The sequence below is a fragment of the Martes martes genome (genome assembly GCF_963455335.1).
Source record: "Martes martes genome assembly, chromosome: 9".
NCBI lineage: Eukaryota > Metazoa > Chordata > Mammalia > Carnivora > Mustelidae > Martes > Martes martes.
Genome location: NC_137896.1, coordinates 1,156,566 through 1,294,934, shown reverse-complemented (window position 1 = coordinate 1,294,934; position 138,369 = coordinate 1,156,566). Strand labels below are relative to the sequence as shown.

The 138,369-nt window shown below is 63.8% G+C and overlaps 2 protein-coding genes across 2 annotated transcripts; both read left to right on the top strand.

Moving 5' to 3' along the window:
* Window positions 1-65,760: 65,760 nt before the first annotated feature.
* On the top strand, window positions 65,761-79,261 carry SLCO4A1 (solute carrier organic anion transporter family member 4A1; the record flags this gene model as incomplete). The annotated part of the gene is made up of 11 exons (XM_080814209.1): window positions 65,761-66,577; window positions 67,360-67,450; window positions 68,104-68,225; window positions 68,584-68,695; window positions 73,151-73,305; window positions 74,021-74,216; window positions 75,221-75,386; window positions 75,476-75,648; window positions 75,896-75,960; window positions 76,333-76,481; window positions 78,164-79,261. The coding sequence occupies 11 exons, from the start codon at window positions 65,761-65,763 to the stop codon at window positions 78,326-78,328; spliced, it is 2,211 nt and encodes a 736-aa protein (XP_080670335.1). The 3' UTR covers window positions 78,329-79,261.
* An 18,746-nt stretch (window positions 79,262-98,007) lies between these two features.
* NTSR1 (neurotensin receptor 1) lies at window positions 98,008-137,224 on the top strand (the record flags this gene model as incomplete). The annotated part of the gene is made up of 4 exons (XM_080814096.1): window positions 98,008-98,721; window positions 132,212-132,413; window positions 135,515-135,605; window positions 136,975-137,224. The coding sequence occupies 4 exons, from the start codon at window positions 98,008-98,010 to the stop codon at window positions 137,222-137,224; spliced, it is 1,257 nt and encodes a 418-aa protein (XP_080670222.1).
* Between the last annotated feature and the right edge of the window lie 1,145 nt (window positions 137,225-138,369).

The window sequence follows — 138,369 nt, the reverse complement described above, 5'->3', positions numbered from 1 at the left end:
ACCTTACCATTTCTGCAAAGAGCAGCAAAACAATCGTGCATCCCCCTCGCCCCGTCCCCCTGCTCTTTGGGTCTCTTTGAGGTGGAATTTATCTCCAGGAGGCCCATCAATTTGCCGTGCTCTTTCACTGACAAGTTTATTAAAAACCCGGGCAACTCCGTATTAAACTTTTATCAGTGTTGAGAAACAATACATATTTTTTGGAACAGACAGAAAAGTTACCGAACCGGGCTGAGCAGGCCCGGTTGGCATCCGGCTGGGTCAGCATCGGCAGGAATGAGAACTGTCTGGGGGTGGGATTTCCTCCTGTGCCTTACTGTGGGTCTCCCCGGAGACCCCCCTGTGAAGACCCAGCGGCCTGAACAGAAGCCGTGGGAAGGCTCCTTTGGTGCGGCCGGCCGGGGCTGGCCGGGGCTGGCCGTGCTCCTGGGGCTAACTGCACTTCTTTGCAAGTTATTTAAATAATTAACCAAAATCTGGAATTTAAAATTAATTTAGTGGCGAATCTGAGTGTTAATAGGTGATGTTGCTACCAGAGAAATATTAGGGTTCCTGATGTCTCGATTTCGAAAGCTTCATGGTAAAAACTCAAGAGGCGTCCAGACGCGGCTGTGGGCCCCTCCCCACTGGGTGGGTGTGCAGGGCGTCTTGGCTGCGAGCCGCCCCGTGTGGCGGATGCCCCTGCCGCGGTCGGGCGCCGTCGCCGTCTCCGTCTCCGCGACTGGCCGGGTGCAGCTTCGTGCGTGTCCTGCCCTGCGCTCTCCAAGGGCCGCGGCTCCAGCTGCAAGTGTGTCTCTGCAGGGCGTTGTCCTTGACGGAAGCCGGAAGTCGGTGCCGCCTCTGCACTAAGGACTCGGCCGCAGGGCCCAGGCTGCAGGGCCCAGGCTGCAGGGCCCCTGACAGGGAGTCTGGTGGGCTTTGCCCCGAGCGAGCGCCATGTCCCGAGCTCCTGGGCCCGGGGATCCTGTCCGAGCGGGGGAGGCCGTGGCGGTGGTGAAGCAGGGCAGCCTGGCAACCACTACGGACGGTGTGCGGCCGGCACCCCCACGTGGGGGAACTGAGGCTCAGAGAGACCGGGGAAGCCCCCTAAGTGCCCCTCGCTGGTGGCTCAGACCTAGGGACAGCTTGGGGTACAGGGACAGCCTGGTGCAGCCCAGGTCACCTGGGGAGTTTGAGCTGCTCACTCTGAGTCCGGGGCCCTTATCAAATGCAGGAGGGCTTCCTGGAAGAGGTGCCAGCTGCTGCTTGGGCCCTGGGGAGCATGTGGAGGTAGCACCAGCAGCCCCACCGCTCCCTGGCCCCAGTGTCAGCGGCCCCACGGCCCCACTGGGGACTTCTGGGGGCGAGGCTGGCCACGAGTCCGGGCGAGCGCGCCGAGGCCTCACCCGCACCGTCGTTTGTTCTAATTAGAACTAACTGGACGCACACGCACGCACTCATAGCGTCTAATTCTGTATCGTTCTTAATAGGGCCGCCGCGGCCTCCGCAGCGATTGCCCACACCTGGCGTCTGTGGCCGCTCAGAGCTGCGGAGTGTCCTTCCCCCTACGGGACTGGACCACCAGCAGATGCTCTGAACCCTCTGAAACCTGGTTCGTAAAATGCACAAACTGTGTCAGCTACAGCCTCACTCTGTCTCACCCTCGTGGAGGGACAGGCACGGGGGCCAGGCAGAGGGACCTGAAGGAGCCGCGGCCAGCCGGGCCGGCCAAGGGTAAATTCAGCAGGACTCTCAGCCCATCTTTCTGCCGGGCCCTGCAGCCTGGGACACAGTCCCTGCCCCGGGCAAGCTTACCTTCTGGCAGGAGGCGATGCGCATGGAAATGCAGACCTGGTGACGCCTTTGCAAGTCATGGTGAAGCCTTGGCACTGGCCTTGGCTACTTCTCCGCTGTCCTCTGGGCCCGGCCGTGGGGTCAGAGGACCCAAGGGCAGGTGGCAGGGAGAAGGGGCTACGGGGCCCCCGGAGACGGTCGGGTGGAGGTCAGTGGCAGGGGCTGAGCCAGGCAGGGGGCTCCTGGGCGGGCGGGCTGGAGAGGCCCCTGCGCTGAGCCAGGGGCTGTTCAGGAGGCTTTGGAACTTGTGGGGAAGCCAGGAGCCCCCTGATGGAGGCTGAGACCCCGGGATGCCCAGGGAAGCAGAAAATCTTCCCAGCTGAGTTAGAATAGTCACCAGGCAGCGGAGTCCAAGACGTAGGGACCACCTCCCCCGGGGCCTTACTGCAGACGCAGACCCCTCAGGGCGCCAGACCTGTAGTCACATGTGCTAGCCCCTCACTCAATGAAGATTTGCTAGAACATTCCCCAGACAGGGCTGCGTGGGGTGTGGGAGTGGGCGGCTGGACCTCCATGCTCCTGGGGGACAGCCACAGGGACACACCCCGAGCCCTGGGTCCTCTCCACCGCGGTGACGGACGGCGGTGCCTGGCACGTGGGGCCTTGATTCACACACGCCGAGACAAGCCGGCCAAGGCCGCCCGGCCACGCGGCTGGGTTCCATGGCCGCCGCCCTGCCGTGGCGCCGGGGGGTGACCCTCTCAGCCGCATGAGCCGCACTTGCCGCGGGGGCCGAGGTTCCTGGCCGCTCACAGACAGGAAGTGGGCGCTCCAGACCCGAGGCCCCACCGCGTGCTCCGGGCTGAGCTGGGGGCGGACGGATGGCTGGGGGCTGGGCTGGGAGAGCCCCCAGTGGGGCAGTGGAGATGCCCATGTGGAGGCAAAGGTCTATTATTTGGGGCAATTCCTACAGACTTGGAGACCCAGGGGCAGACAGCCCGGAGCAGTGAGGGGTCAGAGGGGAGAGGCGGTGCAGGCGGGCGGGCCAGGCGGCCCCTCGGGTTGGGGTGTGTGCTTGGACTTGGGAACGGCAGATCCCGCCAAGGCTCGCCCACCCCCCCCCCATCAGGAATGTCCAGGGTGGAGCTGGCCCTGGTGCTCCGTCTGCACCATCTTCTCTGGAGGGCAGGAGAGGGGCTGGCTCTGGGAATCCTTGGGGTGCCCCCTTCCCCGTGCTCTGGAGCCAAAAGGAAAGGGTGTTTGCAGAGCTGGGGTCTGGCCAGCTCCCTGTCCTCCAGGGCTGTCAGGAGCCAGAGCTGTCCGCGGGTCATGGGACGAGAGGCTGGAAGGGTTGGGCCCCCCACCGTGGGCTCCTGGTGAACTTTGCCGCCTGGTCTGGACGTGAAGGGCCAGGACTGTCCCCAGGGGAAGGACCCCACAGCACCGACCAGTTCCCATCCGGGAGGAGGGGTGCGGTGGGGGGGGCGGGGCCGAGGTCTTGGGGTCTTCAGGCTCTGCTGCACCTGGAGGGGCCGTGGGAGCGGGTCTGACCCCGCGGTCCGGCCTGGCTGTCTGAGGGTCCGCCCCGCGGCATCGGGAGGGCTGGGTGAGAGACGCGGGGACCCGGAGGGATCAGCGGGCTGGGGGCCAGGCACAGCCGCCCCTCGCTGTCAGGCCGGCCTGTGCTCAGAGGGAAGCCCACACACCCAGGACGCCTTGTCCCCGGCACGGCCGAACCTGCTGTCCTCCCTCGTCGTCGATGCTGGCGAACTGGGTGCCGGCAGGAAAACTAATTTTCTGAAAAGGACCTTCTCTGTCAGAGTCACTGGGGGTGATGAGGCTTGTGCGGCCAGGGCTGGCCCGGTGCTGTCCTCACACATACTGCGGGCCTGTTCCCAGGAGCCGAGGGGACGATCCCCACGTCCCTGACAGGCCGCAGGGTTGGGGTCGGCTGCTTGGGCCTCCCCGTCCTGCTTCACTTCCCACAGCCACACAAGGGGGGCTGCCCTGGAGCATTCCAGCCCCTGCCCACCCAGAGCCCCCGCAGTGTCCCAGCCCACCCACCCCCCCGGGCCAGGTTCACGGTTAACTCCGGGCCTGTCCTGCCTCCGCTCCAGCTCTTGGCCCCCTGAGGGCAGGGCCCTGGTAGTCTCGGTTGTGCCGCAGGGCGGAGACCGGTGGCAGGTGCCATGGAGAAACAGTGAGCGGCAGGGGGGCCTTGCCGGGGGATGAAGCCCCCGCGCCCAGGGCCTCCCCGTGCGTGTGCGCGTGTGCGACCACGTGTGTCTGCCACGGGACGCCCCCCGCCCTTCCCTCTCATGTTCAGTCCCTGCAGGGCAGGAGGGTCCCCGCGCCACGGTGGGTCCTGCAGGGGAGGTGGGGGCGGAGCCGGGGTGTCCTGCGCGTCCGGACATCGCCTCCCACCGCCATCGGCGCCGCTGCTCCCGTGGATCCTGGAGCCGAATGCTTTGCTAGAGCTGGTAAAATGGAACCAAATCAGCTGCTCGACGGATTTGGTCCCCTTCAACCAGCTGCAGCTGTGCATTGATCGCACCATCAGCCAGGCGGGAGGCCACCGCGGAGGCCACGGCAGCGGCCACATGGAGACCCAGCGCGGTCTGGTCAGCTCCAAGTAAGCGAGCCCCTGCCCCTCCCCGGCCCCAGACTGCCTGACCCCACCTGTGGCCAGGACACACCGGCCCTCCTCCGAGCGTGGGCTTCTCCGAGATGCCCACCCTGGGCCGCCAGGGAGCCCGGCAGAGCTCTGGCTGCCCGCCCCCCTCAGCCCCGGCCAGTGTGCTGTGAAAACACACGTTTGCTTCTACCCCAGCATGTTGCTGGCAACTGCGTCCTGGAACCCGTGCTAGCAGGGGTTTGGGGCTGCGGCCCACGTCCTGCCTGTCCCCAAGAAGGCAGACCCTCTCCCCAGCCTGGGCTCCACTGTCTCCTAGAAGGCGACCCTGGCCCCAGAAGGCTCTTCCCAGTGCCGGGCATCCATGCTGTGCTGATGACCTAAGTGGTGGGTCTGGGGGCCCCTGGGGGAGGCTTAGCATGTGGCCTGCCGCGTCCCCGCGCCTGCACATCCAGAAGTCACTTCAGCCACCTCGGGCCCCGGGACTGCCAGCTGGTGGCCCTGCCCAGGGAGTCCAGAACAGAAGGAGAGACAGAGGCAGGGCCTCTCCTGGACACCTGACCCAAGAGCCCACTTTGCGACTCCTGCCCACGCTAAGGACCTGGGGGGACCTGCTGCCCGTCCCTCACCCGCCCTCCTGCCTCATGCCTGCCAGGGGCAGCTCTCAGGCTGGTGGGAAATGCTGCACCTTGCTGGGGACTCGGGCACGCCCGTCGTCCTCGGGAGAGGAAAGCGTGGGTCTCCGCCACGGTCTGCCACCGGAGAGCTGATCAGTTCGCTTTGCAGATGATTGGATTCCTTCACACGCACCTCCCACGGCGCCCAGAGCACCCGGCGCCCTCTGCTCCCGGCCTTGGCTCCCCTCCCACCGAAAGGATGACGCCACGTAAGACTGGCCCCATATCCACCTGCGCGTGGACCACCATGGCCATCAGCTGTGGGCTCCCTGGAATGGGGGTGCCCCTCGTCCCCGTCTCTGCTGGCAGGCTTCCCACCCTGCTTCCCTTGCCGCGGGTGATCACACAGTTGCCGTGGGGCCGATGACCCCAGACAAGGCCAGACGGTGCCTGGAGGACAGCAGGTGACCTTTACAGGGGCCGGCAGAGGGCCGGGTGGCCCCAGGGAGCTGCCACCGGTGGGCACGGATGTGTGGGCTTCAGTGGGCGCTGGACGTGAAATCGTATTTTTCCGTTGGCTTCCCCCCCTCTGTCATTCATTGTCAGCTCCTAGTATAAAAGCAGGCATGTGGGGTTTGGCCTTGGGGTCCCGGTTTGCCCCCACCCTGGGCCTAGCTGAAGGCAGAAAGGAGCCCCAAAGACACCTGCTTGGTGCCCCCGGCGGGCGCGGAGAAGTCTGGACAGCACTGGAGGCCACTGTTCTTCTTGCGGGCAGTGGGCACTCGGTGAATGAACAAGGGGAGGCCCCCGGGGTGGCCCCTCACCCCCCAAGGCCACCGGCTTTCACAGAGCAGGGGAAGGGGACAAAACTCCGGGAGAAGAGCGGGTAAGAAGGTGCCCGGTGGCCGGTGGAGGACAGAGCCCGGGCCCGAGGCCAAGGCACCAGGGGGGCTCCCCCGTTCTCCGGGGTGCGGAGAGGCTCTGTCCGGAGCCCTGGCTGGGGTCTGGGTCCGGAGGTTTGCAGGGGGGCTCTCTCATCACCCCTGCCTCCGGGCAGCCTTGTGAATGTGCCCATGAGCTGGGCCGACTTCTGGAACACGTGTCTGCTGGGAACCAGGCCCCGGCTGGGCGCAGGCCGCCCCAGGGGCCTAGGAAGTGGGGCAGGACACGGGGACACGGGCTCATCCCTGGGGGGGCCACGCTTCTTCCAGCCTCAAGCTCTGTTTGCTCATCATGGCCCGGCTCTGTGTCCCCCCAGGGTTGGGTGCGGCTGCCGCTGAGCACCTGGAGGTCATGGAGGCTGAAGGGAGCGCGTTGGTCACAGGCTGTCCCGGCCCAGCTGGGCTTGGGGGGCCCGGGGCCGGCCTCTTCCACGCTGGGGTTCCTGTCCAGGCTGAGCTTGGGCCGCTAGGATGGTCACCATCTTGAGTCCTGCCCGCGTCTCTGGCTGTGCTGAGCGTTGGGCTTCATGGGGGGGGGGGCGCTTGGGTGAGGCTGTAGGGGAGCAGGGTGGTGGGGGAGGGAGCACCGCTCTGGGGGAGGGTCTGAGCGGCCGAGCTCACAGCGGGTGCTCGTGGCAGCCTCCTGCCGGTCCTGGCCGGCCTTGCCTTGCCCCCCCACCCCCCCCGCTGGTGGTCCCGGGTCACTCGCTGCCGCCTGTCCGTGCTGGGTTCCTTCCAATGACGACTTCTTCCCTGAGGTGCTCCTAAGCTCGCCTGGGGACTCGTTCCCTCCTGAACACCCCTGACTTCCCTGGGAGCTCAGGGCGCAGTCCCCGGGTCACCTGCAGACCTTCAGTGTCACCCTGCCTGTTGGCCGAGCCCTCTCTGTCCCTCCCGCCCCAGCGCCCTGTCCCTCCTTTGGCCTCGCCGACCAGGGCCCCGCTGTGCGTCCTCATGGAGCCTCTTGGCCCCCGCACTGGCTGCGGGCGGGGTCCCGTGTTGGGGTTGTCCCCCAGCAACGTGCCCTCGTGTGCCCAGCCACGACTGTCCTTGGGCGCACGTGTGGAGGCAGCTGGAGAAGGTCGGTGAAGGCCGACGGCCCTCCGAGAACCTGTGGGGGGTCTGGGGTGGGGCTGAGTGGGGACTCGGCCTCCGAGGAGAGCCCGTGCGCTCGGGAAGCTCTTGAAGGAGGGAAACGACCTGCGTCTGGGACCCCGCGCTGGTGAGTCCGAGCTCCCCACAAGCCGCAGCCCAGGGTTCTTTCTAATCGCGGCTCTGGAGCTCAGAGAGAAAGAGACCGTGGCGTCCCCGCGTCCCCGAGCCCCTGTTCCCTCATGTCGGCATCCCGGCTCAGCGGCCAAGGGCCTGGAGCTTTCCACGGGGAACCCCAGTCCCAGCTCTTGCCCTGGACGGGTCTTTCCTCCTGGGGCCCTGGAATGTCCGTTACATTTTAGTAAAGAAAAGAAAATGCTCCATTGAAAGAAATTCTTTCTTAGACAAGATTCAGATGCCCTCCCAGTAAGTGACCCCAAATCCTTTGTCCGTGGCCAGTGAGTGATGGTGAGAAAGGGGGCTTGTCCTTGGCCCTGGGGATGGGGTGGGCGTGTGTGGGTGGGGGAGGCCGGGCTGCAAACTGGGAAGGCTCCCTGCCCGTTCCACAACCTCTGAAGGGCTCACGTGGCCACCTACCAAAGGCGCCGTGTGTGTCCGGGGTGTAGCCTACTCTGCCGTCCTCACGGCCTGCCCCGCGCCTTCTGGGAGGCGCTCCTGCTGTCGGAGACGCTCGCGTGGCCAGGACGCCCACACTGCCTGCGGCTGGGGCCCCAGGGCACTTCTGCTTTGCCGCTGCTGGTGGGGGTCTGTCCGGGCCCCCAGCATACGTGTGCACACACAGGCCGGGGTGCACGTACACGCTCACAACACACACACACGTGCACACACACGCAGGCACCCACACAGCACGGGTGTGAACACACATGCACACGTGCGGGCACGCACAGCCCCCAGCCCACAGACCCCATTCACGACCACAGTCTGGGAGGCGGCCTGATGTGGGCAGGGGGAGGCTGAGGGGAGGGCGGGTGGTGCTCGGCAGGGGAAGTGCCTGGGAGGGTCTGGCCCCTGGGGTGAGGGGCGAGTGGGGCCGAGCCTCCTAGTGAGGGGATCGAGACAGGGTTTATGCTCTCCTTGGTGAGCCCACAAGAGAAGGACTCAGCCCCCCTCTTCCAGGGACGCCCCCAGCCCACGCTCCCCCCCCGGGTCCCCTGGCCACGCCACACCCCGTGCTCCGCCAGCCGGCTGGGACTCCAAGGCAGCCCCTGGGGCCTGGGCCCCGCCACCCGCCCCGATCTGACTCTGTCACCAAAGAGTCCACCAGTGTCCTCCAGGAGTTTCGGGGAAGGCCTCCGTGCGTGGCCAGCTCTGCTTGGGATCTCCCTTCCCGGACTCGTCCCGAGACTCGGGCACACGCGCGCGTCCGCCCTCTGCTTCCCTTCATCGCCGGACAGACACCCTCACCTGTGGGCGGCGGCGGGAGGAACCGGGGCTGGCCCCCAGGAGAGGTGGGCGCGGAGGCCGGGCTGCAGGGCCGCCTCGAGGACAGACTGGCTCAGGGGAGGCCAGGCAAGGGACGTTAGCGGGTTGTGGCCAAAAGGTCTGCCACTCGGGCTAGACCCAGGACCTCAGACTGTGTGATCGGAATCTCGTGGCCCCTTCCCTCTGGGCAGGCTTCACTCTGGGGCAGGATCTTCCCAGGTGGGGGGAAAGGGGGCCCCCAGCAGCTCATGCCTCCGACCAGGACAACAGCAGCAGCACGAGAGAGAGAGAGAGAGCTGGGGGCAGGAGGGAACTCATTCTGAGAGTGCGGGGGGGGGGGGTGTCACCTGCTTGCTCAAGGGTGCAGACGATCCGCCAGAATCCCTCAGGCTCCCCTGACAGAACCCAGGGCCCTCGGACCAAGAGGAGGGTGCGGGTCAGGCAGGGAGGAAGGCCGCCCTGCGCTGGGCCCCGGGGGACACGCACACGTGGGCCAGCCGCTGCCCCGGGCCTTCCTTGTCAGCGGGCTGAGCGGGAGACGGCCGGGGGCCTGCACCCCACCCAGAGCAAAACGACGGTTCACAAGGCCTCTCTCACCACGCAAAGCTGGGCTGTATCTCTCGTGGCAGGTAGGGGAACAAGGCTGAATCCCACGGAAATTTCTGGATGGAGGGTGTCTATGTCTTCCAGCACCAACCAGGGACGCATGACATGACGGATGGGGACATTTGCAACTTTCAAACCTGAGACTGGCGTCTCATGCAGAGACACCGATGACGAGGTTTATGTCTCTGCTAATGCCTCTTTCTGCAAAGCGCCCCCATCATGCCTAACAGTATCAAGCCAATACCCAGCCTCTCTCCCCAAAGGAGCAGAACCGCGTCTTCCAGAAACGGCTCGTTGCTGGGTCGGGTGTTGACTCTTCCGGCCAGCCCGCCAGGCGTGGGGGCAGGCGTGGGCAGAGGCTGGGGAGCCCACCTGCTCTGCTCTATTCTGCGGTCTCTCTCGAGGGCCCCACGGGGCTCTTCCTAAAGCTCCCCGGGTCGCCGCTGCCACGCGCAGACCCAGGGTCCCCCACCCTGACTCCCGGTGGGGCAGTGCTAGGCCGCGATGGGCCACCTGGGCTCATTTTGTCCTTTGTGTTGACCTTTTCCGGAGGCCCCGCAGCCCTAGCCTGGCCTCTGGACAGCAGCCAGGGTCACCCCTTTACCTCTCAGCGGGTGGCAGAGCAGTGGGGGGGCACACACGCGGGACACTCGTCCCCCAGATGACCGAGCAGACAGGAGAACGCAGAGGGACAAGCTCTGCTTCAAGACATGTCCAGGACGGGGCTGGGGTCCCTCGGGGCTTGGAGGTTTCCTTCCGTCATGGTGGGGAGAGGGGGTCTGGCCAGCACAGAGGGGAAGGGGGCCGCTGAAAACCCCATGTCTGACCCCCAGACCCTCCTTTGGCCCCCTCATCCCCAGGACACACCCAAGACCCAAAGGCGCGCTGAGGTCTTTAGCAATGATGGTGGGGCCAGAGGGCAGGCCTGCGGAAACCAAGCCCCGAGGACACCTGGCCTGCGTCACAGGACAGGGGGAGGGGCGCCGGGGCCCTGGCTCTCTGTGCGGCGTCCCGGGAAGCAACTCCTCAAACCGAAGGTGACAAAATTGTTGCGAGGAGCGTGTTGAAGCCCCTGCTGTCCTCAGAGAGCAGGGCCACTCCCCCTCCCTGGAAGCTGAGGGTCCAAGCAAGTCAGGGAGGCGAGGGGGCTTCAGCCCGCCACCTACCTCGTCTAGCTCGGTAGCTGCGGCCGGACCCCTGTCCCTGATGCCGCTGTCCCATGGGGAGAGGCGAGCCGTGGCGGGAAAGAGAGGGCTGCGGCTGTGCCCCCGGGGCCGCCTGAAGAGGCCTCTTCCGTGAGTCTGAAGGCAGAGTCGGCCCCTTGCCGCGTGTGCCGAACAGAACCCAGGACAGGGCCAGGAGCCCACCTGCCCACAGCCCTCGCAGGGGGCCGTGTGCTGCCCTCCAGCTGCCCCGGGCTGCGAAGGCCTGGTCTGGGACCTTGGGGAAGATGTCCCGAGCCTGTTCTCATCTGTGAATCGGGACTGCCTTACGCGGCTCCCGTGGGGTGGCCAAGGGACCCATGGCCCCGTCCCGGGGTGCGTGGCCCATGTGGGGTGTGCCTGCGGCCCTGTCCCTGCTCCGTGTCACCCGGCCCGACAGGCAGTCCCTGTTCACGGGGCATCTGGTGCAGAAGAATTCGGGGGCCCCTTGGGATGCCGGACGTGCTCACTCACACATTTAAATTCCCCTCGGGACACAAGAGCGGAGGAGCGTGGTTCTGTCAGTCCCGGGACAATGACCGTAGTCCCCTGAGAGCCCCTCGCTCCTACTGCGGGCCCCCCATGCTCCCCGTGCCCACGGCCACCCCCGTTGGGGTCAGCAGAGACCCTTCCGACAGACCTTCCTGGTAACTCCAGCCCGCCTGGGAGGCTCGCCCGGGGCCACAGCACGGAACTTGCGGCCACTCCCGGCGAAGGTCGTGCTGACTCTGAGTGCGGCACGGGACCTAATCGGCCCAGTCTGTCACCGTAATAACACGGCACCGCGTTGTACGTCACGTGGCCTCTCAGCCCCGCGTGGAGGGTCCTCCCGTCCCTGGACCAGGAGCTCCCTGCGTGGGGAGGCTGCCCTGGGGGCGGGAGGGCTGGGGAGCCCTCTCAGGGCCTCGCTCTGCCCCCTGCACTTGCCCAGACCTCGCTCGGGAAGGATGGTGGGGCGGGGGGCGTGAGTGCAGCACGTGACGAGACACAGTCACGACGGTGCGGCCGCCGTGGGGGCCTTTGCAGGACCAGATGCAGGACAGCGCCCACCACCACCCTCCGGGGCAGCACCCTGCGCACCCTGGGGTGGCAGTGGGCAGGGCCGAGTGCGGGGACGGCTCCCTGCCCCTGTCCCTGAGCCCAGGAACAAGCCTCCAGCCAGGGGCAGACAGGGACCCTTGAGCTGAAAGATGAGCGCCGTTCGTTTGAGTCTGCGCGAGTTAATTAAAATGCTCGCTTACTAATGGTTCCTGGCGCAGCTGGGAAGGATGGTGTTAACACACAGACTCCGCGGAGCTGGGGACTCCCGGATCCGAACACAGGCCTGCCAAGCCGCTGACGTGCCCTCCACACACTGGAGCGCGGGCATGAATTATTAACACGCGCTGTATTAATTGTATTGATATATTAATAATTAATAACGACTGTGCTAATATCCGTGGCTGCGACTGGTCGAGGGCTGTGGGCTCACACCCCCCACCCCGTGAGGTCCTGCCCCGGGACGAGGAAGGAGCACCCCTACGGGGCCGGCAGCGCCAGGAAGGACCGCGGGGAAGCACGGCCTGCAGGAGGGTGCAGAGAGGGACGCGGCGTAGGGGACGGTGGCCGGCCTGGCCTCGGGTCCCGGGGCCTCACTTACGGGCCATGAGGCCGGGAGCAGCCTCTTCTGCTCTCCGGGGCTCCATGGTGCCGTCTGTGGGATGGGGTCGGCGGCCGCGCCACTCAGCCGAGGGCTCGGACCTGGCGGCGTGTGGTCTTTGGCGAGAGCACACCTGGAGCAGCTGCTACTGTCCCCTGGGGGCCCTCGGAGAGCTCGGGAGCAGGTTCTGGGAACTGCTGCACTCGGGGGCCCCCCTCCCCCCGCCCAACCTGGGAGGTTTGGAGTAAAGATCTGGAGGGTTGGTCCTGGGAGGGACAGGCCTGCTGGAAACAGCCAGGGGGACACGGAAGTCCACAGCGTGGGCCCCGCGGGTGCCAGGAGCCCTCCCGACCGCGCGACCCCGGCCGCCACAGCCGTGCTTCCGCCCAGACCTCCAGACCCCGGTGAGTTACGTGTCTCTTGGAAGATCCCAGCCGGCTGCAGACACGGGCGGAAGGTTCCAGAACCAGAGAGCAGGCTCCTGTGGCCGCAGCCTCCCTCCTCCTCCCCCTTCCTCTCCTCTTCCTCTTCTCTCCGCCCGCTCCCTCCTTCCCTCCTATCTCTGTCTCTCCCTCGGGAAACGGTGGCTCGGGGAGGGTCATTGGAAAGGTCCCTGTGAGGCCTGTCCTTGCTCCAGCTTCTCCGGGCTCTGGCCGCAAGCGCAGGGGCTCTCAGCAGCCTCAGCCCTGCACTTCCTCATGCTCTTGTCCTTGACCTTTGGAGCAGCAAGACCGGAGCTGGGGCTTGGGGCCGTGAGCAGAAGGCGCACAACTTGCCTTTGTTCCCCTTTGGCGACTTATCTCAGAATGGGCCTGTCCCCCCTGAGCAAAGTGTCCCCTCCGCACGGGACGTGGGACTGGGCTCATTTGGAGGAGAATGACTTGTCCCTGGAGGCTTGTGACTGGACGGAGGCTGGACTCCGCTGAGCCCACCCCCCGGGGCAGGCCTTTTGCCCACAGCGGTGCTAGGTAGGAGCACGGGCAGCGTGGGTCCCTTCCAGCCCCGCTGTGCTCCCAGTGGCTGCCGTGTGCCCGGAGCGGTGGCCGACTCCTCGGGGACCGCAGGACCCTCTTCCCCGTGGGGATCAGCGACCATGCTGGGAGAGTAGGGATGGGAGCAGGCGGGGTTTGCTGCGGGATGGAGGTGGGGGGAGACTTGGGGCCCTGCGAGCCCGACGGGATTTGGGGGCAGAGGGCTTTCCAGGAAAAGCAAAGGCTCGGAGTCTTGCGAGGGGTTGAGAGTGGTGCCCCTGCAGCCTGACCCAGAGCCCGCCGTGACCTTGAGCAAGGGACAGCACGCCCCAAGCCTCAGTGTCTTTGTCGGCAACAGGGGCCGGCCGTGTGCTGTGCAGGCCGCCGAGGGGCGCCGGGGGTCACGGTGCTCGCTCCCTTGGGTGGGGAGTGGAGAGCTGGCAGGAGGCCCGGCCTGCAGTGGCCCCCGGAGCCAGAGGCCTGTGGGTGCTGGAGGGGCGGCTCTCGGGCAGGGCGGGGCCTGTGGCCTGATGAGGATCCCGGGCACCTGGCGCGCACGTCAAAGCCCGGCTGCACCAAGCTCTCCACGGCGGCTACAGACCAAGGTGGGTCTGCGGAGTCTGTGCCGTCACGGGAGGCTGTGAGGTCACGGGAGGCTGTGAGGTCACAGGACCGTGCGGTCACCAGAGGGCGTGCAGTCACGAGGGGCCGGGATGAGAGGCTGTGAGGTCATGGGAGGGCTCACAGAGCAGGTGCATTGGGGTCATTGGCTTTATTTTTTTTCTTTAAGATTTTATTTCTTTACTGAGAGAGAAAGCACAAGTGAGGTAGAGGCAGGGGAGGGGGAGGGGCAGGCTCCCCAAAGAACAGGGAGCCCGGCGCGGGGCTCGACCCCGGGACCCGGGGATCCTGATCGGGGCCGAAAGCAGACGCTTCACTACGGAGCCCCCAGGCGCCCCAGGGCCACTTGCTTTAGAATGTCTACACTCGCACAGGGTTTGAACACCGTCTGCCCCACAGGCTGTGGAGAAGCTGTGGCCGAGGCAGCCGGCGGTGGCGGTGGGGGTGGGGGTGGGCGAGGCTCCGGGCGAGATCCGCGCCCTTCTCAGGTCTGGATGTTAAGCGGCTGCAAGTGTTGGTTTTACTTAAGAAGTGACTCTGAGAAATTTTTGGAAAGAAAACTCAGGTGTGGATGGAGGCACAGGCCCCAGGCCCGAAGAAATCAGGCCTCGGGCACTCCGTCCGCCCTGCCCCCGCAGCTGGCGGCCGTGTCCCCGGGGAGGACTTCACACGAGGGCTGCAGACCTCTCACTTGACTCTGACCGGCCCCGCGTGGTGGGGCCAGCTGAAAAGAAAGCATTGAGCGCTTTGCCCCGAGTCTGCAGGGCAGTGTAGGTGCGACCTGGGAGCGTCCTGTGACTCACCCCCTGGAGCCAGGCTGCACATACAGCCTTTGTCCAGCCCCCCGGGCTCGCGGCCAGACACAGGAGAAGCCGCCCAGTAACCACGCTCCCCAGCCTGTCCTGCCCATGCCGTCCATGCCTGGGGCCATGGCTGGGCTGCAGGGCCAGCTGCCCCATGGGTGGACACCCAGCAGCAGGCCTGGCGGGGCACGGATGGGGGCGGGGGTGGAGACCGCTGAGGACTCTGCAGGAGATCTGGGATTGCAGAGAAGAGGGGAAGCACACATTTGGGGAACCAGGCGTCGTTCTAAGTTGGTCCGACGGTGAACGAGACTGTGCCCCTTAGGTTTCCGGACTCCTGTCTCCGAGGACGGGGTGGGACAGGCTTGGAAAGCTGGAGACAGCCGTTGTGTCTGCCTGTGTCCATCAGGCTCTGGGGACAGACAGATATGGTGTCGGCCCCTTTGTTTCAGTCTGTGACTTTACCCACCGCCGCCCGGTGGCTGTCACCTGCTTGTCTTTCTGGCTGGGAAGACGGACAGATCTGTCCATCCATCTATCTGCCGGGCAGCCCACTGGCTGGACACACAGGCCTGGTGTCTTTGCTGTGAAGGCCTCGGCGGCTTGTGGAAGGCTCAGCCGCTTTACCCCGAGTCAGCCCGTTTCAGTGTTGATCGTGTCTGAAAATGCCTCCAGGACAACCTCTAGACCAGTGTTTGGTGACAGAACATGTGAGCACCGAGGCCGGGCCGTCGACATGAAATCCACCCTGTGGCCACTGTGGCCTTCCAACTCCGCGGTGGCAGATGCCAAGGGCTCTCGCGCTTTGCAAGAGTGAGGACCGCCCTGAGCCGCCCCATGCGCCACACGCACGGCCACACCACACACGCCGCACTCCCACGAGGCAGCCACGCAGACGAGGTGGCTGGCTGTCCACTCAGAATTGGCTGTGGGCGGGTCTAGTATGGACGCAGCCAAGCCTGCTGGCCTCCGGAACCTTCTCGGTCCCCTGGGGGCCAGCAGGCGGCCATGCCCAGAGCTGTGTGCCCCAGAGTGGGAGGGTGGTCTGGGGCTGCCGGCCCCGGGGCTCAGACTGACACTGCTCATTCTGTGTGGCCCAGAGAAGTCGCTGCCTCTCTCTGGGCCTCTGTTTCCCTGTCTGAAATGGGGCTGACAGAGAACCAGTGGCACCGGAGAGCAGGGAGCCAGGCTCAGCCACGGCGAGCCCTGGGGTAATGGGGCCAAGGGCCAGACTGGGGCGGCAGATGGCGAGGTTGGTGGCACCACACTCCTTGCGCGGCCCAGGCTTGGTGACGTTGGTGGGACCTTGTAGCTTGTCCTTGCTGCTGGTGCTTGGTGAGCTGCTGGGGGCCCCACAAACAAGGGCACCACCCGGGTCCTGCTCCCAGGATCCCATGGACGTGCGATTTACGTGCTCCTGGGGCCACGCGTGGGGGTCCAAGGGGGTGACTTCACACTGTTTACATGCATGGGGGACACCCATCTCGGGGAGCAGCCTGATCCGTGGCTGGGGGAGCTGAGAGCTGCTAAGAAAAGCAGGGGGTCAGGCTGGCCGGGGTAGTGCCGCGTCTGCAGACCCTAGCCCGGATGCCCCCAAGCCCCCTGACCCGGACATCTTTGGGAAGTGTGTGCTGAGGCTCTGGCCACACAGCTCTCGGGGTGCCTGGGGGACTGAGTGTCCAGAGCTGGTCCCGCGGACTTTCACCCCAGGGCCGGACCTTGCCAGCACCTCCAGCCAACTGGGGGCTTCGAGGCCAGGAGCAGAGCAGGGTGCTCTCCCTCCAGGAAAACTCAGGGCGATGTGACACCCTCTCCAAAGCCAGCCCTGGTCTGGGCATCTAGGTTGTCTAAGTGGGGTGCACTGGTGTCTTTGACTGGGGTCCCTGGGTCAGAGCCTGGGTCAGAGGTTTGGGGCTCCTAGTTGGTGTGGAGGTGATGCCAGCAGGTGTGGAGAGGAGCAGGGTGGGAGGCGGGGAGGGAAGCCTGTCGTGAGAGGTCCTGCGGGGTCCCTCTGATGGTGGTGGGCGCACTTGGAGCCGGCCTCCAGAGGGATGCTCGGTTTTTGTCCACGACCCCCACCCATCTTGGCTGGGGTGTGTCCTGGAGGCGTGGACCGCCGGCGGTCTCAGCCTGCCCCAGCAAGTTCCACTCACGGCCTCGGACACTCTCCCGCCGAAGGTTCTGGGCCTGAGGTGGTGTCCAGGGTGGGCGGAGGGCACATCCACACTGTCCCTCCAGCCCCGGCTGCTTCCAGACCCTAGGAGAGCAGCCACTGGCTCCGCACTCCGGGGGCCGCGTTCATCCCCGAGCCCCGCTCGCCCCGGGGTGGTGGCCGGCCGGCCGGGCTGGGGTTTGTAAGTCACTCCAACAACAGAGTCCTGGCCGTGGGGCCGCCGGGCAGAAAGTGCCGCAGCCGCTGAGGGTAAGGGCTCCGCAGGCGGTGACTCGTGCGGGGCGAGATTTACTCTCTTGTTTGGGGCCTGAATAACCAAGTTTCCACAAATCTGCCAGGGCTTTGAGTCGGGCTCCCCTGTAAGAACGGCTGAATCTCATCCATCTTCCGAGGCCTCTTATTGGGGACGCTCAGCTCCCGTGAGCTGCGTGGGGTTGACAGGCAGCCGGTGCCCGAGGGGCTCACGGGACCTGGGGGAGGGAGGCTGTCACGGGACGCGCTCCCATGGAGGGGGGCACCGTGCGGCCCCCAGGCAGCTCGAACACTAGCCCTTCCTGGCATGCCTCTGTGTCCCGAGGGGCCCGGGTCCCATCACCGCTAACAGGAGAGAAGTGGGTCCCCAGGGGACAGTGTGGTGTGCTTGGGGGAGGGACTGGGGCAGAGGACGGCTTCTGCCATGCAAGTGGGCAGGGGGCTTGGGCTCCCCTCGGCACCTGTGTTTTGGGGAATAGGGGGTCTAGGACCAAGGAGGCTGCTGCTTGTGGGTGTCTCCCTACCTCCTACAATGCCCTCCCTGCCCCCAACACCCTCCTCTCTGCTTATCAAAATTGACTTGTTTTTCAAAGTCAGGCTCAAGGTCACCTTCTCTGGGATGCTCTCTGGGCTGAATGGCCGCCTCTTCGTCTCCAAAAGCCCGTTCTGCTGCTGCTGGTTTGGCTGGCAGCTCAGCCTGACTCTCGGGGGCTGGGAGTTTGCACATCGCCTTCCCCACACACAGCTGGGAGTCGGGCTCTGCTGGTGGAAAGGTGACCTCAGACCCGGCCTGTGCCGGTGGTCAGCTCCCTGCATCCTCGCTGTGGCTCCAGCTGGGTGGGGCTGGCGTCCCCAAGCCGCAGACGGAGCCGGAGGCCCAGAGAGGTCGGGGCGTGTGGGAGACAGAGCTGGGGTTTGAACCAGCCTCTGGGTCCAGCACAGGGGGGCCCACAATGTCAGGAGCCTGAGGTGGGGGCCATGGGTCTGCCGAGCTTGGAGAAAGCATCTGGGGGACTGAGGGGGCAGAGGGGCATGGTTTCTGCAGAGACAACTGCTGGGCATTGTGGGCCCTGTTCTCAGCGCCTCACGCCCCTCACTTTATCCCAGCACACACGGAGGGACGGGCTCCCCCTGACGTCCCCATGTCACAGATGGAGAGAGAGAGACCAAGGGAAGTGATACTGCGCGCAGGGGTGGGACTCACGTGGTTTGAGTCAGGCCCCCTCCATCAGCACCTGGGCTTAAAGGGATCTGCCTCCGGGGGGCCGGCTGCACGGGGCGGGGGTGCTGCACGGGTTTGATGGTTGACATCTACCATCCATGCTGGGAACGGGGACCCTAGTGCTGATGGGTGGGCTGTAGGGAGCTTTGATGCCCACCTGAGACCAGGGCATCAGAGCTGGTGGAGCCCCAAGTGCGCCAGCCTGGGGGCCTGTCTGAGGGAGGTTTTGCCACATATGACCCGGTGCCTGGGCTGGCTGGTTGGGTGTGGACACGGCCGGAACTCGGACCCTGGCCAGCACCTGCCCCTCCCTATGGTAGGGGGTTGGGGACCCTGTCCGGGACCCACCCATTACACCCCGTCTGCGCCCGCGGTCTTCCTACTGGCGCCTGCTCTCCTGCTTTTGCAACTTGAGGCCCTGGGGAGGCCAGCAGGCCCTCCGCCTGACCTTTGTCCCCCTCTTAGCCGCTCTGCTCAAGGAACCCTGACTCCTAGGCCAGAAGGGAGCTTTCCCTGAAGAGCTTTCTGCTCCCTGAGGGCAACCAAATGAGGTTTCCTTTTATGATACATCAGCAGTCAGGACGGCAGACTGAGCTGGGAGACTCCCTGGGAGCAGTGGTGGTGGGCAGGCTGGGGGTGATGAGGGACTCTCCCTCCGGGCACGCTATGGTCCCGACCCAGTACACTAGACCCTCGGGGGCTGTTCCGAGTCTGCCCAGAGTCCCCTCACCTGGCCTTCCTGGCAGCCTGAGGCACAAGGGAGGAGGGCGTCCTTCCCCGCACCCCCAGGGATGCTGCCCATCCCGGGACAAGCCTTTTCCTGAGGGCCTTGAGCTGGGAACTCCTGGCCCTCTCGGCAGAGAGACCCTCTCCTTGCAGAAGGGACCGGGATTGGCCTGGCAGGGGCCTGAGGGTGCACCGGGACCCTTCTCTGGGCAGACCTGGTGCCGACGGTTTACAAGGACCCAGATACACTGGTCGTGGGGATTCTGGGGTAAACCAGCAGGAATGACAAGTGAAGATAAGTCCTAAACCAAGAATGGGAGCACCCAGGCTGACGGGCCTGCGGCGCAGGGGACCCGAACCCCAACTCCCGCTAGGTCAGGGACTTTCACCCACGTGCACACACAGGGGAGTCAGTGGGCAATGAACCCCATGTGTGCAAGTGTCACACATGTGACACACACACAAGGCACGTGCGCATACTCACACGTGCATGCACGCACACACTCATGTACCTGCACACTCACGCAGGCACGCACACCCGCACACGCACTCCTACACATGTGTGCATGCACACTCACACACGCGCACACACCCCAGAGCAATCCTGTGACAGCCCTTTCCACGCCCCTGGGAAATACTTTTTGAGGAAACAAGGCGAGGCCGTCAGCAGCCCCAGCCACGGGGTGTCTCGCAGGGCGTTTTCATCCCTTGCTTGGGGGACAGTGGCATTTGGGGGTCAGCACAGTGGCTGGCTGGAGCCTGGGTTTGCAAACACCATGCCTGATGTCGTGGACCAGTGAGAGTGGCCCTCGCTCCCCCAAGCCAGCCTGCAAGCAGGGAGCCGGGGTGGGTAGGGAGGGGCGGCCTGGCGGCGGGGCCGGGCTGTCGGGCTGTCGGAGGCGGCCCGGACTGTGGTTCCATTAACAGGATGGCTGGAGCCAGAGATGAGTCAGAGCCTTGGAGGGATGGGACTCGGTCCAGGAGCGGGCTCCCCCTGCCTGTCCTGCCAGGGTCTGCCCGTGCCGAGTGAATAATTCAGCAGGCTGACCCAGACAGGAAGCAGGCAGGGCGGGTGGCCCACGAAGGGCAGGCAGGACGCTAACGGGAGGGGCGCACCTGCTCCGTGCACCCCAGCAAGCTGTGATTGCTCTAGAGCCGGGGAAACTGAGGCTGAGAGGGCCTCTGCAGAGCTCCCAGGCTAAGCCTCTTGGGATTTGGCTTCGTTCCTCTGAGGCCACAGCCAGGAGACTGGCCCCAAGCGGAGCCCCGCCCCTCGGGAGCTGCCGCACCCCCAGGCACGGGGGTCACCAGGCCAGCAGCTCTGCCTGTGGGCTCGCCACCCCTGCCTAGGAGGGGGCTCTGGGGCCGGGCTTGGGTGCCGCTGGGCCAGCCCGGGTTCCCTGCTCCAGCCCCTTTCCTGGGGGGCCCTGCCCTGCCCCGCAGGAGCCTTGTCAGAACCAGCAGCTGCCCGGAGCCTTCACAGGCCAGGCGTGGACCCCACAGCCGCAGCCCGGTCTGTGTTGTTCAGGGAGCATGGCGGAGAGGCCCCACAGAGCATGCCCACAGGCAGCCGGGAGTCAGCCCTGCTTGTGCCCGAGATGGGCTAGGGCCACAAACTCCCCCGGGCCGGGTTCTGATCCTGCTCCCTCCCTCCACTGTGTGTGCCAGCAGGTCTCTCTGTAGCATGGTATGCAGCAGGGCTCAGTGAACAAGCCCGAGGAGGTTGCTTCCTCCATGGGTCACCACCTAGAGGAGGGGTCAGGGGGCAGTCGTGTCAATGAGCAGTTGAGGGGTGGTCGGGAGTCTCGGGAGCAGACGGGATGGGCCGGACGGGTCAAGGAAGACCGCTCCAAGGAAGAACTATCTGAAATGGTGCCTGCACCATCTAAAGGCTACACAGCCTTGTGGGGGGAAAGCATTGCAGAGACACGAGCAGCAGGTGCAAAGGCCCTGGGGTGGGTGGGACGGGATGGATGGTCCATGCCCTGAGGGAGGCCCTCCTGGCCAGGGCCCAGGCTGATGAGGCCAGCGGTAACTCTCAGGGGCCTTGTGGGTCCCCTATGGAGCCGGGGCTTATTCTGAGTGCAGGGGGAGGGCGGGAGGCTGGACCTGAACCCTGTGCTCATAAGACCCCTTTGGTTTGCTCTGGGGAGGGACCTGGGTGTGTGGCGCCTGAGGGCAGTGAGGAGGCTGGGTTTCAAGATGATCCCTTGGGTCATGTGGTGGCACGAGAAGGGGAATTTCAGATTTATTTTGAAGGTGAAGCCACGAGCTGCTGAGTGGATGGTCGTGGGTGAGGAGTCTCCGTTGGGGGACACCCAGACTCTGAGGCATCAGTGGCAGAGCCTGGGGTGACCTGAGCCTGGGGGCAGCTGTGGACAGTGCTGCCTGGCCTCACAGAGCCTGGGCAGCCTGCTGGGCCTTCATGGGGCCGAGCAGGTGACCGAGTGCTCCGACAAGCTCAGGGAAAGCTCTGGAGCCTTGGTACGAACTTGGGGTCATCAATGGGTGATCTCTGAGGTGTTGGTGGGGAGGAGGGGCTGAGCCCTGTGGCCTCTGACACCTATGACCCGAGAGAAGAAGGGGGGCCGGGGTAGGGGTGGGAGGGAAGCCTTGAGGAGATAAATGTGAAGTCAGCAAGACATCACTGTTTGGCACAGAGGTCAGGGGACAATGGTACTCAGCTGCACTGGTTGAAGTTGGCAGCAAGCTTATGCCAGCGTCACTCATGGTGCCCCCCCCCCCCTTCATTCCTGCACCATCTCCGTGGCAGCCATTGTCTGCAAAGGGAACAGGCTCGGGTCACCAACTGTGGCATTTGACGGGACCTTTGCCCACGGCCGGTGCTCTCCCCCACAAGCCCCGGGGGTGACCCAGTTTGCTAACCTGGTGGTGGGTGGCGGATCCAGAGTCTCGTCTCCTCGTCCACGCGTGAGAAGCTTGGATTCCTGCGGCTTCCAAACTCCCCTTCCCACCAGGGGCCCAAACTCACGGAGCACCTTGTCGTGAGGAGGGGAGGAGTGCGTTGCTGGTCTGTGTGCAGCGGTGGGCGAGCTGCCGCCTGAAGCCTCCGGCATGCCCCGCACCCCTGCCTGCACCCCCGCACCCCGGCCCGCACCCCCGCACCCCTGCCTGCACCCCCGCACCCCTGCCTGCACCCCTGCCTGCACCCCCCCACCCCCGCACCCCTGCCTGCACCCCCGCACCCCTGCACCCCCGCACCCCTGCCTGCACCCCCGCACCCCTGCACCCCTGCCTGCACCCCCGCACCCCTGCCTGCACCCCCACACCCCCGTACCCCTGCCTGCACCCCCGCACCCCTGCCTGCACCCCCGCACCCCTGCACCCCTGCCTGCACCCCCGCACCCCTGCCTGCACCCCCGCACCCCCGCACCCCTGCCTGCATCCCCGCACCCCTGCCTGCACCCCTGCCTGCACCCCCGCATCCCCGCACCCCTGCCTGCACCCCCGCACCCCCGCAACCCTGCCTGCACCCCCGCACCCCTGCCTGCACCCCTGCCTGCACCCCCGCACCCCCGCACCCCTGCCTGCACCCCCCACCCCCGCACCCCTGCCTGCACCCCCGCACCCCTGCCTGCACCCCCACACCCCTGCCTGCACCCCCGCACCCCCGCACCCCTGCACCCCCGTCCTCCCAGCCAGTCTGCCTAGCACGGCTGTCTTCAGAGGCAGCGCCTTCAGCACGGCCCCGGCCCTGATGGACTCAAGGGAACCAGGGCAACGGGACCACAGGGCGCCCTCCCACCCGCAGAATGTGGGCTGTATGGAGGAGCCCGGCCCGAGACCCCCAGGACCCTGAGCCTGCCGAGGGCCTGGCTGGGCTTTGCAGCCTTGCTGGCCCGCAGAGGGAAGGGTTGGACGGGGCAGTGGTTCTCACTCCCAGCGGGTGCGTCCAGAGGCCTTGTTAAAGCCAGAGCTCAGTGGGTCCAGGCCACTGAGAACACGCATTTCTGTGACGCGGCCGGTCTGGGACCCTGGTTTGAGAACCAATGACTGGAAGGTTCCTACCTGGCCTGCATATTAAATCACCGGCTGAGCTTTAAAAACAGCCTGTCCCCTCGCCGACCCACTGCGTCAGTCTGGGGAAGGCGGGGGGAGGGGACCAGGGGTAGCGAGACAATCTTCCCGAGTTCTGCTCTCTGGTGGGTCCAGCCTGGTGAGGACCTCAGAGGGGGAGCCGGTCAGCGCTTCGTAGGTCATCTGAGAGGAGGACCCAGCGAGGGGCCTCGGTGGGAGCAGATGCCGGGGCTGCCGTCCAGAGCCCCCCAGGAAGGCCTGGGGCTGGGGCTGTGGACAGGATCATCGGGGGATCCGTGGGACAAACTGTGAGACCCAGCGAGAAACAGGCGGCCGGACGGCACCGCACGCTCAGATGGACGCACAGAACCACCTCCAGCCTGCTGCTCGGCCAGAGAGTCACCCCACCTGTGTGCAGGGGGAGGCCCGAGAGGGCGCCGGCCAGAGCGGGGGCCCTCACCCCTTCCCTCAGAGTCACCTCTCTGCCTTCTGTTTGGGCTTATTAGTGTCCAGACCCTCCGAAGACAGCTCTGCCCGCACGAGGTTGACCGTGTCCCCTCCCCCCAGCCCGATACTAACCATCAGTTAAAAACCCAGCAGGAGGAGAGGAGAGGAGAGGCTGGGGACATCCGTGTCCGAGGCAGCACCTGGGGCCTCCCTGGGTGGGAGGCTCAGGTCCTGAGTCAACGTGTCTGGCCATCCCTCCAGGCCTCGCTCATCCTGGGACAATGACTCAACCCATCCATCACCCTGACATCCAGCAGACAGTGAGGGCTTGAAACCAGCCGGTGCCCTGGGCCTTGGACACAAAGGTGTCTGCTGGTGCCTGCGAAACAAAGGTTTGGCAAAGGACCAAAGCGCGGGTGACGGGCACAGTATGGTCCGCACTGAACCGGCCTTTCCTACACCAGCTCTCAGCAGTGCCGGGAGCCGGTCCCAGCCTCTGAGAGAGCCCCGTGCGGGGCCAGGCCTTCCCAGGCTGGGCTGGGGCTGGCGCGAGGGAGGTGGGGCTCCGTCTCTCCTCTTCGCCCCGTGGAGGCCCTGAGACAGATGGCAAAGGTGTGGGGCAGCTGGTGGACTACAGAGAGACAGGCACGTGGACGGGGACGCCCGGCTCTGCACACCTTGCTGACACCTGCCCACGGCCATCTCGGCGCCAGCTCACCCACAGAGAGGCTCTGTGGGGACGGCATGGGCCGGGGCCTTGCCAATGCCAGCGGTGGGGCCGAGGGGGGCCTACCTGGGCATCTACCCTGGACCATCCTCACGGTGGCCATAGGGCAGGCGTCTTGCTCAGGAGAGGACACAGAGGTCCCCACAGGCCGGGGGGCCCCAGGCAGAGGGAGGCATAAGGACAACACACGGTGGGCCCGGGGCCCGGCCCGTGCCGGCTCCCAGCACTCAGCTCCGGCAGAGATGAGCTCCCTGAGGTCATCTCGGGAAGGCAATGACCTTAAGCCTTCAAGAGCCAGGAGAGGAGACAGGGCCGGTGGCCACCTGGGCCAGCTATATCGTCGAGCTCCGAGCATCCCTCCCCACCAGCCCCCTGTGGGACATGCAGGAGGAAGGGCTGACTCTGGGTGGGGGGTTTGAAGCACATGACAGCATGCGCAGGCAGCCACTGGGGGCTCTGGCTGTGTCCGCCTCGCTCTGACCGGCTGTGGGCACTGGAGAGACAGTGCAGGGCGTCCCTGGGCAGGTGGAAGGGAAGACCGGGCCACGTGAGCCTCAGGCCAGCTCAGGCGGCCCTAACCATACCGTAGACCGGCTGCTTCGACAACAGAAACCCCTCCTGCTGGGCTTCCGGAGGCTGGACTTCTGAGATCAGGGTGCCAGGGCCGTCTGGTTCTGGGCGAGGGCCTCCTCCCGCTTTGCAGACCGCATCCCATCACTCTCCTCCGATGGCCCCTCCATGATGTGCCCATGGACAGGTTTACCCATCCTATAGGGCCCGGAATCCCCCCAGGACAGCCCCACCCTCATGGCTCCATCCACCCCTAATCACTTCCGCCTCCGCACACCATCACGCTGGAGTTAGGGTTTCAGCGTCTGGATTCTGAGAGACTTTGGGGTGGGGGACATAAACATTCAGTCCATCACAGATACAAAATCCTTCAACAAATACCGGGAAGAATAAAAATAAACGCTCTCCTGACCCAGCGGAATTATCCCGACGACACGCGGCTCGTGTGGTATCGAGTCCTGCGGTCACCACATGGACAATCCAGAGAGCAGGAGCCGTGAGATCATCTCAGCAGATGTTGTAAGAGAAGTGGAAAATACTTGACGTCTACTCATGATGAAAACCCTCAGCACACTTGGAATAGAAGGGGACCTCCGCTGGATGCCGGGCGTCTGCAAAATAATAGTAAACAGGAAACCCACACCCAACCTCATTTGGTGGTGAAAGGCCTGGACAGCGTAACAAGACAATGAACAAGCTGGTGTACGACCTGCCGGCGGGAGAGACCCACAGAGCCGTCTCTACCCACGATGACGTGAGTCTGCAGAGACAGCTCCAGAGAACTGACAAAAAGCTGCAGGAAGCAATAAGTGAGTTTTGCAAGTTCCTCAGATACAGAGTCACTCCACGAAAATCAGTTCTATATTTGTGTCTAGCGGCGACCCCCTGCAAACTGAGATTAAAAACAGTTCCGTCTCTGACGGCACCTAATACATACAAAATACTTAGATAGAAATCTAGGGAAATGAGCGTACGTTTGGTCCGCTGAAGCCTGCAAAACCCTGACTGTAGAACTCAGCTACGACGCACACAAACGGAGAGGCGAACCATGTTCGTGGATTGCTTGCGTGTTCCTTCCCCCAAACTTCCCCCAGACTCACCAAAAGAAGAGCAAAGTGGCAGATTCACAAAACGTGCAGCCTGATAGACGCATAGAACAAAATAGAGACGCCAGAATTGGGCCCACACATAGAGTCGACTCACTTCAGTGAAGGTTCAAAGATAATACGATGGGGGAAAGGTGGTCCTTTTAACAAACGGCGCTGGAGGGCGCCTGAGTGGCTCAGTGGGTTAAAGCCTCTGCCTTCGGCTCAGGTCATGATCTCAGGGTCCTGGGATCGAGTCCCGCATCGGGCTCTCTGCTCAGCGGGGAGCCTGCTTCCTCCTCTCTCTCTGCCTACTTGTGATCTTTCTCTGTCAAATAAATGAATAAAATCTTAAAAAAAAAACAAAAACGGCACTGGAACCATTGGTTATTATGGGCCCAAAAAGACAGAAAGAAGGAAGAAAAGAGTCTAGGCCGTGCGCCACAGCGGGTTCAAAAGTTGATTCAAAATGGCTCAGAGACCAAAATCAAAAATCGGCCACCACAAAACTTCTAGATGATAGAAAAGGAAATTCTCGTGGCCTTGCATTAGTCAAAGATCTTAGATCTGACACATAAAAGCATTGACCCATGAAAAAAAAACAGTTTGTAAATTGAATTTAACAGACGCTAGGAACGTCCACTCTTCTGCGGCAGGTCAGAGAACGGATGAAGACAGGGAGGAAACACTTGCACGTCCTCTTACCTGACAAAGAAGTTGAATTTGGAACGTATAAAGTTCTCGAAACTCAGTAAAAGGCAGCCTACTTTTTTTTTTTTTAAGATTTTATTTATTTGAGAGTGAGCGTGAGTGGGGGAGAATGGTTGAATGTCGTGTCCCTTTGGATGACTTTATCTGCCCGTGTCGGTATGTAACGTGTGTCTCTTGTCCGGTGCATACTGGGATTGGCTTCCTTATATCCACGGCATCAATCTCTGCCTTTTGGGGTTTTTTTCAAGTAGGCTCCACGCCCAGTGCAGAGCCCGATGTGGGGCTTGAGCTCACGACCCTGAGATCAAGGCCTGAGTGGAGACTGAGTCAGACGCATAACCGACTGAGCCAGCCGGGGGTACAGAACTATGTTTCTCAGTGTGGTTTTCTTTAAGTTTATCCTCTTTGGGATTCTCTGAGCTTCCTGAATGTTTTCATTTATTTCTCTCACCAAATTTAGGGTGTTTCCGTCATTTTTCCTTCAAATACTTGCCCACCGTTCTCCCCTCTTCCCGGAACTCCGAGTGTGCACCGGACTCTGCCGTCGTCCCCAGTCCCTGAGCCTCCCTCCGCTTGCCCTCCCATCCCTCTTCTGTAGACAGCGCGTTTCCCCTTCCCCTTCAAGTTCACTGACTCTCTCCTTCATCTCTGTTCTGCTCTGAGTCCAACAGTGAATTTTTTAAATCTCAGATACTGTATTTGGGGATTCGGAAATACTCATTCGTTCATTTCTTATATTTCCTACTTCTCTGCTGAGAATTCTTACTTTCATTTCAAATCCTGTTCTGTCATTTCTGTAAGAGAGACGGGGCACGGTCTCACGAACATAGTTAGGATGCCCTCTGGAAGCCGCTGGTCATTCTGGGGCTGCTTGGCCCTCGTCCCTCCTCCAGAGGGTGGGTCCTTTCCCCTGGTTTCTGTTGAGCGATTCTGTTTTACATCCTGGGACGCGGTGCGGTACACACTCCGGTCCTGCCCCCATCCTCGAAGATGCTGTGCCGCGCACGGGCCCATCTCGCCTGCCTTCCGCGGACCGGGCTTCACGTGTGCCCTGCAGGGCCGTTCTGAGGTGCGCGCAGGGCCGTGCTCACAGCGGGGAGACCCTCTTGCCCGGCTCTCTCCCTTCCCGGTGTCTCCGCGTCTAGTCTCCTGTGCGGACGGGCCGGTTTGAGGCCGGGACTCGCTGCCTGGGCAAAACCGCAGGAAAGACCCTGAAACGCCTTCCAGGTTGTGTCGGTGTGTCCTCAGCAGCTCTCGCTGTTTGCATCTTGTCCAGATTTTAGGCATGATTAGTGGAGGGATGGGCCCGGAGCCCAGGCAGGTGGTGAGGACTCTGCGGGGGGCTCTTTTCTGGGGTGCTGGTCGGAGCTGTCCTGCATCTGGCAGGGGCGGTTGTGGCCGGGTCAGGCGGAGGGGAATGTCATCGTTGTGGGGACACAGCGTCTTCCTTTTCTGCGTCCAAGTCGGACTGAGCTCCTCAGACACGGGCAGCAGCTGCAGCCGCCGCCAGTCGACCGGCAGCCATGGGGACAGGAGGGGCAGAGCCGGGGCCTCAGAACCATGTTCCCCACCACGCGGGGGCCCTGCCTGGCATTCTCGGAGCCGCTCCTGCCACTTGGTGCAGCAGAGCCCGCGTGGGACCCAGGTATCCTTGGCGCCGCGCTCCAGCTCCGGGGACAGATCGCTGATGGCAGAGCTGGTGAGCACTGAGCCTGGGGGAGAGGGTCAGTCGGGCTGAGCAGCCATGACTCCGTGGATGGGAGGAGATGGGAGCAGAGGCTTCTCATACGCGCCCGGCCCTTCAGCATGGGGCAGGAACAGAGACACAAGACCCAAGCCTCATGACAGCTCCTTTAGCTAAAAGGTGTCCCGAACATGCCAGTACCAGGCGAGGCTTGGGCTGAGATGCACGACGGCCGTCCCCTGGCCAGCCAGGCTGGGAGGGCAGGGTAGCACACGTTCCGGGGCCCTGCTGCCCCCCGCCCCCTGCTTAGTGGCACAGTGGGCTGGGAAGGAGGGTACGTGCTGGCTTGTGGACCATCTGGCCACACTGAGGTGGTCATGAACCCGGGCTCCTCCCTGCCTGCTCCCTGGGATGCCCACTAACCTGGGGGGAGCCTCCCAGGACCCGCCCGCAGGAGCCGAGAGGTGGGGGACTGCGGGGGTCTGAGGGCCCCAGACCCAACCCTCGCCACCTGGGGCTGCAGTCCGGCCCACACGCTTGGGTCCTTCCAGATCTGGTGTCCCTTGTTTGGGAAGAACGGTGAGGTCAGAAGGGACCTGGGCATATCCCCCAAAGAGCCTAGAGTAAGAGCAGATCAGTAGCAGCGAGAGTTCCCCTTAGGGATAGGGCGGGCCCTTCTCTGCCGCTGCAACCCCGTCACTCCCCATCTGCAGGGGCCACCATCTGTCCTCCGGTTCTCCCAGTCGCTCCTGCCTCTGAACTCAACACCCGAGCACCAGCTCCTACTGACCTATCCACTAGCGACACTAGCGATCGCAGGGGCAGCCCTCATCCCCCGCCCCAGCCTGCTCCCTCCCGGCTCACTGAGCAGCCCTCCAGCCAGACCGGGGCTCCAGGGCTCCCTCTTGGGGCTCCCCCTCCTGTCTCTGAGATACCTGCCCACCTGGATCTCCACAGGCAAAGGCACCCCAGGCAGCCCTGCCCCGCCCCCACTCAGGGCAGCACGGTGCCTCTCCCACGGACCCCCGGCACACCCCCCGTCACAGACGGCCCAGGCCTCTGCAGGCGTCTGAGCCCCCCTCCCCGCGTAGGCCCTGGGCTTCCCTCCACAGCACCCGAGCCCTCCACCGGAGCCCTCACGGCCCCTCCGCGGGGACTCTGGGCCAGATCTGCAGCGTGGTGTGGGTCTGCTCACGGGTCGCCGTGTCCTTACATTCGCAGTGACTGGTGACCAGGTCGTTACCCTGGGGACCCCCCGCTCCCCCCCGCAGGGCCCCGGGCATGTCTGTGCACATGTCTGTGTGCACGTCTGAGGTGGGCCCTGTTCTGATCCTGTGTGACAAACCATTCCCTTCAGGGTCTGGGGGACCCACGGCCCACGTGTGCGGACTTGAAGCTTTTGACAGTGGAGCGCCAGGTGTGCCCTAAAGGTGAGCTTCCGAGCGAGCCCTCGGTGTGAGCGGCAGTTTCTGACTTAAGAGCAGCCTGTAAGCCCGGCTCTTCTTGGGACCCAGAGGAAGCTCTCGTCCCGGCGCTAACTGTTTCTGGGGAGAAGACAGTGCCTGGAGACCTGCCAGCAGGTTAAGGATTTGGGATTTCAGGAGGTCCCCAGTTGATTGGGGGTTCATATTGTGGTGGGGGGTGTGAGCTCCCGGGCTCAGGGGGAGGCGGGGCCTGCAGGTGCCGGCACATGATCCAGCCACAGTGGGGAGACCGGACACTCAGGCTACAGGCCCTCACCCCTGCACTCACTGTTCCTTTACAAATACAAAGTAAGCCCCTACTATGTGCCGTAATGTCCCCAGCAGCCCTCCTCCCCGACCAGCCGCTCCCCCTGCTCTCAGCAGGGGGGAGTGTCCATGTCCGTAGGCACTGACGTGATGGGAACCAGAATAGTTTTGGGTTCAGGGGAGCCTTCCCTGAGGCCAGACCCACATGTGCAAAGGCCCTGTGGCAGGAGATTCCCTGAGAAGCTAATGTTCGCTTCAACCCAAGGGTGTCCGCTGAGCAGCTGCAGGAGATTCTTGTCTAGCAGGAGCCGCAGTAAACCCTCAGGGCTTCCACGGGGGGGCCACGGTGATCCGCCCCCGAGTGTCCTGCCCCCGGACCTCAGACGTTGTTCCAGTCACTGCTGAATCACTAGCACTGAGACTCGGGCTGTAAGATGGCCCCGTGTGTTGCTCTTGGAGTTTGTGGGCCAGGCCTTGGACAAGCCACACGGGGACCGCCTTCCTGGGTGGGGTGGGCTTCGAGCCTGAAGTTCGGCCACGGTCCCACCAGCTGGGGGGCTCTCGACTCCATTTCCCAGGTCTGTGTGCAGCAGGGGGTGGCTCTCCGACAGCGCAGGCCCCAGGGACACAGGCTCCCCCCACCTCGAGGTTTGCCCAGGAGGAGGCTGGGAGCGGGGACCCCCTGCTCAGAACCCAGCGGCGGGAAGCGTGCACACAGCCGGCCGGGCCAACACAGCCTGACCGGGCGGCCGTTCCAGCCCCTCGGCTCCTGCTGCCCCCAGGATGGCTCTCCGGGGTAAGAGCCCCTCTCTGCCAGCCCAGGGGTGAGGGCGGGTGAGGGAGGTGCCTGGGGGCAGGGTCTCAGCCTAGGCTGGGCTCTGAGGGCGGGGCCCTCACACCTGCTCCAGGGACGCCAGCCCCTCCCCACCGGGCTGTAGAGAGCAGGGGAGCGGCTGGTCGGGGAGGAGGAAAGCCTGCCGGTCTGTGTCCCTGGGGTACCGGCTGGAAGGGTTTAGGACAGGCAGGGTGTGGGACCTCCGGGGCGCTCCTGCACCACCTGGCCACGCCCCCTGTGCCCCTCCGGCCGGCAGGAGCCCCTCCCCCTTGCTCCCCACTCCTCCCCCTCAGCGGGCCTCTGCTCAGAGCGCACACACCTGACCTTGTCTCAGAGCCAAACCCCCCGCACGGCAGCGCCTTGTGCCGGGCACAGACCCAGGGCAGCCAGCTGCAGGCTCCGCGGCACAGCCCTGTCTGCAGAAGGTAAGCGTTTGGGGATGGGTCCGGGGTGCTGAGCCGGGGGGCAAGTGGCAGGGGAGTGGTGAGGCGGGACGGGCTCTGAGAGGGAAGACAGGGCTGCCAGGACCCTCCGCTCCAGACATCCGACTGCCCCCCTCAGGCCCCACCTGGGACCCCTTTGGGGTACCACCCCCCCCCAGGTTCCTCTGCATTTCAGCCTCTCTGGGGGCAGCCGGGGGTTCGCTGCTGCAGGGGGCTCGGGCCGTCGGGGCAGGGCAGGAAGGCTGTTCCCCGGGCCAGTCCAGGTCCCCGTCCTCATGGGGTGTGGGGCAGCTCTGGCCCTCACGGCCAGCGGGCCTGCGGGTCTGAGTGTGAGTGAGCGGAGTGAGCGCCGCCGAGCCACAGCGGCCCTCGCGGGTTTAGCACTAGCGCTCCTGTGAGGCCGCGCTATGGCTTGGTCAGTCACGGGGCCCGGCGTCCCAGGGAAATTGCAACGCTGCCGCTTTGGGGAATTGCAGGCAAGCGCCCGCCGCCCGCCGCCAGCCTCCCGAAGGCTCCTGCCCACCCGCCGCAAGCAGCTCTGCGCCCTGGTTTCCTCAGGGAGGCTCCCAGCGCTCCCAGGTGACGCCCGTTCTTCGACCGGACAACGGGCCCGTTTGCTTTCACACCAGCGGAGGACGTGACCTGACGGCCGCGGGGAGGGGAACACACAGCTCGGTCGGAGAGAGCCGGAGCGCGAGACTGAGCTGGGGACAGCCAGCAAGAGACGGACGGCCAGCCCTCCCGGCGAGGCCTGGCTCTCCCTGCTCCCCGGGGACCCTCACGTGGACCCTGGGCCGGGAAGTGCTGGGCTGGAGCTGCGAGCCCGTCTGTAGCCGCCCTATTCCCCAGCAGTTTAAGCAGTTTAACGCGGTGGCCGGTGGCCGTGGGCTGGCTGCTTCCGCACCGCAGGGACGCAGGGACGCGGGGCCGGGGAGGGGCGCCCCACGCCTGCTGCTTCCTCTCTGTGCTCCCCAGGCCTGCCCACAGAAGGGCACCAGGCCGAAGTGGGGCACCAGCTCTGGCTCCCGAAGAATTTGGAGCCCCCGGGAGGGCTGGGGTCCAAGGGCGGATACCTGGATTGGCGACAGCTGCGGGTGTCAAGAATCCCCAGCATCCCTTGCGTGTCCCCTACCACAGGTGACCAACACCCCAGCAACGCCGAGCTGCGGGCTTCGGCCCCGGGACTCTCCTGTCCCCGTCACTACCGGAGCAGACCCTCCGAGCGGCGTGCCAGCCCGAGTCCCAGCCCGCCCCCCGCTGAAGACGGTGAGGGCCGCTGTGTGTCCATCACAGGCCATGGTCATTTAGGTCATCTTAAAAATGAAGTTCCGTCATAAATCCCATTTGAGGGAACGAGCAAACTGTCGCCTCCCCAGACAAGCTCCTGATGGACGACATGGGCCTCGTCTACACTGTGCCCCAAAACGACATTTCTCATACTGCAGACGCCTCTTCGTGGCTCTGTGTCCCTCGGCCCCACATGCGGGGGCTGCTCCCAACCCGGGCAACGGCGGCCTCATCGCTCCATGGTCACTCACCCGGAATATCATCGTGGGGGCATCGACACCGCATCTCACACTGTGTAATGATCGGAGCCGGGGCTGAGGGCATGCTGCCGAACCCTAATACCCCTCCACAGGGCTCCAGGGCCCGTGTCTGCTCAGGGTCTCTTCTCTGTCTCAGAAGACATTCATGGGGGACCCAGTCCCCTCTTCCTGCGGTGGTGGGCTGTTTTTGCCTTGGGCATCTATTGCTGCTCTGTTCTAGCCCACGCATTCCCAGCTGGGCCGGCTGGGCCATCCACGCTGGGGCAGGCAGCCCTGGGGAGATCAGTGTGAGTCGGTTCCGGGAGGTGGGATTTTGGGGCTGCGTCCGTGTCGGTGAGGCGGACTCATGAGGTCAGAGCCAGTGCAGGTGAGGCACAGAGAAATCTCATCTTAGCAATACCTTTTAAACCCTTGATCAAGCCATACCTGAAACAAGCCTGCTCTGAACTTCCAGGTTGTGTCTTCTGCCACCTGCCACTAAAGGAGGCTGGCCCGTGTTCAGGCGGAAGCAGTGGGCTGGGGTGGTGTGGCACTGGTCTCGTGTGACTGCATCGGGCAGCAGAGAAGACATGAGGAGCCCATCATGAGAAAAGCCTCAGACAAACCCAAATTGAGGGGCATTCTACAAAACACTGGACCAGTCATCCTCCAACTGTCGGGTCACCAAAAAAAGGACAGTCTGAGAGAGAGAGAGTGTCCCAGCTGAGAGGAGCCCAAGGGGACATGCTGACCCAGTGTCCTGTGGGTCCTGGGGTGGAAAGAGGACATGAGGACAGTAGTGAAGCTGGTTCCCATCCCGGGTTCCTTTGTTGTGACAGGAGTTCCGCCACGGTGTGAGATGGGAGCCGCCGGGTGGTATGGGGCATGTGGGGACCCCCCACAGTCTCTTTTGCAATGTTTCTGTAGATCCAAAACTCTTCTGAAATTTCAACGTGTATTCAGAAAAGGAAGGAGAAAAATAAATCAGTATCTGAACGTTCCCTGCAGAAGAGACGGTTTTGCAGAGACAAGGGTGGTCCGTGTGGTGCTCCTGCCGCAGCTCTGCAAGGGAGGGGCTTGAGGGCTGTGTGGCCACACGTTGGTCTGACGCCTTGTTGTGGGTGCGAGTGGCCCAGACAATCACAGAACCCCACAGCAGGAGGCATACAGGTGCCCGGGCCCGTGGGATGGGTGGGCGCACACCGGGTTTTAGGCAGACGTACTAGACAGGGGTTGAGAGCCGTTGCCCACAATAGAGATGAGTTTAAATTCATGGCTGTTGTGCAGAGAAGAGTGGGGGAGGAGGTGGGGTGGGGTGGGGGGTAGGTAGGGGAGAAGATAGGGGAGGAGGCAGGGAGAGGGAGGAGGCGGGGGCAGGGAGGAGAAGGCAGGGGAGGTCCCAGCATCTCCTGAGGGTTGGGCTGGAGCCCCGGGCGGGGCGGGGGGCGGGGGAGAAGCCAGGTGGGAAGGGCGCCCCTCCTTGCCTGCAGCAGCCTCTCCAGGCAAACAGGAACTCGGCCCACATGCCCTTCCCAGCTCGCTGCTCCCCTGAGCTGCTGTGGGGCCGGACCGTGCGGGCAGTGCTGGGTGCTGCTGGCCTGTGTGGACCAGAGCCTCTGCCCCCGCCCCTCGTGGCTCAGGATGCCGGGGAAGATCACAGGGTTGGCAGAAACTCAGGGTGAGGGGCTGTGAGGACCGTGGCCTCTCCCGCCCCACTGGAAGGAAGCCAGCAGCCCCCTGGCTGTAGCCATGGACGCGGCTTTTGCACCAGGGCCGGCCGGCGGGCTTGCTGATGGCCGAGGGGCCTGCGCCGCTCTTCCAGCAACACCACGGCTGGGCATGGAAGGGGTGGGGGTGGGGGGCGGACGAGAGGCAGGAGGGGTGAGCTCTGCGCGGGGGGCAGTGTGGCCCTGCCCGAGGGATGTGGACCGGGCCGCCGTGGGGGTCAGCTTCCAAGAGCGAAGGACGCTATCAGTGCGCTTTGCCCTGGAGGGGAAGTGGGGAGGGAGGGGAGACGTCAGCCGACACCTGAATCCGTGAGACCTCCCGGCTGTCACGCACCGTGTCAGTCAGTCACTGCTGCGTGACAAGCAGCCCCAGGGGCAAGAGGCAAGGAGCCTTTCCTTCTCACTCCCGAGTCTGAGGTTGGCGGGGCAGGGCCGACCCCGCTGGGTCCGGGCTGTGGGCTGGGCTCTACCCCCGTGTGGCTTCCTCTTCCGGGACCGGCAGGTGCTCCCGGCCAGGCCATGTAGGAGCGGCGGCACACGCACGAGAACACAAACCTGTCACCTACACACAATTCAGGCCTTCGCTTGGGTCACATCCACCAACATCTCATTGGCTAATGGACGAGGACGGAAATGCCTCCCACCCGCAGCCCCACTCACAGGTGCGGGGAGTGATGCTGCTGTACTTTCCTCGTGGGCGAAAAGGAGGACCTGCTCTATGGCAGAAATGTCCACTAGGAGGGGCCGCTAAGAGGCTCCCCACCCCTCGGTAGGTGCAAACTGGGGCACAGTGAGCTGCTGGTAGTGAGTCCCAGCCGCCGGGGGGCTGTTCCCGTGGAAAATGGGGGTGTCGTGAGAGTCCAGCCAAGAGACCTCAGCGTCAGCCCAAGGATCATAAAGCGCCAAGATTTCCCATCGGCCAAGATTTTAGGATCGGAGCACACCGGGAGCAGGACAAACACTGGTCACAGCGGCCCCACGCGTCCCCTGCCTGCCGGGCCCTCTGCCGCCGCCCGCAGCCCAGGCATCGGCTCCAACGCTAAACATAAAATGCTGCTTTCTGGAAAACTGCTGATGCTCGGGACTCCGGCAAAGAGCGCTTGAGCAAGACTGGCCTCCCGGATCCACAGGACACATGACAGCTCAGACGTTAATCAATTCCTAACCCTTGAAACAAAAATAGTCTTGATGTATGAATCCCACAAGTCAGGTCTTCTCCACGCCACCCAGCTCTGTGAGCAGAGGTGCCCTTGCCTGGTGCGAGGCAGTGCGGGCCCACGACCCTCCCGGGCACCCGCCCCTCCCCGGCCCGCTGGGCGGCCCCAGCCACAGCCACGCAGCCCCCCCCACACCCCACGTGGGGAGGAGGACGCTGCCCCGGGCTCTTCTTACCTTGTGTGCACACGTGGGGGTTGGCAGTGGCCCTGAGATGGACCCCAGCCCCAGGGGTCACTGCCCAGTAGGCGAGAGATCACCAGTTGGGGGAAATCATGCTCTCCAACCCCACGGACTGAGGCCAAGCAAATTTGCTCTGGGTGGTTGACGAAGATCTGTAGAAAAATTAGCCTCTACCCATTTTCAATAATGTAATTACATTCCATCTGCCGACTCCGGTCACTACGCTGATTACCGACATAAGCAATTTGAACCAACGCTTAGAAACTTCACATCACTGTGTACCCAGACCCACCAGTCGGAGGACATAGCGGGAACGTGGATGAACCGCGTTATTGCCCCGGGATGGTGAGTCCTTCCCAAGCGCCACAGAAGATGGGCATATCGACCACGTAAGAATTTAAAATAGCTGATGGTTAAAGATACCATGGACCAAAATGAAAAGCAAATGGCAAGCCAGGAGAAAGTGTTTCAGTCTGTGCTACAAAGCACATATCTCGTAAAGCAATACGTTCTAAAGGACAAGCACGGCCACAGAAAACGGGTAAAAGCCCTGCACGGGCGTCGCGCAAGTCACACCGCAGCCAGGGAGCTGGCGACCAGCGCGTCCCTTCACTGGAAACAGCGACTCCATGAAGGCATCCACGGCTCTTGGCTAATCTTCTGTCAAACTGGCAGTAATGTTTGAAATCATAAAACCAGTTCTGGCCAAAGAACAGGGAAAGAGCCCCCATGCCCGCTGGAAGGAGTGTGGTTGGCATGGCGTTTCCGGAGGGTGGGAAGACGGGCAGTGGGGTGCAAGGAGCCAAGAGCCCAACCAAATTCATGGAAATACGTCCCAACCACATACGTCCTTGCGTGAAGATTTGCATGCGGTCGCCACGACACTGCTAGAAACGGTCTACACACACGGTCAGATCACGGGAGAACCGTGTGCGCCCTGAGAACGCTGCAGAAGAACGTTTATGGACAAGGACAGCGAGCACAAGCGCGGCTGGGAGTTAGGCAAACAGCGGACAGATGTGAACGCCGTTGCAGGAGAGAGGAGTGGAGAGCGAACACACAGAGGCCAAGGGCATGTGGGCACGGGTCACCCCTGCACATGCTCCCCGGTGACCAAGGGGCCTTCACAAACTTACTGCAAATCAGAAGAGAGGATAAGACAAGCCGGTCCGTCTCCTCATCTCCCGCGGGCCGCTCCTCTTTCTTTCCCGTTGGTCTCGTCTACAAACACCTTGAGTTGAGTTCTTTGCGATCATCATCTGAGGAGGCGTGCGCTCAACAAACTCGGGACCACAAACATGGATGGGCACCAGCCTCCTGGCAAGCCGCTGTCGCTGTAACAGAGGAGGAGAGAGCCGGGGAGCTGGGGCGGGACGACAGGCACAAAATTTCCCTTGCCATTGACGCTGATTTTTAAAACAGAAACACTGGCAAGCGAGAGGCAGAAGACAGGGATAGAGACTTACACCGTGGGACCAGCGCCCCCGCCCCCGGGGTTGGGCCCAGGCTCCGCACCCACAGCCGTGCACCCAGGGCGAGCGTCTCACTTCCTTGTTTTATCCTGACCCATAACGTCAGAGAAATAATCCCATCTGCCTCACGGATGCACCGCCAAGCGTGAGGGTCCCCGGTGGAAACATTCGGTGACTGCTTAGACGGCGGTTAACCTTGGTATCACGGCCGAGTTTGCTCTCCTTCCCGGGGAATCTTGTTTGGTGCGGGTTACAGAAGCCCCACTAGGGCGTGTGTGTGTCCCGGAGCCCGCACGTGGTACCCATGGGAAGTGCACAGGGGCTCACGGGGCACCTGCTCCACTGGGCGTGGTGGCACCGTTTCTAACAGCCCTAACAGGCTGCAGCCCAAACGCCCGTGAGCGGCTGCACGGGGAGACGGCTGTGTGTCTGTCCGAGGGCATACGGCACGGCGAGGCCAATAAACAGGCTTCAGCTGGGTGCAAGGACCACGCGCATCTTCAGAACAGAGCGTGACCTGCAAGAAGCCAGCCACGCCGGCGAGCGCCGGACAAGCCCTCCCGGAGGACAGCACGAGACAGGTGACGCCGGGAAATGGGTGGCCGTCCCTCATAGAGTCAGAGTCAGGTGCAGAGTCCCTGCCTGACCCGGCCGCTGGACTGACAGGCATAACTCCCAGAAGACCGGACGGGGGTCTGGAGAGGTGGTCTGCGCACCCCGGCTGTGTGCGCAGCAGCTGTTCCCGGAGCGAAGAGGCAGACACGGTCCAGGGGGACATCGGTGCAGGAAGGGATCCACGTGGTCTGTCCGCACGACGGAATATAATTCAGCTTCAAAAGACTGACACGCAACGACGTGGCAGGAGCTTGAAGACAGTCTTGCGGGTGGAGTTAGTCAAGCACAGACACGTGTGTGAGCCCCGCGCTCCCAAGGTTACAGAGCAAGGTCACGCTCGGCTGCTGAGCTCAGCGGGGTGCAGCCCCCGGCCCGCCGGACGCCTCCCGGCGTCTGCTCGGGGCCTGCGCTCTGGGCCCCTCCCTTTGCTGACCCGCTCCCCACGGGACGCCTGCAGACACCAACAAAGACACCCCAGGGTCCAGGCGCTGCTGGAGCCAGAGGTGCCCACGGCCACCAGTGTGCCCCTGAGCCAGGAGCACAGAGAAGCTGGGCCCTGTCCCCATGGACACGAGCCCCTTCCTCAGAGGGCTGCTCCCTTCTCAGCCTCACCTCCCTAGAACCCTTGGAGGGCAGGGAGGAGACGGTGGTGACAGGGAGACAGGGGAGGTCCAGCCCTGGGCGCTGTCCAGCCTGCCCCGTGTCCTTAGCTGCTTTGGGCGGCCCCACCACGGCGGGCCGGCTGCTTTCCCACCCTCCTGAGTGTCGTCTGCCTTCTCAGAGCCCAGCCGTGTCGTCCACGGGCACCTGCTCCTTTTCAGCGGCACAGAAAGGCCGTGTGTCCAGGGGCCCCGCTGACTCGTGCCGAGAGACGAGAGCTCGCCTGCAGACGGCAGGTCCCTGTGCCTGGCGTCCCTCAGTCTCTGGTCCCGTGTCTCCACTAGGGGGTGTAGCCAGCGCCGTGGGGGCCACAATGAATCTGAGACCTCCTGCCCCCTACAACCGGAGAGATGCCGGCTGCCGGGGCAGGGGGTCCCGGGAAGGCTCCTGACTGGCGCTCAGCGTGTCTCTGTTGGGTTCTCTGGGACCCCGTGTTGTTACAACAGGACAGCGAACGTTAAAAGACAATGGGATGTCAGGGTCCAGCTGCCTCATTTGCAAGATAGGGAAACCAAGGCTGGGAGGAGCAGGGCACCTCTGCTGCGGAAAGTTCTGGTGCTGGTTCAGGACAGGTGGGGCCGGGAGAGAAAGTGAGGTGTTGGCACAGGGCCCCAGGGCGCTGTGGACACAGGTCAGCGTCCAAGGGTCAGGACGGTGCTGGGCTTCACTGCTTGGGATGTGACTGGCCACAGCCCCGGGGGCCTCCAACATGGATGTGCCTGCACCGCCAGCTTCCCGGGCCCAGTGACCGTGTGGCCATGGCAAGTGGCGGGAGACACGTGGATCTGCAGTGGTCGCCCACTGACACCACCCCCGGAGCCTCCACTCGCTCCCGACCCGCTGAGCGGCCTGCACACCAGCCCCGCCACGACCGTCAGAGGCTCGCATCATCACTAGTGCGGCTGGGGCCGGCCCCCCGCTTGCCAGGATGTCCACGCAGCTCTGGATCAAATGGGGCAGCGCAGTCGTCCACGTGAACAGTGCCCCGTGCGCCGGTGGGGCCGGGGCGGCCCGACTCGCTGGGTAGAGCGCCCGCTAGAATCGGTGTCTCCCGCTCTCGAGACACTGTGCGACCCGCCAGGCGACAGGCGCCCTTCCTCGGCAGCAGGGAGAGCGCTCCAGGAGCAATGCTCTGTCTTGGTGGAGCCCGGTCAGACCCAGGTACTGAGAGACACCGGCCCCAGGGCCCGGCCTGCCTGGGACCTTCCCTCCACAGTGGCGAAGAGGCCGCTGTGCTCCTGGGACGTTTCCAGCCGGCTCCGTGGCCGGCTGTCCAGGCGCCCCCCACCCCCACTGTGCTTGGACCTCAGCGGTGGCCCACGTGGGGCAGCAGGTCCCCCGGGTCCTCCCAGCTCCTCCCCCTGGCAGCCTGGATGCATGTCACGTGAGTGGGCCTGGAAAGGGCCCGTGACACCACCTGGGACCTGGCTGTCGGTCTTTCCTGCAACTCTCCCCCAGCCCGTGGGAAAGACAGTGCTCGCCCGGTCCGCGGGGGTTGCAGGTGTCCCCTGTGGTAAGCCCTGGCAGAGAGGGGTCTGAGCTGGGGGTGGGGGTGGGGAGGGGGCGGGGGGGGGCACCAGGGCCAGACCTCCATGCCGTGCCCTCTGAGCCCGGAGCGCCGTCCCCCGAGGGGCCGGGCAGCTCGGCTGGCCTGGGTCGGGAGCCCACAGATGGGCGGGAAGAGAGGACGGGAGGCCGGTCTGCGCAGCAGGGAGGGTGCCGGCCCCCAGGGTCAAGACTGCTGCCTGGAGACTCGCACGTCCCTTACGGTGACAACAAACTAAAACAAAGGGACCAACCCATGGTCTGTTTTTAGAGAATGTCTCGGGCGCCTGGGCGGCTCAGTCAGCCTGAGCGTCTGACTCTTGGTTCCGGCTCAGGTCGTGATCTCAGGGTCGTGAGATCGAGCCCTGTGTCGGGCTCCGTGTTCCGGGGGAGTCTGCTGGAGGTTCTCTCTCCCTCAGCCCCTCCCCCTTCTAAAAAATTAAAATAATAATAATAAATGTTTCTTTCTTTTTTTAGGCCTCGAGGCTGTTTCCTGTGTGGACTCGGGCCAGGAGGGCCTGCGCGTGGTGCGGTGGGGTCAGCGCTGGCAGCGGCCGAAGCCCGTCACCGGCTCTCCAGGGGCCTCGTGCGCTCCCCTGCGTGTTTGTGCAGGTTCATGGTTTCCCGAGCCCAACGGCGCGGCGGATCGCAGAGGCTCGGCCTGCAGGAGGCGGGCGGGACTCCGGACGCGCTGGCCACGGCCCTGCTCACAGCTCTGGGTGCTAGTCTGCGCGTCTCAGCCCGCGGTCTGGGCCAGTGCGGGACACGGAAAGGGAAACACGGCCGTGACAGAAACGGCGCCGGCGCGCGGCCAGGTGGCGAGCTTGGGAACGAGATGGGCCTCTGCCTGCTGGGGTGTGTGGCGCGCGCTCCAGAAGGAGACACCAGGGACGGGAGCCGAAAGCCGCCTTCCTTCTCATTTGCCCAGAGTCAGGGCTGCGGGGAGGGCTGCCGGCGCCTTCCTGGCGCTTCCACGGGCCAGCTGGCCTCCAGGGGGACACAGGAGGGCTGGGCACCTCGGCGGACCTGGGACACGGGTACCATGTCCCACGCCAGCGCGTCCCGGCTGCTCTCCGGACGGGCACAGCCCTCACCCCTGTGTCCTCTTGCCGCCCACTCCCTCGAAGCCTGTCCCAGCCTGGGACAGCAGGCCCTGTGCCTCAGTCTCCCCATCCGCCCTGCCTGGACACAGGCAAATGGGGGCAGAGGCCAGAGGTCTGATGGCACAGCCGCCCCACAAAGACCGGGGAGTTTCCCAGGGAAAGATTTATGGGTTATCAAATGTTTCCACTCCAGGTCCTGGTGACGGTCACGGAGAAACCACGGTGACCCCACATGACCCACTGTTTCCTGAGCGCGGAGGCCTGGGCTCTGAGTCATGCTGGTATCACGGTGCCCCCGGAAGTGGCCTTGATGTGAGGGAGATGAGGCCAAGCCCAGCCCCTTCCCCAAGGGCCTGTGTGGCACGGATGTGCCCCCCTCCCCCAGAAGTACCCCACGGGGGAAGGGAGCAGGAGGGACGGGTGCCGCCGGCCCCGTGGGGTGGACCCCCCACCTCCCTGCGCTCGGCCAGCTGGGGGCCAGCGGGGGCCACAAAGGAGGGGTTGGCGGGGCCCCCCTCCACGCTGGCTGGTCCCCGGCGCAGCAGCCTCGTTCTTTACCGGGAATTCTCTTTGGGGTTTCGGGGTTTCGAGGAGAGGCCTCCAGCCCCCAAGGAACCCGGAACCGGGGACGGCGTCCCAAGCCGAAGCGTGGCCCGACCCGCAACGGCAAGACGCTTCCACCAGGTGGCGCGGGAACGTCGCTGGGGCTGGGCTGGGCTGGGCTCCCGCGGCCCCCGCGCCTGGGGGGCCCAGGCCATAAAAGCAGAACGAGACACGCGTGTCGTTTTGCAGGAAACAGGCCAAACTGATCTCAACGGTACGTCCTGTTTCATCCAGTGTCGCCAGAATGTGCCACTGCCGCGCGTCATCGGTCTGAGGAGCCACGGGTGCGAGCCTCCCTCCGGCCGTCCAGCTCCCCCATCGCCCGGCAGGGGCCGGTCTCCACTCGCCGCTGAGTTCTTGCCGGAAATCGCAGAATGTGCTCGGACGTCCTGGAGCGTAGGAAAGGACATTCCTTTGCCAAAGTTATTCCAAACACCCTCGGACGTTCTCGTAACCGAACAGCCGTTAAAATTTAGATCTAACTTACGGGGGCTCCCGGGGGGCTCCACCGTCGAGCGTCTGCCTTCGGCTCAGGTCGTGATCCCGGGGCCCTGGGATCAAGCCCCGCATCGGGCTCCCTGCTCGGCGGGAAGCCTGCTTCCCCCTTGCCAGCTCCCCCTGCTTGTGCCCCACCTCTTGCTGTCTCTGTCATGAATAAATAAAAAATCTTTTAAAAGGTCCAACTGAATTAAGGTTGAATTAAAGCAGATGTGGCCCCGGGTGTGAAGGGCCGTGGTGCCGACCCCCACCTGCAGGCAGCCCACCTGGGTTAGTGGCCATGAGGAGACACTACTGGCATTCTGAGGGACAAGAAAGGGCCCCAAGACCACACGAGCTGGGGCACCCAGTGGGGCCGGCCGCCTAGGAGACCCACTCAGTGGGGTTCCAGAGGGCCTGACAAGTCCTGCAGGGAGAGGCGTGGCAGGAGCCCCAGGAGCCCAGATTCCGCCCTTCTTTCTCGGTTTCCTCTGCTGCTGTGGCGAGTCCATGCCCCCCACCCCAGGCCTCTGCCCCAGACAAGGAAAGCAAACACTCCCAGGAACCAGAACAGACAAGGGCTTGGATTCTCCCCGGAGCCTCCAGAAGGAGCCCCAACCTGTGCACACCTCAGCCGGGAGGCCCGGGCTGAACTTTGGCCTGGGGCAGTCAGACCATGGGTGTGGGTCATTCTCAGCCCTGGAGTCACGGTGATCGGTCACAGCAGCAGTGGGAAGCTCTCTTGGTCTGCAGCAAGGACAGTGAGGTCACGGGGACCGCAGAGGGCTTGAAGCAGGGAAGAGATCACAGTCTAATTGGTGCTCCCTGACAGTGAGCACGTGCTGGGACGGTGGCCCCAGGGCAGCCGGGGCGCAAATGGCCCCAGCACACGGTAGCACCGTTCTGGCCACGTTGCCGCCACCGCCCGTCTTACAGCCGGGCAGACCGAGGCCCAGGGCACGGCTGACCTGCTGGCCCTCGGGGCGGGGGCGGGGTCTCAGAGCCGCAGGGGTGCACCCTGGGGGTAGTTCTGGGCCCGCCCCTCCCGGAGCCTCCAGGCCAAGCAGGCCGCTGGGGGACGTGACTTCTGTTCGCATGACTGACTTCGCGCTTTACCTGTCACTGGTGTGTACCTGATACCAGGTGCTTTCGCAGGGCGGTTTACCTAGGGAAGGGCTGCGGCAGGGGTGCGGCTGCTGTTTTAGTCATTTTAGCTGGTCCCTGGGGTTTCCCGAAACTTCCAGAAGGGGCCCACGTACGTCCGAACACGCAGCTTCAGGTCTCCTCCTCTCACGGAGGACAGAGTTTCTCCAGCACAAGCCGGCTGGCGTCTTGGGGACAGCCTGGGACGCAGCTTTCCCAGCTGCACAAAATCCGGAAATTGGTTGGTTGGGTTGGTTGGTTGGTTTGTTTGTTTGTTAGGAGATTGGTTCTAATAAAGGTTACCAGGAGTCAACGCTGCTCCTCGCAGGCTGAGACCCGCCTGGGAAACTCTTCCCTCGGACCCGCCGGGGCAGAAGCTCCCCTTGCTTCCCGGCCTGGTAATTTTCCAGAGTCGAAACTTTCCTGTCGAGAGACAGGAAGGACATTCAGCCACGGACAGCTCGGCCAGAAACATTTGTGCCCAACCAGAAGTCACAGCCACCCAGAGCGGGATCCGGGACGTGACTCGGCAGCGGAAGGGTCGCCGGCGGAGCGGGGGGGGGGTGCTCTGTGAGGCGAAGCGGGGGGGGGGGCAGCCGCCGCTGGGGGAGCCGCCCGCCCGCCGAGACGCATCTGGAGCCATGGTGGGCGGAGCCAGGCCATCAGGCTGTCCCCACCTTCAGACCGTGCACACCCCTGGCCACATGCGAGCGTCCCTGACTGGGCACAGAACGTTCCAGGGAGGAGGTCCAAGTGGTCAAGGACTTAGGACCCTCGTTGAAGGTGCTAGAGAGGACGGCGAGACGTAACGCGTTCCCGCGTCCCATGTGGTGGAAGATCCGGGGGAGACGAGTGTCAGAGGTCGCAGTCTCCCTCCAGCCCGAAGGTGTCGGTGCGCGCCGGCGGGGGCTGTGGGGCTGATCTCGACCCCGCTTCCCCGAGCCAGACCAAAGCAGATGTGCTTGCCGAGCGAGGTGGCCCTTCTGCACCTTCAGGCACGTGGCAGGCGGTCTCCTCCTGCCCGGAGCGGGAAGGACCGCAGGGAGAGGGACAGGAAGTGACGGTCTCTGGGGCAGGTGGCAGACCCCAGCCCACGGCGTAGCTCACCGGCTCCTCTTCCACTGGCCCGGCAGCGACAAGTTCAGCCTCCCCGGGGCACCCCCAGGGGCCGCCAGGGACGAGGCCTGGGCCCTGGCCCCTGGGCGTTCATGCCTGTGCCCGCGCCACCTCAGAAGTGGGCTCAGCCGCAGAAGCTCCCGGAAGCAAGCTTCCTCTTCTAAGAAACCTCCAGACAATTCTGTTTTTGGATATTTCTTTTTTTGCATTTGGATATTTTTAAGGGAAGTTCTTTATTATTATCCCAATATGTCACTATCAAAAAAGGGGAACTGCCCATCCACACCGCACTCTTTCCGGTTTCGCCAGAAAGAGGAGATGGTACCAGGACTGGGGTGGGGAGGGCGCAGGGAGCCCTCACTGCAGATCCAGGAAGACTGTCCTCCTGCCTCCCAGAGACGGGCACGATGGCTCCATAGCCGTGACACGTGAGAACAGGGAGGACAGCGTCGCGCCAGCAGCGGAAAGCCACCGACTGGTCTGCACAAAATCCCGCGGGGTCCACGCGGGTCGGCAGCGCCCAGGCCCATGCTTCGGACCCATGCACGCAGAGGCTCCGGCCTTTACTTCCTCCCCAGAAATGAGGACAGAGAATGTTTAATGCAAATCCCATGGTAGGAGCTCAGTTTCCCCATTTCCAGGTAACTGACTGCCTGTGATACAGAGCGGAAATACAGAAAGCGAATTCCTGGTGTGTGCCCCGGGCCACAGGGAGCAGAGCCAGGCCATTGTCTGGGGCCAGTGAGGGAGAGCGGGCCAGGCACCGAGGGGCAGCGGCTGGGCCTGTGAGCGCTTTCCGCTCCACCATGCACAATGGAATCCCACTGTTTCCATCCTTTGGTTTAGAGCTTAATGTCACCCTAAACCAAGACAGAACAAGACTCAACTGTGAAAACCCACCCTGGGCAGGCCACCTTCCTGCCCACCCAGCCACAGTGCCAGGGACAACAGCTGCTGGAATGCATTTCCTTCTGGGGTCTGGTCCTGCCGAGGGTGTGGCTGGCATGGGAAACGATGCCAAAGAAGGGAAGGAGGAGGCCAGCCACCCTGCTGTGACGAGGCATGCATGTGGCTAAAGGCAGTCCGGGCTTGAGACACAGGATCATAAAGAGGGATGTTACAAGAGACTAGAAAGACCATGTGCCCAACGTCCCCTCCTTCCTAGTCTCCTCCCTGTCAACCCCACACAGAGCGCCCCCAGCTCTGGTCTCAGATAAATGCCACCTGATTATCACAGATAACATTCCATTTTTCACCTCCAGGCCTGACTATCCCCAAAACCCAGAGCTGTATGTCCAGGTTCTGACCTACTGTCATCACCACCATCACCATCACCTTCATTATCACCATCATCACCATCACCATCATCACCACCATCACCATCACCACCATCATCACCATCACCACCTTCATCACCATCACCGTCATCACCATCACCACCATCATCACAATCACCACCATCACCACCACTATCACCTTCATCACCATCATCACCATCACCATCACCACCATCACCATCATCACCATCACCATCATCACCACCACCATCACCATCACCACCATCACCATCACCACCACCATCACCACCACCACTATCATCATCATGGCTTGTCTATAAAGCGAGGGAGCATCACCCTACAAGTGGGATCCAGGAAGCAGAGACACACCCAGACAGTGTTTCTGTCACTGTGAGTGAGACCTGGACAGAAGGAAATTAACATCTCCCAGGCCATGTAGAGACACAATTAATGAAGTGTATAAGGAAAATATTTATTAACACTCTTGGGGTTTTTCCACTTCCCTGATCTGAGGCAACCAGCTGTGAGTCACTGATCACTAGAAGTTGAGTTAAGCAGGCTGGGCAGCCCCAATCTCACTCAGCCAAGTATGCTGCCTGCCGTCCAGAACCCCACCCGGCGCAACTGCCCCATACCAGCCCCTAAGCCTGACATACACACCTTGTTCGTCTGTCCGCTGTGGATGGACCCTTGGGCTGCTTCCCTCCCCCCCGTTGGCTGATGTGAATGGCGCTGCCTTGAACGTGGGCTCCATGTGGCTTGAGCCTGCCTGCCCATCTGGGTCAGCCCCTCTCCAGGGAGTTACACCTCGGCCCATCCAGAAGCTGCCAGGGCCTCCCATAGGGGAAGGGGTGAGGTGGGCACCTTCTCTGGGGGTCCTTAGGGAGGAGCAAACGTCGTCCTGTGGATGCAAAGGGTCCCAGTGCAGCCTGTGCTGGAGTTGAGATGGCAGGAACGTGTCGGAGGCTGTGGTCACAGCAGATCAGGAGACCCGAGCTGGGAGACGAAGCTGGGGGTGGGGCACCAGCACACCTGGGCAGAGCTCTAGTGAGGAGCAGGGTAGAGAGGGAGCAGGGAGGAAGGAGGGAGGAGGGAGGGAGAAGAGGAGGAGGGGGGAGAGGAAGGATGGAGGAGGGAGGGAGAAGAGAGGAAGGGGGAGAGGAAGGAGCGAGGAGGAGGGAGAAGAGAGGAGGGGGGAGAGGAAGGATGGAGGAGGGAGAAGAGAGGAGGGGGGAGAGGAAGGAGGGAGGGGGAGGGAGAAGAGAGGAGGAGGGGGGAGAGGAAGGATGGAGGAGGGAGGGAGAAGAGAGGAAGGGGGAGAGGAAGGAGCGAGGAGGAGGTAGAAGATAGGAGGGGGGAGAGGAAGGAGGGAGGAGGAAGGAGAAGAGAGGAGGGGGGAGAGGAAGGATGGAGGAGGGAGGGAGAAGAGGACGAGGAGGGAGAAGAGAGGAGGGGGGAGAGGAAGGAGGGAGGGGGAGGGAGAAGAGAGGAGGAGGGGGGAGAGGAAGGGGGGGAGAAGAGAGGAGGGGGGAGAGGAAGGAGGGAGGGGGGAGCAGCCTGTCTGAGGAGGGGCCAGAAGCAGGAAGCCAGGCCTCCCCTTGTGGGTGGCGTGTTGACCGAGGACAGGCCGGCCTGGCTCAGGACGGAGGCGTGGGGGAGGGACTGAGGGGGTGACTGCTGGGTGCCAGGGGCCACCCAGGGAGTTGGTGCCAAGGGGGAGGACGGAGACCCCCTCAGAGGCGCGGTGTCACGGCGGGGTGTCCTCCTGAGCCGGGCGGTTCTCCAAGTTCCCATCTCTGGCTGCTCCCAGGGCCCCGGATCAGGGGCGGTTGGGGGGCGGTTGGCTTCTGGGGTGCCTGGGCCCCAGCGAGTTTCTCAAGACAAAGGACTATGTGCTTCGCTGACCAAGGGAGGGGCGTCCGGGAAAAGCCAGCGCTTCCCCCCCCTCCGCCTGCAGCAGGCGCCCTCCCCACCTCTCACTAAAGCGGGTGCCACGTCCAAGGACGCAGCTGCCATACACTGTGCTCGCACGGACGCTCGTGTGACAAAGGCCCGGCTCCCGTGTGACGGCCGCGGGCAGTGCCCCCGTGACACCCCCCCGCTCGTCTGTGCCTCCTCAGTCCAGGCGCCCGAGGCCGTTCTCCCCACGGCTGCGGCACGGAGCCCACGGCCGGGCCGATGTCCCCTGTGCCCGCTCCCTCAGGACAGAGCAAAGCAGGTGACAATCTGTGGTCTCTGCGTCGACCAGCCGGGGACGATGGCCCAGCCCCCTGTCTGCACCGGCTGTGGCCGTCAGCGGGAGGACGGTGACAGCACTGGTGATGAGGAGGGGTCAGCGTGGGAGATGTGGACACAGTGTCAACGGAGGACGGTGGCCTCTGGAGCTGCGTGGGGCCTGTGCCGTTGCTGCCCAAGGCCAGGAGAAAACCAGAAAAACAGGGAAAGCAGCCACTGGGCTCAGGTTGTTGGGCCGGGAGCAAACGTTTCTCCTTTAACCGTTTCCTGTAACGCTGTCGTAATGTTGCTTTTGCAATAAATAAAATTCCTGAGACAAGAAAAGGCAGAGAGAGAGAAAGAGACGAAACAGTGAGAGACAGAGAGTCGGAGACAGAGATGGAGAGACAGAGAGACGGAGGCGGAGAGCGAGTCGCAGAGGAAGGGGACAAAAAACCCTGGCAGGGAGGAAGGGCAGTGGGACCCGGGAGGGGGCAAACAGGGCTGGCCCTAAGGAGGCTGTGGGACATCCTGGCTGAGGGGTCTGGGGGGTCCGGGCAGCCGTGGAGGTGGGACGCTGGGGAGGGACACGGACGTGAGCAACACGCGGTGAGGCACAATGCAGGGAGCGGAGCTGGTCACTCTCCCGACACGCTGAGGTGCACAGGGGCTGCCTGCACGGGTGCCCTGCCCGGCCCCTGACCGACATCCGGGAGGTCCACCAGGGGACCAGTGGGGACGGCAGCAGGCAGGGATGAGGGGAGACCGGGGGACGGGAACACGGGGGCCCATAGGTCCCTGTGTAAGAAGGGGACACCGGGAGGGAGCACACTGAGGTCCAAGGAGGAGGCCCTGGGCCAAGGCTGAGGTCGGGATTCAGCTGGAAAGACCCACATGGACGTCCTCCTGGGGAACAGGGGGAGGTCAGCGGCGGGTCTTGGGAGGCAGAGCTGGGAGGACACCTGGTGCAGACCCGGGTTTGGAGCTGGAGCCCCGGCGAGCCTGCCTCCCAGGCTGAGTGGACGGAGGGAGTGGAGAAGGACGTTGGGCATGTCAGGTCTCAGAGGGCAGGGGTCTGTGTTCCGGGGGGGAGCATGGCGGGGGCTGCACCAGAGGATGTGGGGCCCATGTTCGGAGGTGACCACGGCGGGCCCAGCGGGGAGCCCGAGGGGGGCTTTGTGGGAAGCATCTCTGGGGAAGATGGCTTGTGTGACTGCAGATGGGGGCCCTGCAGGCCTGCCCTGGGCGGGGGCCGGGAAAGAGGAGGAGCCCCAGGGGAGGGGCGAGGGAGGCCGGGCGCCCCTGCGGGCCCTGCAGAGCCTCAAGCCACCCCTTTCCTCTGACGGGACAGGCCATCTGGGATCCGGAAATTAAGCCAGATCTTCAAATCCCCTCGGGGTCTCTGTGTTCCTGGGGTTTAAGAGAACATCCAGTCCTCTCCGCGAGGCAGAGAGTACCCTGGGCGTGTGTACCCTGGGCTGGGGAAAGGGCTTGGCCGCCACGACTCTCAAATCTCGGGACTTGGGAAGGATCTCCTCAGCACCAAGGGGCTCGGGGGTTGTCACTTACCTTCCTCAAGGACCCACCGGAGCCCACCCAGCCCCCTGGTCCGGCCTGCCCCGGCGTGGGGCACGAAGACACGATGCACGTCCAGGTGCACGTCCGGGGCACCCAGGACGCTGGGGGAGGACTCTCTCTCCCCACTCCCCCCAGGGGTCCTTCCGGGGCATCCGCCAGCCGCTCTCTGCTAACGACCGGGCTGCTGGGAGAGGCACTCAACCCTCTGCCCCCACGAGAGGCTCTCCAGGGACACACGGCCTCTCGGGCCAAGTCCCAAAGTCAGCTCATCCCACCAGGGTGGAGGGCTGCTCTGGGCTGGGGGGGTCTTCTCTCTGCCTGTGCCCTTCGCTCCCCCAGACTCATGCCTGGCCAGCTCCCGACGCCACGGTCCTGTCTCCTTGCAAAGCGCGGCCCCTCCTCCGGGGGACGGCAGCCCCTCTGCTCTTCCTCCACAGGGGCCGCGGCTTCCCAGGGACAGCGGCGTGCGGTCGGCCACCTGAGGTCAGTCTGCCTCTGCCACCCGCACCTGCCGGCTTTGCCCTCCCCGGCTACCCCAGAGCGGGGTTCACAGCGGGAGAGCAGGTCTCCCCCACACGGCAGCTCCCCTGTGGGAGGGAGCCAGGTTGTCCAGGACAAAGGTTGGGGTCATGGATGGGGGAGGAAGGCGACCCAAGGGCTCGGGCCACTGACTGCTCTGGTTCAGTCAGACCCGTGCCCGGGTGACCCAGTGAACAGAACCACCCAGCCGGAAACAGTTCTGGGAGCAAGCAGAGGGGACCCAGGGCTGGCGCCAGGCTGTGGATGTCCAGGATGTCTCTCAGCGCTGGGGAAACTGAGGCAGCCCCTTGCAATCATGTCTCAGGAAGGTGCGTCCCCTCTTTCTCACTCCGGGTGCCTCGCTCGCAGCCTGGGGGGTCAGACGCCACGTGGCCCGATTGCTGGAAGGCGTGCCACCTTGGGAACACCAGGGCAAGGCCCACAGACAAAGACCTACAGGGCTCAGAGAGCCGGCTTCTGGGGGCGGGGAGAGACTTCCTGGAGGGGGTGGGCTGGAGACGTCCACAGTCGGCAAAGAAGGAGTTTTCAGGAAGAACACTGTGGTGTGTAAGGCACGGGCGTGGGGCGACCCGCAGGGTGTCTGTGGGGCCAGTGGGGCCGGCTGGCGTGGGGAGGGCGACCGGGGCGGGCAGGAGGGCCGGACGAGGGGCCGGGCGCCAGGCAAGCAGCGTGAGCTCCAGCCCCAGGCCGGCGGGAGACACAGGTCAAGGACATTGGACGAGGCCGGGCCAGGGCCAGTAGGGCACGGGGGTCTCCGCAGACGTGGGGACAGGCCCCCCAGCTTCACGGCGGGCGTGGAGGCCCCTGTGTCTTTCCCTCCCTGGGGTCTTTCGCTCCTGTTCGGTCAACGTCCTGGGGAGCAGCCGCGGCTTGAGGGGACGAAGATGCGGAGGGCGGGGCCCAGGTGTCGGGGAGAGCTCCCGCCCCGGCTCGGCGGTGGTTCCCGGCAGTAAACCGTGAAGGAAGGCCGGAGCAGGCCTGTACATAGTCGTTGGCTCTGTGCACGTTTGCCTTAAGTGTCTGCGACACAGAAGCACCTTCGACGCAAACAACCTGGCCAGTGAAGGCAAGGACAGGATTCACGAGTGACGGGGGTTCCTGGGTCCCCGTGAGAGCAAGCTGGGAGCCCCGACCCTCTCGGGCCTGTCAGGGCAGCCCTGCGCACACACCTGTGAAGCTGCCAACAACTGCCCTAGCGCCAGGTCCTTCCGGAAGGAAGCGCTCTGCCAAGGCACCTTCTGACCCCACCCCCTCCCAGCGGGGGGCCAGGCCCCGGGCAGGGCAGTGCGGATGCCCTCCGGCTGGCAAACACAGCTGTCTCTTTACAGAAGCCGAACGGGGATTCTTACGAAGGTCAAATGATCCTTCTAGGGAAGTGCTGGGCAGCCGCCCAGGGTCTGGACAAGGGCGGGGCTCCGCGGACACCGGGGGCCTGGCCACTGTCTCCCCGCCGCTCTGGAAACGCCCGGCTATGGGGCCGCCGGCACAGAGGGGTTCCCTCCACTCGGCGGGGCCTGCCTTTCCGGGAACTGAGAGTGACCCCGTGTCCTCAGAGCTCAGGGCTGTGTGGTCCCTCCTCCTCCACCCAGACCCTCGTCTCCGTGACCGGTCTCTGAGCAGTGACCGGTCCGCTGGTGGCCCCTGCAAAGAATGCGGCGTCTCCTCTGTCCACTGGGGGAGTACCAGGACACCAGCAGTTTGGCCATGAACCTGTCCCAAGACCCGGAGAGAGTCTCCTTCTCTCTTCGCTTCCAAGCTCGAGAGGAGACGTCTGTCGCAGACACGAGATGAGCGGAGAGCCGGCGAACGTCCACGGAGAGGGCGGTGACCGCAGAAGCCTGCACATTTCAGTGCTTTGGGGGTTTGGGGAGCCTCCAGAGATGGTAGCCGAGGAGAATGATTGACCATGAACACGAACCTGGCTTGTTCAGAGTCCCTGGAGGCGTCCTGATGCACGGCCAGACGTCCCCCCAAAGGACCACAGGGGAGCCAGTGGAACTTGGGTTCTGTCTTTCTTTTCCTTTTAATTACTTCCACTCCAGACAAAAGCCCGCCAGGATAGACATTATTGAGTTCAGAATGTTCCAGGGCATTTTATCAGGCTGCCCTTATTCTCAAAGCCTGCTGGGCTCTGTGGGTGACCTCTTGCCAGCCTCCTCCCGCCTCTCCTAAGCTGGGATGGTTGGTGGACAGCAGGCTGCAGCCCGCTCCACAGCTCCAGGGGCCTAGAGTCTGGGCCAGCACCCAACCCGAGGCACCACCCCGTCCCTAGGCTGCACGGGGTGGGTCTCGGGCACACGGGTGCTCCCTGAGCCTCTCGAGGTGCCTATGCATTCGTTAGCTTCGGAGAACCAGCGGCCTGCAGTTTGCATTAATATGTCTGAAATGTTTGCTCCTGATTTACCTTCCAAATCGTGCCCGTGGGTGAGTGCCTCAGGAGGATTCCCGGGGCAGAGGCTGTCCGGGGGGGAGGCTCAGCCTGGCAGCGCCGACAGGGAAGGGCCCTGAGCCCAGGCTCGCCGGCGGCTGGTGTTTTGGGGAGGTGGACGAGGGCCCCGTCGCCAGGACGATGGATGGAGACAGGACCCAAAGAAACGGGGAACCGCAGTGAGTCGCAGGGGGAGCTGCTCCTTCCCTCCCTCCTCATCCCACTTGCTGGTGGACAGTCTCCTTCCTGTCCCTCGGGGACAGCCCATCATTGATGCTGTCTGACACCAGCCCTTTGGCAAACAAGGAAGGAACAGGTCCCAGGCTCAGAGCTCCCGGGTGGTGGTGCTTGGCTAGAAGTGAGCTCTTGTCCTTTATCTGGTTGATGCTCGCCTCTCTCGAATAAAGACACGGATTTACTTCTTTAGAAAGAAATGTACTGTTTTAGTAAAATATGTGACTTGTTCATGTAGATACGTCTCAAGGAATAAAATCCAAAGGGAAGTTTGGAAACAGTGAGTCCAGTGCTGTTCCTGACACGTGAAATGCCTTCCCACCATCAGTACCGGAAGGTCAAGCAGCTCTGTTCACACACTTCCCGTGACAGGGAGCTCACTACCTCCCAAAGTTATCTCTAGTCAGCTCCGCGGGGAAATGCTGCTCCCAGCGGCTCCTCCCCGAGGCCGGGTCTGCAGAGCAGCTCGCCAGTCTCTTCCAGGCGGACAGGGAGGTGCCCCCGCGAGTCTCTCATTCTCAGAGAGAACTTCTCCTGGGAACGCTGTTGGTGGTTTTCCCCCTTACACGGTGGGGCCAGGAATGGAGGCCGATATTCCAGGAGTGGCCAGACCTCGCCCCGGCTTCCAGGTGTGGATGTGTGCCTGGAGGAAGGACAAAACCAGGGGCCCCCGGGGCCTGGCACGAGTGGGCAGCAGCCAACCCTCTGAAGGCAGAGCATTTCATAAATAACCGAGCAAATGTGGACGGTCCCTGAGCCCCAGCACCGCCCCTCCCCAGCCCCCACAGTAAGAGATCAGCCCCAGTCTCCTCGGTGGCTGCGTAGGCCTCAGGCTCCGCCTGCGCCCCCCCAGCGGCCCCAGGTCATGCTTTGGTCGTGTCTTCCTTACCCAAACCCAACCGCGGTCAGGATTTGAACACACACACGCGGCTGACTTGTGTAGACTCCTTTCCTTTCCTTTCCTTTTTTCCTGTATGTTGAGGGAGAGCACACGCATGTCCGAGCAGGGTGGAGGGGCAGAGAGAGAGGCGGAGAATCCCACGCAGGCTCCACGCTCCGCCACGAGCCCAGCTCGGGCTCCACCTCATGACCCCGAGATCAGAACCTTGAGCTGAAATCGCAGGGTGGTCTCTTAACAGACAGACCCCCCCCCACCCCGCTGCAGGAGCCCCTAGATAGACTTTTTCTAAAATGAATTCATTTTGTGGAAACTAAAAGGGAAGCTTTGTGGGGCATCAGTGTGATCTGCTGTTGCTGTACTAACAGGCAACCCTGGGACGCCTTTGTGGCTCCACCCGGCCCCTGCCTCAGTCCACCTACTGCCATCAGGGACCTCAGAGGAAGTGTCGTCAACGCCCCCGTTGGACAGATGATGTAACCAGACCCAGAGAAATTAAGCGACATGTTGGAAGTCACACAGGGGAGGACAGTGTGAGGTTCGGACAGGACCTCCTTCTGGGGGCCCCCGCAGCCTATGCGTCCCACCCTACTAAGCCCGTCACGGGACGGTCACTCTAGCCAGGAGGCCGCGGGCAGTAAGGGCTGGGTTCCCCAGGCGAGGGTGCTGGCCTCACCGCGAGCCAGGGTGAGCCCCCAACCGGCATCCCCCCCATTCCCGGGGCCCCAGGAGGCGTCGCGGAGGCGCCCTCCGGCCGGCACCCCCGCGCCGCTGCCCGGCCCCCACCGGCCCCCGGCGGCCTTTCCGAAGGGTTGGCGGGAAACTTCACTTCCTCTCACCCTCGCCTCAGCTCTGACTCAGAGACCGAGTCGCCGCAGGCCTGAGGACGCCACCGCCGGGCTCTCGGATTTCGGCCTGCAGCTTGGGGCTGCGGTGTCCTGGAGCGTCTCGGGGCCGCGGAGTGACCCGTCGGGGGCAGGCGCGGAGCCGGGGCCCGCGGCGACCTGGGCACCCGCCCGGCCCCGCCGCCCCCGCCGCGCGCGCCCGCGGAGGACACTTCGGGGCGGGCCCGGGGCGCAGGGGGGCCGGCCCAGCCCCCGCGCGGCGCAGCCATTGGCCGGGGTGGGCGGGGCCAGCGGTCGCTGCGGGGCCGGGCGGCCCGGGCGGGGATGAATGGAGCCCGAGCCCCCCGCCCGCAGCCGCCAGAGCGCGGGGCGCGGCGCGGCGGCCGGGAGTCGGGAAGGTGAGTGCTCCGGCGGGCGCGGGCGCGGGCCTCGGGGCGCCATCGCGGGGCGCCGCCCGGGCGCGCCGGCCCCGGCCTGCTGACGTCAGGAGGGCGGCAGGTGCCCGCTGACGCCGGGCTGGGGCCAGCGGGCTCGAGGAGGCGCCGCGCCGGCGGGGCGGGACGCAGGGCACGGGCGGTGCGCCCCGCGGCCCGGCTGCCTCTGGGAAACCGGGGACAAACGCGCCTCCGTCGCCGCCAGCTGCCCGGGAGGAGGCGGGCGACGGGGGCCGGAGGGCCGGGAGGGGCGGCGGGGCTGGTGGCCAGGGCAGGGGGCTGAGCGCGCACGCAGGCGCGGGCCCCGCGGGTCAGGGCAGGGACGGACGCGGCTCCCCGGGGTGCAGAGGGGCGCGGCCTCCACCTGCGGCGGACCGGCTGCGGCTGAGCCCGGGAGGAAACCGTCAGGCGCGGAAGTTTCTCGCGGGCGGCCCGGCTTTGTTCGCGCCGGGGCCGCGGCACACACGTCGCGGCGGGGGCGCGGGCGGAGCCTTCCCCGCGCGCGGGGCCAGGCCGGCCGGCGCCTGTTCCAACCCCACCGCGGGCAGCCGGCGCCGAGCGGGGCTGGGGGCCCGGGCGCCCGGGTGCGGGCAGAGGGCGGGGAGGACGGAAGCGAAGATGCGGACCCGCTCGGCGCGCCCCGTGCGCGCCCTTGGCCCCGGACCGGACCGGGAAGCCCGAGGCGGACGCGGGCCTCCCACCTTGGCGGCGGGCGGCGGCAGGGCGGCCCGAGTGGAGAGAGGCCCGCTGGGGCCCTGCGGGGTCAGCGCCACGAGGGCAGAGGTAGGCAGCGAGCACGCGCTCCCTCGCGCGGGGGACCTGGTGGCGGGGCCTGTTCTGGAGGCGCGGGGGCGCCTCAGTACTTTTCCGCGCAAAGGAACCGCTTCTCATCGCTGCGCCACACCGTGCTTTCTGGGGCCTGGGTTCCCCCCGCCTAATCGGAAACTGGCTTTACTCAGTGAACCCGGACGGGGACCTGCTGGGAAATTTCTGTCGTTGCCTGGGGCGCGGGGCGGCGGGGTTCCCGGGAGAGGAAGCCTCTGGTTGCGGTGGGTTCGTAGTAGGAGCCGAGGCAGAGCTGCTCAGGGAGCAGGTGGACCGGACACCGGGGCAGCTAAGTGCCGTGAGCTCTCAGCTAAGCCCCGCACAGCATTTGAGGTGCCGCTGTTGCCCCGGTCTCACAGGGGAGTAAACTAAGGCAAGAAGAGATCCGGGCACGTACACGCGGGCACACAGCTAGTATGTGCTAGAGAGGCTTCAATCCAGCTTTGGGTCACTCCTGACACTTTGCAACTCCGTTCCTGGTGGGGAGAAGACAACCGGGGTGAGCCAGGCCTGACGGACAGCAGTGTCACCACAGGTGGACCGACAGCTGGGGAGGCTGGGGCCTTTGGCCCGGAGGGCCGATGCCCGTGGGATTCAGGGAGGAGGCCTCTGGGGAGCGAGCCCACACAGCCAGCTTTCGCAGGAGCTGCTCGGGGAGGGGACAGCAGGTCCTTGGGGTCAGACCCCCATGGTGGCCCTGCCTCAGTGCTGTTTCCTGCTGGGCAGAGCTGTTGGGCACTGCCTGGACATTGTTTATGGGGCTGCTTCCCTCGAGGGTGGCCATGGCCTAATCTGCCCCCGGTGTGGCCCCTCGAACCGGTCCCTGAGCAGGTCCCAACCAAGTCCCTCCCAGTCTGTGGTGAGGTGGCTGGGTGTTCGGAGGTTGGGCTCGATGATGGCCAAGTGAAGGGGGCTTTGGGGGCTGATGTTCCGTCCTTGTCAGAGCACCCAGTTCTGAGTGACTCCGCTTGGCTCATCTGGCTGTCCCTGGTGTCCGGCCGACCCTTTGCCTCAACAAGCGGCCACAGCATCCTGAGCTCTTGGTCTCTGTCTAGCTTCCGAGCGATCTAGAAGGGTCGGAGCACGTTCGTCCAGCTCCCAGTTCAACAGGGCTGAGCCCGTGTCCGTTTCTGGCTTTGTGGACTCATGCCGACTGTGGCAGTTTTGGTCCCCAAGGCCTCGGCGTGGGTCAGAAGGGAGCGGTGCAACTAGTACCCCGACGGGTACCCGGCAGATTCGCCCGGCCACGCTTCTCTCTCCGTTGGGGACAGAGGCCACAGAAACATTTCCTACTGAGCCACGTGGCCTCCTGTTTTCAGGTGTAGCAAAGAGCCCATTGTCTGCTTTTAGAAGGGGACACAATAATCCCGAGACACTCCCAGCTGCTTTTGTTCTGGGACCCTGAGCTGCCCGTCCGACCTCAGCGCGAGGGTGATGTGTGGAGGCCCACTCGGGCAGGACCCGGTTTCCCCGAGGACAGGTGGTCCCCAGGCCCCTGAGGACCCCGCCCCGATGAGTGGGCAGGAGGTACCAGCTTGGTCTCTGGCAACCAAGGCTTTTGTTGGGGGGAGGGGGGTGGGCCCTGGGTTCTGTTAGCAGGGGAAGAAACTGGCCTGCCGGGCCCCGAGTCCCCTCCCCTCCTTGGCTGGTCACGGGGACCCTTCTGCTGCCGGCCCTCGACCTGCTGTCCTCAGACACCCCTCACTTCCCCTCGGTGGTCATGGTGCAGGCCCCTCCCACCAGCCCGACACGGAATTAGCCTCTCAAACCACATTTCTGGGGGCCGGTGGACACGTCTCACAAACCACGTGCCCTTTGGCAAAGCTGGTCCCTATGCGGCCGGCGAGGCCCAGTGAGGACGAAGCAGAGGGTCAGGGGAGTCACGGGCTCCTGGGCCGGGGAATTGCCCACACGTCCTCTCCACCCAGGCATGGCTTTTTCTCCACGGAGACTTGGGGGTACCCAAGGTACTGCTCCTTGGCCCAACACCTTTTAGGACTTGGGATCTGCTGGTCTGAGAGCCACCCATTCCTGCCCCACGTTTGTGTGCGTCCTGGTGGTCGGCCTCTCCCAGATGCCCTGGGGCTGGTCCTCGGACCCACGGGCCTGAGAAGCCACCTGGACCTGGCTGACCCCGCCTGTGCCCAGACAGGCCCATCACGGGGCCAAGCCAGTGCCCCCGCTGCTCTAAACCCTTGAGGCCCTTCTGTAGGTCTCCATGTCCCATGAGCTCCACGTGGCGCCCAGACCCACTGGGAGGAGAGGGGCTACCTCCCTCCTCCCCACGATGCCACATTCTTGTTAGGATCGGAGAAACGCAGGCGCAGAGAGGCCCACCACCTGCCCAAGATGGGAACAGACACCTGACCACAGCGTAGCCTCTCTCCGTCCCCTCCGCGGAGCAGTCGTTATGGGTGGGGAAGACGAGTAAACCTGTGCGTACCTCTCTCTGGCTCGTCCTGCCCTCCCCATGTGTCTGCTTGCTGGTGGAGACTGGGTGGGGAGCAGGAAGTCCGGGCGAGACACCCGCCGAGGGGCAGGTCCTCCGTCTCTCTCTCTCGGACAGTCCTTCATTGTTGGCCTCCATGCAAAGTGGCCAGCTTCCCGCCCACTCTGTTCTGCATGGTCACTAGGCATGCAAATACGGGGGGCCAGCACTGCTGTAGTCGCCCCAGATCCTGCCACCCGGAACCCGCTCTCTAAGTAGCTTCGAGCCCCTTCTTCGACAAGTGAAAGCCCCCCCACCCCCGCTCCCTCAGTCGGAGGAAGAGACACCAGGATGAGCCTCGGCGGCGGGAGAAGAGGGCTGCCTGAACAACCTCCATGGGTCACGGAGAGAAGGACCTAGGGTCGTGGCGCGGGGGCGGGGGGGGGGGGATGGGCGGAGACCCAAGGTCACAGTAAGGGGGGAAAGTACCCAGGGTTAAAGGGGTGGGAGGACCCAAGGTCACGGGGGGTAAGGACCCAGGGTCACACATAGGGGGGTGGCAAGGAACCAGGGTCACAGGCAGGGCCGGGGAAGGACCCAGGGTCACAGAGTGGGGGAAGCACCCACGGTGTGAGGCGGCGAGGGCAGGAGAAGGACGGAGGAGAGGGTGGGGCCCTGTGGTGTGGGAGCTCAGGCCGGGGGCTGCCATGTGGCGTGTGGCATGTGTCACAGTGACACGGGCTGTGGCTGTCGACCTCAGAGCGACCAGGTGCAGTCGGAAGGGGTCCTACTGGCTGGAGTGTAGAGAGGAAGCAGAAATGAAACCCGTCCGTGCCCCCAGCTGCCACAACCCCAGCCAGTAGGGTTCCGGAGGGAGCCTGGGGGCACCCTGGCCCTGACATGGAGAGGCCCTGCTTCCCCCACCCTGGCCCCGGGCCTCCCTGGGGGCCAGCAAAAGCTGGGCCAGAGCCAGACTGTTCCTGGGAGCCCGGCAGAGGAGGACCCGGGATCGTGGCATCAAGGGACCCTGTGTCCCTCCCACCTGCTAGGTCTGCAGACAGCCCTGTGCAGGCATCTGTGGCGAGCAGAGGTGGGCCCCCCTGGACTGAGACCAGGGCCCAGCTCTCGGAGACGGGGCTACCCAGGGGCCCGCTGGCTTCTCACACAGCAGCTGTCGGGAGGGCCTATGGGTGGGGGTGAGGGAGGAGGAAGTGGGACCTGGATTTCTAGGAGCCTCGTGGCTCAGACTCTGGGAGGTGGTGGCTGACGGCCAGGCCAGTGGAGACCCGTGGTCTCCTCCTGAGTGAGCCTGCATGCACGCATACACACACGCACGCGCACACACACGCCCTTGCCCCTCTCACTGCAGCCCCAGGTGCAGAGCGTCTGGCGGGAGGCTCCAGGGAACACATTATCCTCGAGGCTAATCCTGGGCACCTAATCCCCAAGGGCTCCTCTCCCGGCCGGAACAGACGGGGGGCTCCTCGCTGCGGTGGGACCGGGGACAGGCCTGGAGGGTGGGATAAGGTCCCAGGACCCCGGGCTCCCTTGGAAGGAGCTGGAGGAGGGGGAGGCTGTCCGGTGTGCGTGTCTCGGGTCTGGAAAGCCATCCGGGGCTACTGCAGGGTCGCTCACAGCCTCGCTGTTGCCCCACGACGGGGACGGCAGCAGGGAGGGGCCGGCCCGACGTGTGAGCTGCGCCCCAGACAGAACCCCCAGCCCGCTCAAATCATGGGGAGGCAGGGGGCTCCTTCTGCTGCTGGCATTCCCGGGGAGGCCTTGTCCCTCGTCCTGGGGCCGCACCCCTGGCTCCATGGGGAGGACCCACCCCCCGAGACGGGTGCATGGCTGAGGACTCGGCCCACAGAATGCCTGTGAACGGCAGGGCAGGCCCCCGGCCCTGAAGCCCTCCCCGGGCCCCTGCAGGCCAGCTCCGCCTCTCGCCTCTGCCGGCCCTGCTGTCCTCACTGCACCAGGACCGCTGGCCGCTGGCGCTAACACGACATCCCTGGGCGTAGGGGGCTGCGAGCGCCTCACGCGTAGGACCAGGGTCCTGGAGGTCCCCAAACGCCACTGCCCAGCACGGGCCTCGAGGACAGCAGGTGCTGGTGCGAAACTACCCGCTGCGTCCCTCGGGATTCTCCGCAGAAACGGTCAGGAGGAGAGACAGACACGTAGAGAGATACATATGTATCTATACGTACTTAGATCTTTCTATGCATCTCTTTGTATCTCTATAATTATTTATATGAATTTATATATATTATTTATATTATTATATTATATCGATAAATTATAATATAATAATATAAATATATATCGTGTAATTATATTATATATAATTAATGTATTATATATTATAAAATATAATGTGTTACAAATATTATTACATTTATATAAATTTATATATTATATATATAAACACATATTTTATATATTTATAGATTATATATCAGATAAAGATTTATTATCAGAAACCTGGCCCATGCAGTTATGGAGTTTGCCGGGTCCCTCGTCTGCGGTCGGGACGCCAGGGAGAGAAGAGGTAGACGTGCGCTGGTCGTCTGAACCTGAGCGCCGGCTCAAGACCTCGGAAGAATGATGTCCTGGTTCCAAGGCAGCCAGGCAGGAGAAATTCAGGGAAGGGTTAGCCCTTGTGCTCTCTCTCAGCGTTCAACTGATCGGACGAGGCCCACCTGCATTGAGTACGCCAATTCAAGTACTAATCTTTCTAGAAACACCCTTGCCCACACACCAGGAATGCGTTGCCCACCAGACTGACAGGTGGGCCTACCATCCGGCTGCATCAGCAGTAGCTCCGGGTGGAGGACGGAGAGGGGTCGCCAGGTGGTAGAGGCCCCAGGGCTCTCTTAGGGGAGGATACCTGCGGACGGTACCTGGAGCCCCAAGGGGTAGGGGCAGCCTCTTGGCCTGTCCTTCCTGCTAAGCAGTCTCTGTGACCCTTGGCTATCTGTGGGTCTGCCTCCTGCCTCTGCCACCCAGGCACTCCTGTCCTCTGCCCTCCTGCCGCATTGCCCGGCCCCCTACTCCAGCTTGGCTCAGCACCCACAGACCATGACGTTGGCCCCTACAGAAGGTGCCCACCAGGCTTCATCAGCAGGTGGAAAGCAGGCACATATTTTGTCCAGACCGGTTTGTGATGGACATGCTCTCAGGGCTCCAGGAGAAAGCACAGTGGTGCCCAGTCCTCCCCAGAGGGGCCAGTCCCTCCCCATGTGGTGGGCCACTGGGTCTTCCGGCCCCTGGCACCTTCTGCCCATCCTCCCCACGGGGGCCTAAGATACAAACAATAGACAGTGTCCACAGAGCCACCGGCCTGGCCTTAATGTGGGTCAGCTGACACTGCCTGGGTGGCCAGCAGGAAGGGCAGCCGGGAAGTCACCTTTTCCCGGGTGACCACATTGACCACATTGACCTCCTGCCCATTTTGGGAGCAGATCCTGGAAAGAAAGTGCCCGTGAGCAACCTGGGTCACGTGCCCACATCCCAAAAGACTGCCCACAAGGGACCTGAGGGCCAGGAGACGGAGACAGAGCAGCTCTGTGCCCGTCGGACCCGCACATCCCGGTGTGTGCCGCTGGGCTCGGCCACTACAGCTGTGAGGCTCTCAGGCAGGGCTGCTTGCCCGCCGCCGGCCGGGCCCCCCGACAGGCCTCTACGGAAGGTGGTGTCCTTGGGCACACAGCACGTCCTTTGAGCTCAGACCCAGCGTAGGCATGACTATCGGCGCGCCCTCACCCAGAGCTGTCTCTGGCACCCCGTGCACATGTTGGCTCCCAGATCCGCCCGAGATCCTGGTGCAAACTCGGAAATGTCCTCTGGACGTCCCACGACTCTCAGGACCATCCTGGTGGCTGGGAGACTCCAAGTGTCACAGGTCTCCAGACGCATTTGGGCTCCGCCACCGGCCTACGGATGGAGGGGACGATTCCAGGCACTGCCCCCCCTCCTCACGCGGTATCCCCAGGGGGCCCACCTCCCCGTGTCTGACCAAGAGCCTTGGTGAGAGTGAGAGCCTTCCAGACCGCGCAGGGCGACTGCAGCAGGACTCCAGGCATAAGGACAGTTTGCAGAGGCTCCGCCCCGGCTGCCGAGCCGCCAGGGGACCACACAGTGGGGAGGGGGTGCCAGGCAGGCTGCTGACCAGAGCCACTGGAGGAGGGCACCCGGGAGGAGGCTCGAAGCCCACAGCTCCGAGGGCTGCTGTTCAATTCTGAGGCGCAGGCAGCGGCCACCAGTGGGTCATCCAGCTAAGGGTACCCCGGACTGGATTTCCACCTTAAATAATGCGCTGCCCCGGCGTGAGCGTCGTATGTTCACGTCCAAGATCCTCAGCTGTCCGTGCAGGGGAAACTTCGCCACTGACTTGGAACCACACAGTGCCGTTCTCCTGTGGCTCCCGGTTTCTTTCTTTCTTTCTTTCTTTCTTTTTTTTTTTTAAGATTTTATTTATTTATTTGACACAGAGAGAGAGAGAGAGAGATCACAAGCAGGCAGAGAGGCAGGCAGAGAGAGAGAAGGAAGCAGGCTCCCCGTGGAGCAGAGAGCCCGATGCGGGGCTCGATCCCAGGACCCTGGGACCATGACCTGAGCCGGAGGCAGAGGCTTTAACCCACTGAGCCACCCAGGCGCCCCTGGCTCCCGGTTTCTAAAGGGAGGACTCTTCGCCGTGGCCGTCTGTAATCACAAAAGCCAGCGGCCTGGCCACCTCCTGAGCCGTCCCTCCTGCAGAGGCAGGACCAGCGGTTAGAGCCCAGCGTGCCAGGCAAGCCGGGGGGGGGGGGGCTGGTGTCGCAACCACTTACTGGGGATACCGACCCATGAGTCGTTCCCAAGGGCCCGATGCTGACCTTTCACCTGCCGCAGTCTGCTGGGGGCTTCCCGGAGCTCCCCCTGGCTCCCATGGCCCCGGCCTGGTTGAGGTTCTGGAGCTCCAGGGCCCGTCCCAGCTCTTGGCCCTGCATCGCGTGCGTGGTTTATGTGTGAGCAGGTGTGTGTGTGCATAGTTGCAGATGGCTATGCATGGGCGTGTTGATCTGCATGCACATGCGTGTGTGCACACGTGCACGCATCTAGAGGAAAACACACTGTGGTGTCATCAGCACAGGGTGGCCTGGGAATTTGGGGTAACATTGAACCTTTGCGGTGCTTCTCCGTGTGCTTTTTGGCGGCCTGCCTGAGCCATGGGGCTGGGAGGTGCCGGGGCTCGTGCTGGGGGCTGTGGCTGGGGTACAGACGTGGTGCGTGCTGGAGGTGGCTTCTGTGACCACAGGCTCCAGCAGCTGGGTCTCTGTGCGTGCGGGGCTGCCAGCCGGCCAGAGCTTCTTCCGGGAGTGGCGCCCCAGCTCTGCCCGTGGTCGAGCCTGCTGGCCTGGCGGCTCTGTGATAAGGCCCTAGCGCACTTGCAGCCAACGGGGACGGCAGCCATGGAATTCTGCTGGACACGCACGGCCTCAGCACTTGGCCGCAAGTAGCCTGCGGGCACCCATGTCCATGGTGAGCAGCTGGCTGCAGACACGGATGCCGCGGGCTTGGTCCCGGTTCCTTCACTGCGGTGTCGGGGGGACGGCCGGTCGCACACCCACAGGTTCTGAGGGGTCTGTTGAGCTCAGCGGCCACCTCCCCTCAGGCCTGTGGCCTCCTGGAAACTGGGCCACGTGGGACAGCGCATGGCGTCCCCGGGGGCTGGTGAGTTTCCCACAGCTGCCGAGCAGAGCTCTGCGAACGGGGCGCTTCTCCCAGCGCTGGGGGCCAGGGCCTGAGATCAGGATGTCAGCGGGGCTGCGCTCCCTCTAGACGCTCCAGCTGGGGTCCTTCCCGCGCGTCCAGCTCCTGTCCCCCATACCCCCCAGCTTCCTCGTGGCTGCGTCTGCCCAGTCTCGGCCTCTGTTGACACGTGACTTCTCTGTGTCTTGTCTACTATGGACACTTGTCACTGGATTAGGACCCACCCAAATCTAGATGACCTCATTTCAACCCATTAATCACATCAGCAAAGACATTTCTTCCAAATAAGGTCACACTGAGTGTCTGGGTGCACCTGTCTTTTGGGGAGACCACCATTCGACCCCCTCCAGGCCCCTCCAGGGCCCAACAAAGCAGCGCTCTCCTCGGCTGCAGGAAGGAGCCTCTGCTGGCAGAATGGGATGGCAGGAGCCCCTGCTAGCGTCCACTGACACCCTGGACTGTGTGCGGTGGGGGCAGGGCTGGCCTGGTGAACCTGGGTCTGAGGACACTCCGTGGTCCTGAGTCACCACCAACAGGGTCCCTGCCCTGGGCGAAGCCAGCAGGCGGCTCCCCAAACCTCAGAGCTCGAGCCTGTGCGGTTTCCGCGGCTCCCGGAGAAAGGCTCCGGATAAAGGCAGGCTTCACACCTGCCGGGAGCCTCTGAGTATGAAGTGGCCCAACCCGAAGGGGGAAGGGTGGGTCAGAGTCCTGGGGCTGCCAGACAAAGGGCCACAGACCCCTGGCTGGGACTCCAGGCCTTGACTGTCCTAGCTCTGGAAAAGGACGCCTGAGGGGGAGGGGCGGCCACGCAGGAGCCCCTGCGCCAGGCTCTGTCCTTGCTGGTGGACGACGTTCTCACGTGCTGTCCACCTGGGCGAGCGCCTGTGCCCCGGCCTCCCCTTTCTCTACGACCGCAGTCCCAGCGAATCGGGGCCCATGCTGACGGCTTTTCGCCTCTCCAAAGGTGCCGTGTCCCCGCACTCTCATGGCCCACAGCTCCAGAGTGTCCCCTCCAGGGGGACACAGCTCAGCCCACGACCAGAGGTCACTCGGGGGGCAGACCTCGGCGGAAAGGGCCCAGGAGCCGCTCGCCTGCAGCGGAGGTCGGGGGTCTTCTCCCCCCGTGCGTGCGAGCGTGCTGCCGCTTGGTTTCTGGTGGGAGAACCAGCCGCCTGGGGCGTGCGGAGGCAGCCGTGTACCCACGTCGGTGCTGCACTTTCCGACAGGGCTCCGGGAGACTCGGGAGGCAGGATGACCCAACCCCGGCCCAGGCAGGGCCCCCGGAACAGGGCCGGCTAGGGAGCGGCAGACAGAGGGAGCGAGGGCACCCTTTCTTCCCAACTTGTCCGTGTCGCTGCACACGTGTCTCGAAGTGACTTCTTGAAAACCTGCCGTGGCCAGCAAGTGCAGCGACCCTCCTGCGGGGCGCGACCCTGCTTCCATCCCCTTCCCTCATTGCCCTCCAGACTCTGACTAAAACGAGTGCTGGAAGCGTGTGAGTTTAATGAGGAACGGAGGCTGGACAGCATGGGGACCCTGTCCACCCGGGCGGTCCCTCCAGAGCAGCGAGCACAGCTCACGCCCACCGAGCAGAGGCCACAGGGGACTGGGTGGGTCAGGGTGGTCCCGGGGCCCACACGGGCATCGACTGTGGCCTTGCTCAGGTGTGTGGGTCTGGGAGGTGTGGCCCTGGATGCAGGAGGGGGCAGCAGGTCAGCCCCATGAGACCGGGGAGCAGGCAGCAGAGCCACCCGCTGCCCCGAGGGACAAGGCACAGGGCGGGGCATGTTCTCTCCGAGATGTCGGTGTGGGCACGCGTCCACGTAAGTTTTCTAACCAGAAGCTCTTCTCACAGAACAAACCAGCCACTGGACTACCATCGGGCGGCTTCTGTAGCTGCCCCCTGCGCCCCCCGGGCGGAGATGCCTCAGCACTCGATGGGGGACAAGCCCCTGGTCTCCATGCCGCAGCTGGTCTTCCCAAGCCAACCCTCAGCCGCGGACGGCGGGTGCGGCCACGGACCCCCCAGCAGTCGGGCATCCCCCGGCTCACCCCGGAGCCACGGCGCCCTGGATCCTGCCACGCACAGCCCCCTGGACGCCTGCAGCCAGCCACTGTGCCCGCCGCAGGCGGAGAAGCACGGCCCCCGGGCGCCCCCCGAGATGCACTACGTGGCGGCCGGGCCGCAGAGCACGGCGTGCGGCTGGGGGGCCTTCGCGCCCGGGTGCCTGCAGGCCTTCGACACGCCCCGGGGCTTCCTGCTCTTCCTGTGTGTGGCGGCCTTCCTGCAGGGCATGACCGTGAACGGCTTCGTCAACACCGTGGTCACCTCCATCGAGCGCCGCTTCGACCTGCACAGCCACCAGAGCGGCCTCATCGCCAGCTGCTACGACGTGGCCGCCTGCCTGTGCCTCACCTTCGTCAGCTACTTCGGGGCCGGCGGACACAAGCCCCGCTGGCTGGGCCGGGGCGTGCTGGTCATGGGCGCCGGCTCGCTGCTGTTCGCGCTGCCTCACTTCACCACGGGCGCCTACGAGGCCGAGGTGGCCGAGGGCGTGGGGACGTGCCGGGCCAACCGCAGCGTGGTGTGCCGGGACCGCGCCTCGGGCCTGTCCGGCTACCGGCTGGTCTTCATGCTGGGCCAGTTCCTGCACGGCGTGGGCGCCACGCCGCTCTACACGCTGGGCGTCACCTACCTGGACGAGAACGTCAAGTCCAGCCACTCCCCGGTCTACATCGGTGAGTGCGGCTGCCGGGGCACGGGGCGGGCGCGTCCTCACTCCTCGCTGGCCACGCGTGGTCACGGGTGAGGCCGCAGGTGCGCGTGGGCCTTCCCCCGGGGCCGGGGTCAGCCGGCCCCTCGCTGTCTGCGGGGGCTGGGCCCGAGCCTCCCGCTCCTGCCAAGATCCCCACGTTTACACGGAGTGAGGTTTCTGGGTTTCGGCCTCGTGCCCATCACACCCCCGCATCCCTCCTGCCAGGCCAGGCTTTGCCAGGGAGAGGCGCTCAGGGACATTTGAGGGAGACCGGCCAGCACCCCGGGCCTGGCCGCACCTCGTCGGCTGACTCTGGCCTCCTCCTTTTCACCTTGGGCTCTGTCCCTCTAAGCGGCTCAGCGGTGCCGACCCAGGGACACGGGGTCCCGTCACTGCGGTGGGGCACTGGCGGTGCTGAGCGGAGCACCCAGCCCGCACGACGAGGCCCTGGGGACGTTTGCCCCCTCGAGGGACGCAGAGTCCAGATGCTGCCTGCCGCTGCCTTTGACAGAAAATCTGTAAAAGTACTTTTAAAAGTCGGCAGCAGGGGCGCCTGGGTGGCTCTGTCTGGGGGGCGCCGCTCGCGTCTTGGTCTCAGTGTTGTGAGTTCAAGCCCTGCGTCAGGCTGCGGAGTCTGCTTAAAAAAATAAAATTAAATAAATAAAAAATAAAAACAGAAAGTTGACAGCAGCCAGATCTCCGACACAGTGGAGGCCGTGTGGACGCGAGCCCGGGGCCCCTCTGCAGCTCCCCCTCTCTCTGCAGCCGTCTTCTACACGGCCGCCATCCTCGGCCCAGCCGCCGGCTACCTGATCGGAGGCGCCCTGCTGAACGTTTACACCGAAGTCGGCCGCCGGTGAGTGTCCTGGCTCTGCCTGCCCCCCCCGGGACAGCACGGGCCGTGGGGGCCCTGGTCTTTGGCGGACTGGGGGCCTGGGGGCAGGGACGGCGTGGCGGGTCCGCAGCTCCCCAGAGCCAGGCGACGCCGGGTGCCGTCTCTCCAAGGCCCAGTGCGGGGCGGCTGTGGACTTCCGAGCTGCCAGGGTGACTCCTCCCTGTGGGGTCTCCCTGACGCCGGTCGGGCGCCCCAAATTCAACCCGGTTCTGACAGACTTCCCAGAGTCAGTGCAGAGCCTGCAGGAGAACCCCCACGGCCGACGCCAGCCTCGGGTGCCGGGTCCCCCCAGCCTCCGTCCGGCCTGGCTCCACGACCCCGTCCTTGGGCGAGATGAGCCACTCGAACAGCTCACGGGACTCGGGAAGGCGCCTCGCTCACTAGATGACCCGTTCATTAGACAGATTACGAGCCCGGAGCGGCCAGCTGGAGGAGACAGGGGGGCCGGTGGGGGAGGGGGTGCAGGTCCCCGTGCGGGTTCCAGTCACCCCACACCCCACGGCCACCCACCTGGAGGCTCAGGTTTTCACAGACCCGCGTGCAGAAGGATGGCTTCTGCGCGGCTGCCGAGTGCCCGTGGACGGGACGCTGACCCCACGTGCCTCTCCCCACAGGACGGAGCTGACCACCGAGAACCCACTGTGGGTCGGCGCCTGGTGGGTGGGCTTCCTGGGGGCAGGGGCCGCCGCCTTCCTCACCGCCATCCCCATCCTCGGCTACCCCCGGCAGCTGCCAGGTGGGTGCGTCCCTCTTCTCCTCCTCTGGGCTGGCGGGGAGCCCGGGACCGTCTGGGCGGGGCCCCCATCCTGCAGGGCTGGCCTGGTCCGTGCCACTGACCACGGGCACCGTCCCCCCGTGGCTTCTCCATGTCAGAAGCTCCTTCTGTTCCCCCTGGTCCCGGGGTGTGTCCTGCTGCTGGCTCTCTCCCACCTCTCTCCTCTCGGCCAGCAGGTCAGCAGTCACCATGCTGCAGCCCCGTACCACATCTGTCCCTACGCCCTTCATCCAGGGGACCTTCCCAGACCTGGGAGTGGGGAGGGGCTTCAAGCCAAGCTCTCAGTCCCCGACTTCCACTGACATCTCTGTCATTCCAGGCTCCCAACGCTACGTGGTCGTGAGAATGTCTGAAACACACCAGTTAAAGGACATCGGTCACAAGGCTGCCAGCAGCCCCGACTTCGGGAAAACCATCAGAGATCTGCCTCTGTAAGTCCCTTACGGGGGGTGGTGTGTGCCTCTCGCCTGTGTCCCGTGTCCTGAGGACCCTTGGGGAGGTCTGCACCCACCAGATCTTGACCCCAAGCTAGGAGAGTCCGTGTGAGCTGTCCAGGGCCACGTGGTCAGTGCACAGATCCTAAAACTCCCGCATGACCCCGGGCACTTCAGGTCTCTGCCCCAAAACGGAGAGACTAGGGAGCAGCAGCCGGAGCCCTCCTCCCAGGGCTGGTCCTGTGGGAGGGCCCGCTCCTCCCTCCTCTGTGTTCTCTGACCATTCAGGAAGTGTCCCCTGCTGGGCTCCAGGCTCATGCCCCCCTGTGCCTCAAGGTCTCTGAGGACCCTAGGAGGACGGGATTGTCCCCAGCTCTGCTCTCACGGCCCTGTACCAGCCCCTGCCCTCCTGTGCTCCTCTCTTCCTCCTTGTGTGTGACCTGGCCCGGCTTTGCGGTCTGCACACACGGTCGGGATGGGAGATGCCTGGCCTGCTCCGGTCTCAGAGAGGGGGTCGGCGACTCCTGGCTGCCCAGCACCCCTCTTCGCGGGCCCAGGCATTCTGCAGCAGGCCTCTCCCGCGGGTGGGAAAGGAGCCCCCTGGACGGTGGCCAGCCTGGGTCCTCGGGCTCACTGCGTGCCGCCTGCCCCTCCAGGACTCCGGGGCCTGAGCCCAGGAACGGTCGTGTCTAACCGGCCTCAGGGGGCCGGGGGCTCTTAGTGGTGGGAATGAGTCCCCTTTGCCTGTCTTTGCCATGGCGGTGTGAAGGGGTGTCAGGATCAAACGTGGCCTCCGGGGAGGGCCCCGTGCTGTCCGCCTTCTGCTGCTTTGCTTCCCTCATGCAGAGGAAACGGGGCTGTCCTGCTATGGGGGGGGTGGCCCCTGACCCATTTAGGGCTTGTCCTGCTATGGGGGGGTGGCCCCTGACCCATTTAGGGCTTGTCCTGCTATGGGGGGGGTGGCCCCTGACCCATTTAGGGCTTGTCCTGCTATGGGGGGGGTGGCCCCTGACCCATTTAGGGCTTGTCCTGCTATGGGGGGGGTGGCCCCTGACCCATTTAGGGCTTGTCCTGCTATGGGGGGGTGGCCCCTGACCCATTTAGGGCTTGTCCTGCTATGGGGCGGGGTGGCCCCTGACCCATTTAGGGCTTGTCCTGCTATGGGGGGGTGGCCCCTGACCCATTTAGGGCTTGTCCTGCTATGGGGCGGGTGGCCCCTGACCCATTTAGGGCTTGTCCTGCTATGGGGGGGTGGCCCCTGACCCATTTAGGGCTTGTCCTGCTATGGGGGGGGTGGCCCCTGACCCATTTAGGGCTTGTCCTGCTATGGGGCGGGTGGCCCCTGACCCATTTAGGGCTTGTCCTGCTATGGGGGGGGTGGCCCCTGACCCATTTAGGGCTTGTCCTGCTATGGGGGGGGTGGCCCCTGACCCATTTAGGGCTTGTCCTGCTATGGGGGGGGTGGCCCCTGACCCATTTAGGGCTTGTCCTGCTATGGGGGGGGTGGCCCCTGACCCATTTAGGGCTTGTCCTGCTATGGGGGGGTGGCCCCTGACCCATTTAGGGCTTGTCCTGCTATGGGGGGGTGGCCCCTGACCCATTTAGGGCTTGTCCTGCTATGGGGGGGGTGGCCCCTGACCCATTTAGGGCTTGTCCTGCTATGGGGGGGTGGCCCCTGACCCATTTAGGGCTTGTCCTGCTATGGGGGGGGTGGCTCCTGACCCATTTAGGGCTTGTCCTGCTATGGGGGGGTGGCCCCTGACCCATTTAGGGCTTGTCCTGCTATGGGGGGGTGGCTCCTGACCCATTTAGGGCTTGTCCTGCTATGGGGGGGTGGCCCCTGACCCATTTAGGGCTTGTCTTGCTATGGGGGGGGTGGCCCCTGACCCATTTAGGGCTTGTTCTGCTATGGGGGGGGTGGCCCCTGACCCATTTAGGGTTTGGTTCTCCAGCTTCCCACTTCCTGTGAGACCAGCCTAGCGTTGCCCACTCCTGAGGGCGCCCCTAGAGCAGGCTGAGCTGGCCCAGGGCCGCAGGGGCCAGGGGTACGAGACCGTCTGTGTGGGGCCAGCCCAGCCAGTCTGCCCGCACCGGAGCAGAACCACCTTCCCGGCACCCGGCGCTGGGGCCCCAGCAGGTCAGCAACCCTGGATGGCGGCCAAGAAGTTTGTGCCCAGGCTTAGCTCCCCACACTAGCTGCTGGTAAGAAATCCTGTTAGCTTTGCCGGATGAAGAGACATAGACGTGCCCACGCCACAGGCGGGAGTGGCCTCCTCCCGGAGCCCAGCCGAGCGCCTCAAAGACTGGGTGGGTCTGAGCGAGCCCGGGGAGGGACCAGCCCGGCCCAGGGCGTCCCCCACACCTAAGAGCCCGGGAGACGGGGTCCGGGGCCGGGGCAGGTGCAGAACCCAGTCGAGCCCCTGTCCCCCGGCACCCACTCTGGGGGCATCTCCTTCCCTTCCTGGACGTGGGACCCAAGTGCCAAACCGAAGAGAATTGTTATCAGTCTTCAAGCCTGAAAGTCAATTTTGCTGAGAACCAGGGTGGGGGATGGCGCCCGGGGAAGTGTGAGCGCTGCCCGTGTGAGATGCTAGGGGCGCAGGGGAGTGTCTGTCCTTAGCTCCCTCCCGGCCGCTGCTCCAGGCCCCGGTGCAAAGGCTAATCATGGCTGCAGGTTCCGACGTCCAATTTACTGTCGGCCTACGTCCTGAAAAGAGAGTTTGAGCATGAAGGTGTTCGCAGGTGCTGTGACAGGTGCTCTGAGACGAGAGCGCCCATTTCCCGGCTGGCGCAGGGGTGACCAGAGGCACCCCGAAGCTGGGTCTCTGGGGCCGGGGCTCCCGAGGACAGCACTGGCACCTGCTCCCTTCAGAGAACAGCTCTGAGCTGCAGGCTTGAGAATTTCAGCCCAGGGGGGCCACTCAGAGCTGCCCCCAGCCGCAGTTGGATGGTGTCCTTTATGGCCACGATCTGCTTTTCCCTCAGTGCAGGAGCGATACGGCCTGGCCTGCCAGGACCAGGGGCTCCAGAGAGACCTCTGCCCCCAGCCCACCTCGTTCACCAGCCCCGGGGTCAGGGATGACCGTACCTGCAAACACCTTGGGGCCCTAGTCCAGGCGCCTGCTGCCCAGTGGCCAGATGGCTGGGGACGGCTCGGGGAGTCGGGACAGGCAGGCGGGAGAGCCCCCCACAGAGGCTGAGCGTCTTTACTTCCGGACCCCACAGCTGTGATTTTCATGTTTTCCGCTCAGAGGAAAGACTCCGTGAGGAGTCTCTCTTGTTCTGTGCCGTTCTTTTCTTTTCTTTTCTTTTTTTTAAGATTTTATTTATGTATTTGACAGAGAGAGAGATCCCAAGTAGGCAGAGAGGCAGGCAGAGAAAGAAGGGGAAGCAGGCTCCCCGCCGAGCAGAGAGCCCGATGCGGGGCTCGATCCCAGGACCCTGAGATCATGACCTGAGCCGAAGGCAGAGGCTTCACCCACCGAGCCACCCAGGCGCCCCGTTCTGTGCCATTCTTGACATTTACCCGGCAGGTAGCATCGCCTGTGTGATCAGCGCACTCAGGCCCTGCTAGGCCTGAACCCCAACAAGATGCAGAACCCCAGTTTAACCAGAGCAAATGGACCTCAGAGAAACTTGGTGTCCATCCCAAGGCCAGGCAGTGTGGGGCAGGCCTCGGTGCCCAGCCCGTCCCTCGGCGGGGACAGGGGGTACAGCAGCCAGAGCTCACACCTGACACTCACAGAGTTGGCCACAGTGAGACCTGAGGCCAAGTGTCCCCCAGGGCTATGCAGGGGTCCCACTCCCTGTCCACAGTGAGGGAGCGAGGCCAGCTTCCCTGGGGAATCAGTGGGCCAGGTCCGGGGGCGCCGATGCCAAGATCCTCCCTCGGGACCCGGCAATGGTACCCCCACCAAGTATGCACCAAGAGAAACAGGGGACCAGGCATGTCTACCCGGAGCCTCCTTGGAGGGGCCCCTCTGTCCCCCCTTCTCCAGGACTGTAGTTGTGAAGGGGCCCCACTGCCCGGTGCCCATTCCCTTTCCGTGGGGGCCTGGCCAGCCCTGGACGTGGGACGGTACCTCTCCCAGCCCCCGGCTCCTGGTTCAGGCCATCTGCCAGGGTCATCACAGCTGCCCCGCAGGTGACTGAACCATGCACTCAGGGTCTCCCCGCACTGGAGAGGGGGAGAGCACTGATACGGCTCTTCCCCAGTTTTGCAGCTCTTTCCTGGAGTCCGTCCCCACCAGCCGAAGCCCAGCCTCACGCCCTCTCTCGATTTCTCTGGGATGGACGCCGAGTGACCACAGCTCACACCCCCCTCCACTCCCCCTCAGACCTCGGGCCTCTCAATACTCAGGCGGATGGGACCACGGCCCCCGGGAACAGTACTTCCACACACCCTGCTCTGGCCCACTCTGACCCTCTGTCTCTTCTCTCTTCCCCATCTAGCTCCGTCTGGCTCCTCCTGAAAAACCCTGCATTCATCCTGCTATGTCTGGCTGGGGCCACCGAGGCCACGCTCGTCGCCGGCATGTCCACCTTTGGCCCCAAGTTCCTGGAGTCCCAGTTCAGCCTGAGCGCCTCAGAAGCCGCCACCTTGTTTGGTGAGAACACTTGTGGCATCTTGGGGGGTCCTCTGCCTTTTCGTGAGTTCTCAGATGGGTGAGGGGTCTTTGGAGTATCTTTGGGAAGTCCAGCTCTAGCGTGAGGGCTCGTGGGGCCTGTGGTCCTGCAGGAAACGCCCCGGGAGCAGGAGTGGGCCGGTCAGCGGTGTCGTCACGTGGACCCGATGGTTCTTCCCGAGAGGTGGGAGCGCCGACCGCAGCGTGCTGGCCAGTTCTCTCGGCAGACCCCTCCTGGGGGGATCTGCTCTAGCTGGGGGGGGGGGGCGGGAGGGGCCCAGCTTGTCTGTGCTTCCCCCAGGGCCTGGGCCTTCATCGTTCCTGGCCCGCGCAGAGAGTGTTTGGGCAGTGGTGCCCCCCGAACAGCTGAACACTCGGGCTTGGCCGTGCCCGTGAGCCTGGGTGGGCCAGGGAACACGCTGTCCTGGGGGCCGCCCCATCAGGTGGGCAGGGGCCATTGGGCGCTCCTCCTCCCAAACCTGCCCCGCCCCTGCGTCCTTCCACCTCCGGGTGGCCAGGTGTCCTTCCTGGGGGTCCCAGGACCCAAAGCGCCCCCGTCCAGCGGCTGCTGCATGGACAGATGGATGGCTCTGGGCCTCTGTCTCCCCGACCGTAGCCTGGGGACGAGAAGAGCCGGTGGGTTGCCGGCCCTGTGCTGCACCCCCCAGGACCACGCTGAGCAGCCCCTCTCTGGCAGGGTACCTGGTGGTGCCAGCAGGCGGCGGTGGAATGTTTCTGGGCGGCTTCCTCGTGAACAAGTGCAGGCTCCGCGGTGCGGGCGTCGTCAAGTTGTGTGTGCTCTGCGCCCTGACCAGCCTGCTGGCCACCTTCGTGTTCTTCGTCCAGTGCCCCAACGCGCCCATGGCAGGGGTGACAGCCAACTACAACGGCAGGTCAGGGCCGGGCGGCACTGGGGGCTGGGGGGACCCCCGGCACACCTATCGGGGGCACCAGTGGCCGCGAGGGATGGGGAAGGTGGGGTTGGCACTTGGTTGCTGTTGGGAGAGGGTCACAGCAGCAAGACATCAGCTCGTGGCCACTCAGAGACAGCCCAGCGCCAGCCCTTAGGAAGCCCTGGGCCCAGTGTTCTGGTCTGGAAAGCGAGACCGTGACTGCCCAGCTCCCCTCCACGTGTGCACACGGAAAGTGGCTCAGGGTCGGCTCTCACGTGTCCCCCATCATAGGGATGTGAGAGCAACAGTCCTCCGGTGGCACTTGGGGAGGAGCAAAAGCAGGTGTGGACGGCCTGCCGTGGGCTGGGCGGGCCCCTCCCGGGACTCCCTGCAGAGTGGACAGGTCTCGCAGAGCGCAAGCATGCCGTGGTGGGACGGTCCTCTCACGGGGCTGGTGGAGAGGACCGGTTCCCCCGCCGTGGCCCCCACGAGGGCCCTGCCACCATGAGAGGGAGGCGGGAGCGGGGCCTGCGGCCGGCTGCAGATGACAGTGCCCGAGGGCGAGCAGGAAGGACCAGGTGGCGCGATGGTGTTTCCTGTATGAGTGGAAAAGAGGAAAACGTGTGTGTCCGTGATCGCTGCTGTGTGTGCACACACATGAGCTGTGCAAACGAGCAGCTGCGGCCTGGGGGGCTGGCACCACGGCGGAGGGCCTTGGCCTCGGTCCTCTCGTGGTGTTCGTGTTCTGAGCCCCGGGCACACGTTGCCTCTGCTGCGACGGAGTCAGGGACGCGCAGCGCGCACGTGGCTGGGGAGTCGGAACGGAACGGGCCGTGGCGCGTGGGGCGTGAGCGTTGCCAGCGATCCCGTGTGTGGGAAGCGCCTTTCTCAGCTGGAGCCCATGTGGCCGCCTGGCCGAGTCCTGAGGCGGGACACCCCCCGCTCCCCGCCCCCGCCTCCAGTGCCGGCCCCCATCCCACCGCCGCCTTGTCTCCCGCCTGCAGCCCCCTGCCCGAAGGCCGCCTGGAGCTGACGGCCACCTGCAACGCCCCGTGCGCCTGTCGCCCCGAGCACTACAGCCCCGTGTGCGGCTCCAACGGCCTCACCTACTACTCCCCCTGCCACGCGGGTTGCCCTGGAGAGGCGGCGCCCGGCGCGGACGGCCGGAAGGTGAGTGCGGCTGCTGCCCGAGGGCGCCGCGCTCTGGGGGGGCCCCCGCCCCTCCCTCCGGTAATCGGCGCTGTTGTCGCGCTCCTCAGGTATACCGAGACTGTAGCTGTGTCCCTCAGAACTTTTCCTCTGGTTTTGGCCATGCTACTGCAGGGAAATGCACTTCAACGTGTCAAAGAAAGCCCCTCCTCCTGGTTTTCATATTCGTTGTAATTATCTTTACATTCCTCAGCAGCGTTCCCGCACTGACGGCAACCTTACGGTAAGCCCCGGGCCTGGGTTTCGCTCTGGTCCAGAACCTTCCCTTGCAGCGGCGGTGGAGCTCTGCAGATCCCGCAGGGCACGTGTGGGGCCCCCGCGAGCACGAGCTGCCTCTGCACCGGGCTTCCCACCCCGGGAGGCAGTGACGCGGCCGGGGGCCGGGCCAGGACCTGGCTGCAGATGTGGGGGTGTGACGTGGTGGACCGCCACCCTCCCCTGAGTGCTGACGCCGCTGTCTTCCGTTTCAGGTGTGTCTGTGACCGGCAGAGATCCTTTGCACTGGGAATCCAGTGGATTGTGGTTAGAACTCTAGGTACTGTGCACTGCGTTGTGGAGTGGTACAGTTGCGCAGTGTGTTCACTGCACAAGGGCACCCACCATGTGTCTCCTCACCTGGCTGGTGTGCATCCCAGGTGGCCTTTGCCCAGTGAGCGAAAGACGCCATTCCCTAACCGTCCACTAGAGGGACCCATGGTCATCGATTTGCCCAGAGGGTGGCTTCTCCTTAGCACAAAGGGCATCGGAGGTCCCCCCAGAAGGGAGCTTTGAAGCCCACCTTGCACCCCTGAGATCCCTGAAGACCGAGGCCCCCTTTCTGAGAACCCACACAGTCGGGACCTCGGTGCGGCCCGCCTGCCCTGCCTGCCCGGCGCGTGCCCGGGACTGACCCGGCCTCTCTTTGCAGGGGGCATCCCAGGGCCCATCGCCTTCGGCTGGGTGATTGACAAGGCTTGCCTGCTCTGGCAGGACCAGTGTGGGCAGCAAGGCTCCTGCTTCGCGTACCAGAACTCAGCCATGAGCCGGTACATGCTCATCACTGGGCTGGTGTACAAGGTGAGAGAGGCGGCGGCTGGCCCGCGTGGCCCCGAGGCAGCTCCAGAGTCCGCTCCAGGAGGCCAGGGGTCTTCTCCAGTTAGCTCCGGGGTCCGGGCGCCCCATGGGGCCTTCCCGCAGCTCGGACCCCCTGCTCAACCCTGCTGGGCTGGTGTCCGGGAGCAGGGTCCTTTTCGAGTTAGAGCGGTCGTGGTCGGGGCCGCCAAGCCCCGCTGCTGGGGACGCTCCCCGGCCCCCCACCTGCCCGGCCTTCACCCCACAGCTTGGCGGGCGGCCCTGGGACTCCGGTCAGCTGAGGCTCTGCAGAAACGAAAGCCAGCTCGCTGCGTTCTGCAGGCCTGTTCCCGGCTCGGCAGGGTCGGCCTGCTGGGTCCACCCAGGAGCGGCTCCCTCTTCGTCTAGCCTTCCTGGGCCTTGGGCTGCTGTCCCCTTCCTCAGCTCGACCCCGTTAGGAGAAACTCCTGCTGGGACGCTTGGCTCACGATGCCTGGGGACAAGCGTAGTATTAATAGTTTGAATTTTGCCCGATTGGAGGAAAAGGCACAAAACCTTCAAACTGACGGGAAATACTCAGGCCAGTCTGTAAGAGCGTTTTGATTTCCTTCTGTGGGGGGAGGGGTGCTCGGGGTGCTCTTGCCTCGAGCTTTTCTCCAAGGGCCTCGAGGATGCTGGAGGCTCCTCCGGCCCCGGGTTTCTGTCGCCGTGAGCAGAGTTTGTGCGGCTCTGGAGGTCGGCACTGGTCAGCTGTGAAGTCACAGCCTGTCCAGGGGGCTGCTCCTTGCTTCTGTGCCCTGCTGTCCCTCTGCCCAGAGCAGCGGGCCGATCCGGGGATGTCCGTCCCCCGAGACAACCACGCCTGGGTGTCGGCACGAGGCCTGGGAGCGCTCGGAACATCTGGGGTAGTTTCAGCCGGAGGAGCAGACAGGTTAACGCGTCCCAGCCGGTCACCGTCCCAAAGCAGAAGCGGCTTCAGGCCTTTCAGGCCGAGTGACGCTCCAACGAGCAGCATGGGCGTTCCCGCTGAAACCCGGCATTTACACGTTAAAACGCACGCGTGTACCCGGAGGCCAGCTTGCGTGCCCAGTGCCCTCTGCGTGGGAGCCCTGCGGGGCCGTGAGCTCCGTGCGGCTGGGGCCCGGTAAAGCAACCTCGGCAACGCTGAGCGAAGGCCACAAACCCGGGGCTGAAAACTGTAAATATTTACTGTTTCCTTGGCTCTAGAGGCCAGAGGTCCCGCACCCACGTGGGGCAGGGTCCGTTCCCTCGGGGAGCTCTGCCGGGGCGGGTGTGGGGGGTTATCTGTGCTGCGTCTTCTCTGCCCCCCCCCCGTCACGTGGCCTTCTCCTTGTGTGTCTCCTTGTTCCTATGAGGGCACCTGGCATGCCAGGTGGACACACCCCAAAACCCAGGGTGATTTCATCTCAAGATCCTTACCTGAAGGGACATCTGCAAAGACCTATTTCCAACGGCAGGTTCTGAGGGTCAGGGCAGCCCATGAAGCTCTCCACCTCCTCTGGGTCCTGCTTTTAGTCAAATGGTGTTTTCGTTCCCTCACGAAGAGCATTGGGGTCCTCACCAGGCTTCTGCAGGAAAGAAGGATGCTCTCTGCAGACGGGGTCCCCGGGGCTGGGGCCAGGCGGGCAGCTCTGGTGCGGTCCAGCAAGCTCCTCCTCTCCCTGCAGGTGCTGGGTTTCCTCTTCTTCACCACCGCCTGCCTCTTGTACAAGCCCCCCTCGGAGTCTCCCGATGGCCTGGCAGCTTCTCTGCCCAGCCACTCCTCGGCCTCTGAGAGCCCGGTGGACCTCCGGGGCGCCCCCTCGGCCCCGCGGCTGCAGAGCGATGTCTGACGGCCCCCCCCCCACCCACGGAACTTCCCGAGAACACTGTCGGATTTCTCCCCAGAAGGGCCGACCCCTCACCGATTGGTCCCCCTCCGTGCTGAGGACCCCCCGGAAACCTCCCATTGGATTCCAAGGGTCCTGAGCTGGTGGCGGACGCGTGGGAGTCGCAGACACCAGGGAGAGAGCAAGCAGGGCACATGGAGAATGGGCACACCTCCGGCCTGGCCCCTGGGGACCAGGGTGACGGTCCCTCCAGCTCAGGAAGGACGAGGCCCAGTGGCCATTCCCTTCCCACTTCCCGCTCCGTGGAGGACACAGCCACGGGGCACTGAACTTTCCCCTGGACACGTCAGAACCACCTATGCAATCTTACCTGTGCTGTTCGTTCCAGAAGATGCAAAGCGGCCTGCAGGCCTGGGCGTGGCTCCCGGAGGTCACCGTCCTGTCCCGGAGCCTGGGGAGCACCCCCCGCCCCCGCCTTCCCCGCACACACGGGCCTGACGCGCGGCTCCATCGAAAGCGCTGGACGAAGGACGCTCCGGCCCCCACCGCGGGGCTGTCCACCAGCCGGCTTCCCAGCGGCTTCTGCCCGCGACACCCCGCCGGCCCGCCGGCCCTGACGTCCCGGTTCCTCCTGAGGATGGGGCACAGGTGTGAGGCCATCTGCAGGGGTGCGGGGCCGCGGGAGCCGCCTTCTCGGGTGTGCAGCCGGCTCCCCTCCCGTCCTCAGAGCGGCGGCGGGCCGGGAGCTCGGCGCCTAAGCAGACACTCGCGGACCCGTGCTTGGCATCAGCCCATGTGCAGGGTTTGTTTAGACCCCAGGGGTGCACTCGGCAGGCTCACGGGCCGCAGGGACAGCGGGACTTCGCGGAGTGTCTGTTGGCGGGCGTCCTCAGTTAAAATGATGTGTGCATAAATATATTTTAATATTTAAAACCTATCTCTCGGTCCAATGTGTTCTGTTTCCATGAATTTGCAGAGTTCGGTGGTTTTATACGCGCTTCCTGTGGGTTTCTGTCAGTCGGGGTCTCCAGGTCCGAGGGAGGCTGGCCCCAGAGGAGCGCTTTCCGGGCCCCGAGCTCACCTGGCTGGGCATCTCCCCTCCCTCACTGTGACCCCAGAGTCCCCTCCCTCCAGAGTGCAGCCCCCGGTGGGTGGGCTTGCGTCCTCAAACCAGGGCCCCACTTTCTGCCACTTTCCAGAGCAGCCCAGAGCGTCGGGACTCAGACTAGGATGGCCGGACACGGCGGTTAGTGCGGGAGAAATGTGTGCATGTGTGAGAGGCGGGGAGACCCAACGCGCCCCCCCCCGGGTCACTTTCTCCCTGAGCGTCCAAATCTGAGGGAGCCATGACCACGTGGGGCGATGGCCTGTCCACGTCGTCTCCTGGACAGCTGGCACGTGGCCACCACAGTGCTCAGCAGACACACCCTGGAAGAAGCCATGGCGGACGTCGGCAAGCGGTCTGGGCCCTGGCGCTCCCGGCTGGAGGTTCGGAGCGGCCCCTGGCCCAGAGTCTCCGCGGTGCCAACAGCAGGAGCCCATCATCCCGAGGCATTAGGGTGCCCAGGGCAGGTGACCCTCAAATCTCATCCAACAGGCGTGGCGGAGCACCTCTGCCCCCTTGTCTTCTGGGGATAGTCTGCGACGGCCGGAGGACCAAGGCCTCGGGGATCCCGGGGCGTGCCCTGCCTTCCCCTACTTGAGTTCAGGCACCTCTGGCTATGACTCCTGACCCCAACACCAACCCCTCCCAGGAGGGTGCCAGGAACCCAGAGAGTCCACAACGATGGCTGGTGGGTCCCGGGGCGGGATGAGCTTGGAGGTGTCCTGGGCTCCAAGACTGCAGACGGGGCCCTCTCTTCCTTCCACGCCCCGTGTTTCTGCGAATGTGAGCCGTATGCCAGCCCTCCTTCCGGTCCTGCCCCGGCCACTTCATCAGCCAGGAGCAAGGGGTCCTGAGTTGAAGGACCCAGAAGCTCCCTGGCCTTCGGGACCACACTTGAGAGTTGAGCACCTGCTACATGCCAGACCCTGGGCTGAGCGGCAGGTAACGGGGGCGCTGCCCAGAGAGATCCCAGCAGCAAACCCAGGCTGGCGGGAGGGCCGCAGGGGGCAGGGACGGACAGCTCAGCCAGGGTGTTGCAATTTCCTGCTGGGTAGTGCCTCCATGCCCTCTCCTGGTGGGGCAGGCCCTCAGACCCCCTTCATGGGGAGGGACGCCAGGCACCTGATAGGAAGCGATGCTTCTGGAGTCCCTCTGTCCTGTCCCCGCCCGTGGACTGGGCACTTCCTTCAGCTCCTACAAACAGCTTTATTGGAATACGAATCACACCCCATAAAACTGACCCATTTAAAAGGAAACTCAGTGGGTTTCCGTCTCTTCACAGAGTCGTACGACCACCCTGCGGGTGGCTAGAACGTTTTCATCATGGCAACAAGAACGCCCCCCTTAGCCGCCACCCCCAGCCCCCCGCCCCGCTCTCCGTGGCAACCATGAATCCACGTTCCTCTCTAGCTGTCTGTTCTGGCGTTCACTATGGGGGACCACACATGACGTGGTCCTTCCGTGTCTGCCGTGGCCACGGGGCGCCACCACATGGGAGTCTGTGTCCTGTCCAAGGTGGAAAGCTAGTCCGCTACGTGGGTGAACCTCCCCATGTTGGTCATATTATTTAAAGGAGAAACAGAGGTCCCTGGCCCCTCCCAGCCATTCCCAGGCTGAAACACAACGTTTTGATCACTTTGATGTTGGACTTAGGATGCCGTCCTCCTGAAGGACTGACCACGGCCATGCTGTAGCATTCTGAGGGACCCGTCGCCGGGACGGGCTCGACCACTGCATCCATGCCGGTCCACATCTGCTGCACCCCCCAGCCATGAGGTCCCCAGGATGGGGTCTGCCAAACTCACCTAAGTGGCCACTGGGCCAGGCTGACCAGGGAAGGGCGTCCGGGGGCACAGAGCGTCCAGGAGTCATAGTGCAAGGGCAAGTTTGGGGGGCGGGCAGAAGCTTCCTGGGAGGTGGTGTCTGTACCCATTTCACGGGGGGAGGAGGGAGCAGGGTGCCCGGGACCGAACAGGAGCCAGGGCTGGAGGCGAGGCCGGCCACATGGTGCTGGAGACCCCGGCATTGTTCGGGCAGGAGGCAAGATGGCGAGGAGAGGCCAAAGGGGCCGGAGTCCCAGGTCAACACCAGGATGGGGACCCACCGCCAGCAAGGCATAGCAGCTTCAGTCGGGAAGGAGCGCGTATCAGACGTGGGAGCCCCCGAGGGCCCAGCGCTGCCAGGGCCAGACCCCAAGGCCCGCCCCTTCCCACCCTGTGTTCCCGCAGCCCAACTGAGGGTGGGAGGACGGAGTCGGGTCAGAGGGTCAGCTGAGTCCACAGGCTCCACTCCACTGTGGGAGCCACGTCCCCTGGCCCCACTGCAGAGGGCGGGGAAGGCCGGCCACATCCCCGCTGGAGGCCACGAGGCCCTGCAGAGCCGTGTAGCGTCAAAGCTCCTGGTGGACGGTCCCATGCAGGAGGGAGGAGCCCGGGACCCAGGCCTGGAGTGCAGCTGGGAGAAGCCGCTCGCGTGTGGCTGGGGGGAGTGAGGGCTGGGGTGAGAGTCAGAGGACGGGGGACACTGGGGGAACACGGCACCTGGCTCTCCGGGCCGGGCGCACGCGCACAGGGCTCACAATCACGTGTCCCCATCTGCAGGTGGTTGGAATTGTCCCTGTTTTACGGAAGGGGAGCCTGAGGGTCTGAGAAGCCTTGTGATGTTCCCGGAGGCCCTGTCGCGATACAGTGGCCGAGGTGGGTGTTGTGGATGGCTGTGTCCCCCACATTCTGATGCAGAAGGCCCGGCCCCAGTGGAACGGTATCAGAGGTGAGCCCCACAAGGGGCACTGGTCCTCTCTCCCCACGACGGGAGGACCCAGCGAGAGGGTGGCCTTCTGCAAATCAGGAGGTGAATCCTCACAGGCCCCGGCCACAAGGTCCCACCCACCCCCTGCAGGGAGGACAGAGGCACGGAGGGATGGGCACAGATACCAGATACCCTGAAATGCCCCCGAAGGAAGTGGCTGAAAGAAGCACAGGGAAGGTGGAAACCGGCCAACGTCCTTCCACGAGGGACCGTTGAAGACGTCACGGCGGAAATCCCTACAGCGAGAACTTACAAGGTAACTCTGTGAATGGACAGGGACGCCAGCTGAGGACACACGATGGGTGAGGACGGCAGGTCAGGGCATGCAGGGTAGAGGCCTGATGGGAACGGGGTGGGGGGGCAGACTCCTTGGCTGCCGGGGCTGGGGTGGCACCCATCTCCCGGGAGAGCCCCCGTGCTTCCACAGTCATCTGTCAGTGGCCGGGGAGACCCAGCACCTCACAGCATTCTGGGGGATGCCCCATCACCAGGCATGTTGGCCAGAGCCCCGGGGCAGGGGGGAGGCTGCCCTCAGCCCCCAGAGTGGGTCTTGGGCAGGGGGGAAGCTGCCTGGGAGGGAAGCGGGCAGGGCTCCCGGGTCCCAAGCACCAAGCCTACCCAGCCCTCCCCTGATTCCTGGCGTCCAGTCTGGGGTTGGCGGGAAGCTACAGGAGTTGGTGGGCCTCTGGGGCGTCTGCTGAAATCTGGGGCATCACCCCATTGAGTGGCCTGTACGTTTATGTGCGTGCATATGTGCGCTCACAGGTCCCTGTGCACGTATGAGCGTGCACACGTGTGCACATACACACACTCACTTCTAAAGTGCTCTCCCCGTGGAGGGTGGTTCTAAACCTGATCTTGGTTCCGGCGCTTACAGGTGTGTGACCTTGAGCACGTGATACTGAGCCCTGCCTCAGTGTTCCCATCAGCAAACAGGGCCCATACGGGGACCTGCCTCCCCAGGGCGAGGAAGAATGGGTCCGTCTGGGCGGAGCTCTGAGGACGCTCTGCCGCCGATTCCTGGTTGCTCCGGGACCCTAGGGAGCTCCCCTCTGGTGGGTCAGAGGCCAGTGGCCCCCGTGGCCCGGCTGTGCTGGTGCACGGGACCCGGGGCTTCGCGCACACTGTGCCGCCCCTGGGGGGCCCCTGGGGCACGGACGCGAGGCGTGGACAGCAATTACTCTGGGCCCTCGTTTACACTCGGGTCTATTTTAATTAGCAGCACATCAGAAACGCGCGAGTGCTGGCCGTGGACGCCGGTCGCGGGCGGAATCCGTGGCACCCACAGCTGGCTCCCGCAGTAATCGCGTTCTGCTGTGTTTAATTCCTGGCTGGATTGTTTACTGCTCGTTGTGCGGGGCCCACAGGGGCCATGGAGGAACCGCCCTCCCGACCGGACGGAAGCCGGCTCGGGAGGCTTCGGGGGTGGCAATGAGGACGATGAGGACTGAAAGCAAAGGCGCTACGACATCAGCTCCGTAGTAACTACAATTGGGCCTTTCAGCCTGGGACGGTGCCCTCTGAGCCCCAGGGCACCTGCGAGCCTGGGCTGGCCACGTGGCCTGGGTTTCACAGGGGCAGGCCTGGGGCAGACCCAGTGCATTCAGAGACGTGTGTTTCTGGGGTGTCACTTAGCCTTTCCGTGGCCTCGGTCTCCCACCCATGAAACAGGCATGATGCCACTGTAAGGGCTTATCGGGGTTTACGAAAACAAGGGTCCCTGGGTCGGTGCTAAATGCCGTGGGTGCGCTCGTGGGAGGCCTGAAGCAGCCCTCGCCCTTGCTCCGCGGGTGGGAATCGGAGGCCCTGACAACCAGAGAGCCAGCCCGCATCAGCCGGGGTCCCCAGAGACAGACGCAAGGGGAACGTGTGCGTCTGTGCGGACGTCCTGTCGCCGGGGCCGGGAGCCCCGGCATCTGCCGGCCACAAGCGTGGGCCCGGGAAGCCGGTGAAGGAGTTCCCAGGGAGTGCCACAGCCCGAGCCCCCAACCAAGGGCAGAACAGACACCCTCCTCCACTTTCGTTCTACCTACGCCTGCAGGAGATTGGATGAGGCCCCACAATGAGGGGACAACTTCTTCCTGAGTCCCCCGGAACACCCAGAAAAATGTGTCATCCAGGCTCCCGGGGACCGCCAAGTTGACAGGTGATGTGAAAAGTCGCACAAGCCTGCCAGGCTGTGCCATTTCTTCCTTGAGCCCCACGGCCCCCAGAGCACCCATCCGTGGAGCCGGCTTGCAGCCCCACATGTGCACGGGAACCGGGGTGGGGGACCCACACTGAAAGGCAGAGCCCGTGGCCCTCACGCCCCAGGTTCAGAGTCTCTGGGGAGAGCCCAGGCCGCTGGGCTGCCCTCAGACCTCCTGAACCCCTCCCAGGAGTCACTGCTTTGCTGGAGGGCCGGAGTCATCAGGCCATCATTGCCCCTGGAGGGCCGGGACCGTCAGGCCATCACTGCCCCTGGAAGGCACGAGTCAGGAGCCCGGTGGGCCCCAGCCTGTCCTCTGCACAGCCCACCACGGATTTGTTCTTCAGCTAACGGCCGACTTCACAGCAGACACAACCCTGAGGACCGCCCCGCGCGCTGACTTCCCGCCTCCCCAGGGAGACAGCGCAGCAGAGGCTTGAGCCCCTGGGGGTCCAGTAGCCCCTCCAAGGCTAGCGGGTGGTCTGGCCGGGGCTCCCAGGTTGGGGCAGAGGGGACCCCTCTCCTATCCTAGCAGCATGGGTGGGTCGGGTGGCAGAGTCGCCGCAGGGGCGGGTGGGGCAGAAGGGGCCTGACGAGGCGGGACCCGACGGCTGCCCCCAGCCTGCTCCCCAGAGATGGCCCATAGGGACAGTCCCTTCCTGCCCTCTGCGGTGGCCTCACGCTGGCGGCATCTTCTTGGTGGGTTGCGAGGAGGCAGAGAAGGAAGTCAGGAGGCCGCAAGGCCCGGTGTGCGCCTCAGGAATACCCCGACCCTCGAGGCGCACAGGCGTGAAGTGCCCGGCCCCTCACGCCAGGCTCGGACAGGACGGGACGGTGCGTGTGCTTTGTCTCCGTTTCCCTTCCTTCGTGGCGTTTTCTCCCGGGCGGCTTTGTTCCGCGTAAGAAGACGGTGTCTCAGGCGTGCAACACACACAGTGCGCGCCGCGTGTCCGTGTGCTGCTGGGGTCCGCGGGCAGCTGTGAGCGGGTGGGCTCGGGGGAGGCAGAAGCCGCGGGGCTTTCGGCGGGGCTGCGGCTCCTTCAGGGGTGAACGGGATTTCCCTCCCCATGGACTTGCCCATCCCACCCGGCGGACTTGCACCGGGAGCTGGCGGCCTGCCTTCCCCTCAGGACAAAACGCACTGTGCCCCCCCCACGCCCCTCCCCTGCACCCAGGCTGCGCACACGGAGGGGGGCCAGACTGAGGGCGAAGGGTCCTGATGAGCCCCGCTCCAGCCCGGGAAGCAGCCGGGCACTGTGTGCGGAAGGGGGACGTCCTCCTGGGGAGGGGCCTTCCAGGACAGGCTTCCCTCCTCCCCCTCCCCTCCTCCTCCCCCTACCTCCTCCTCCCCACCTTCCTCTCCTCCTCCCCACCCCCCCTCCCCCTCCTCCCCCCTTCCATCCCTCCTCCCTCCAGCCCCCACCCTCCCCTCCTGCCACACCTCCCTCCTTCTCCTCCTCCCCACCTGCTTCCCCTTCCCTGCTCCCTTCCTCTGTCCTCTCCTCCTCCCCCTCCCTCCACCCTCCTCCCCCATCCCTACCCTTCCAGTTCTCCCCCTCCTCTGCTCCATACCCTTCACCCCTCCTCCTCCTCCCCCTCCTCCTTCCTCCTCCCCATCCCCCCACCCCCCTCCCCTCCTCCCAGTCCCTCCCCATCCCCCTACCCCTTTACTCCTTCTTGCCTCCTGCCCCCACACCCTCCCCTCTCCACCTCCTTCCTTTCCCTCCTCCTCCACTCCCGCTTGCCCCTCCCCCTTTCCGGTCTCCTCCTCTCCCACCTCTCATCCCCCGCTCCCTCCCACCCTCTCCCCAGTCCCAGCCCCTCCACCCCTCCGCCTCCTCCCCTTCCTCCTCCTCTTCCCTCTTCCCCCTCCCCTTCCCTCCCTTCCTCTCCTCCTCCCTCTCCCCCAGGCTGTAGTTGTAGGGCTGGTACGTGGGCCTCTGGGCTGTCCCCTTCTGGGCCACCTCTGATTTCTGACGGCAGCACACATGGCGGCGAGCCCTGAACAAAGACAGAGCTGTGTCGCGGGTACTGTCTTTCAGGGCCATATGCCCAGTTATCTCAGCCCGGTGCATCTGCCAGACCAGTCTCTGTGCTGGGGGGCGGGGGGAGGCTGCAGAGCCACTGCTTCCGGGAAAGCGTCCCAGCTCAGGCCCACAGGTGACTCCTGACTTCACTGTGACCCCCAAGCACCCACCCCCACCCCCCCTTTACCAAGGACAACGGCTGACGGCTGAGGCCGGGTTTCTCCTCCCTCTGAGGTCCTGGCTGTGACTGCACATCCTGTCCCACAGCTCCCCATGAGGCAGTCTCTGGGCTGGGGGTGGGGAGGGAGGTAGAGGAGCAGAGTCTCCCGGCCAGGCCCCTGCCCGGAGGGGCTCCAGCCCCGCACACCTTCCCTGCCTCCCAGATGTCACTCCCAAGGTTTTGCTTACTTTTCTAAAAAACTACCTTGTTACAAGATAGAAAGGGAAAGAGCCGCATTAAGCTGTAGCAGTCATTTACCTGCTGGTCTGAGTCAGTTTCAGCTTTTTCTCCAAGGGCGGCTTTGGGTGATATGCGGGAGGGGAGCCGGTGGCCAGAGACACAGGGCCACACAGGGCAGGCAGGAGGGAGGCTTGTAGCCCCAAGGAAGGTCCCCACAACAGGTAGGGACCTCTGCAGACAAATGTCTTCATATTACTTCCTAATTCCGGCGGCCTCTGCCACCTCACGAGGCTGCGAAGGCCCACGCAGACGACCGAGGGCTGCCGGCCACATGAAGAGAGCGTGCCGGGCCCTTCGCCAGCGAGCAGGCGCCTGCCAAGCGTCTTCTCAGTGCCGAGGCCACGGCCGCTGCTGAGGACAGAGCCATGGCTGGCCCAGGGGGCCCCCAGGCCCTAGGAGTCATCCACCCACACAGGGTACGTGTGGACACCTACCGAGTGGGGGGCTGCGAAGGAGGTGCCCCGTGAGTCCGGGGGCCTGTGGAGAACAAGAGTTTGAGCTGAGACCTGGGAAGGAGGTAGCAGGCAAAGGGGGAGCACACCGATGGCCGAGGGCCACGACCCTGGTCGGGGGGGTGCATCTAGGGAGCGGGAGCCGGCAGGCAGACACCATCCGCACCGTGAGCCGGGCTGGGGCAGGCGAGGCAGCAGCATCAGAATCACGGACAGATCCCGAAGAAAGGGAGCCGGCCCCCCACCCGGGGGCCACACCCTCTGGGACCCGGGTTGGTGGCCACCTCTCTAGCCAGACTCCGTACCCCAGGAGCAGGCACCTGGGGGGGGGCGCAGAGCACTCCTGGGGGCCTGGGCCTCCAAGGAGGACATGTCAGAGGCCCAGCTGCCAGATGGAAGGGCTAAAGCTGACGGCACCAGCCAGGAAAGCCCCGTGCTCCAAGCAAAAGTGCCCAGCGGAGGGGAGAGGAAACTGCCGGGGTCTTCGGGGCGCCCGGCTAGCGGAGAAAGAGGGTTCTCATTTCCTGAGAAACCCACTCCTTCAAATAAACCAAATGAGGGCAGAGCTCAGCAGGGAAACACATCGGTACAGGAGTTTGGAAAATCAGATTCATCACGGCACATGAAATCCATTTCCCACGAGGACTTCCCTGACCTTCCCTCTTGCAGACAGTCCTCAAGGTCCCGTCCAGGCGCTGGAGGCCCCCACGGCTCCCAGAGCAGGACGAGCCTCTTGTCAAAGAGCCAGTCAAACCCCAAACCCCGGCCCTCCGTGCCTTCAGCCCCTTCCTCCCTGAACCGTGATCACCCTGGGACTGTGCCTCCGGACGGGATGTCGGCGGGACAGGGGACTCACACACCAGGGTCTTCCTTTCCTGTGCACCCTTCATTTCATGGCAGGAGGGTTTGCGGAGAAGCCCGAACAGGCAGACGCCATCCTGGGCACCAAGGACACCAGATAGACAGTAGAGGCTCGGAGCATGGGACGTGGTCCCGGCGGTCCCGGGCCCCCACCCCAGCGGGGCCAGGCCAGCTCAGCAGCCACTCCGGAGGAGCAGCTGCATCCCACACCTTCCCCTCCTCTGGGGCTGAGTCCTTTCCAGAGAAAGTCCTGGAAACCCTTGGGAAGTCTCAGAGGCTGAAGAAGGGAGCTGACCTCCCTCCCGCTCAGGGACCCCTGTCGTGCTCCAAGCAGAGGTAACCTGCACCGTCAGTGCCCCAAGCCCTGTGTGCGTCCGCCTGGCTCTGGCTGGGCCGGTGAGGCCAAGGAAGACGGTGGAGCTGCGGAACGCCTCCGTGGGGGCTGCAGAGCAGACTCCCCCTGGGGACACGGCCCCGGGCACCTGCCCTCCCTCGTCACGCCTCAAGTCCCACTTCGGAGGGCTCCCAGCAGCCGCAGAGGGGGAGCTGCTGCGGGCGATTCAGCTGCCGCACGGGGGTGTGACGGGGGAGGGCAGGTGCCCCGGCCTCACCTGCCTGCCCCCAGTGCTGCTTCCTGGCCTCCTCCCCCCTACACCCTGCCCGTGACTCCCTTTGGGGTACGCGCCAGCCGTGCAGCTCCCCGGGTGCCCCAGGACCCCACCGACTCCTGCCGCGGCCCCGTGAGTCAGGTCGACATCCTGTTCTGCTTCACCACGGAGGACACAGAGCTCAGGAGAGGGTCTCCCCTGTTCCCGCCTCCAGGCCACCTGCTGGGAAGGGCGGAGGGGACCCCAGGCCATCTACCCCTCTGCCCCCTCCTCCGCCTGGGGAGGGCTCTGCAGGAGCAGGGAGAGCCCCAACGGGAAGGGAGCAAGGGAGGCACAGCCCTCCACGCGCCCCCGGACGCCGCTCGTGCCCCAGACGGAGACCGGTGGGAAACGACGTCACCGCGTCACAGGGGCTGCCCCGGTGGGCTCTGGGCTCGCTCTGGGGTTTATGTCTGGACGGCGGAGAGGATGCACCCCACGGGTTTCCAGCCTGGCGACAGCAGCCAGCCCCGCCCAGGCAGGGGACGGCCATTCAGTAACTGCTGTTATCTTCCGCCGGACGGACGCTGTTCTGTTAACCTTGTGTAGAAGCAGAGGGAGAACGGTGCCGAGACCCCGCGGGCCCCTCCTGCCTCCGCGTTTTCCAGCACACACACCCTCCCGCTTCAGCCCCTCGGCAGCTCGGCCTCTCGCCCCGAATTCTTTGACAAGGTCAGAAGCCCTTTGTCAGTGCCCAGGCACGCTAGGAACACGTGGTCTGCTGGCCTCAGGGGACGCCCCTGTGCTTCCTCAAGGGACATCCTCGGAAGAGCAGACGGCCCGGTGCTGCCCAGCCCTGGAGGACGAGTCTGGCCTGGGAGGACAGAGCCGGGGAGGACGGAGCCAGGGAGGACCGCAACCTGGGCTGCTCAGGGCTGCTCGGAGAGGGACGTGCAGGGCCGAGGTTCTGGTGTGCTCAGAAAGGAGCAGAAAGGGCCTAGAATTCTGTGTCCCCACAAAGGTGTTTTTCTGCAGTAACTTGGCCTTGGCGGCCTGTCAGTCCGAGCCCGCGGCGTGCCGTTCGGAAGCTGATCGTTAGCTGTCATGGGGAGAAGCTAATTATCTCCTCTCCGTTCCCAGCGGATCGGAGCGTCTCAGGAGCTGACGTCTCCATCTCCGAGCCTTGAAATTTCTGGAGAAGACGAGAGTCCGCCAGGCGTGACGCCGCTGGCGTGTTCCCACTGGGCGTGTGAAAGCAGCAACTGGCGGGGGGGCTCTCGGGCCTCTCGCTCACTTTGCGCATCAAGGACTCCGGAACCCAGGTGTGCGAAAACCTGCGAGGGACATCTGAGGCGCCCGTGGGCGAGACACGTGCGGCCAGTGGGGGAAACTGAGTCAAACCCGCTTGAGGAAAAGCAGGCGGGTGGGGCAGGCTCACGGGGTCCCGGGAGTCAGTGCTCCAAGCAGAGTCACAGGCCTCGGAACCAGCTCAGCGAGCAGCGAGCAGGGGTGTCTGCTCTGCCCGGCAAGTGGGAGGGCTTCTGAGAGTTCGCCCTGGGCCCCTGGGCCGTGGGCAGGGGGCCTCTGATTTCAGGGGGCAGGCCACACCGGTGGGCCCGAGGTCCCCAGACACCGGTGACAGCAATAGCGGCGGGGCTGGGGCGGGGCTGGGGCGGGGCTGGGGCAGGGCTGGGCAGAGAACACAGGACTCCGGACAAGCAACACCAACAGATGTCCCCTCCGGGGTGGGCGCCCGCCGTCCACGGCAGAGCAGTGCCCTCCGTCCCTTGTGAGGACAGACGAAGGGGCACAGACGTCCCATCCAGAGAACCAGCCTGACAAGCACACACGGCAAAAGAGATGACCAAAGCCAGGCTATGAGAGCTGGGGCCGCTCCGGCTGTGGACAGCAGAGTGCTCGGTGCCGTCTAGCAGCCTCAGCCCTTTTAAAAGGAAGACGAATATGCCATCGTGTCCCGAAGCCGTCCCACTCCGCCGGGGGTCCGTGTCCGGCCAGCCCGGGGCTGGGTGTGCGGGCAGGAAGCCGTGCGGGCCAGGGTGCCAGAGCGGCGCCTAGAACAAAGCAGGCACAGAGGAGAGCCGGGCGCCTGCGTGTGTGCGTGTGTGCGCGCGAGCCGGGCGCCTGCGTGTGTGTGTGCGCTCGCCCGAGAGGCACGCAGCGTCGGAGCCGGCTGTGACTGCTCATTTACGCGAGAACACATGTCCTCACGCGTGCTTATGCTCCTTTTCTCCCCCAGTGATGATATTTTTAAAAACCAGATTGCAGAACCGTGCTGGTGCGCTAACCGGCGAACCCAGCTTTCGAGGGGAAAACACGCAGTCGGCCTCCAAGCACGTCTCGCAGACGCCCGCCAGCCGGGGATGGACACTCAGCCTGGCCCCAGGAGGGGCCTCCCAGCTCTGAGCCTGGAGAAGTTCCCCACCGGCTACGCCAGCAGGGGCGCCCTCGAGCAGGGACAAGAGGGACCCTGTGTCCCCACTGCCCCAGGACAAAGGGTGGCTTCACGCACGCGCACCTGTGCTCGCTGACCACGCTGTGGTCACGGGTTCCGGCAGCCCCTAGATGGTCCCGGCCCCAGGGAGGAAGGGCTGGGGCTCCACGGCTGACACGGAAGGCCCCGTGAGCCCCACGGGCTGGGCGCTGGCCGGCGCGGCCCGTCTCCCCGTCCCCGATCTGAGGACCGGACAGCTGTCTTCGCTGGGCTCTATCTCCTCAGAGGTTTGGATTCAAGCCGACAGAACAGAGAATTCCCCACCAGCCTCTCCCCCCCACCCCCGGAGCGGGGCCCCCTTCACGCCGCAGAGAGGCCACAGGCAGCTTCCCCAGGACCGCTGGGTTCCAGCTCCGGTCCCCACAGGTGGCACACGAGCGGCACCGGCAACGGGCCACTGCCCGACCCCACGGGAGCTCGGCGTCCACGCTGCGGCTCCGACGTGGACGGGCAGGCCCCAGCGGGCTGTGGGCCGATCGGCCCCGCGTGGGAAAGGCCCCGGGCGCTGGAGCTTGGGGCACGCGGCCCGCAGGGACGACATTCTGAAGGCCTCGACCAGAAACCCCGCATCCAGCCCCTGCAACCTGTGAGGACATAAAGCGGGCCGCGTGGACAGGACAAAGGGAGGGCATTGGTCCCAGACTGGGTGGGGAAACGCCCTCTGACTGCCGTCGGGAAGTGTCAGCAGCAGAAGTCGGAAGGCAGGCGTGAGGCCTCTGTCAGAGGACCAGGAAGGCCTCCAGGAGTTGGGGGAACCCGCCTGGCTGCCAGCCAGGACTCACGCCTCAGCCCTGCGGCCACAGGGACCCTGCGAGCCAGGAGACTGCCCAGAGCCCCGGTCAAGGGCCCCCAGGCTGATGCCCCGGCCAGGCCGGTGGACTTCTGGCCATGGCAGCTGTAACTGCAGGTGGTAATTGCTGGGCCGCTCGGGGAGGGGGAGGCCCAGAGGCCTTTACTTCGGGAACGTGAGGTCCAGTGGGCAAGGCCACCATGCACAAATGTGTCGCCGACAACAGGCCCCTTACACACTGCCTGGGGACAGCGCCTGGCATCTAAGTAAGGAGGGGAGAGCCAGCAGGGGTCACCCGGCTCTCATCCAGGCCTCCCATACCTCGGGGCTCCTGTCCCAGAGACTGAACCCATGCGGCCTGGGCTGGGTCCACCCTGCTGGCTCGACTCCCGGGCCCGTCCCTAGACCCACCACTCAATTCCCCCGAGAGGGCCCTGGTCCCCTCGGTACCCCCTCCCAGATCCTCAAACACCCTCAGCCTGTAGCAGGTGGACAGATGATGAATGCATCATCTGAGGTCATAGAGGGCTGTCTTGGGGCACTTTGGGGATGTGGCAAAGACCTCTAGGGGTGGGGGGGGTCCTGGGGAGGGGGATTCTAGCACCTTCTCCTTTGCTGCTGGGCATCTCCTCCAAAGCTTCCAACAGGGGGTCCCAGCACCCTGAACCCACGTCGGGTGGCGGAAGCCAGAGGAGGACTTAACTGGCGGGGACGCCTTTCTCCTCACACCTGCTGGCCGGAGCCCTCGCCTATGGCCGCCTGCAGGGCAGGACTCACTGTGTCCACAGGGGAGAGAGAGGGCGGAGGGAAGAGGGACACGGGGATGCCCGTGACGCCCCCTCGGCCGGGCCCCACAGCCGCGGCTCTCCAGGGTCCCGGACGTGCCGTGGGACCACAGGCTGCCCGGCCCGCGGCCGCACCTCTGCGAGACCCGTCCTCCGTCCCGAGCCCCTGCGGCCGCTCGCCCTCAGCGCCCCGCACCTGGCTGGGTGTGCCCTCGAGCAGCCACCGGAGCTCTGAGGCAAGAATGACAAAAGAGCCTCCGGTTCGAGTTTTATTTTTGGAACTCGCATGAAGTCACTACAAGATGAGAGACATTTCTTCTATTTAAATATTTCTAGGCAACTAGAACTCCTGATTACAGACAAAGGGAGCTTCAGATCTGCAGAGAAAGAGCTGGAACCGTGAGCATCATGTTTATGCAAACTCCGTCCTCCCCGCCAGGGAGGAGAGAAGTCAGGAAGGCAGGGGAAGGGGCACCGATGCCCACCTGCCCCTTCCCGCCTTGCCCAGGGAGGTGCTGGGGGCGGGGGGGGGCATGGGAAGGGGTCCCCGCACACGGCTGTCAAACAGCCGGCACGCGATCGAGTCCAAGAACCCCCAGTCCCCCTTCCTCCAGATAATAAATAGAAGCGTCATGTTAGCCGAACGGGACCCTCTCGGCTTTAAATTGCCTGTTATGTTCGGAGGGTGCCTGGGAAATTCAACCACAAATTGGTAAATTTATAACAGGCTCAGAAACTGTCCGTCTCCTAGGGCGAGAGCTGCAAACACACCGCTTTTCTTTGCACACTGAGCAGATGGGATTGTCCTTCTGTGTTAGACGTGCTGTGTGTGTGTGTGTGTGTGTGTGCGCGCGCGTCTTCTGCCCAAGAGCAAATTAGGAACCTCCTCCCAGCATGACCAGGAGGGGGTGAGCGGGGAGGCAGCAGTAGCCTCCGTCCAGAGGGCCCCTCCGTCCGTTCCAAGCCTGGTCCGGGGGAGTCGCCGTGCCGCCTCTGAGGCGATTCCGACAAGCACCCTCGTGTGCACGCCTGCCCGACACCGAAGCCAGTCGTCCCAGGACGCTTCCGGGGACCGAGCGACCTTGAACATGTCCTGGAAGTTGGATTTTCTCTCTCCTGAGGAGATGGTCCGACCGGGCCCCTTCCCTCCCAAACCTCAGCTTCCTGGTGCGGCGCCTCGCGGAAGCCTCAATGTCCCAGACGGGGCTCACGCTGGCCCCGCTCCACCTGGCTGTCCCGCCCTCGGCTGCCGGAAGGGCCAGGAGCTGCCGTCAGTGCTTCTGCTTGACAAGCCTCCAGGACTGGAGAGGAGGAGGGCCTGGCTTCTGGGCGCGGTGATGATGGAGGCATAGCCGGTGAGGGTCCCAGAGGGACCAGCCCCTGACCTGCAGCCAGAGCACAGCGTTCCCTGCACATCCAGAGGAAACAAAGCCCCCCCTCGTGTCCGCCTCCAGGGCCGGGCGCTGAGCCCCCAGGGCCTTCCCCCACCACCCTCACCTCTGGCCGTGAGCCAGGCCCCTCAGCCCCCTCCCCTCCACCCCAGACCCCCCACCTGCAAACCCTTCGACAAGGAACGCTCCCCACATGGTGTGTTGTGAGCCCTGGGAAGGCAGCCTCCTGTGCCCGGTGCTGACCACACTCGGTTACCGCTGGACAGACGGACAAAGGGACAGCGGATGCAGGGAAGCCCTAGGGAGAGCGCCTCTGGCCGATGGACACTAACTCTGTCAGCGTTGGTCCAAGAGATCCAAGAATGAGGGGCCCCAGGGCCGGGGCCCAGCCCGTTGGGTTGGTGAAGGCGTCCACAGCGGTTCCAACACACATTCTGCGAGAAGGTCGCTGCCCAGTGAGGTTCTGTGCTGCAGCTCCCGGGGGTGGGGGGGGGTGCTGGAGGCACGCTCCCCGCTCGGGGGCTTCCTTCCTCCCCGCCACACGCACGGCTTTCTCTGAAACGCACACACCCAGCCGGGGGGGTGCTGAGGCCGGCGATGCGCTGGCCAATGAAGATCTCTGAGCCCATGTGCCCAGGTGCCCAACATACGTGTTCTCGTTCCCACGCGCACACACGCGCATGGACCACGTGAAGGGTGTGCGGTTCACCAGGAGGCCGGGAGAGACAAGGATGACACAGCGGAACTCAACGGGCCGGGAGCGGGACCTCTAGGGTCTGCGACAGCCCAAACAGGCCATGAGCCCGCGGGGGGGCCCCGCTTGAGCGAGGCTCCGCCCGCCCCTCTGGCCGGCTCACACTCACACCTCACTTGCATTTGCACACGTGTTGCTCTATTTTAAAAATTTTCCTTGAAATGCTGTACATTCGGGCACGTGTGCGATTTCCATGTCGCGGATGGGAAAATCCACAGCTAAAACTGTGCAAATGTGCAATTACATTTCCTCGAATTACTTTCCTCACAGCACCTTCCCACAGAAGCGCTCACTCCCCTGCCCCCAGCCTTGCAGGAAACATCATCATGATGTCCCGATAGTGGTACGACTGTTAACTGATTACTTTGTCTTAACCTTAGGAAGATGTCTCTTGATTGCCAGAGTTGCCCTCCAGCGGAGGGCGCCCAGAGGACAGAGAGGGACCTCCAGGGCGGAGGGCAGCCGAGGGCACTGATAACTCCAGGGACTAAAATCCTGCACCCAGAAAAGTGGACGTCTCCCCAACCTGGATCTCGACTCCCGAGATGAGTGAGTCCCCCCGACTCCTCCCACAGCCGCAGGCGCAGGCGGCGCGGGGACCGGCCCGGCGGGCTCTGTACGCGAAGCTCAGACATCTGAGCACATGGGACCGGCCAGCTCGCCCTGACACGCGGCGCCTGGAGCCTGGGGTCAGGGGCGACAGGCCCCGAGGCTCTCCGAGCAGCCGGGAGCAGCTCACCGTACAGGGCTCCCCTGCCCTGAAGCCAGCCAAGTGCCAAGCTTCGCCTGTCAGTCTCGGGGACAGACACCAGCCAAGGGCACGGGCTGTCACCCACAGACACAGCCAGACCCAGGATCCGTCCTCCCCACACCGTGCCGACACTTTCTTAGAAGGGTCTCAGCTGTTACAGGACACGTTCGCGCCGAATGAGTGGGAAGATTCTGGCCTCTGTGCCGTCCAGGCTCCCTGGACACGGGACAGGGGTTGCAAGCGGGCCACCAGGGAGCCCCGACAAGGGCCTGCTGCCCCCTTTGTAGACCAAGGCCTTCCAAGTGACATTTCCTCCATGGTGTTAAGCAAATGCCTCATCCAATATTTGCACTAAGTTGACTTTTATGATTTTTTAAGCTCCTAGGCTGGCTCAAGAAGAAATCTTTGAAAAGAAGGCCGGCTTACCGCAAAGGTCAGGGCTTGAAAACCAAACAGTGAGCTTAAGCAGCTGGGCCAGAGCACGCTTCTACCGGGGTCGTCCCGGGCGGCTTCAGCTGCTGGCCGGCAAAGGGACGGGCCCCAGTGGCCGCCAGCTGGTGTCTTCCCCTGGGGAGGCTCCTGAGAGCGGCGACCAGATGCTGCCACCCGTGGTAAGACCCTGGTGTCACCCGTGGTAAGACCCCAGTGTCACCCAGGGCTCCCATGTGCTCTGGCACCGTCCCTTCTTCCTCAGCACACCCAGGTCCCCATCCCAAGAGCCATTTACTTAGTTGGTGGACTTGCCTTCCAGAGAGCAGGCCGGTCTTACCATCTGGGGGTTAACGCCACTTTTGCCGGGGTGGGCCTTCGCCTGCACGCCCCGTGAGGCCGCTGCACGATCCCGTCAGCAACGCCCACCCGCAGGTGTCCACGGAGCCCCTGCTGCGTGCCCGCACCGTCAGCGTCCAGAGCAGCCCTGGCCGGGGGCCGTGCGTTCAACCCCCACGCCCAATTTCGAAGCAGCGAGGCTGGAATGGAGCCATGCCGGAGCCTCCCAGCCTGCGCTACCAGCTTCCAGCAAGGGGATCTTCGCGTTGCCTTTGAAGGCTGAGTTTTTAAGCACATATTTTTATGTGCTGGGATCGCCTGATGAGAACATCAGGTTTCTGTAGAGCAGTGAAGTCCAAAGCCTGTTGAAAAGAGAGGAATAAATATGGACCCATTACTGGGCCGCCGGGACTGGCCAAGCTTCTTAAGCGTGACCTCTTCCTCCCACAGCCCAGCCTCCGCCCCCACTCCACCTCCTCCAGGTCCCTATTCTCAGCACAGCAGGTACAGCCGGAGGGGCCCACCCTGGGACCCCCAGGGCCACCCTTCCCAAGCCTGCTGGGCATGGGCTCGGAGGGTGACTTCTGATGATCACATCCAGGTGGTGATAAAAGGCGGGGGTGCCCACTGGCACCCACGGTGGGACAAAGCCCGGCAGGGTGCCAGGTGCAGGACCGCAGTCCGCCTGGGGAGGGGCGCTGCTCTGCTCCTGCTCTCTGCGCCCCCCACTCACCACTCCCACCCAGTTGTGCTAGAGCCCCCCTGGGCACCCAGAATGGCACCGTGCGGGCTGTTCAGCCCACGGTACCCCCGTCCCTCCCTCACCCCCCTGAGACCCGGGGGCAGTTCCCTTCCTGGGGGTGGGGGTGGGGGCGTGAGAAGTCGGGAAGACCCCAAACGAAGAGCATGCTCCTGGGAGAGGTGGGGGCAAAGAACCCATATCCCCTACGCACCCCCAGCGGCGCGCGGGGGACCCGCCAGCCCCCCACTCAGGCTGGGCGGGGACAGAGGTTGGGGCCGCCGCCGCCGCCCCCGCCCCCCACGGCTGGGCGCGCCGCGCTGCCGCCCGCTGAGTGGAGGCGCGGAGCCCGGGAGGCGCGGGCGCGGCGGGCGGAGTGCGGGGCGGGGGCGCGCGGGGAGCGCGAGCGAGGACCGCGCAGGCGAGGGAGTGAGCGTGCCGGGGCGGCCGTGCGTGCGCTCCGCTCGGCGCCACAGGCTCTCCGCGCGCCGGGGACCCGCAGAGCCGCGGAGGCTGGAGTTCGGAGCGAGCGGGGTCCGCCGGGAGCGGGAGGGGAGCGGCGGCCCCCGGTGAGCGCGCCACGAGCGCTCCGGGGCGGCGCGGGCCGGGGCGGGAGCTGCCCGGCTGGACGGCGCGCCCGCTCGCAGTCTTGCGCGCTCCCCGCCGCTCCCTCCGCGGAGGTCCCCGCCGGCGCCGCGCCCACCATGCGCCTCAACGGCTCGGCGCCCGGTCCCCAGGGCGCGCCGGGCGCCAAACCCTTCCCGCTGCCGCCCTCCGGGCTGGAGGCGGCGCTCCTGGCCCCCGGCTTCGGCAACGGCTCGGGCAACGAGTCCGAGCGCCTGCGAGCGGCGCCCAGCAGCGACCTGGACGTGAATACCGACATCTACTCCAAGGTGCTGGTGACAGCCGTGTACCTGGCGCTCTTTGCGGTGGGCACAGTGGGCAACTCGGTGACGGCGTTCGCGCTGGGCCGCAAGAAGTCGCTGCAGAGCCTGCAGAGCACCGTGCACTACCACCTGGGCAGCCTGGCGCTGTCGGACCTGCTCATCCTGCTGCTGGCCATGCCCGTGGAGCTGTACAACTTCATCTGGGTGCACCACCCCTGGGCCTTCGGCGACGCCGGCTGCCGTGGCTACTACTTCCTGCGCGACGCCTGCACCTATGCGACGGCCCTCAACGTGGCCAGCCTCAGTGTGGAGCGCTACCTGGCCATCTGCCACCCCTTCAGGGCCAAGACCCTCATGTCTCGCAGCCGCACCAAGAAGTTCATCAGCGCCATCTGGCTCGCCTCGGGCCTGCTGGCCGTCCCCATGCCCTTCACCATGGGCCAACAGAACCGCAGCACCGACGGCCAACACCCCGGCGGCCTGGTGTGCACACCCGTCGTGGGCACCGCCACAATCAAGGTCGTCATCCAGGTGAGAAGCCGCGTCGGGGGAGAAGGGCGGGGAAGAAGTGGGGTCTGGCCAGGGGGCAGGGTTGGCAGGCACTCCCCACTCAGGGGTGCCTCGGGCGTCTCGGGCTTCTCGTTCCTTCCCTCCCCTCAAAAGTCCTTTCCAGCCTGTGTGTCCTCTGGGGCAGGGAGCAAGAAGATGTCCCCAGGAGACTGTAGTCCTGTGCAGTCGGGAAGGGGATGGGGGCAGGGGCCTGGGCGCTCAGGAGCAGCCTGACCCCCTTCCCCCGCCTTTCAATCCTGAGCTGCCAGATCTCACCCCCAATCTTGTCCCCTCCTATCAAAGGGGGCTGGGCCCTCCGATCAGGGTCATCTCAGAGGGTCCGTAGACGGGCCTCAGCTGTCCCCAAACTCCCTGAGGTTTAAGGTAAACACGTGTGTGCTGGAGATGGCCCCTTTCGCCGGCTTCCCCGAAAGGATCTGTGGCTCCAGGAGGCTAGGTCTGTCTCCTCTGCAGGCCAACACTGACCTCCCCCCAGACCCCCTGCGTCCAGTGCCTCCTGGCTGCCCCGCCCCCACTCACACTTGGAGCTATAGCCAAACCTGCTGCCACCTGGGACTCGTTCCTTAATTAAGCCTCAGTATTCCCATCTGTGAACCGGGTGACCCCAGCCCGACCTCAGGCGGTAGAGGACTCGGGAGAAAGTGCGTGGGAAGCACTCGTTGGTTCCTGGCTCGGGGAAATGCTCAGAAGCCCAGTTTTGGTGGTGGTAATGACAAAGTTGCTTCTGCCGGGAAGATCCTGAGGGATTTGGCCGTGGTGGCAGGTGGGGGACCATGGTGAGGTGGATAGCATGGGAGCCAAGTGCCCAACAGCCCTCTGACGGTCTGAGCAAGGTGCCACGGGAGCCCAGGTGGGAGCCCGCCCTGGGGACCGGCGAGGACGAGGCATCCTGGCAGGGTGGGGCACAGCAGGGTGGAGAGAAGGCTTCACCTGGGCAAGGGCCCTGTGTGGAAGGAAGTCCAGGCGGAGATGCCACTTTGGATGGTGTTGTGGCCCTGGGACCGGGTGGCTGCAGAGGTGCAGAGTGGGACGGAGGTGAAGGGTCTGGGGGGGGGGTGCTGAGCAGAGCCAGAGGAGGGGGCCAGGGTGCCCCGTGCCCATCTGGCCATCCTTTCCCGCCTCTGACCAGGGCTCCTGCTGGAAGCAGGACGGTGGGCTGGGGTGGGGGCCGGCCATGCGGGCAGGAGCTGTCGTCTACGCATCACTCCCGGGGCTGCAGCTGATGGCCACGGGGTCCCCTGCGTGCCGAGGAACCCCACCCCCAGCCGCACGTCGCAGGGATGTTCGTAGAGCCAGGCTGCCTGCCTGTGACGCCGTCCCTGCGCTGGAGGCAGAGCCACACGGAGCCGCGTGCGACAAGCGGTGGGAAACTGTCTTCCCGAGGCCTCAGAGGACCGCGCTGTCTCCACTGCTCCTGTCTCTGACCGGCTGTGCAGAGGCCTCCCCTGAGCTGCGCGGGGTGGGGGGCCCAGCAGCCGCACCGCCTGCCTCCGAAGGTGTCGTGGGGCAGGCTGGGCTCGGCAGCTCAGGTCACTGGCACTCGCCGCCCACGCGGCAGCCACCTCCACTCTGACCTCTGCCCCTGCCCTGGGCTCCCGAGGGCTTGGCCAGGAGCAGGCGGGTTTGAATCCTCCAAAACAAGCCACAGTAGCATGAGCACAGCCCCCCGAAGCAGCCTCTCCCCATTCCGGCCTCCTCTCCCTCGGCCCCGTGTGATCAGATGTCTAGGTGACACCACTTCACCCCCCACAGGGCCATCCCCCGAGTCCCTGTACAGGGACACCGGCAGCGCCCAGGGCGCGTCCTGGCGGATGTCTGCAGCAGGCCCCCCTCCCGCGCCCACAGGCACAGCCTTCACTAAACGCTCAGAGACCCCACGGTCTGTCTTCCCCCGAAGGCCCCAGCCGGCCGGCCGTGAGCGGCTCCCAGGAGTGTGGCCGGGGCCTCACCACCGTCCCCGCCCCCTTCTGCACACACCCTCTGCTCCATGTCCGGAGAGGGGCCCCAGGTTTGCGTCCCCCACCTGGGCTTCGGGGCCCCTGGGCAGGTCGGGGCGAACGTCACTGGTTTCAAGCAGTGATGCTTGCCCGGGGTGGGGGTGGGGGGTGCTGCGCGCTTGCGGCCGAGCGTGTCCGCCCTCACCGGGGGGGGGGGGCTATCAGCCAGTCCGATGACCCCCCTTTTCAAAGCAGGAGAGCCTGCGTGTCTCCCACCAGCCCCCCGTCCACAAGGGCCCCTCCTGGGCACTGGCCTGCAGGAGTCCTGTTTAGAAATGAGGGGATCTGGGACCGGATTTCCGAGCGACTCTGAACAGGCATCGCTGAAGGCAGCTGCGCGGCCTCTGGGTGTGTCGCCTGGAGCTGGGCCAAGCGGAGCCTGTCAGAGGGCAGGGCAAGGCCCAGGCCAGCCGAGACCCCAGACCCTGAGCCCCAAGTTGACGGGGTGGCTGGGAGGAGGAGCCCACGGGGCCGCCTCCCCTAGTCCGGGCTCTCCTCTGACCCCCGGAGGGAGCTGATTCGGGCTTTCCGACGGACTGTGGGTCCCAGTGAAGACTTCCTGCCCCTGAGGGGTCGTCTCACTAGAAAGCCCCCTGAGAAACAGCACCACCCCCTCGCCCACTCGGTGCACCGTCTCCCCGGGGCGCACTCTGTCCCCACAAGGGCCCTGCCCGTATGGGTCAGCCCACACGGGTCGTGTCTGATCCCCCTGCGGCCCTGCCCGGTCCCCTGCTCTGACCTCAGGGGCCACGTGGATCCCGCCGCCCCAGGCTCTCTGTGGCTGGCTTTGGGGTGGGCCGGGGGCAGGGTTCACGTCCGTCCCCCCAGCGAACCTGCGGTGCGACCAGAGACCAGTGGCAGCAGAGACCTGGAGGGTTTGAGCGTCGGTTCAGATCTGACTCGGCCAGATGCTTGCCCGGCTTCGTGATCCCGGCGGCCCCCCAGCCCGGACCCAGGACTCTGCCTGCCCCAGGGCGGTTGCCATCCTGGTCGCCAGCTCTGGCCTGGTTCTAGCTGCAGCTCCTAGAAGTCTGCTCTCCCCAGGTGCGTTCTCAGTTTCCCAGTTAAAGAAGGAGAGTGGGGGAGATGCTGACCCCCTCCAGTCCAGTGTTGTAAAGCCTGGGGGGCTGTGTCCACGCGTACGCAAACACACAGATGCACGTGCAGGAACACGTACATAGACATGCACGTGAGAGTGTGGACACACAGAGACACACAGAGATGTAACATGTGTACACAGACAGAGGAGACCCCTATGTGTGCACGCACATACAGAGAAACATGCACACACGTGTGTGCACACACAGCTTGTGTGTGACCAGGTTCCCAAGCAGCACCCCGTCCGTGTTGCAGGCTGTCTCTGCCGCTTAGTTAACAGAAGGGGGTCTGGGAGGTCCCGTTTTTTCCGTCAGAAGTACGGAGGCCTCTGTGCCACTCGGGGCATGGGATGTGGGGGACGGACGCACACGGTGGGCAGGAGAGGGAGGGGCAGAGTCTAGACTTCCTTAACAGGTGCCCTGAGCGCTGACCCCCAGGGTCAGGGTCAGCCCTAGCCCTCAGTGCTGAGGGACACGGCTGGGCAGAATCCCAGAGCCCCACGCTAGTCCTCATGTGGGGCCCAGTCCCTAGCAAATGTCCGTGGGGACGGTAGGGCTTCTTCTCTGCTGAGACCTGAATCTGCTCTTTTCTCAGTAAATTTAGTCTTTGTGAGGCTCAAACCAGTGGCCAAGCATTTCCACCCCGGGAGCACATGAGCTCCGGGAACAGAGACAGAGGGCACCTCGGAGCCTCCCCGGGGCAGAACGGCCCCTCCGCACGCTAGCGGTGCCCAGGCGAGGGCAGGGGTGGGGGAGCCGAGGGCAGGGGCGGCGCGGCCTCGCACCACCGTGAAAGGCGGAAGCCCGGGTGGCCTGCACCTGCAGCGGCCGGTGTCGCTCTGTGCCAACACTTTCTGGTTATGATTCCGGGCTCCCGGGGGCTCCGTGCTTCTGTTCTCCTCCTCAGACGGAAGGGCTCCTGGTGGGGGTTGGGCCTGAGCTCGGGGGCAGCTGGCCACCCTGGGCAGGGGTGCGTCCCCTCCCCCCCGGAGCTGAGCCAGGGCGTGGGGGAGGGGGAGGAGCTGGGGCCCCACACCCACCCACCCGGGGTCCTCGGCCTCTGTGACGCTCGGCCCTTGGAGTCTCGAGCGACTCCACAGACACAGAGGCGGTAGGTCCATCTCCACTGAGCGAAGAAAACTGGTTCCACTAGAGTCGGACCATGAGTCCTTTCCTCAGGATTTCCGTCCTGTGGCACCTCGGTTCTCCGCTCCTTCTCCTGCCCGTGAACCGCAGGTAGCGGCCCGACCTCAGTGACGCGGCAAGGCGCAGGGTTCCACAAAACAGACATCGTCGAGGAGAGGTCACCCCCCCACTGAATGGCTCCCCACTGGCGCCGTCGTGTACCCCTGCTCCGCGGCCCGAGGACAACGCAGCCCTGCCCCGAGCACAGAGCCTCCTTCCTGTGCCTGAGTCTCCTGGCCGGACGGACTTTCTGGACTCCCGGTGCACCCAGCCCTGAGAGCGGAGCCCGGCCACGAGCATTAGACCCAGAGCGCCGAGCACCACGCCTGTGTTCCAAAGAGATGCTCGCCCAGAAGGGGAGAGCGCCATGAGGCCCGCGGCAGGGGGAGGGGAGGCTGCCGTGAGGTCCGCGGCAGGGACAGTCGCCAAATCCAGGCACCGTCCGCGGTGAGACGATGAGGCTGCGTCGCTGTGGGACGCGGGTTCCCATTTGGAGAGCTGTGCTCCCCTCCATAAGAGAGCGTCCTCGTCCCGGGACAAAGTCCATCCCAGGGCGCCGTCCGCAGTGCAGGGTGGGCCCAGCGGGGCACCTGGGGGCCGTCCTCACTCCCGGGGAGAGTCTCCTGGACTCTGCGGGCCCACTTGGGATGTCGGGGAGCCTCTGTCTGTCTCCACCGCAGAAAGCCGCCAGACACCCCATGTGGTCTCCTCGGGGTTCGGGTTGGAGCAGAAAATGGGATCCAAAACCTTTCTTTCTTGTTTTCTGTTGTGGTGAAAGATACATAGCGTGAAATTTACCGTGTCAACCGTCTTTCAGCGCAACCGCCCCGACACCTGTCCCCAGAGTGCGGCTATCGTTTGAGGCAGGGAGCGCTGACCCCGTCAGACCCTGTCCGCCCCTCCCGCCCCAGCCCCTACCGCGCGCACTCTACTCTCTGTGCCTAGATTCCTGCCCCTCCCCGCCCCCCGCGGGCTCTCCAGCCCGTCTTGGGGCTTCGCTGACGGCCAGAGTGTCCACGACGAACCCTCTACGCCAAGTGGGGACAGCAGCGGGGAGGCCGCCTGAGCCGCGCTTCCCACTGCAGGACATTCTGGAAACGCCAAAGCGACAGACAGACTCGTGGCTGAGGGGCCAGGGGTGGGGTTGATGTTGGGCGACAAGCGTTCTGCACCTCGATTGCGGGGGTGGTGACATGGCTGGGCGTTTACGACGAGCTGTGGACTGAGGAATCCTTTAGGGAACGTGAACTATTATGTCTCTGTGAGTCTGTCAGAAACGAGCGTGAAGTGCACCGAGGCCTCATCCCATAAAGGCTCCGGGGGGTGGCCAGGTCCCCTCTCTGGTGGGCCTCTGGGGCCTGCACGGTCGTCCTGGGGTCTCGATGGTCCACAAGGACCAGAGGGGTCCTGGAAACGTTCGTGGGGAGCTCCAAGCCGCCAACAGCACTCTCTCCCCTCCACTCAGCCCCCAGGAAGGCCCGAGTCCCACAGCCAGGGGGGACGATGTTGCTGGGCTCCCAGCCATGGGCTCTGCACGGCGCCCTGCACCCCTGCTGTTCTCCAGCCGCACCCCAACATTCGGGCCAACCCAGCAAACCAGCAGCCACCTGTGGGCCGGGTGCCGTCCCGGGTGGAAACACTAGGTTCTTCACGTCCCACCTGGAAGCCGAGGCCAGAGAGGGCAGGGCACGCGAGCCAGACCCAGTGCCCCGTGGTGGGGCCACTGACCTACAGCCTCGCTCTGCCCCCTTGGAGGGTGTCACATGTCAGCCCCTGCTGCTCCATCGACCTTCTGGGCTGGTGTGGGGGCAGGGAAGGCGGGAGGGGAGCGTCCATGCTGCCGGGGAGCAGGCACCTTGGGGATCGTCAGCAGTAGCACAGCGGACTCAGCATGGGCCAGTGGCCAGACCCCAGGCCAGCCGCATGACCTGGTGCGTCCTTTCGCCCCCGGAGCCAAGCCGGGGCGTGGGGGAGGGGGAGAGCTGGTGCCCCGCACCCACCCGCCCCGCTGCCGGCCGACTGCTGGGGTTGTTGACCTTGAGGCTCTGGGACGTCATACCCTCAAGGTGCCTTGGATGGCTCCGGGCGCCCAGTGAGGGCTCCGTGACCCCCACACAGCAGTGAGGTAGCCACGTGTGTGGGGAGACCCGGCCCTCTGATTTGGGACCCCCTCCTGGGGCCAGGAGCTGTTCCCTGTCATCCGCGGGCAGGGTCCTGCAGGAGACCCTTTACTTCAAAATGGACACCTGGTAAAAGTCACTTCTCCTCTTCTTTTTTTTTTTTTTTTTGAGAGAGGGACAGTGAGAGCATGAGAGGGGGAAGGTCACAGGGAGAAGCAGGCTCCCCGCGGAGCTGGAAGCCCGATGCGGGACTCGATCCTGAAATCCCAGAATCATGACCTGAGCCGAGGGCAGCCGCCCAGCAGCTGAGCCACCCAGGCGCCCCTCACTTCCCCTCTGTCGACTTCCGAGTCAGCGCACGGGTGGACCCGCGTGACCCCCCCCCCCCCCCGGAGGGTCAAGGTCAGTCTTGTCAGCCCCACGCTTCCTCTCGTGCTGCTGCTCTGGGGTCGGCCCCGGCCCCGGCCCTGGAAACGGGGATCTCGTGTCCCCAGCGTGCACCTCTCCGGACGTCTTGGGACGGAGCCTCTGCGGCCTGAGCGGTGGCGGTGGCGAGTGAAGCTGATGTCGATCCCGGCGGCAGGGTTTTGCGCGACCGCGCGTCCTCCCTTCTCCCAAGTGAATGCGTGGGAGCCCGGCGGCCGGGTCCCCCGGGAAGCGCATTCAGCCTTCCGGGAAGCCGCGAAGCTTTTCCAAAGTGGCAGTGCCATGCTGAGTGTCCACAGCCTCGCGGAAGGACGAGGGGCCCCGCCTCCTCGCTGGCACCCGCCACCGTCGGTTTTCAGTCTTCCGTCCGTTTTCACTCAGCCGTCCCGGGGGCGTGCGGTGGGACCCCGTCACGGCTTGAGTTGCCTTTCCCTGATGGTGGGTGACTCGGGGCGCCTCCCTTCTCTGCCAAAGTCAGCCCTGAAGTTTGCCCAATTGTTAAACCGACTTGCTTTCTTAGGCTGAATTCGGAGAGTTTTTAAAATATATTCTGCCTGCGAGTCCGTCGTCCAGATACGTGGTTCGCGGGTAGTCTCTGCCCCTCTGGGGCGGCTCTTTGTGTTTTCCTGACCCTGCACGTCCCCAGGGACCGCTGATGCTGCCGGAGTACGGCCTCTCCGACCGTGGCACGGACGCCGCCTTCGGGGCTGTGTCTAGGAATTCCCGGGGACCTTCCTCCTGCCGCCTTCAGCCGTCTTTACGGGTTCACGTCTCGCATTTAGGGTTCTGACCTGTCTGGAGTTCATTTCTCTAGAGCGTGAGATGCGGGCGCTTTCTCCCTATGTACGTGTCCACGGGGCCAGCGCCGCTCACGAAAAGACGGTCTTTCCCGCACTGAAGCTTTTTGGCGCCCGAATCAAAGGCCGCCTGTCCCCCCGCACGGCGCCCCGCCCGGACCCCCCGGTCTGCGCGTCTGCACCGGCCCTGCCCTCACACCGCCGCCGGCACACTTCGGGAAGTTCGTTCCGAATCGGCTTGGCTAATTTTAGCCCTTCACTGTCTACGTAAATCTCAGAATCAGCTTTTAAATATCTACAGAATAGCACTGGGGTATGGGTTTGGATTGGGTCAGCGTGTCTGTCGTGGGGAGACCTGCCGTCTTTACCCTGAGACCTCCAGTCCCCGAGGACGCTGCGAGTCTCCTTCGGGTTGGGTCCCCTTTGCCGTCCTCGGTGCTGGCCCCCAGCACACACATCCCAGCACACTCACGTTCCGGGGATTGTTTTTCTGTTCCCAGGCCTTCGTGGCTGGCGTTTGGGAGTGTGATCGGGTTCCGCTGGCTGATGTTGTGTCTTGCGACCGTGCTGAGCACACTAACGAACTCTACAAATTATTTTGTAGGTTCCCTGGGATCTTCTGCGCAGTCGTGTTGTCTTTGAATGAAGTTTTATTTCTTCCTTTCCACTCTGTATACCTTTAATTTCCTCGTACCGCCGCATCGCTCCGGCTGTGACTTGCAGCGTGACGTGTCATCAGAGTGGAAGAGAAAACTTCCTGCCCTTGTTCCCGATCTTAGAGAGAAAGTCTTCATACTTTCCAATCAAGGATGAGGTTTTTTGTTTATATAAGTTTCTAATGGAGGCCATTTATCGGGTTAAGACGTCATGAATGGATGTAGAATTTTGTTCCGTGCTTTTCCTGCGTCTGTTGGTGTGGCCATGTGGTTTTGCTTCCGTAGTTAATGCAATGAATTACATCACTTAATTTTTTGTTGTGGCAAAATGCGTAGAACGTGCAATTACCATCCCAGCGGTTTTTAAGTGTACAGAGCAGTGGCACTAGACGTGTTCACATTGCTGTGTGACCATCCCCACCACCTGTGTCCAGCACGCCTTCACCTCCCCATCCCCACGAAAGAGCCCATCCCCCGCCACCCCTCCCCAGACCAGAGACCACCAGTCTGCCTCTGTCTCTGTGGACCTGACGACTCTGGGGGCCTTGTATCAGTGGAAAATGTTACTAGTTTTCACTGCTGGTCCAGCCTCACATTTCGAGCACAGGCCACACCTGGCCACGCGTTGTCCTTTGTATATGTTGCCAGATTTGATTTAATATTTGTTGAAATTTTTGTGTCTATGCTCATGAGAGATATGGGTCTGTAGTTTTGTTTTCTTGTGCGTCTTTGTCTGGTTTCGGTGTCGGGGTCATGCTGGCCTCGAATGGTTTAGGAAGTACTGGCTCCTCTTCTGTTCCTGGAAGCGATCGTCTGTCTTCCTTAAAGGGTTGGTATCGTCCCTCAGTGACTCCGTCTGGGCCGGGAGTGTTGTCGGAAGGCTCCCAGCTGTGAACTCTGTTCCTTTCATGGGCACAGAGGGATTCCAGTGTTGTGCTTCTGCCGGAGCAAGTTCTGGCAACTTGTGTCTTTCAGGGAACTGGTCTGCGTTATCTAAGTCATCCCCTTTGGGGGCATGGAGCTGGTGGCATTCCTGTCACCCCCTAGGCTGCCCATGGGTCCTGTGACCACCTGTTCTCTCCTTCCTGGTACTGGTGACCCGTGCACCCTCTTTCCCCTGGTCCACACGCTGGGGCTTTACCAGTATTAGCATTCTTTTTCAAATAACCAACTTTCAGTTTCCTGAGTTTTTCTGTCTTTCTGCTCTCAGTTTTATTTATTTACGCTCCCGTCTTCATTTCCTTTTCATGCTTGGTTTGGATTCAATTTGTTCTCAGCTCCCTGAATTTCTTAAGGTGGGAGCTTGGAGTATTGACTCAGGGCCTTTGTTCTTTTGTAGGTTAAACATCGAACGCTATAAATTCCCTCCTAAGTGCTGTTTTAGTAACGATTCAGGATTTTTGCAACATATTCTGATTCAGGTCAAGATATTTTGTCGTTTCTCTTGGGACTCCCGCTGGTCTTCGGACTGTTGAGAATCATGTCGCTTAATTTCTAAATGCTGACAGCATTTGTCATTGATTCGTAATTCCTTATGCTTAGAGAACACACCGGTGTGACTTCAGTTCCCTGAAGGAGTTCAGGCCTGTCTGGCGGCTCAGAGTCGCGGTCTGTGCCGGGGATGACGTGTGCGTCAGGACACTGCTTGCTCTGTCTGGTGTATCGCTCTCTGGGGGTCACTTTGGTTCATGACCTTGTATCATCTCATTCTAAAACTTCCATTGATTCTGTCGATGTCGTTTCTTTTCACCTTCGAAGAACTTGCATGTTTCTATTCATTTCAAGAGAGTTGCCTTTGTCTTGGAGAGCACAGTGCCTGTACCTGTTCCAAGGTCCTCTCCTAGAGTCCCGCCGTCTGAGCCCCCCGAGAGCCGTCTGTATGGTCTTTTCCGTGAGAGTTGGTCCTGTTTTCCTGGTTCTTCCCGTAATAAGTCGTCTGCAGTTACGTTCTGAACACTTTGGATGTTGCTGTGGTGTTTCGGGTTATCTAGACGCTCTGGAGAATGCCGGTGTTTTAGTGGCTTCTCTGGACAGGGAGCCCAGGTGGAGCACCCTGATCTGCCTCCCTGCCTGGTGGTGGCTCCACGGTCAGTGCCGTTTGCACCCTCTGTAGTGCTGTCCTGCTCTTCCCCGGGAGCACGCGGCTCCAGGTTTCGTCCTGGTTCTGGGCGGTGGTTTACGTCTCAGTGCAGTTTTCAGGTCCTTCCTTTACCCCGGTTCTCTAGGTATGTTCCACGCACTGGCGGGTGAAGGATAAGCCCAGGACTCATGTCAGTTCGTACACGGAATCGGGGGGTCCCCTCTCCAGCGCTCTCCTTGCTGAGATTTCCTCCCTCGCTCACAAGTTTCCAGAGATCCTTTTCTTAGTCTTCTGACGGGGAAGCCAGGGTATTCCATTTTATTTCCCCGACCCACTGTCTCAGGGATACCTGTCTGTGTTTGCTCTCCTGACGGCTGCTCCGGGGCTGTAAACACGCACCCGTAAGTCATCAAAGTCCGGCAAGAATTTGCCTCGACCCTGTTCACACTTCCTGTTGCTACCTTGAGGGCTGTTTTAACCAATTGCTTTGTTCTCTTCCTTACCAGTGGGTCACATTTCCCTGTTACTTTGCATATCTAGTACTTTTTTATTTGCCCTGAACGCTGTACATGGTGCATTGAGGAGACTCTGTGTTCTGTTATGTTCCTTTGAAGAGTGTCGACTCTGACTTTTGTAGGCCATTCAGCTGCAGACCCATCACCCTGGTTTACACCTCACCCGTGCAGCTTTCCGGAAAGCCCAAGCCCTTCTAACTTGGGAGGACTCAACTCTAGTCTCAGTGTCCCCTGCGGGGGTTGGCTTGGAGGTTTAGGTGGGAGCGTCTAGAGCAGGCCTCCCTCTAGGGCACAGAGCTCATTCCTCGGATGTGGCCTCCTGGCATGTCAGCGGGACACTTGGTGTACGAATGAGGCCGCTGCCCTCCAGCGCCGTCAGAACGCCAGCCACCGGCCATAACCAATCAGGGTTTCAGTCTGTATACACAGCGCGCCAACGTGGAGGCCATGGAGAGCCCCTCACGAGCTTCTGCGGACCCCCCCCCCCACTGAGGGCCCCTCTCAAGTGCTTTCTCTGCACATTCAGACTGCTCTGTGGCCCCCGCTTCTGAGTTCTGTCTCCTCAGCTGGAGTAGCCGTGCCGCGTCCAGACCCCAGCTCCTCATGTTACAATCCGGAAAGTGTCCCCAAGGAGAGAAGCGGGGGATAGCGGGCTCATGTTGTGACTTTCCCTGGTCTCGGCCACCACGGTCTCGCATGGGGGCTCATCCTGTGTCTGCAAACAACTGGCTGGAGCATCGGGTACAATTTCACATTGTTTATGACAAAAGAGTTAGTCCAGTAACCCAAGTGGGAGTCAGCCCTGGATTGTAAACACTGCCTGTTTCCAAAAACATCTGAGACAGTTTATGATAGAAGACTTTGCTTCAAAGGAGCTATTAAAACAAAGGTGCAGCAGAATGCCCAGCAAAGAAGCAGAGCCCTCCTAGGGACGGGAGGTTGGAGGGCGCCTCGGGGCTTGCCTAAATCTTACACTGACGCTTACGAGGCCAAATGACATTATTTGGACTCAAACTTTTTTAGTTCGTTGTCTGTTAAAAGGGGAATGTATTGTAAAGTTCAGTTACTCTCCCTTGGCAGATTTAAAGGTTAAGAGCATTCTTCAGTGAGTTTTGTGCCCTGATAACTCAAAAACACTTCCTCTATTAAAAAAGAAAAAGAACCCCACACATTTCAACTTCCGGAAGTTCGAGCGGTCTCGGCCTTTTGGGACTCATCCCTGCTCAGGAATGGCGCGGTTGTAACTGCTCACGGAGTATCATTTCCCCGTTATCTGGCAGGACCTCGAAGCCTCCGGCTCCCGGGGGTCAGGCGGGAGTGCGAGTGCATGTGGGTCGTGTCAGCCGGGGGCCCCAGGCTTCGGGACATCCAGCACTTGCTGGTGCAGAGCCAAAGTCCAAGGTGCGTCCAGCTGTAAGTCCGTCTGCTTCGGGCCCTCTGCCCGACAGGATGTGCGTTCTCGGGCGCTGCCGAGGGTCGCTCTGCACCGCCTGGGGCTGAGGGAGAGGTGATCACATCTGTGCCGACCTCACTCCCCGGATCTCCGGGTCTGGGCGCACCAGCTGCTGCTGGAAACCCTGACTGGAAAGGAGCACTGAGTGGGGGCAGACGGTTTGCCGAGTGGGGGCAGACGGTTTGCCGAGTGGGGGCAGGCAGTTTGCCCAGGGACAGTCTTGCCCACGCAGCTCGGAGACCCCCTTCTGGGATGTCCTTGGTGTGGGGAGCCCCGTAACCTCGCCGCTTGATCTTCCCTACTCGGGGGACGGCCCGAGGGAGGCAGGGCCCAGCCACAGAACGATGCTGGGACTTCTGGGAAACCATCTCCTGGGGGAAGCTCGCCGTCTGGTGGCCTCCAGGTGCTCTGCCCATCTTCCCGTGACAGCAGCGGGCACCCGCTGAGCGCCAGCACCAGGGTCCAGGACAGGAGGGGGGGCACGAGATGACACAGACAGGAGCGCCTGTGAGCCAGGTGTCAAGTGACTGGGTCCGGGCCCGTCCTGTGCTGCGTTTACAGGATGCGCTCGTGAGGCAGGAAGCAAAGTGGCTGGCCCAGAGGCCCCTCTGTCCCCCACAGGCTGCCAACATGCCCGGGCTCTAGGCTTTGCCCCGGCCCGAGGCCTGTGCGACCGAGGGAAGCTGTCCTCCAGGGGACCGGAGCCCACCTGCGGGCCCCCTCCTCTCCTTGGTGCTGGGTGAAGTTTGAGGAGGAGCGGGGCACTTGCCAGGCTGGGGCTGGGAGGGGCACGGGTCCTGGGGGGCACCCTCTCCGCCCTCAGAGGCCCGGAAGATAGGGGAGGCGCAGCAGCCAGCCACAGCGGGCTGCCGAGACACGTGAGCGGTGATCTGGGGTCGCGACAGGCACCCCAGGCGCAGGGAGCTTCTCTGGAGCAGCGAGGCGCCTGGGAGGCACCCCGTTCGCCCTTGCCGGCATCCTGACGCGGATGAGCGCGGGGCACTGGGCGAGGCTGACACCCGCTCGACTTCCTGCAGTTCATCCTCCCGACAGCTTGTTTAAAAGACGCCCGTCTGATGTATTAAAATACCCACGTTTCTGCCGGATCTGGAGAGCGGCCGGGAGGTGCTCGGAGAGGTTCCAGGTGAAACCACCAGGGACAGACACTCATGCTGGGAAAAGGCCCCAACCCCCAGCACCTTCCCAGCTTCCGCCGGCCATGAGGGTCTTGTGAGCCGAGTGCTAGTGCCCGGGGGCCACAGTGACAAGGGACAGCTGACCTCACTGCTCTCCCTGCTCTCGGCTCTGGAGGCCAGAGGCCTGAAGCCAGGGGGCGGGGGGTAGGGCTGTGCCCCCTCGTGATTCTGGAGGAGGGTCCTTCCTGCCCCTTCCAGCTTCTGGTGGCCCCCGGCGTCCCTCCAGTCTCTGCCTGTCTTCACAGGGCGTCTCCTCTGTGTCTGTGTCTCCTCCCTTCTATCACAGGGACACATGTCGTTGGACTTAGGGCCACCCTAATTCAGCACGAGCTCATCTCCATGTCCTTAATTGCGTCTGTAAAGCCCCTTTCTCCAAATAAGGTTACACTCACAGGTTCTGGGGTCCACCAGAAGCCCCACCAGACCACCTTTCGGGACAGAGGCAGAGGGCGGGACCAGGACTGCCTGTCCGGGCGGGGCTCTCTTCCGGGGCAGACACACACTCTGCTGAGCACGGGACCGGTCCCCCCGATCCGAGTGCAGAGCAGGAGCCGATAAGCGCACGAGGAGGAACGGGAAGGGGATGCGAGCGGACCTCACGGCCCTCCGACGAGGTGCCCGTGACACCTGCCTGGTTCCGGGTCCGACCCTTCTGCTCCAAGCCCGTAACTTTTAGTGTACCCGCAGGTCACTGAGTGTGGGTCAGGGGCTCCATGAAGATGCCTCCGTGTAGCCACTAGGAAGGCCAAAGGGACATGTGTGCAAAGCAGGTCTTGACTTCTTTCTGGGACGGAGACCCAAGGTGGATTTGCCGTGCTGCGCGGGCCAGAGGGGCGGACATGGGTGCTGGGACCCGGTCAGGAGGTTGCTCTGGCCCAGCGGCAAGCTGGAAACGGGACAACAAGCAGGGAGGCCAGGAGGGGGTCAGGATCCCTGGCTCTCTTCAGCCAGACGCATGGGGACCCCGCCACTTGCCAGAGCTCCTGCGCCAGGCACGGGAGGGCTCCCAGTGGCTCTGCTTCAACCCCCAAACCCTTGCCCCATACACTGCCGGAGCCCCAGGGGTTCCCAAAAGAGCCAAGGGGTCTTCTCGCCTGTCCCAGCCCCAGGGCTTGACCGGACAGGAGCCGCAAGAAGCAACCCTCCAGCGAGACTCCACGGGGCCAGCAGCGTGGGCCGCGGTCGCTGCGTCACCCCAGCCCCCAGGGGGAGCGTCTCTGTAGGCTTTTAGAACATTTGGAACCACTTCTGTTGCTTTCTGGGGGGCCCCGTGCTGAGTTTTAATGGAACCCTTCCCTGAACTTAACCAGTTCACGAGATGGATGGGGCACCCCTGGGTCATCGGCCCGGCCCGGCCCAACGTTGGGAGCTGGAGTCGCCAGCAGGACTCGGGCAGAATGGCTCTCCAGGGGCCAGCTGCGTGGGCCCCACACGGGATTTTCACTTCCGTCGGCAATAAACTAAACGTGTTTTCGTTCCTCCTGCCCTGGAGAAACAGCCACCGTGGGCGAGGGAGCCCAGAAGGACAGGCAGTCTCTGAAGGAAATCCCAGAGGTGCCCAGCCTGGGTGGGGGCTGGGGGCGACAGCCGGGCCACCCCTCACTCTGCATCCCATGTCCCGCCCGCGAGAGGGCGCTGCTGTCCCCTGCACCTGCCGGCCACTCCGCAGAGAAGGCGGCTGTCCCACGCAGCGTGGCCGCTAGAGCCCAGCCAAGGGCTTTACAGGCGCCGAAGGCTTTCTTCATTACTATTCTTCATTATTGATTACAGATCTGGGGTCAGGTGGGACCATTCTTTGTGCCAATACTGGGGCCACCTCAAGTGCAGCCAGGAGACCAGCTTGTCCCTTCCTACGTCCCACCTGCAGGTGTGGTGAGACCCCGTGAGCGCCTAGAGCTCGCCTGCAGACCAGGTGCTGGGCGTGGTCCATCCCTCCGGCCCCTCTGAGTCCAGGCAGGGAACGGCGGCACCGATGGGCTGGAGGGTGGGCTCTGGCGCTCGCGGGAGTATGTGGCAGGGATGAGGGTCTCGGCCTCACCTGTGCTCACGGATCCCAGAGGCGCTCCTTTGAGTCTCAGAGCGCCCGTCTGGTCTGGTTGGGAGACGAGGTCTGGTCACACCGTTCCCCCAACGAGGACCCGCGCAGGCCCCTCGGACTTGTCACTGAGGCAGGCACCTCTGCCTCAGCCACCCCTACCGTCCCCGAGCCAACCCGGGGGTCTGCGTGCCGGAGCGCGGTGAGGCACCAATAGCTTTGTCTGCCGCCAGAAAGAAACAGGGTCTTCCCCGCCCGCCTGCTTCCCTGAGCCCCCCAGCAGGCAGGTCTGGAGCCGACGTCGCACTCTGTGCAGCCACCGGCGCTTAGCAGAAGGGCTCTGAGGAGTGTCGCTGCGCGTGGCCGCTGGGCAGCCACTCTGAGCCCGGGGCTGGCGGGGGGGACTGCCGCAGGCTGCACACACGGGCAGCTGGACGTGAATTTCCACAAGGACGCGGATCTGGGGAGGCCGGATGGGGAGGCTCGGGCTGGAAATAGTGGACCCTGAAAACTTTCACAGCAGAGGGCCCCAGGCCCAGACATCCACAGCCCAGGGCCGGGCTTCAGTCTGTGGGGGCTCCCCGAGGGCCACTGCGGAGCTGAGAGGCACCGCCCGAGGGCAGGCCCACATGGGTGCCCAGGAAGCTGCCCCAAGCTAATCTGAAAGAGGCCTGGATCCTTCCTCAGGGTCCAAGAAGATATGTTGTCCCAGACCACCTGGTTCTGGCTCCCGAACAAAGCCATCAGCCATGTTTTGTGTCCTGGGCTCCTGGCTCTGTGGCCAGTGCAGGACCACCCAGCCCCCAGCACCCTGTGTTGCTCACTGTGCAGCATCCAATGGTCCCAGCACAGCTGGGGTCGCCAAAAGCCCCAGGACCTACGAGCCCAAACAAAACCGGTCTGGCTCTTTGCATCCCTCCCAGGGTTCCCTATGAGGACAAGGAAGAGCAACATCGACTTATGAGCAGTGTGAGCTGGCACGGCAGGGAGGACTTCCTGGAGGAAGTGGTGAGCAGTTGTGAGTCTGGGAAAGTGGGTGGATCACTGCGCCCCGTGTTCTCCCAGCTCTAAGCCAGGGAGGTTTGGGCTCCTTGAATTTGTACCCTCACCTCCCTCCAGATGCCCACGTTCCCCCCCTCGCTCAGCTGGGCCCGGGGGTCACCTCCTCCACGAAGCCCTCCATCCGTCGGCCTCACATCTCCTGTGCCCCGTCCCTGTGCTCTGCTTCCTCGCTGGGTCACAAGGGCAGAGCTGGACAAGGCAGCTCTGACCGCCGATGGGGCCCTTAAGCCCCGAAGCTCAGCTGGGGGACGCCCCCCCCCCCCGCCAGTGAGCAGAGCCACTCAACAGGCCACTCCTGCGGTTTTTACTGTCCGATTTCTAAAAATGGCAGAGGGCTCGTTTCTCAACGTCCCCTCTGCGAGGCGGTTTCCATTTCACACTTGAAGCCGTTTGTGGCTCTAACTGCCCGCCAGAGCTGGGCCCACCCTTCCACATGGGCCGGGTGAGCTCTCTGCGGCAGACGACCTCTGTTCTCCGGCCCGCCTCTGCGCACAGGCGGGGAGTGGTCAGGTCGGACGGCACAGGGCCTGCAGGAGGGCAGGTGTGAGCCCCCCTCGGCCTCCACGTCCCCAGGGACCCCTGTCCAGGTCCCCACCCAGGCGCAGCCCAGGAAGCAGGCCCTGCCCAAGTCCAGCGCTGGGAGCCGTGCCCAGCAGCCCTGGCGATGTTCGGGGCGACCAGCCAGGAGATGGGTGGCCGCGCGTCCGGCGGGGAGGGGAGGGCAGGTGAGTCAGGTGGGAGGGCTGGCGGTGGTGAGGCCTGAGGGAGGGAGAGACAGCCTGGCGTCCCAGCCTGTGGGCCTCGCACATCCAGCCTCCCTGCCCTGGTCCCGTGGCTACGAGGACAAGCGGCCATCAAGGGCCTGAGAGACTCGGGCACCCTCTCTGGGCCTCAGCTTCCTCCCCTACGGGGGGGGGGCAGGGCTCCCCCTCCCATCGGGCCCCAGGCCTTGGTGTGAGGCTGGGAGGTTGTGGTTGTGGGGGAGGAAGCAACAAGGAAGGCTGCGGGGGCCAGAGGGCTCAGCCCAAGGGTGTCACTCCCCAGCCCCCTCCAGCACTGGTGCCGGGCAGCTGACCGGCGCGGGGACGTCCACGAGCCCCGTGTGGGACCCGAGCTCAGCCCAGCGGGCCGTGCCCAGGGGAGGGTCAGCAGCAGGAGCCCAGCCCCCGTGGCCGTGGGGAGGGTGACCAGTCCCCCTGGGCCCGGGACTGAGGGCTTCCCAGACGCGTGTCTCGGGCAAACCAGGCAGGGTGCCCCCCCAAGTGCCGGGAGGGGGCCCCTAGTACACCCTAAACTAGGGTTGAGGTCTCAGCTGGTTTGGGACCCTTGCTCTGGCTGGCTGTGGGCCGCCCCGGGGCTGCGCCCTGCCGCCGGCTGCCGTGAGGGCGCTGCGGTGAGCGAGAGTGCGCGAACCTCCCTCTGGGTCCCTGCTTCTAGTTCTTTGGGGCGCGCCCAGACTGGACCTGCAGGGCCGCGTTGTCGTTCTTTTCCTTTGTTACTAATTTTTTAAAAGATTTTATTTATTTATTTGAGAGAGAGAGAGACGGCGAGAGCAGGAGCACGAGCAGGGGGAGCGGGGGAGGGGGAAGCAGGCTCCCCGCGGAGCCGGGACCCCGACGCGGGGCGGATCCCAGGACCCCGGGATCACGACCTGAGCGGAAGGCGGAGGCTTAACGACTGAGCCACCCAGTGCCCCTGTTTATTATTAATTTTTGAGGACCTGCCAATTGCTTGCATAGAAACCACGTGCTCAGGGAGGGACAGGGCCTTTCATCGTGTGGATCAGCCTCGGGCTGGCCGGGTCACGCAGCCTCGACAGAAGGTCGGATGTGGTTGGGGTGTGGGCCCCTGGCTCCCTCCGACCGTCCAGGCTCACAGGTGGGTCACCAACCCTCGGTCAGCGTCCGTGGCCACTGCGGAGAGCCTCCCCGAGGGTGTCTGCTCTGTGCTGGGCAGTGGACGAGGAGGGCCGGAGTGTCCTGGGGGAGGCCGTAGCTCGTCCTGCTCCTAGAGCACAGCTATGGCTGAGGTCGGGGGAGCCCCAGGTCTGCGCCGGCGCCCCTCACAGCCTCCCGTGGTTGAAGGGAAAGAGGTCGGAGGCCCGAGCAGTCCGCCCCTGTCCGCCCCGTCCACCCCCACGTTCCCTCGTCCAGCTCTCCTGCCCCTCCAGGCTCTGTCTCCCAGCCTGTGGGGATCCCCGTGGGGCAGCCCGGGGACCATGCTGACAGCCTCGTGGAAGGGACCTCTGGCAGCTTTCAGTTCCAGAACGTTCTCTGGTGAGAAGTCACCAGAGAAATTGGGAGGACTTGTCACATCACTGCCGGGAGGCGTGGCACCCCAGGCGGGCTGTGTCCCGGGAGCGGGAGCGGAGAGGAGAGCCGAGAGCCGGCATGGGTAACACATCATGAATATTCATGCAGGCATTGGACTTGCAAATTCCAAGCAATTTAAATGTCACAAACAGCGTGTGGAAAAGATCTGTCAGAGAAAATGAATCTTGATCACCAGTCATAACAGGGACGCGGCCTCCTCGGTCGTCAGCAGCGGCCGGCCAGGGGCTCTGTGAGGGCCCCAGCTCTGGGGGGACGTCATTAATGCGGGTTAGGGGAGGCGAGCGCCGGCCCCCGGGGGAGGCGGTTGGCTGCCCTGCGTCCCTGTTCTGGCATCCCAGGCTGCGAAGAGAGGCTGCCGGTGTCACCTCGCCGAGGACGCAGGCAGGCAGCTCCGGGCGGGAGGCCGCCACGCTCCGACAGCCACTTGACCTGGGGCCTCAGCGGGCGCGGGGAGTTCCGAGCGGGCCGCGCAGACCGGACCGTGGCCGGCGTGTCATTGACCTATCGACTCAGGAAAGCCCTGTGGCCGCCCCCACGGGATGGCTCACGCCACTCGCGGTAGTTTTCAGAACTAACTCAGACCTCATGGCCACTCTCTGGGCTGGGGCTCCTGGGACTGTCCCCACTGACGGAGCAGGAGACTTCCAATGGGGACGCTGTGGGTCAGACACCCTGCCGCGAGTCTGTGCTGATCCCCGGCGCTCCCCCAGCATCCCATCCTCGGGGCTTAGTTCATTTCTGAGACGGGATGACGGGGCAGAGAGGACGGTGCCGTCACTGGCCACACCCTGTGGGCCTCCCACCCCGTGAAACCCGTGGCACACTCGGCCCCTGTCCCTCACACTCGGGAGCGGGCCTGCGCCGTTTCCGGAAAGCGTGGCCTCAGACACAGGTGGTCCGGCGTCCCCCCGACGAGCTCACCGTGTTTCGTGAAGGGGCTTCCTGCCCCTTTGTTGTTGTAGGAGGGCTTCAGTTCCTGGCACAACGCTTTCATGGGCCGTTTTAAATGTCCCGTGCACACGTCCTGTTTGGGGTTGAGCTGGGGGCCGGGGGAGGGGGGGCTGTGCGTCTCTCTCCCCCATCCTCAAAATCATCTGCTGAAGCTCTAAGTGCCCCCTCCTCCTGGGGGACGGACGGTGTCAGGAGGGGGCCCCCAGCAGGTGAGCAGGCCATGGGCGTGGTTAGCGCCGCTGTCCCAAGACGCCAGAGAGTCGCCTTGTCCCCCGTCCGCCCCGTGAGGGCACAGGTGGCGGCCGTCTGCAGCCAGAACCCTGTCTCGGCTCCCAGCATCCAGAGCTGTGAGAAGGGCTGTGCTGTGTGTGAACCTCTCGGGCTGGGCCCTTTGTCACAGGGACGCGAGCGGACAGCCCGTCATCTCTTGGTTCATTCACGCAGGAAGCCCTCAGGGGCTCACCGGGCCGGGCTCTGCCCCCACGCGGCCGGCTGTGAGTGGGGACGGCAACGCGCCCGTGTTACCGCAACAGCCGCGTGCCGGCCGGAGAAACGCCAGCTCCCCCTCCAGCCTGCCCCGCTCCCGCCGGTGCTCCGGCCACGCCCGGCCGCCTCGCCCGGGCGCCCAGGGGAGAGGACGAGCCTGCCGCCGTCTGCGCCGGAGAGGTCAGCCTGTCCGCACGTGCTTCTGTCCACACCCGGAGCTCTGGGCAGTCCTGCACCCCGCCAGCCCCGGGCAGGTCCGCAGGTCGCCGTCACAGCGGCAGGTGGCAGAGGTGGGCGCACCGGGGCAGCGCCAGGCGGGGACGAGCCGGAGCCTCTGCCCGCCACGGCGGCTCACGGAGGTTCAGCTCGGTCCCCAGTCGGCAACAAAGGCCCCGGCATTGCTTGAAATGCTCCCAAGTGTAACAAATGTACGAATCAGTCTTTTGACACCTTCTTAGGAAGGAGGTAAAACTCCCTTCGAGGTTGGAGGGACAATGCAGCGGGAGTGGCCCTGGGATGAGAGGCCGACTCCGGGAGCAGCCTCCCCACGAGGCTGAGTGGACTCCGCGGGCGACCTCTGTCCTGCACAGGGGACAGTGACCCCATGCCCCATGCTTCCCAGGTAGGCCGGCGCTGGGACGGCTCACTTGGCGGACGTACAACCACTCAGAGCCGCTCTGTCCATCCGCTCTGCCCATCTGCCGTAGCTGCTCTGTCTGTCCACTCTGTCTGTCTGCGCCGTCCGTCCGCTCTAGCCGCTCTGACAGAGACCAGGGACCTCTCAACAACGGACGTGTGTGCCTCACAACTCCGGATGCTGAGGTCCACGACAAGAACACAGTGGCAAGAGCCCAACTCCCCGATCGTGATGGTGGCCTCTCGCCGTGTCTTCACGCAGTGGACGGGGCGTGGGAGCTCCTGGGGTCTCTGTTACGAGAGCACCCATCCCATCGTGAGGGCTTCACCCTCATGACCGAGTCATCCCCGAAGGCCTCACCTCCTTACACCATATCCTTGGAGCGTGAGTCCAGCCTGTGAAGCTGGGGGCCCACCGTTCAGTCTGCGGCAGGATCGCTCCCCCCGGGTCCCATGAGGCGAGTGTACCCCTAAGTCTGGCATCAGGGGGTGAAGGAGGACGTGCACGGGACGCACGGGCCGGGAGCGCGAAGTGGGGAGGCGCTGCCCAAGAACCGGGACCCCAACGATCCCTGTTTCAGGTTCAGTTTCATCGTTGGGGATCCGGTGTACGCGCCAGACTTGGCCCCTGTGTTCGACCGCCGTCCGGACCGCAGAGCCTCGCCCCCAGCCAGCAGAAACCAGCATGACCACGACAGCCCACGTACTCGCTGGGGAAAGTCTGTTCTGAAACTCGGCGCTTCCGCGGCAGCCCGAGGTTCTGGAGGCGGCGACTCTGCTCAGAATCCCGAGGACCACGGACGAGGGCGGAAGGCCGGGGCGTCCAGCCCCGCACCGTCGTGAGGCATTTCCACGCTCGAGTGACTTCCCCGGTTCTACATGAGCCGAAGCAAAACAGGAACCTGTATGGGAGCTCAGCACACACACACATCCGCCACACCCACAGTCCCAGCACGTGCGCACGCGCACACACACACACACACACACACAGAGGCACGCACACACTCAGACACCCGTGCACATACAGGCACACGAATGCACAAGAAGCCGGCTGAAGCAGGGACCAGCGTTTGCTGGTTGCAGGGATCGAGGGACGAGGCCCCTGAGCTGTCAGCCCCGCACAGCCCTCACAGGACCAGGCGCCCTCCCCCCCGCCCCCGCCCCCCGCCCGGCAGCCCGGGGCTCCCGTGTCTTTGTTTTTCACTTGAGTCTGAGCCCCAGCAGAGAGCTGGTTCTCCTCTTTAAGAAGTGAGAGCCGCGGAGGAGCCTCTCTTCACGGGAAATAAAAACGAAAAGAAACCGTCCCCGTCCTCCTTCGTGCCCATCACCCAGCTCTGTGGCACCGCCAGGGGGAACACACCACAGGTCTCATGAGTCGCCTTTACAAAACCAGCCCCCAGATTCCGGGCAGGACAGCCCAGCCCGCGGCGCACGCCGGTCCCAGCGCTCCCGCCCTGCCTCCTTGGGGCGTCTCGTCGGCACCTGCCGGTGAATTTTCCTTTCGAGGGCTGTTTCTCTCCAGAGAGAAAATGTCATGGGGGGCCGATGACTCAGGGAACACACGGCACATCCGCCAGCTTCTGCCGCGGCGCAGGACAGCCCGCAGCCCGTTGGCTCCAGCAGGACATCGCCTGTCTCCTCCAGGAGGCAGCTGGGTTGGCTCAGCCGGTCTGAGCTGGGCTCACGTCTGCATCTGCTGTCATCTGGCGGCTCCACGGGCCTGGGTGAGCCCAAGACGGCCTCACTCTCCTGTCTCAGTATGGGGCTGGCTCTTGCCTGGGCCTCACTGTCCAGGAGACAAATCAGGGTTTCCGCACATTGTGACAGCCACATTCTGGGGGAATGAGAGCGGGAAACGTGAGCCTGGCTCAGAAGGCAGCATTTCCACGGCACGTCCCAGGTCACAGCCAGGCCAGCAAGGGGGCGGGCCACAGACTGCATGTCTCTGTGGGAGGAGCGGCCAAACACGTTGCAAAAGGTGGTGTCCAGGCTGTGGGACACCGTCAGCAGTCTTGGAGGACCCTCCTGCACGGGCCACCAGTGGGCGAGCTCAGGACAGTCTTGGTAGTGGAGGGACCCGTGACAGTGCCCCATGGCGTGGCCCCAAGAGGACACCACAAGGCTGGGGCCACCAGTGCAATTAAGGCCAACTCTCAGGAGCCCTGGAGGTCCCGAGGATGGCAAAGGTGCTGGTGGGCAAGCGTGCCACCTCGGGGCATATGGGGACCGGTGGCAGCCGGTCTGGGGACAGAGCAGGCACAGGGGGCCAGAACAGGTGTGGGGTTTGTGCAGAAGCAGACACGTTGGTCAGATGTCCCACAGCCCAGAGGGTGGCCTCCAAGGTGTTGTTCCAGTCGTAGGAACGTTCTTTCTCCGCTCAGTCCCCGCAGAGCTGTGGGTTTTCCCCACAGTTTCTGGTGCATGAGACCTTGTCTCCAGGTGGCTGAGTTTGCTGGGATAACAGCAGACCAGCCACAAGAAGCTGAGACCCCCGGCACTGACCCCCGGACTGACCACTGCACGGTGACCACATCGGCACCTTCGAACGTAGTCTGCCCACTGGCCCGGCCGGCGCAGGAAGCAGGTGCGCCCAGAGGCCGTGGCCTTGCCAGAGCGGGCCGAGAAAACTCCTCTGGCCGTGTAGGTCTGGATCAACAGCAGCAGCAGATCGCCCCGAGGGAGCTGGGTAAATGCCCTGGACCGCCGCACACCTGGGACAGGGCTCCCGGAGCCCACGGCGTGCCCCCGCGTCAACAGCGGGAGATCTTCGTCAGCGGCAGCCGGCGCGGGACAGGATCGGGGCGGCCGCAGCACGTCAGGGTGTCCAGCGCGCGTTCGCCCCCTCTGCCCGCCTCTGCCTGCCTCTGCCCGCACCTTCCCGCCCGCCCGGGCTCGGCAGGAGGGCACCTCCGGGAAGCGCAGGGCTGCGGTCTTCTCTGACTCCACCAGGGCAGGACAAACCCTGTTTCGCCAACGCCTCATGCGGGAGTCGCTGCGGGGACGGACGCCGACAGCCGCAGGCGGCTCCGCGGGAAGGCTTCTGGGAAGACCAGGGAAAGCCAGGGTGTGAGACGTCGCACGAGAAAGAGCCTCACCTCGTCGAGGAGGCCGAGGAGGCCGTGAGGAGAGCCTCTAACCTGGGAGGACATGTGAGATGAGACGCCGCGTCGGGGGTTCCTAAAGCGGGAGGAGACGCGCCTCCGAGGAACAGCCAGCCACGTGTGCGCCCGAGAGACCAAGAGTCTCCCTGGGGTCCCTCCTGGGCTCACGCTGACTGCCTCCTGCCTGCCACTGTCCCCACACCCGCCCATCCCTGGGTCCTGCCTCAGCCCCCCGGTTTCTCCCAGCCGTCTGCTGCGTCTGTCCCCGCGGGCACTGCTCTCTGGGCCCGGGTCCCTCCTTGCCCCCGGGCTCTACCTGCTTCTTCACCCCCTCCTCCTGCTTCTGCGATAGCCTTTCATAATGCGACCCCCACCCAGCCCCTGTGGGCCCGAGGCCCCCCTCCTCCCCCCCATCCGTGCCCCTCATCTCTCGGGGCTCTGCATGAAGATTCCTCCTCCAGAGAACGGCCCCTTGTCTCCACCAGACAGCCTCATGCTCGCCGCGGAGTCGTGTGTGTTCCCCTGTCCTCTGCACCCACCTCAGTCTGTGCACACTGCCTCCCACACAGCAGATGCTCCATGAACGCTCGTGAAGGTCAGATAAGGAGGACCTGGGCACCTGGTGCGGAGGACGGAGGGTGGGCTGCTGCACCGGGGTGGGGGGCATGGGTAGACACGAGGGAGGGTGCAGCGCTAGGTGCTGAGACATTCCAAGAGGAGACGCCAGAGCAGGACGTGGGGCTGCCCCAACCTGGGGTTCCCGAGCTGGGAAGGAGCTGCTGTCCTGGGCCTGTGTCCAGCTGACGGCCTGAGTCCCAGGGAGGCCCTGGTCACAGCCTGGTCCCCTCACACCACTTCGGCGGCCGCCGCGCTCCTGCGAGAGAAAGGGCTGCAGGTTCCCCGAGCGCAATCCCGGGAAATCTCGGCAAACCCTCCCACCGCCTGTCTCCGCTCTCGGGAGTGAGGCCTCCCGGGAGCCCGTCGGCCCCTCTGGCCCTCGGGCTCGGAGCCCCAACCACGGCAGGGGTCCACGGCCCAGGGCGGCGGGGTCCTTCCAGCAAACCACCCTTCTGACCACGGGAGCTGGAGGCCACGGAGCACATTTGTCCCGGTCCTCGATTCATTTCCAGCCTGGACCGTCCCCGTTCCTGAGGACCAGGGTCTTCAAGAGGGACCAGCCCACCTCCTGCTATACCGGCAAGAAGCAGGCCCAGCTTGAGAATAGATGAGCTCGGGCCCAAATCCCGGCTGCCTTGTCTTCCGTACCTAGGATCAGAGAGCTTGGCCCCTGTCACCGCTGCGGCCGGCTCTCGCACGGAGGGCGGCGTGTCTCGGGTCCGTCAGGCCTCTTTACCGTTTGAGAGTCCATGGCTGAAAGGAGGGAAGCAGAGTGAGGCCCCGTTGGTCCCATGGTCGTGTTCTCTCGGGGGTGGAAGGAGGAATGGTCATCGAGGACCCTGCTCTGGGGTAACTGGGCAGCCGGCGCTCCTGCCTAGCTGAGGACTACGGCCAGGCTCCTCGCTAAGTGGGGCTGGGGGAAGCCGTGGCAGGGGACCCCACCACAGTCTCTGAGGTCACAGCTGCTCTGGGTGGAGGCCCCAGTGGACGCCTGGCAGGGAGAGAGTGAAGCATCGCCGCTGGGAGGGAAGCCAGAGCACAGGGTCCCCGCCGGGTCCCGGAGTCACATGCAGCCCTCGTTGGGCTTGGGGTGTGGGTGGCCCCTCCCGGCCCTCCTCCCTCACACCAGCCACCCCACTCCGGGTCCACCATAATCAGATTCACCTAAAGCAGGGACGGAGCATTAATTCTATTGAAAGGAGCTGGGTACAGACCAGATGTCCACGGGAGCAGTGACCAACTCTGCCGGGGGACAGTAATTCGAAATTGGGAAGGAACAGGATATTTGCTGAACTGCCCCCACAGTCACATGGCGAGAAAACACTGAAGGTCATGTGGTGCGGGTCCATCTGTCGGCGACGCCGGGAGCACGGAGAACAGGGCGGGTGTGGAGGACGGTCCCCGGCCAAGCCCTGGCTGCGCACGGCTCTCCCGACCCCGCTGCTGAGGTGCCGTGGACACCTGCTCCTGCTCTGTCTCGGACTCCCCGCCCCACAGCACATGAGCTCCCCGTCTCACTGAACCCCCCCAGACACAGCTGAGGGTTCTGCTGAACTGCCTCGACACCCCCCCCCCGCCGGCATCTGCGTGTCGCCCCCCACCCCGCCTGGGTCTTGACGGGGACCAGGTCCCACGTTTTCCTGGCGTGGAGCAGAGCTTCGATGCCCCGGGCTCTGTCAAAGGCACATGCAAAATCCCTGGGACGCTCCGAGGACTTGGCACGACGTGTAATCCCTTGGAGTCTAATTAATTCCCTGCACATTAGAAAAATGCACACTAAGGGCTTAGCGAACCTGATCAAATCAGCAACTGTTTGAATTCTTACGAACTGGGAGCCACCCCACAAGACAGACTTGGTCACCACAAGAATACCATCGCCGTCAGGTGTGAGGAGCGGGGAGGGACGAGAGCCGGGAACGCTTCACGTGCACCATGGTCTCCTTGTGTCAGGTGACCACGAAGGCACCTTCCCGTCCCCCTCGCAGGCACAGAAGCGGGGACCGCGCCCCAGGGTCGGCCAGCCATGCACCCGCTCGCTGCTCACTACTCTGCCGTCCTTGTCAACCCGTGTGCTGCTACTTAGCAGATGATTTGAACATTCTCTTGGGCTTTTTAAGCAACAGATATTTGAAAACATGGCAGACAGGCCTTCAGCCTACAGCCCTGACAGCTTGCCGCACTGCACAGATGGCTTCCGTGTGGTTTCGAGAGGCGCCGGCACGACCGAGAGGCAGCTCGCCACCCCGGCTGCTGGGGAGGCTGACAAGCCCCCAACTCGCAGCCGGGGCCAGGCCCCGCGTGCCCCTCCTGTGTACTCCCAGGGAGGGGCCATCCTGCTCCTCCTGGAGGAAGGGACAGGCATATTGGGAAGCGGTTTCCCTAATCTGATTGAGGGTCTCCCAGCAGCCCAGCTGGAGCCAGCACAGCAGCACAGTCGGGGGCAGACAGGATGCGGCTCCGTGGGGGGGGGGGGGTCCTCCAGATTCACTCCCGGACCGCAGGGCTGCAGCTGCAGGAGTGGTGGTGGGGGGGGGAGCACCTCCCACACAGGTCACACAGGTTACAGGTGCTCCCCTGCCCCTCATCAGGAAAAGAAGGGTCTAGAGACGGGGTGGAGTATTCCTGAGGGTGCCTGCTCCTAGCTGGCTTGTGGTCTCCCCGAGTCCTCCCCACCCCAGCCCAGCCCAGGTCCACCCACCGCAGACCATGACCTCTGGTCTCCCCTCAAGGTCTACCCCGCCCCCGTCCCCGGAGCAGCCACCAGCTTTGCTGTCCCTGTCCATGGTGCTGAAGCCCCAGCCTCCTGGGCTGGATCATTCCCTCCCTGTGAGTCTGGCCCCTCCTGTCCCAGAAGATCCGAGCCCTAGGGGACCGTGGAGACCACGGTGGAGCAAAAGGGAGAGCACGGGAAGGAGAGAGAGATGGACAGAGGTTGAGCCTGCAGAGATCACCAAGGAGTCATGAGTTTTGGACTAGAAATTGTTCTCAGAACTTCGTACTCACCCCAAAACAGTGTCCTCTCTGGGCAGTTGAGGGCAGGGCTTGTGTCCAGCAAGGTTTCATGGATGAGGATAGAGTGGCCGCATGCTAGTCCGGCCATTGCCCAAACCCAGGGATGCACGTTCCTTCCGTCCACTCCCTGCCTGGGAGACGGCCCCGGGACGTGGGAGGCGGGTACGGCAGCTGAGGGCCAGATGGGGTCTGGGCTCATAGCTGGGTCTGGGCCGCTGTTTCTGTAAAGTGAGAACACCGACAGAGTCTAGCTCGTTAATCCAATGTGCGTATTCCATGAAGGACGTGCGGAGCACTGAGCTTGCTCTCCGGCTCGAGACAAGCTCTCCGTTCATGCTTAGCTAACGGCTGTGTGTCACCTGGAAGGGGAAGTTAGAGGCGCTCACGGTGTCCTTTTTACATCTGCTTATTAGAGCTAGCAGTGGTGGGAAGGACGGTGGTTGGTGAGCTCTGTGGCTGGAAGCAGACACCTGACCCGTGGAGTCCTCCTCCCTGGGGTGGCCCTGCAGACACTTAACATGACTCATGTGGCCTCTCCAGGTCACACACCCCACCCTCTCCCCTCTCCCACCTGTTGGCTCAGACATGTCCACAGCTCCTCCCCAGAAGCCCAGGCCTGTGACCAGCGCTGACCCACAGTGCAGTGTGCAGCTCAGCACTGGTCTGTCTTGTTTCCCAGTTGTGTGTCCACAGGTAGGTGTCCTTGTTGGGTGGTGGGTCCCAGCAGTGTCTGGAGCGGCAAGGTGCTTGTTGGATGAGGAATGGAAGATTCTGGGCTGTGTCACCTTGAAGGACCCTTTTCTTGTCTTTGGTCCACCCCTGAAGTGAGGACATACCCACTGAGCTCTGGTCCCTTATGCCTCTGGCCCTTCCCAGTCCTGGGGTGGGGGCATGTGGGATTTTCATGTGACCATGAGGGCAAGGACCCCAGGCCCCTGTCACGGACGCACACGTAGGAGAAGCAAACCACGTGTCCTGCTGATTCCATTCCTGTGCCTTCAGTTCAGGAGGGCACGACGGGAGCCTCCCAGCCCTCCCCCCAGGTCAGCCCATATTGGCCTCCATTGGGGTTACCCCTGGGAACGGTCTCCTTACTTCACACTAGCTGCTCTGGGCTTGCTTTCTTCACTCAACTAGTGTCCCGGCCCCACGCCCGGTGGGCCTCATTCCTGACGCCAACAGAGTGGTTCCTGGTGTGGATGCAGCGTGGCTCACTGGACGGCCGAAGGGTGGGCTCTGGTGCTCTTGTTGGGTTTTTGCTGCTCTGAGAGGTGGTGATACTCCGGGACTCTGGAATGACTCCCATCGCTGTCCCTGCTCTCAGCAGCGCCGGACAAAGAAGGAGCCTGGTGCATGTTTGCTCGTGTGACGCGCTTGCTGGGTCTGAGGAGGGGTTCTGTTCCACCTGGGGACTGACTGGAGGCTGGAGGCCACCCCTCTGAGCCCGGGCCTGGCGGCGGCCGCTCACCTCCAAGCCCGCTGAGGAGGTCCCAGCACTCTCTCCGTTGGGGAGTTTGGACAAGAAGCTGAACCACCGGGATTCGTGCCTTTCCCCTCACTACAGGCTGGTTGTTGAGCCTGGAAGCAGTGTGAGCCGAGGGTCCAGCTCTTTGTTTAAACACCTGGGGCGAAGTGGAGAGAAATGGGCCACCGCACTACACAAAAGATGGTTCTGCAGAGGGAGTGAGCAGTGGGCGTAGGTCGTTTGAAGGCAGAAGGAGAGGAGCCTCGTTGGAGAACCCCTCGCAGACTGAGGGCCCCGGGGCCGGGCTCGGCTCCCGGCATCCCCCCGCCTGCTGCGTGCGTCCCGCAGTACTGGGGGTCAGCCCTCCCTTCCGGGCAGACCTTCTGTCCCTAAAGGCAGACCTCCTCTTTATTGCTTCACGGTTCCACGCCGTCCCCCTCACCCGATGACCAGTGCTGGAGCCAGAGACCAGTCCCGAGTCCACGGACAGGGCTGGCCGTGCCAATGTCTGGGGCGTGCTGGCACAGTCCCACACGGAGCGCCCCCCACCTTGCTTCCTCGGCTCTCCCAGTAACAGCCTGGGCACCCCTGAGTACGGACCATGCTCACAGCACTGAGCTGAGCGCCCGTACTATCCCCCTTTCAGAAATGAGAAAGCCGGGTCTCAGGGGCCATTCGGGAACTGCCCAAAGCCAAGGCTCACCGGCCAGTGCACAGCCAGGGCTGTCTGAGACCAAGGTCCACACCCCAGCCAGGCGCCCTGCTTCCCGGGGGCCAGCCCGCCTCAGGAGTTTCCAGCTCTGGCCTGGGCTTCGGAGCCCAGAGGCCGGGCAGGGAAGGAGGGAGGCAGGAGGCCTCCACAGTCCTGGCCTGGTGCTCAGAAGAGCTGTCCTCCCCCAATCAGTCAGAGCTGGCCAAGCGGTCAGTCAGGGCCATGGGGGATGGAGGACAGGCTCCGGCATGAGGGGTCTCTGGAGGCTCCAGGTCCACCTCGAAGCCGCTCGCACTAGAGGCGGAGGGAGGCGGGGAGGCTGGGGCCGGGGGCACGGGCACACCTGGAGGTGCGGTGGGACAGGAATTTCTCCCGGGGCTGAGAGAATTTTTTTTTCCATCATTGATTTTTTACAGCAAAACTTTATAGCAGTGCCCGGACGACTTTATTTCCCAAATTCCGACAGCTGAATGTATGTGATGAAAGTAAGCTTTCCACGATTCTCCTGGTAGTTTCCCGGCTTTGATTTCTACCTTTTCATCTTTGCTCCTTCTGGATTTTTGGTGTGGGATCTCTGAGCTACGGGACAAGCTTCGAGAACCAATTCAGATTGTCCTAAGGGGAATAAAGAAACCTTTATCTCGCTGAGGAAGAACTAGAAGTCTGGCAGCGGCGGCTGCCAGCCGCTGGATCCCGGAGCTCCATCTACGCCCCGGGTGCCCCCCTCCCCCTCGGACTGGGTTCTTCCTGGGCCGGGCTCCTTACAGGCTGGGAAAATGGTACCAAATCTTCCCTCTCCGCCGCGGGGTCAGCAGGACAAAGAGGTCGCGTCTCCTTCCCGAATTAAAGGCCTGCTGGAGGGTGGGCCACTGGGTAGAGGGGTGGGCGGTTTCAGGGAAGCAGAGGGGAGGTCCCGGGAAGGGGACAGAGGCTTTGCTGGCCGTCACCCACCCTCTCCCTCCTGCTTAGATGCCGCACTTGGCCTCGTCCGGAGCCATTTCTGGCCTCTGTCTGCGCCACGCATCTCTTTGTGCGTTTACCTGTGCCAAACCGTTCTCGCAAAGTCTCTGTTTCAGGTGTCGGTGGTTGGTAAGTGGGTGGTAAGTTGACGGTACTGACCCATCACTATTCCTTTCCACAACGTTCCTGGCCACTATTACATTATGTGTCTCTATCTGAATTTTAGAATCAGCCAGTCTGTCCCCAGGTCTTCTGTGTTATTGGGACGAATGCGGGGGCCGGGCACGGCGCCCAACTTTGACCCGCCTGCCTGGGGAGGCCCCGGCCTCTCGCACCCGAGCCCTCCTGCCCTCCTGTGGTGACAGGACAGCATCCCCAGAGATTGTACACGAGGCTCACGAGACGTGGTCTTCTCCGCTCATGGTGAGAGGGTGGTCTGCTCCCCTGTTCCCAGAATCAGGGGCAGGGGGCAGGAAGGAGCCCCCATCCACGCTGCAAGCTTGCAAGAGAAGGCAAGCCCTGAGGTCGTGTGTGCCCCCCAGGGATTCCACAGTCCAGTTCCCGTCTCAGTCTCCAGGCTGGAGGGGTGGGGAACTCGGGGGGAAGACGTCCTTCCCTCTAGCAGCCGGGGCTGGCCTGAGCCGGCGACCAGGGCAGGCCTGCAGGGTCAGGCCGCTCCTCGCTCCGGACTTCAGCAGCAAGGGCCTGGACCCCTTCCAGTGGGGGATCCACGGGGGCCCCCGAGCAGACCCCAGAGGCCCCCGAGCTGGGCCCTGCCCACTGCTTACAGCCCCCACTGGCCCTTGGAGGCAGCAGTGTTTACTGCCTGTGCTCAGCGGGGTATGGTATCTCAATGTTTTGACATTTAAAATCTGTGTTGGATACATTCGTTCTATTTAAATTGTGCCGGGCCGAGGTGAGTCACAGGGAATTAGTCTGTCTCCTGGGCCCAGAGCCGACGTCCTGCTGCACCCCGGCCCGGCTCCAGCCCAGAGACAACCTCAGAAGCCCTCCTGGAGTGGCCTCTCTGCGCCGTCACCCCCCCACCATCCTGCGGGAGGTGGGTTCCAAACAGCAGAGCTGGGAAGGGGCCCCACCCGGGAGCTGCCCCCCGGCCTCGGCAGACACAGGAGAGAAGGGTGCCGGCGCGGGAGCTGTCAGGAACCCGGGCAGGCAGGCAGCGAGCGATGCACCCTGGGGGCCTGGGGGCCTTTCTCCGGCCTGTGTGTCCTCCCGTTTAGCAGAGCCTTGTCCCGGTGGAACTGGAGCTGACCCTCGGGCCACTGCCTCCTGGGAGGCCTCGTGGCCTCCGGGTGGGGCCTGGAGCACCGTGAGGGTGGGCAGGCCCTCTGCACGTCTGAGCTGGAGGTCTCAGCCGGCGTCTGCTCAACGGAGCAGGCATGGGAGTCTGCCCTGTTCTGGACAGACGCCCGACCGCCAGGAGGGCCGCAGAGCAAAGTTGCCCGCGGCCATGGTGGCCGCTGGGTCTGGCTGGGCTCCGCCCGTGTGAGCAGGACAGAGGTGCGGCCGTCCTCACCCCGGCGAGACCGTCTCCGTCGAACGATCGAGGGTCCTCAGGCTGCAGGCAAACCCGGTTAGGGGCGGCAGGAGGGGCCACCTGGAGCCCGGGGAGCCCCCGGGCAGACCCCTGGAACTTTCCAGGGAGTCACAGCTGCCAGGCCAGAGCCAGTGCAGGCGGCCTATCCAAGGGCAGCCAAAAGTCTCTGTGAAGGTGCAGTTCAAAGGGAGCACACGGGGCAGCTTGGCAGGGCCTGGGACGGGCCCCTGTGACTCCCCTCGCAGGCGAGGTCACCCGGCCCCTACCATGGAGCAAGGGGCACCAGACGGCAGAACGTCCAGGAAGAATAAACAGCCAAGAGTGGTTTCACACGCTGTAAAACCTGCCTTGGGAGGTGATGCCAGTGTTGGGACCGGCCCCAGGGGATACCTGTTCCCGTCACCCACCACGGCCACCCCTCAAAGGGGCTGCAGGGATTGGTCTTAGCCTGGTGTCCTGGAAGGGCCCAGTCAAGTGTAGCCCAGCCCCTCTGACTGTCCAGGGCTCAGTTTCCCTGGATACAAATGACGTGGAAGTTAGAGGTGCTCGTGAGAAGCTCTTTTCAATGAGCTGAGGGGCCGTGGGTGGGGCAGGAGGGTCTTGCGTGTTTGTCCAAACATGGACTGTCCGTGAACGGGAGGGATGCCGGGCTTGGCCATCCTGCAGGAGAGTCCGGGGCTCGGGGACCGCAGCCATGACGCGTCGTGTCCTGACCTGGGAACGTCGAGCCCAGCCCTTCACCACGGCAAGGACACACCAGAGTTTGTACCCCGCACTGTCGGTAGGCTGAGCCCTGCGCAGAGGGGTTCGCCGACGCGGCAGACAGTCTGTGAACCCCTTCTGAGCCCGGGGTGGGTGGGAAGCAGGCAGCGCTTGAGCGTGCCCTGCCAGTCTGCCCCAGAAGACCAAGCACCTTCCGTACTCCAGGCCCCAGCCTGGTGGGGCAGAGGGCAGGGTGGTGTCTCCTCCGCGCCAGCCTGACAGCTGTCCCCCTCTGCAGGTTAATACCTTCCTGTCCTTCGTGTTCCCCACGGTGGTCATCTCCATCCTGAACACCAGCATCGCCAACAAGCTGACCGTCATGGTCCGCCAGGCCGCTGAGCAGGGCCAGGTGTGCACGGTTGGGGACCAGCACAGCTCATTCAGCATGTCCATCGAGCCTGGCAGGATCCAAGCCCTGCAGCATGGCGTCCGGGTCTTACGTATGTCACCTCTGGGCCCTTAGGGATGGGTGGTAGCCAGGGGCCGGCGGAGCAGCGAGCCATACGCCACCAAACAGGGCAAAGTTTAAGACCCAGGAAATGAGCAGTCCCAGCAGAGACTTAAAAGCCTGACCCCACCCAGGGATCAGTGCTCTTTTCTCCACCCACTCATCTACCCCTCCACCCATCCGTCCATCCATCCACACATCCGTCCGTCCGTCCTTCTCTCCCTTCTTCTATCCATCCATCCATCGACCCAATCACCCATTAACCCAACCGTCCATCCAGCCGTCCTGTCACTCGTCCATTCACCGACTCCCAAGTCCTCTGAGCATGGACTCAGGGTCAGGCAGCTCACAAAGCCATGGCGCAGCAGGGGTGTGGGTTACCGTGTGTGCCAAGAGACCGATGCCGGCTGGAGAGACGTGAAGTGCGGCCCCCCGGACGGCGGCCCACACTCTAATTAGGAAGCCTGAAGACCAGCCCTTACAAAGACCCCAAGCCAAGCCCCTTCACAGGAGAGTGCAGGGGCGAGCTGGCGCTCATGTGGGTTGTGGTGCTCCCTGTGGGGGTCCCTGGGCCTGGCTTGTGCCCAGAGATGGCATCCTTGAGGAGGGCTCCTTCTCAAAATACCCTGCCCACCCCGTCCCCACTGCTGAAGGCAGCCCCACCCAACCCAGCCCCCGCCCCTACCCCGACCACCTACCTCATGCTTCCCACAGCCCTCCTGATTGCTGTCACCTTCACCCCAGCGGACGGGCCACCTGTCCTGCAGCAGCCACTGTTTCTTGGAAGAAAGAGTCCCAGAGCAGCACCATCCAGTAGGACTATGGACCCAGGCCCCACACACAATTGTAAATGCTCTAGTAACCACATTTCTTAAAGGAGAAATAGATAAAATCATTTAAATGATTAATTTGGGCTAATAGTTCCGAAGTCTTGTCATTTCAGCATTAGTCATGGTAATCGTGTAAGAGCGTTCCTCAGCCCACAGTAACCTTGTGGCCAGTGACCAACAGGTTGTGTCCAGGGTCAGCATCACAGCCTTCGCTTCCGCTATGTCAGGGACAGGCTTCCTGGAACATTCCAGTGCCACCGACCCGTCTCCTGCTGCCAACAGGCAGCCCTCCCATCATGGGGTCTCCCCCAGGCCAGATCTCCTGGGTCAGTGGGGTCAGGGCAGCCGCCAAGGGGCCCGGGCCCCCAAACCGAGCACCTGCTGCAGGTTCCCCCCACGTCCCAAGATGAGGACACACCATGTCTGGGACGAGCTTCTCTTGGCACCAGGACAGCCCAGCCAGCCCCGGGTTCTCCCAAGTGGCTTTTTTATTGCTTTCTTTTTCACTGTGGTAGAATGCACCTAGCCCGCGATTTGCGGTCTGGACCGTCTGTAAGTGTCCGTTCGGTGGCATTACATACGTTCATGCCATCGGTCTCCAGGACATTTTCATCTTACCAAACTGAAACTCTGTCCCCGTGAAGCACTAACTGCCCGGTCCCTCTTCCCCAAAGCCTGACAACCACCCCCTCCTCTCCGTCTCTATGAATTCGGCCGCTCGAGGGGCCTCGGTAAGTGGGATCGTCTCTTTGTGCCTGGCTTATGTCTCTGAGCATCATGTCCTTACCGTTCGCCCAAGTCGTGGCAGGTGTCAGAATGTCCTTTCTTTTTCAGGCTGCGCATACTCCAGGGTCTGGATACACCGCGTTTACCCACTGGGCGCATGGACACCTGGGTTGCTTCTGCCTTTTGGCCATCATGAACAGTGCCACGGGCATACAGACATTGGGTTGAGTCCCTGCTTTCAATGCCTTGGGGATTATACCCAAGGACAGAGTTGTTGGGTCATAGAGTAGTTCGATTTTTAATTTTTCGAAGAACTGCCATACCGTTTCCCAGAGTGGGTATTTTGGACGCCCGCCGGATAGCCAAAGTGGACAGTCCATTTTGCACTCCCACCAACCCTGCAGAAAGGTTCTCATTGCTCCACGCCCGCACCAAAAATCACTATTTTCTTCGCAGGGTTTGGGCGTTGGTTTGTTTTATAGTAGCCATCGTGGGCATGAGATGGTACCTTATTGTGGTTTGGGTTTGGATTCGTCCCAGGGTGAGTGACGAGCACTTTTTCATGTGCTGATTAACCATTTGTGTATCTTTGGGAAAATGTCTGTTCAAGTCCTTTGCCCATTTTTATTTTTTTTTTAAGATTTTATTTATTTACTTGACAGAGATCACAAGTAGGCAGAGGCAGGCAGGGAGAGAGAGGAGGAAGGAGGCTCCACGCTGAGCAGAGAGCCCGATGCGGGGCTCGATCCCAGGACCCCAGGATCATGACCTGAGCCAAAGGCAGAGGCCTTAACCCACTGAGCCACCCAGGCACCCCTTGCCCATTTTTAAACACGTAATTGGGTTGTTTCATTTTTGCTGTTGCCTTTTCATGCTCTGTGTGTCCTGGATGTTAGTCCCCGATCAGATGTGTGATGCAGTGTTCTTTCCTGTTCTGTGCGTTAACTTTTCACTCTGTTGCCTATGTCCTTTGGTCCTGTATCCAAGTACTCACTGCCGGACTCAGTGTTGTCAAATTGGTGCCCATCATTTTCCTCCAAGAATTTTGTACTCTTTGCTACATTTAGATCTTTGATCCATTTTGAGGTAATTCTGTATATGGTGTGAGGTAGGGGTCCAGTTTCCTTCTTCCGCGCGTGGCTGTCCCGTTTCCCCAGTATTGTTTCTGGCACAGTGGTTTGGGCAGCCTTGTAGGAAATCATCTGCCCGTATCGGTGAGGGTTGTTTCTGGGCTCTCTGCCCCGTGGTCTCTGTGTCTGTCTTGAGGTCAATGTCCCACTGTTCAGACCACTGCAACTTGGTGGTGGGTTTTGAAACCGAGACATGAGGGTCCTCCAGCTTCACTCTCCTCCCTCAAGTTGTCTCAGGGGTCCCTCAAGTCTCCACGTGGATCTGAAGACGGGTTTTCCTTTTCAGCAAGAAACGCCGTCAGCATTTTGAGAGAGGTGGCACAGAGTCTGTGATAGCTGTGGGTGACGTTTTAACAGGGTTCAGCTTTCTGGGCGCAGAATAGGACCCATGTCTCTCTGTGTCTCAGGGGCCGTGGTCATCGCCTTCGTGGTCTGCTGGCTGCCCTACCACGTGCGGCGGCTCATGTTCTGCTACATTTCCGATAAGCAGTGGACCCCGTGAGTACTGGGAGTCTGGGGCAGAGCGGGGAGCCCTGGGCTGGGAGAAGCTCATCCCACGGGTTGGCATGGGGGGTGGGGATGCTGAACAGAGAAGCTCAGGGCAAGGGGGCAGGTCAGGGGTTCCCACGGGTTCGTGGTGTGGCCACGGATGGGCGGGGGAAGGAAGGAAGGCCACGGAGGGACAGATGCCACGGGACAGGTTATAGCAGAAGAGGAAAGCAGCCCCTAAGAGAGGGGGAATGAGACAAGTTTAGAGACATCTGGAGAGCGACAAGAAGGCTGGCTCTGCTGGGGGGGCGGCTGTGTGGGAGCCCTGGACCACCTCCACGCTGGGAGAGTTGCCAGGAGGACTCCCCGGACTCAGGGAGAGCCACACCCATGCTGTGCCCCATCGCGCCCCAAGGACACACGGCAAAATCAGGAAAAGCCTGTGGACGGGTCCAGGAGAGCAGGCACAGCTTCCAGAACCCCCTCCCGGCTATCTGCCCCAGAACGAGCTGAGGCCACGTGTGAAATGCTGTCTCCCGGGAAGGTCACCAGAGGCCCAGCGCCCAGGGCATCTGCTGGGGCCAGTCATGTGGGCACCCCTGGCTGGCGGGCACCCAAATTCCAGACTCCCGGTGGGGAGGAGCTGCTCAGCATCAACCCCGTTGTTGGCACAGACAGTTTAGGCCCGGAGAGCCCCACCCCTCAGGATGAGAATCCCTGAGATCCACGCTCCCAGACAGCAGCGAGGCTAGCCTGGCCAGGAGGCCCCTCTGAGACAGCAGCCCTGGGCCCACCATGTGAGCTTGTCTCTGTGCAGCTCAGATCAGAGCCCAGGCTGCAGGTTCTTTGCAGTGACACAGAGCCGGCGGGGAGGGCGGATCAAGGGCAAAGGAGAAGTGCGGGGGCAGAGCCTCAGGGTACAGCGTTCCTGAAACTCAGGGCTGCCCGCTGGGAAAGTGAGCCGTCCGGTGAGGGAGTGAGATGCCTGTGAGTGGAGGCAAGCAAGCTGAGGTATGCAGCTGCCCAGGAGGCAAGGAGGGGGTTCCTGCCTGGCTGTTCGGTGGAGGCCAGGGACCAGCACGCCCTACAGCCCAGGCGTGCCAGGATTCTGCACAAGGAAGGGCAGCCCAGGTGTCACGCAGGGAGAGGTGGAGACGGGCCCGGCAGGGCTGCCACAACCCAGCTGCGCGGACTGGTGCCAGCAGGACTGTGGGCAGAACTTCCAACTTCTCCAGAGAAGCCAGAACCTGAAATTTATTATGAAGCATCCCCACGTCAAAACATTTACAAGGAGTTTTTATGATTCTTGTCCCAAGCCAGCGAGGGTCCGCGGCTGCGAGGCCGTGCAGGCCTGAGCGCCTCTCCCTCGTCCCCGCAGGTTCCTCTACGACGTCTACCACTACTTCTACATGCTGACCAACGCGCTCTTCTACGCCGGCTCTGCCGTCAACCCCATCCTCTACAACCTGGTCTCCGCCAGCTTCCGCCAGGCCTTTCTGTCCACACTGGCCTGCCTCTGCCCGCTGTGGGGACGCAGGAGGAAGAGGCCGGCCTTCTCGAGGAAGACCAACAGCGTGTCCAGCAACCACACCTTCTCCAGCAACGCCACTCGGGAGACGCTGTATTAGAGCGGGGTGGGGGGGGTGCCGGAGAGGGGGCCGGGAGGGCCAGGGAGGGGTGGCCACTGGGCCTCCACACCCCCCACCCCCAGAGCAGGAATGGGGCTCAGCGGAGGCCTAGGACCTGGCCCCCACCCCCAGAGGCCCCGTCTCTTTCAGCGTCTCCATCAGCCCCCCCACCCCTCCCTCCGCGCCTCTTTGAAAACCAGGAGAGATCGCTCCTCTCCCACATCCAGAAAGGGCCTCTAATCAGAAGAAATTAGTGGTGGCTGAAAGGCAGACTTCTTTGTTCCCACACCGCTGGGTGTTAGGACAGAAATGAAAGGCACAGGCCGGGCTGGGCGGGCACGGGGAGGCCGCGGCCCCGACAGGCCGGGGCGCCGGGAGGAGTCTGGCTGGTGGGGCTGCCGCTGTCCTCCTCAAGGAGAGGGGCGCGACCCTCCTCCGGGACGGCAGGCGTCCGGACTCCCACCTCTCCGAGGGCGATTCCCAGGAAGCTTTGGTGTGCCCCGAAGGACAGCACGGGGGTCCCGTGGGTCAGGCACCGGCCGGACCCAGGCCTCCCCCTCCTCCCTGCCAAGACGGCCAGGCTCTACCCGGACGCCCACCGGGAGCTGGCCCGGATGTCTGCTTGGCTTGGCGGGGGCGAGGTCAGGTCGGCGGAGTCTTGCCTCCTCGCACCTGCCGTGCATCCCAAGCCAGGCCGGGGGCGTCGCTGTGGGTTCCCGCCGTGTGGGCTTCCTGAGGGGAAGGGCGGGTTCCCTGAAGAGCAGAGGCCATGGCCGGGGCCCAGAGAGAGGCCACTGGTGGGGACTAGGCCACAGGTGAGGGGGAGGGGCTGTGCGTCCAGGCAGCTCCCTGGGCCAGCAGCCAGGCCAAGGCCCGGCGTCCCAGCATGTTTGTCACGGCCCCAGGCCACGGGCCGCAGCCCCAGCCCCAGGCACCCGGGAAGGCAGGCGTCTCCTTGATCTGTAAGAGCCGGTCTCCAGACAGGATGGCCTCCTGGCCTTGCCCTAGAAGGTCCCCTGAGCCAGGGGGAGACAGATCCCGGATGAGCTGCCCAGAACAAGCTGACCAGAGCAGCGAAAGGTCTGGAAAATGAAATGCAGGCTTTTCTTAAGTAGGTCCTCACTGTCCTGAAGGGGGACTGTCAG